Source organism: Rhea pennata, chromosome 1 (assembly GCF_028389875.1).
Source record: "Rhea pennata isolate bPtePen1 chromosome 1, bPtePen1.pri, whole genome shotgun sequence".
Lineage (NCBI taxonomy): Eukaryota > Metazoa > Chordata > Aves > Rheiformes > Rheidae > Rhea > Rhea pennata.
Genome location: NC_084663.1, coordinates 117,867,507 through 118,011,685, shown reverse-complemented (window position 1 = coordinate 118,011,685; position 144,179 = coordinate 117,867,507). Strand labels below are relative to the sequence as shown.

Here is a 144,179-nt window from a genome sequence, read left to right as displayed (position 1 = left end):
CAACTGTTAAACAAGAGCAGCAAAATGTTCCCAGAAGTTGCTTAATGCAATTACTTGATTAGAGAAAGGCATTTCATTTCCTAACCGCTACAAGAATAAGCAATATAGCTGTCAATAATTTTGCAGTGAGGGTGCAGGCTTGGTGGTCAGCCTTAGACCACATCTTTGCATGGTCATTAACGCGTTTCCATCAACGCACCCAGCAAAGCCTTAAGATTCTTGAGGGATTTCAGTAGTATGCGAATGACCTTTTCCTTCATCAATTTCCAGGATGTTTTTCATTACTGAATATGCAGCACATCATAATGTTTCACATCAATCCTCCATTTAAATCATATCATGTTATTTTGAGACAGCCTGCAGTTCTGGCTGCCTCTTGCATCCAAAGGTTGATGTGTAAGTGGGGTGGTTCCCTATCAGAAAGCACTGTCGAGCATATAAAGACACTTTTAAGTGGCTCTAAGGCTTCTGTATGTTTATACAAAATATGTATTCCAACAGGAGAAAAGGGGATTTGTCTTTGTGTGACTACTGACCATGAACACAGTGGGGAGATAAGTCCCTGGCCACATGAGGGCTGGTGGCACCTGAAGGAAACACCCCTAAAACCAATAGTGTGACTGTCAGATCTCCAGCACTGATGGTTTCTCTTTGCGGACCGACCCCTGCAGCGCTGCACTGTTTGCTAATCCCTAGCAGACATAGCCAGAGCGTGTGTTACCCAAGCTCAAGAGCTGCCGGAGGAGGGTGCAGTGATGGGCCGAAAGAAAAGCCTTCACCATCTTTGTCTTTGTCATGGTGTGGGTGACCCGACTTAGCACAAGAGCTGGGTGCTGGGTAGCCATGTGGTGCGAGAGCCGAAGCCCGTGTTGCTACAAAGCGTACACATGTGAAATCCATGACACCACTTTTCTTTGCTTAAAGTGAGGCTTCTTAAGGGGCTACGAGGTGTCGGGGCTGAGTAGTCCACAGTCAGAAGGGATATTCACATTTCTGTGCTCCTGATGGCCGGAAAGGCAAGAGCATTTTTGTTTCCATGAAAGATGAAATATTTTCCCTCATTCATCAATCTTACTTAAGTTGTATTTATAAATATATTCTGTCTGTGTTACCGAAGGAGATGTCTTGACCATGTGTTCAAAGTTATAACTGTGAACTCATAGCGTTCTGTTGAACATAAATATTGTCTGCCTGCCACACTGTCATGCCTCAGCTTTATATTGACGCCTTGAAACATTAACTTTATGGTAAAATAATAATACCTCCTTTTAGAGGACTAGTTTCTGGGTTGAGTGATACAGCAGGCAAGGTTTTATTACGAGGATGGGACAGAATTAAAGTCAGGTTTTTCTTCATCCTCTGTAAGCTCCAGGTCACACGATGCAGGAGGAAATGGCCAGATTTGCTGTACACTCTCCACTGCACTGAACTCTATTAAAACTGATGCCATTCATATGAAACAGCTGGATGAATTATGAATTTCTGGATCCATTTGTACATTAAAAAAAAAGAAGAGAGGACATTGTGGCAACATGAAAAACCTAAAAAATATTCATTTCGGTTGATGCAAAATATTTTTTTCAACCTAATTATAAATGTTTCATTTTGATTTTGTTTTACCTATCCATAACAATTTTTTTTATCCTTTTCAAGATCAGTCTTGAAAGAAACTAAAATAGCAAAATGAAGCATCAAATTACTAATTTTTAAAAAATCTAAATGCAAATACTCAGAAAATGTCAAAATGACATTAACTACTTTAAAACAATTTATCCAATTTTCTTGATGGAAATTATATGCAATTTTTATTCAAATTCATGAACTATGATTAGTCCTGTTGAAATATCAACCTTTTCTGGAAAGAAATTTCTTCAGTTCCGTTCAGAACGTTCCATGATGGTTTCAGAATCAGCTGTTATTCTTGGTAGTTTTTGCACCCTGCTGCACACAGGCACTGAGTAGACTTCCCTCTGTGCAACCATACCATCCCTTGTGTATTAAGATTTTGAGCGGACTCCTCTGTAGGAATAAAGGTGGCTAGTTTTAAACAGGATTTTTCTTGGCCAATCCAAAGTACAGGATATGGTTTAGCTTTTGCTAGGAATTGGGGGATTTTCGGTGTTAAGACTACTTAATATGTTGTAGAGAAGGCATCTGGTCACAGATTATCACTGATACCCTTGCTAACGTATTTTATAAGACTGTTAAGCATGCAGCTGCCTGCAGGAAGCCTGTGTCCATCAGCAGAGAGTTAGCCATACTACAGCTGACCTCTCTCTCCGTATTCTTTATTCTCCTACCTCTCTCTTTTCAGTGGCTGAAATATTACAAATTGGATATCCAGGCCTGGCTCAGATCCAGTGTAACACAAGCAAATGAGGAGCAACTCTGTTGCATCCAGTGCAGCTGCATCCTTGTACAATTTGGGTGAGAGAATAATCAGGACGACAGCTCCTGGGTGCTGTGCATCACCATCAGGCAGTTCTGACGCACTCACTATTTCCTCTCTTTATATTTAAATTAAACAGCTGGTCCCAAAGGCTGTTGTCCTGTCTTCCCAAAGCAGACACACCACCAGCCAGGACCTCACTGGGCTCTGCACCTGCATGAACCCATGAAGGTTGTGGTGGCGAACGGCAGCAACGTGGGGTTTCGTTGGGCGCCCCATGCTCTCGGGGGAATGTGCTGGCACCAAGGTGTCAGCAGGTCCTGCCAGTGGGACCTGCTGGGTCATCCGCTCTGCAGGACACAAACTCTTTGCCCAGTGGCTGCCCCAGGCAGGAGGAGGAGCAGTGCTGGGGGTCTTGGTACCTGTTTGGTCCTCAGCACCAGACGTGAGCCCAACAGAGTGGGTGCTAGCCAGCAGAGTGGGTTCATGCAGCTGCTCAATGTGAAAAGGTAAAATCGCCTCTTTTGGAACAGAAGAAAAAAAAAAATCTCCGTTGTAACTGCTTAACCCCCAGGCAGCCTCCACCCGCACCTCACCACACGCTGAAGCTGCCTGCTAATTTTACTTCAAAAGGAATTTGAGCATGTGTATTACCATAGTTAGGGAAAAAACAAAATTCAGAAGAGCTTTCTTTGGTGTGTAATTCATTCTCCTACTTGGTGTATCGAGGGCAACATTCACTCTCCTTTCTGATCTAAAGCATGGATCAAAAGGAAAAATAGATCCTATGTTTGTTGTTTGCTTTTTGAGGATCAGCCTTTCCACACACGTTTATGATGGTAAAGACCTGCAACCTGTAGCTAGGGAAACTTCTGTACGTTCATAGCCGTTAGGAAATGAGTTAAGACAGTATTCATTTCTCTAGAAAAGTGATGTCTGCAATTGCAGTTTTGGCTGTGAAAAGGTACTGGACTCCACTGAGCAGCCTGCAGAGATTTGTGAGTTGTCTTTGCATTTGATACTTCTGACTCAGATATTTTATTGGTAGCAAAGTGTCTGGCTTTTTATCCATCTAGTTCTTGGGTCTGCAAGTAATTTACTCCAGTGAGTAATTTCTATCAGTTTGCTCTCACACATAAGTTTTTATGGCATCAAACTCCTATCTTGCATTCATCACGGAGTGTCACACTTAATTATATGAAACCAGTGGGGAGTTTTGGCTTGTGCAGTATTTTTTCCTCTTAATCCTTTTAGACATTTTGCAGTGTTATCATAAGCTTCAGTTTCTCTTTTTCTGTCTTTCTGGGTGTGTGCGCATGCATATATATGTGCATGCATATACACATATATATATATAGGGTGGGTGTGTGTATGTGTGTGCATGCACACGTCTGCATATATAAAACCAACTATGAAAAATGTAATCCATTTCTCATCTAAAATTATAAAACAAAACTGCCACAAAGAGTCTTATGTAAAAGGAAATCATACCCTTGGAGATTTAATTCCATGTTTCTGCATCTTACATACTTTCTCAGTCATTTACATTGCAAATAGAAAATGTGTCATGTCAGCAAATATGGGAAGAGACATTTAATTTCTAATTTTGATACCTAGATATTGCACATTGCAACAGTATAGTGCATTAAAAACACTGGAATAAAAAGTTGGTTATTCCTTTCTTGAACAAAAAATGCATTTTTATTCTTTTTTAAGATATTCTTCTGTCGAAATAAACCCTCAGTTTCTGCAGCTGGATATCTTTTGGCTAGGGCTGTTTGGCTGTTTTGCAGGCTCCAGATCCCCAGTCCTGTGAAGTCACTCCATGGGGAGAACTCACTCCAGGCTGGCGCAGGAACTTCCCACCCTGAAAAGCGAGCAGTGGGACGCTCTTCAAGTGCTGTGCCTGGTGCTCCCACGTGGCCACTGCCTCCAAGCCCATTTTGATTTAGGAGCCTTTAGTCTCCCCCTTCCAACTCAGATGTTCATGGATGCATCGCCAAACCCCAATGACAGGGCACGTGTCGCCTCCAAGCGCCCACACAGCACCAACCCACCCCGGTTGCCCTGTGCCTGGGTCCTCGCTGGAGCAGCTGGTCCTGCAGACCTAGCGTGCACCTCGGGCTGGTGGGGCTCCTGGCTTTGTCGTGTCACTTGGGTGGTTTGGATTCACTTGTTCCTCATGACGGTCAACTGAAGAGAGCCATGGAAAGGGCAGTAGGGGGGAAAGACCACCTGAAACTGCTATAAATATACAGCTAGGAGGGTAATAGCCATTTGGGGAGGAGGATGAAGGAAAAAGACTATCCCTTTTGGTAGTAATATAAAGTAGAGCAAGTGATGAGAGCAAGAGCGGGGGTGGGGAGAAAGGAGAGAAAACAAACTGGAAACCTCGTATGAGGAAATGCAATTGGATGTCAGAGCACAGGCTTTGATGTCGGTGGAGGAGATTAAATGTCCACATAAAGGACTGGACTCGGGTGGTCTGCGCTGTTTCCTCTCACATGCACCGCAGTGTGACAATTGCTTTTCAAACATTAGAAATTTACCACATTTTCAACTAGAGCTTGAAGAAAGAGGAAGGGGGGGGGGGAAAAGAAGACGACGACGAAGACATCAAAGCGAGAGCCCTTCTGGGCAGGGTCTGAGTGTGGCACAAGTTCATGTGTCGCACAGTCCCGAGGCTTTTCTAGAGATGGAGCGGTACTGCTTTTTTCTTTCTTTCTTTTTCTTTTCTTTCCTTTTTTTTTTTTTTTGGGGGGGGGGGGAGGTAGCTGTTGTATGCACTGCAGCGGAAATATAACTGTACTGAGGCAGAAAAAAATGCCACTGGCAAGGCCCCCTAATAATGGCGTGTCCTGAAAGGAAAGGTCACGAGCAGAAAATCTTCTTCCCAAATCCCCTAGGCTACGCTCCCAGGCTCACCAGAGCGCGCTCCTGAGAGCAGACAGGAGTTTCTACAAAGCCGACCTGTCCTTTTCTCACGCTACGCACGTAACCTTCTTGCTTGGGCTCTCCTTCCGCAGGCTGGCACTTTTCAGTGCAGCATTTAAGAGCATGCCTGATTTTAAGCATAGTCTTAAGTCATATTACTTCTATGAAGCCTCAGCACGTTCTTAATTTTCATGTTTAAAAGTGCTTTGCTAAGTTCCAGCCACAGCCCCCACCAGATTCTCTGAAGTCCTGAGGTCTGAACCATGACCTTGTGAACGGCTTAGCATAAGAGAGAATTGATTAAAACATCATTATTATTATTATTACTGAGCACAGATAGTTAGGAAAGTTGACTTTGTAGACAGAGGCAAACAAAAGTCTCTACTAGTTAAGGTTTAACAAAGTATACACGAATATACCTAGCGTATAGCACAGACATTTTCCCCCTTTGGCGCTATTCCTGCAAATGACAGCTCAAAGCAGGGTCTTGAGCTGGAGTGTGCTAAATATGGCCTAAATAAGCCAATTGGTGTTAAGAGGAAAGTTTTGAATGATTTTAATGAGCTGTGGGTCAAGCCTGAAAATAAGAAAGAATGTACCACAAGTGACAGACTGCAAAATCTCCAAACTGGAGTACTGAAGGTGGAGTCTTTTGGCAATGAAGTTAAAGTTTGAACTTGTACTAGTTTGGCTAATGTGGTTTTATGCACTTTCTGCTGCAGTCAGGGCTTTTATTTTGCTCTGCTTGTAAGTTCATTCGCAATTTTCAAAGAACTTGGGTTGGGTATTCTTTTTTTTTTTTTTTTTTTTCACTGAGAATAGAATTTACTATTAATCCCTCAAATACCTTGACTTATCCTGTTCTTATTTATTCTGCATATATTTTCTATAATCTGTAATTTTCTGTAAGGTTCAGTAATCTTAACATCAACATACATTTTGATAGAAACAAAAAGAGGAAGTATGTCCATTCTGGAAGGTAATGTAATAAAAATCTTGTGGATTTTTTATATACTTAATACCAGAAAAAAAATCCTACAAAATAAGCTGAACTGTGGAAACCAGCCAGATACTCCAAGTTTTATCAGGAAAATGTATGTATGTTAAGCATGCCACATGCATAGCATTTAAAAAGTGTGTGCTAAAATTGGGCCTGAAAAAATTTGCATCTATACATATGCACCTCTTCTATTTCAAGTTAGTAAGTAAACTCATTTGAAAATGTAACTCATGCTGTATAATCTGTGTATTTTCTGTGTAAAAACAGTTATAGTTACTAAGCTTTCAGCCCTACATAGAACTGAGTCCCTACTTTCAGTCTCTGCCTTCTGTGCTTATAGCAAAATCTTCAATACTGAAGAGTTTCTTTTCACTATAACAAAAAGCAAAATACAGAAAACAGGTAAAATGATGGAAATGAATCACTACATGTATAGTAAAAGCATTGTGGAAAAGTGAATAGAGTGTGGTTACTGTGATGTTAGTTAACAATTTTGTCACACTTTGAAGGAAAGTTTGCAAATCTCCCTAGCAATAATGCAATGAATGGAGCTAGGTCACACTCATAAGTAAAACATTCGAGTCTATTTGATGTATAAACTCCAAAGTCTCTCTCTCTCTCCTTCTGATATATCTAGAATGGATAAGATAATTGTATTGCGTGGTTCAAAATACCATACATAAATCAAAGGATTTAGCATAGTTTTGTGGACACAGAGACAATCTTAGCTTACTAGGCTTAAGTTACTACATATGTTTTTCATTAAAGAATCCATCCCTGATCTTCGTAAAAAAAACACCAAAAATCATTGTCTATAGCAAAACATCAAACAATAAAATTATCATTAGCTTTCTAGACCATTACGAAATGAGAATCCCTACATTAATCTTACAGTTATTTGGTTTTAGTAAAGTGACCTTCAAAAAGAGCTTGGGCGAATAAAGCACTGAAGCATTTGCAGCAGAGTAGACAGCCTGACATTTAAGAGAATTCTCTAGTTTTACTGTAATCAACGTAACATCACACATGCAGAAGCAATGATTTTAAAAGTAAGCCTGGAAGATAAAAAGGTCTGTTGCTCAGGCGAATGAAGTTGAAAACATTGAAGAAAATGTCCAGACTGTCGTGGAAAATGTATAGGATCATCTCAAGACAGTAAAGTCACCAAGCAAAAGACTATTGACAAAACAGATCTGTGAGGAGCACACAGGTTGAGGCATGCCAGCTTCGAGGCAGCTGTGTGAATAAACATATTACCTTGCGTTTATAAGTCATCTGCAAGGTCCAGGATCTGAGAATTTTGTGCTCTGAGGCAAACGGGAGGGTCAGGCAGCCGTGCGGCTGCTGCGTTGATGGCCCTTGCCTCTGTCCCGCTGCCTTGAACCCCGCTTGGCCCCGGGACGGACCGTGCAGCTCCCGGCGCCTCGGTTCCTCTGAGTTCAGGACAAGCAACTTCCATTGGGCTGCCCCGGGGCTTATTTCTGACTTGGTTATTTATTGCTTCTGATTATTTTTAGTTACTAATGGATATATACAATAAAATACAGTATTTGTGGTGTTTAGATATCTTTAATTCGGAACACATTTAACAAGGACATTCAAGGACAGGCGAATACTTAGCACATGGCAGACCACATGTTATTTTTTCCTTTCATCTGGAGGATTTGGAACCTAAGCTAAAGTGGATTCTACTATTATTAATTATATCTCAGATCATTAAAGTCCCCGCATCTATTCAGCACTCCCAATTCATCAACTTTCTCAGATATCATTTGCAGGCAGTAAGCCCCATCTCACGCTACCCTCGGCCCGTTTGCCTAGGCTGTGTTGACAGGATACCAGTGAAACCCAAGAAAAATATGTTGGAGGGACGATTTCCCAGAATGGAATGTTCCAATATCGGCCGGCCTCGGAGGCGGTGCCCGGCCGCTCGCATTAAATTAGAAACAAAAGAGCCAGGGCTGGCGGTGAGGGCAGAAATGGTTGCACATGTGAGAACGATGGAGGGGCTTTAATGGATACTGCTCTTGGAGTACACCATGGTGGGTTGATCACCATGATGTTATTCCTCTCAGTGGAGATTTCTTCAGTTCATGGACGCTGGCAAAAATTAGATTTATGCAAAAGTCCTCCGGGTTAGCAATGCTGTGTAGGGTTTTGCTAGGGACTCCATGTAGGTCTTGGAGAAAGCTGCTCTGCCAGAAGCAATGAACTAGGGATTGGACATTACCCTGGGGTCGTCAGCGCTTGCAGTCGCTAAGCTTTGCTAGCTGTGGTTCCAGTGCAAGAAATGGCTTAGTGCTGACCTCAATCCTCCCTGCAGGTTTCTGCATAATTTATTCTTGTTCAGGTTAAAAAGCTCCGGCATTCCACCTCAGATGTGGTTGCAGTTATTTGGTGGGCGAAATTATGCTCCTAAAGCCTCTGTAATGAGAAACGTTCAACAAAACGGGATAAAAAAGAGCTATGTAAAGGAAAATTAGTATTGTGTATGCAGTTAAAATAGGGGGCAAAGGATCTTTAAATTTGCAAAGGCTAATACCAAGCTTATATTGGTCTATTTTTTTTAACTAGTGTGTACATAGGACATAAAGCAATAGCAAACTTGCATACAACTGTAGAACTTGCTTGTGGGAAGAAACAAAGTTGAATAAAATATGCAAGAAGAGCCAATACTATTATATAATTTAGATTCAGTTCCAGAGTATAGTTCAGGGCTGTCAGTTTTTTTAATTTGTTCATTTATTTGGAAAAGAAGATGGACATGGACAGCTTCACTCCAGGTTGAGGAAATGAGAGCTCAGACTATGAAGGAATTAATTATTTTTTTCTGCATTCAACAAAAATCAGTTAGACTCAAATTGAAATATGAGTGCAGAATAGGTTCTTGGTTCTTGGTTCCTGTCTTTTCTTTCTTTCTTTCTTTCTTTCTTTTTTTCTTTTGCACTCATGTAGCTAAATAGAAATGATTTTCCAAACTGAAATTTAATCCTAAATTATTTAATAATATAATCTAATTGCTTAGATATTAGACAGAACATAAACCAAATTCAGCCTTGGTATGTACAAACTTGCCTTGATTGGAATTCTACCCGCTTGCTGAAAGGGCTGGGTTTGGCTGTACTTTTTTTTCCCCTCAATTATAATATTAAGATTTGGTGTTGAGTGAATGTGAAAAGTTGCAGTAAACTAGCGAGAAGCAAATTCCCAGTTTTTCCTCATTGTTCTCCAGACTTAAAAAGGGCTAAAAATCATGTAAGCTTTTCGAAAACATGTCCTACTCAGAAAGCAGCACTGGGGGAGTCTTTCAGGTCTGCAATACGAGCAAACCCGACCTCCCTTCACATGCTCAGGAAGTGTTTACTTTCAAAAGTGCCTCAGCTTTTTGTTTGGTTTCTATGATCTAGTTCTGTAAGGTATGATAAAATGCCGCGTGGCTCCTGGAAAGTGCAGAGTGTTTGACCTGTGCCGAGGGCTCGGAGATTTCTAGGGTGACTGGCACTGTGCCTGTGGGTCGCTTTGCTGTGCCAGTCGTCCAGGTGACTAACAAATAAGATACGAGCATGTGCTGCAGAAACGCATGAAAGCATTCTGGTCGTGTGGATGAGTAAACCACTGCCCAGATTTTCCACGTAAATTATATTCAAGAAATGTCTAATCAACCTTTTGGGGAATTCTGGGGGCTTTTTTGTTTGTTTGTTTTTTTGCAACCGTTTAGTCAAATAACATTACAAATAAAAGGATAAAAGAGGAGAGGAAACTCCAGTTCAGACTTGATGAGTGTAGCAAGCGTTGCAAAGAGGAGCAAAGCGACAGCCCCTCAAGGCAGCCGGGAGCAAGGAGCCGCCCAGGAGAGGGCTGTGCAGATCCATGCGTTCCCGTGGAGCCGTGGTCATTCCCACACCTCCCCGGGCCGGTGGAGGGGCGCTAGGCAGCACAGCGCTTATCTGAAAGCGAGACTCCCGCGTTGGCTCACGTCACTGGGGAACTCCTGTCCCTTTGGATGGTCATAGCGGGTTCTTGGTCTGCCCTTCAAAACTTCAGCGCTGCTTCTCTGTTCCCCATCTTCCATTGGTGTCCACTGCAGACATAGTATTGAAACACAATGTATTGTGTCTTTTTAAGTTTAAAACATGAAGGGGCGGGGAAGGCGGGAGGAGAGAGGAAAACATATATCAAGAGGACTGAATCAAAGTGAAAGTGGTGTGCGCACGCATCCAAGGAGGCTAAATTTGGTCTGATGTTTTCTATTATTTTGACTGTTGGAAAATTTTGGTGAGATGTAGGCTTGGTGTGACATCTGTTTAGCTCTGAGGAGTGTGTACGTGTGCATGTGCGCGTGTGTGGCAGGGACTGATGTCTCTCTTTGTACAAAGCTGCAAGCATCATATGGTGATACTAAACATGAACACCCACTTAGAAAATTCATACACAGTCTGCCACGATGTTTCAGCTCTCTTTATTCCGGTGGGTTTAACTCGGTAGAATAGCATGGAACATGTGCACAAAAAGTCTTTTTCACAGTCAATATAATGTTTATGAAAACTCTACACCAGTGATACTTTATGAACCAATGGTACAAAATTGCAGGGGGGAGTTTAAAGCCTCTTTATAATGAATCTATGCTAATATATTCACTCAGGCTCTAAGGATATATTACAATAGGCATCTAAGAATGGCGCTGCAGCTAACACTGCACATGTGGCTTCCTACCCCTGTCTGCTACTTACCCGAAAAGCTGAGACACGCGTGATTCGCAGAGGCTGTGCTGTCTTACAGCTCTTCGTTTGAGTCACCCCTGGAAATCAGGCCACAGATTTTCTCTCCCCACATGATAAGAAATGAGACAACCACCCAAAGGTCTTGTTATTGTTGGGGGGTTTTGTGTTTTCTCCATATCAACAGTCCAAATATTTGCTTATAAAATCAGGTTTCTTTAACAGATCAGTTTAAACAGAATTTATAGAATGTTATGTATGGCTCTACTAAAAACAAAGACTGATATTTCAAGAGTAATCAAGCGCCTGCAAACCAGCTTTTCCACCACTGCTGGCAATAATTAGCCATTCAGACTGCACTAAAAGCTGCCTGAAGGCTGTGAGACGTTGCTAGTTTGGGGAATTGTTTTAAAAAAATCTGTCAATATTTCTTGCTGCTGTTTTTCTTTAATTTCACTCCATTTTTCTCTGAGTGTCTCTGTACAGCATGAAAGTTTGTGGTACCCCTATCCCAAAGAACAACACTCTGTGTTTGTCAGTTTTTTCAGGCACTAAAGCATTTGACATTGGTGTAGTTTCTATTTTTGTGTAAAATCCCAAACATCTGTTCCACAGGAGATGGGTTTGCTACCAAGCACTACTGTTAGATTTCTCGCCAACAAGTTTCATTGCTTCATGTGGTTTGTGTTTTGTTCTTTAAACAGTTAATTATGTTTTATTCTTTCTTCCATAAAAGCTAAATTTAGCCAAGATCTCCTCTAATCTGAAACATTTTATGGAAATGACAGTGTTGTTTAAAAAAGCATTCTGGGTAGAGTTTACAAATGTATAATGAGTGAGCACAGTGTCCTTTGTATCATATCTCTGTTCAGCACTGTATCTTTGATGGATATGGGCAAAGGCTGTTATAAATGGAGATTAAGTAGCCTACTGTACATAGGCATGTGTATATTAGTATGCTCACACACATGCATACACACACATACACACACCAGGTGGTTTATATACTGCTGCCGGCAACCAGTCGCTGAGTCACTGAGCTAAAAGCAGAGTGAGAATCCAGCTGATGAGATTTATAAGACCATTTTTTAGTATCTTAGAAGAGCAGAGCTGGAAGAGATCTCGAGAGGTCACTCCATCCATTCCCTGTCCCAAGAAAGATCAGCTGCATCTGTACTCCTGCTGAGAAACATTTCCATAACTCGCCCATGGACGTCTCCAACACGGGAGTTTGCACAGCTGACCTGTTCCTGTGCTTCTCTCTTTCTGCTGTCTGTAAAGGTTTCCCGTTGTCCCACAACCGGCCGAAGTGGATGGCATGGGACAGTGTCAATGCTGCGATGCCATCACTCCGGGCAGGCAGAGCGCTCCGGGGCGCACCCCATACGGCTGCAGTGGCAGGGGGTCCCCTACGTTGGGGAGGAGTTTTGCCATTCATTCCAATAGCGACAGTATTCAGCCAAAATATACATACTTGCCAAAGTGACACAAAATGCAGGGACAAACTCATAAAATATTGCCGAGAATGCTGGCAGTCTGACTTATCTGCCCCTCAACTTTTATCAAGTTAAAAGATAAAGTCTGTTTACAAGAAACTGCTGAGAAATCAGACTGTCATGAGTGTGCTAAAACAGGTCACCAGCTTTTCCAAACATGCAGCATCTGTATCTGAAGCTGACTCCTACATGTTTTGCATTTTATATGTTTTTATTTTTTCCTCTAAGTATGGATATAATCCAATGCCATTGTCATCTCTAGGATGGCAAAATGGCCAGTGACCACACTGACAAATGAAATGCTGCTCTCCATCAACAAAGCGCTTATGTTTCTTCTCACGCTGCTTTTAATGAAACTGCTCTCTTTTTGGTCAGACCACATAACGCTATTCAAGAAGCAGAAACTTGGTGCTCTCATATCAAGTACTTTTCATATTGACCTCCAGCAAAAAAAGTAAATGGGGGATATTAATATGGAAAACTATGGGAAGCTCACTGTTATTGATAACCTGAAAATGCTCGGGTCACTCCTCATATAGTTTATGAAGTCCCACTCACCACCATGTGAGCAGAAGTGCCACCAGTGTGGTCAGCTAAGCACAGGCTTGAGAGCCTCTAGTGCTACAAAGGAGGAGGTGGAGCTTGGCCCAGATGGGGCTGAGCCCCACTGGCTGCTCAGACACAGCGTCCCACCATGCTCCCCCTTTCCAGAGCCTGTGGTGACCCTCATCCACTGCCGCAGCCACCATGACCCTAAGAGCAGTGGGACACAAGCAAGGAGGAACTATGCTTAGCCAGTGTGGATCCTCCTCTTGCGCTCCTGCAAGAAAGGTCATCTCTGGCTACCTGTTTTGGTAGTGACAGATTTTTGGACTGCTTTTTAGTGCTGAGGAAATGGAATTTCCCTCTATCTGTTCCATAGAAACAGACACAATAAAAGACACCAAACAAACCCCTGTGAGATTTGCATGGTGCTGCAAAGGCCATTGTCTGCTGCTGCTAAACGGGACACCCCGCTGCCTCCTAACAAGCAAGGAACTCAGGAAGTTTGTGTGGCATTTACATGGCATATCACAGTGGGGTGAGCTCCCCCCACGCTGCGCGTGCAGAACACACTACCTGCCGTCGTTGTTCCCAGGAGCAGGCAAAAGCGTCGTGTTGGTCACGGCAACGGGGCAAAAACGCAGCGTGCCCTTGTCGAGTCCTAAAACCGGACAGTGCTGTGCTGAAGCCATAGCAATGTATTTTTGCCCTTGCTACATTTTGCACAAACATTAAGAGGGACACGCTCATCAGGAGAGGAAGGAAAACAAAAAAGATGGTTAAATACGCTCGGAGCAAAAGAGCCAAGGGAAGCTCAACATAATGGCAGCTAATGCTTTTTCTCACTCCTGTAATTTGGTAGGAATTAGCCACATTGAAGGCTCTCTGACAAGTGTCTCAAGGTGATCCCAGTTCAGCTGCGGGACTCCCACTGATGTCTGTGTGCATAGCGTACAGCAGGCAGCCTGTACCGACACGGGAACCAAGCCCAGAGCCCGAACAGGGAGCCCTTTAGTTATTCAGAGGAGTTCTGTGAGGATACTGTGAATTTCTGAGACCGGTAGAATTCCATAAATATCAGTGCTGCAATCAGATCACTCTCTTGGTAATATATATTTTTTAATATCATTATTATTATTTTGCCAAGAAAGCGTAATGTGCTCTATGCCCTTGCAGACTGCACACTTTTTTTTTTCACTTTAAAGTTTCATAGGTTCTTCTGGGATTCAACAGAGTCTTCAGCTTTAACTACCTACCCACAATTGTACAGCCTTCAGTCATCACTTAGACTTTGCTGAAATACTCCAAGATTTCAGGAGCAAGGTCTTTTAGTGCAGAGGAATTATCTTAAGCCTTCATTAGCAGGCACTCTCTAAGCATCTTGTAATACTATTGCTGTTTTCCATGGAGCATTGAGCATACCTATAAAAACCAAAACTGTTGTGGAAAGCCAACTAGTTGGAGAATTAGCATCAAAACGCACTTCAACTTGTGAACATACCACCTCTGCCTAATGGAGGGAAAGGGGGGCTAGAGGCAGGAAAATATTTTCTGACCTGTGCCTGGTTTGTGCAATATTCTGTTGCTTTGATCAGTTATACAAGCATAGCAGGTACCAAACTGCACCAAAAGGGGCAGATTCAGGTCTATGGTGCAGCTGCCATGAGAAAACATCACCCTGTTTGCCAGAGTCTGAGAGTCCTCGCACCCAACAGCAATCGCCTTCGTACTGGGTAGTGGTTGTATTTGAAGAGGGGCTCTGCTGGTATCGGCGTTAATTCTGTGTTACTATTGATTCATGGTCTCTTCCATGATCATGAACTTAGTTATGTAATCTGTAATATCTATTTGCTTATATCCAGCAATTAGGCTTTCTCTGCATCCTTTTTTACCGTGTGCGCCATGCGTATTTCTGTCCGGATTACACCTTGTCTTCATGTCACACATGTCAAATGACATGAGGAAAACTGGCAGAAATGCTATGGAAATACAGATAAGCGTCCTGTGTTTTCTCCAGAAGTAAATATTCCAAAGAGCTTCTTCACTTCATACTCTGCGGACATTTGCAGACTTCCAACCCCTGTCTTCCCTGGAACTCTCTAACATATGCATCTAAATTTTCTGTTCAGCACTGTCAAGCTTTAGCCTCAGAAATACCTGTCACTTCCTGGCTCTAATTTCGTTTTGGCTATAAAATAGACCACCCAGTTGGAGAAGGAAATATTTTTATCTCCATGCTAATTGTTAAATGATTTTTTTTCAGTACTCCGACTGCACTGGAATGGAGCCAAATATGTGGTAGAGTACAAACCACTAAGAACTGAACAAAGACCACCAGATACACCCTTTTATGGGCAACCCATCAACAGCATACAGACACAGACCAGGCTGTATTTGCAGCACCATGAAATTGTTGCTGGAATTTAGCAACAAAATTTTAAAAATTCCACACTCGGATGCTCATCTTTCTTTCAGTGCTAAGATATTGAGCATTGCCTTGCTTTATCTATTTCTTTGTAAAATTGGCATTCATTGATTCTTCTAATATGCTCGAAACTTTTACTGACTGTCTCTTCATGCCACCTTTTATTGCCAGGGTCTGCCTTGTTTTTATCTGTCCTCAGAACTGTCCTAAAATCATTGGCTTTCTGTGTTATAGATAAGCTCACCATTGTTTTAAACTGCTGTCCCAGGGCCTGGCTCTGCAAATCCTTTTTTACACAAAGAGGTCAGCAACATCCCTGCTTGAGGGGCTGCAGAATGGGGTCCAGTGCCTTGCTGCGCTGAAAAATCACTTCCTAGGAAGGCGCCCAAAGCCAGCTTTGTGTGGAATGTGCCTTATCTGGGCAAGTTAGCGCTTCACATTCATGTTGAGAGCCACAGTGTGCTACCGAATCCTATTACAGTTTTCTTTTCAGCAGAGTTGGTAAATGGACTCACCAAATTTTCCCTTTTTACCTTGGGGCATCCTTGTTCACCAATATTGCAGTGCTCAAATGCAATAGGACAGGAAACCTGTTCTTTAATTTCCTACTTCCCACCCCTCCAAAGAAAAGCAATAATCAGTCCTCAAGACATTTGACTGTATTGGCAAAGATATGGGCTTCCCCGCTGCAGTCACCTGATCCGATTCAGGGCAAATACCTAATGGTATGCGACAGTGGTTTGTATCACCTAACTCCAAGAAGCGTTTTAACAAAAGTCTTATGGCAATCAACATGTTTAGGGTAGAGCTGAGTGAAAAGATCTTCCTCACCACACACGCATGTACACGTGCATACACACAAATTGTTTCTACTGAAGTGAAATTCCCAGTGAAATATTTCCTAAAATGATAATAAAATTGAAATACAACTCATACTAATGTACTGTGTTTAATTTTAAACCACATAAAATGCTATCGTGAGTTTAATTTCAAAGTGTTTCAAACCAAAACATGTTTTTTTCCTTGCAAAATACGGAAACACAAGGTCGATTATTAAAACAAAATTTCAAATTATTTTCAAAATATTTGCAAGTTAAATTGATGGAAACATTTCCTTTTCCCATGGCAAGGTTGAAGGCAATAAATCAGCACATGAGGAAAAACATTACCTAAAAAAATTCACAGCGACCTCCACCACTGTAGCCATAAAAAGTTAGTAACTTCAGGCTGTTACTGGGTCATGAAATGGAGGATTGCCAAGATGACAAATAGTACCTTTTTTAAAAAGAAGCCATGCATGAAACTGGAGTAATTCAGACATAAATGTGTTGAATCCAGAATGCTGTTTGTTACCTTAAATTTGACACAGTTCAGCAAATTCTCCACGGTCCATTTTTACAGTGCAGCACGTTCGAAATCCGCAAAGGATGCATTTCTGCTTTTCCTTTTCTTTTCGAAAAGGAGCCTGAAGCGAGGCTTATCACCACAGGTCTCCGGCAGTGGTTTGAAGCAGATAGACAGCGAAGCAGACAGGCGGTATCAGGCCTGCCCGCGCTTCCTTCGGCGCTCGGTCCCGCGACGAGGTGCTCGCGCGGCCGGAGCCGCAAAGCACCTCGTCCTCCTCCCCGGCCCTCGGAGGCACTGCACGGGGAGAGGGTATATCGCGGGCAGCAAGGCTGCACTTTCTGACACGTACGGTGGAGTTCAGAAAGGGTAGGGGAAGTAAAAAGAAAACCACTAAATAATAATAGCCTTAACAGGTACATGTTTCACTTTGGTGTTGCTGGAGGTGCAGCTCCTAGACTGACTTCAGACTGACGTGAGCAGCATAAGGAAGGCCCTGAAATGTGGTATGTTATGTGTGACGTGCATAAGGCTCTGTAAAAATGTATTTAGTTTTACCACTTCTGGCAAGTAATTTGTGAGGAGGGAGAGGGCAGCGGTCACCAAAAGCATCCTGTCTGTCTCGTGAGCCCCCACTCACTTTTAGAAAGGAACATGCCTTTTTTTCCTACGATAAAAACAGAGGTAATAGAAAAGCACGCAGGCCACTGGTGTCTGTCCTTATCAGGAGTAAGGGCTTTCCTTTGCATCCGTCTGTGAGTTTTGTGTCTGATATAATAAACTGTTCCCTGAGGCAAAAGCTTGAAAGATGCTTGGTCTTCATCCTGACTTTTCCTTAGGCTGCCAAGGAAGTCCTTGAGTTTACGTCAGTTCTTCCACTTCTATATTTATAATTCAAGAGGAGAAAAAAAAATGATACTTGGAAAGAATGAGACCAACTGTTCCCTACACCCCTGTTCTGACTGACAGGAACAATGAGAGGGAGCTACAGAATCAGATATTTCAGAAAGGTGAATTATTCTCAGGTAGAATGACTATAGTTAGGGCTAATATTAGGGCAATGGCTGTGTAAAAAGTATATTTTCTAGAAAACGTTAAAAAAATACTCGACTCTGAGCTGACTCAAAGCAAATTAAGAATTTTGGCAAATTCCTTAAAAAAATAATCTAGGACTGAACAAAAAAAGCTTAAGTTTAAAGGTTTCAGCTGCCAAGGCTTTTAGAAAAGTTTCAAAATAAAACTAAAAGCAAACTGTTATTACAGGTAACAATATTTGATTTAAAAAATTTAATTCTGAAATTTGTTGTAAAGTATTTCGTTGTTATATTTCTCACTCTGTCTTGAGCAAAATACATTGAAAAAAACTAGATTAACGAGATAACTTTTTTAGCCTAAAAATGCATTATTTCAATGGGGAGAAGGGGGTGTGTGTGGGGGGGGGGTTGACCGAAATGTTTTATCTAGTTCTATAAGGCAAGATTTCTTTAGTCTTTTTCTGTTCACCTATCCAGACTACAATCTGTTGCCTATTTTTCCCACTCTGTCTTCTCCGTACGTTTTAATGTAGACTTTAAAATTCAGTGTAATCGCTGGAACACGAGCAGTGCCAGTGAAGGAAACAAGGAATCCCATTTAACAATGCATCGCAGACCTGACCCTACCGTCCCAGTGGCTACTCTCACATCTTTTCAATTGGTGTGTCAGAAAATCAATCACTGACTTCAGCAAAATCTTGACATTTTTCTCCCGTCTACAGAAGGAGCGTTAATAATTCATGGCCTCTCTTTTTCCGAACTCATTTATTCTTACCCTAAACACCTCACAAAATGCTCATTGCTGAATTTGCTTTGGCTCTTCTGTTACTCCCTTTCGAAAGCTGAATCATGTCAGAATACTGTAGCTGGTATTTTTGATAGCCAAATCTCAAACAGGATTGATAATAAATAATTCTGAATGTTAAGATGATTTTGCAGCGTGGAGCCTTGATCTGAGCATTGTATGCAAAGTTCAGGCAGCTAATATCATAATGGCATAAACAGGATGGCCTTGGTGAAGTTAATTTCCTGTAGTAACTTCTAGATTAAGTGACAAAGCTGAATGGGCATAAAAAATATTCTCAAGTTTTTGACACGCACAAGATAAAAATGGAAGGTTTTCTTGAGGTAAATACTGAAAGAAATAGCTGAAAAGGGGTTTGTGCACCAAAACGTTTGTTGTTTTTTTTTTTTTTTTTTTGAACTACTTCAGCTGATAGAATAAAAGTGCTTACTTCTTCCTACAAACCTTTTAATATGCAAAATCCACAAAATGTCTATAAAAAGAAAAAAAATGAGAGAAGAATTGATTTGTTCCTTAAATTCTGTGTTTTGGTGTGATTTTGTAGCAAGGGAGAGAAGAAGTGAAAAGACTCTTTAAGAACAAATCAGTGTTCAACATGTGAAGCATTCTGGAATGTATAAAAGTTAGGGATTTGACCTTCTAAATTAGCAGTGATGGGACTACCTGTATCAAAGCAGAAATCACGAGCAAGTAGGCTCTTATCCTCTCTAATGAATGAAAATATTTCCAGTAGTGTTCCCCCCCCCCCATCTGTTCTGGTCAATATTTTCAATTTTTCTAAGTAATTAAACATTAGATTTCTAAATCTGTAATTACAGAGTATGATAATGGTGCTCCTAAGTTCCTTCCGAATCTATTGTTAAAGCCAGTGGAAGGGAAAGATACTGAAAACTGGACTCCTTTTACTTAATTATCTAACAGAATATAGCTGGTTTGAAAATTCTGGCCCTCCAGGGCTGCCCAGCCCTGGAGTTTATTGGAACTGGTGGCTTACTGCAAGCGTTAAAAAGCCGTATAAACCATCATTAATCTCCAGACACAGGTTCTGTCTTTCTGTCTTCCTGCTTCAGACTCAACCATATTCGTCTGTAGGGTTTACAGGTTTCAAACAGGGTACGAAGCTTGTTAGGGAGAAAGGAGATGTTTCAGTGGCCTCTCTCAGTACAGCTGCATAAAACCCCGGCAGATTGCATTCTTCTCGCAGTTCAACGTGTGCTATTGTCTCCAGCTGACAGAAATGGTGTTTTCATACCTCCCAGATGTTCTAAATTTAAATACTATCAGCCTATTGTAAACAACAATGAAATACTTTGCTCTGACAGCATTAGATGTAGCATATGCATTCAAGTTTTAGACAACACTACATGTAAAATGCCTTTCCTTTTATAGCAGAATATATTTAGAGTCTTTTAAGCTTAGCCCCTGAACTGAGTATGATGCATCTAGTCATCTAGCCCAATCAACAGCAGAATCACAACTTCATGTCAGTGCAATACATTGTTAACTGATATGTCAGAAAATCAATTAATTACTTTTAAGTAGCAGTTAAGAGTATCCACACAATACTGCCATGTGAATTATTAAAGAAAGCAAGGTTGAGTTTTCTCCGCAATTGAAACCTTGTCTTAGAAGAAAGTGCAAAATGCTGCTTCTGCCCTGAAGCCTAATCAACATTATTGGATAGGCAACAGGAACCAAAAGAGTGGTAAAGGGTACAAAATGGGCCGGATGCTGCCTTCCTAAGCAAAGGCACCAACAGTCTGTGAGGGCTACAGCTGTTAAAAGGTCTGAGTGATAAATTCTCCCTTCTTTGGAGGTAAGACAACCTCCAAAAGAGAATAATGGTGAAGGCCAGGCTCTGGGAGACTAAAGAGCAGAGCAGCATGACAGTGATGGGAAGGACTTTCTGTCTCCTTCTACAGCTTCACCAAGGGACCTCCTCAGGCTTTGTGCACCCCTGCCACTATCTGTTACAGGTGGACTCTCCCCTGGCATCCTGAAGGGAAACATAGCTTTCGTGGCACATCATGAAACTTTCTGCTTTTTTCATGCCTTGGTGTGTTGGAAATGTTGCATGGGTCAGTAAATCAGTGAAATTAGGTAGGCGACGGGAGAGGGGGGACTGACTTGGGCTTTTGGCTGTCTGGCTTCTTGTGATGGGAAAGCTTCACAGCAGGGCCTGGCAGGCTCAGCTAGGTCAAGTAAGTCTGAGCACACCCATCACAGCCCCTACTGGTGAGGCAGGGGCAGGGTATGTCCTGGTACCTGCTCTGTTTTCAGCGTGGAAGCAGCACAGGGGTAATGGGGAAGCAGACAATATTTGTTATCGTATTACTTTTACACTGGAAAAAAGATCAGGCAGCATATTGAAGGGCACTGGGTTGCTAACATTACCCTAGTAACTCTGTGCACGGCGGGCTAGGGCTGCGTCTAGGCTTCACATCACTGCAACAGCAGCTGTAGAGCAGACACCACAGTGTGCTCCTTAGGTGTCTCAGCCCTACTGTAAACTATTTACTAACTCTCCAGCAATGCTTAAGGCCTGACAGATAGCTAAAGGGAGATTTGGAAAAGATTTTATTCTGAAAGCTCATGAAATGTGGTGTCTCTATGCGGTGTCTTCTTTCCACCCTTTGGTAGGGTTCAATTACAAATGTCCCAGTTTTGGTGGTTTCCAGGCAATGGGCAGGTGCTGGAAAAATCTAATAAATGACTCTAAAACTCATGATCTGTACTTGTCCGGGCCCTCTCTGACAGCTTCTTTGGCCCTCCTCATCTCATCTTTCCTTCTACAAGTCTAGCTTTTCCTTCTGGCTAGACTGAGAGCTGGTACATAATTCCTGCTGCTCCCTCTCCCTCCAGTTTTTTTGTCAGAAGATGTCAGTTTGCCAAAACAAAAGCTTTTCACCAAAGCCTATTTACTAATTTTAACAGGATAAAGTCCCTCAGCTCCTTAGGTGCAATGTCTGAACAAACTAGAGGCTGACTCTGCAGCCCAGCTATTAAGATGTTTGCTGGGTGTGGGAGGCCCTGATCCTGTCCCTACTCTAGGTCATACTTAGTTATTTATGCTGGACCTGCTCCAACAGGAGAGGCCAGAAGAGCCAGCCACTCAGTGATGAGCACTGTGCAAGGCTTGCATCCTTGGCCTGACTCATCCCTGTGATCTAGGCAAAGCCCCTACCTGCCAGGAAGGTTTGGGGGGGTTCTGGGTTTATCCTGGCATATAATCTTCCCCCTAGCACAGGAGGAAGACTTTTTGAAGTATCAAACCTGCGTCAGATGGGACATGAGCTCCTAGCTTGCCCTGCAGAGGGTCTCTTGGCAAACACCAGGTAGCTGAGGGGCATATGGTCTTCATGTTGATGACAGAGACATTGGTGGCCTGTTGGAAGCCACTTGGGAACAGTTCTGCTGGGCTTCTCGGTATTAGTTAGTTTGTGATATTGTTAGCATTTTAGCTGTACAATGGCACATATGCTTCATCTTGCTTCTGGTCCTGTATTTCAAACCAGATCTGTTAGTCTACTGCAGTCTGAGTCCACTGGCCAGTTTCTCCAATGGTAAAGCACTAGGAACAGGAGAGGGAGCCAGGGAGCTGAACTGGCAGAAAATGTGTCAGTTCTTCAGTGATTCTGGCTGAGTCTGTCTGCAAAAGTCTAACCTAATGAATTTAAGTTTAGTCTAAAGCATACAGTAGAGTGGGGGAGTTAATGGGCACTCTCACCTCTTCCTTGCCACAAAGTAATTGCAGCCTGGGTAGCTCTTAGCAGCGGGGAGACAGAAACTGTGTGCTGGTGCAGATACAAGTTTTGCAGAGACAGGACAGAGGCCAGGGCACTTGGAGTGGATGGCGAGCTGGCATTTGGTTATGGCACTGGCTTGGCGTTAGCTGCTTGGGCATTGAGCATTGCAAAGCTCCCTCTCCTGGCCAGCATGAACCTGAGATCTTGTGAGCCTGCAAACCTGCAGCAGAGCTCAGTGTGGGGAGCCGCAGCTTAGGAAAAACTGAGCGCTGAGCATGTGCGCTGCTACTGCCTTGAAGACTACTGCCAAGCTGCTGCAATGGTGGATGCTGCTGTGCAGGGGCAGCTGACCTGCAGCTGGGCCCCCGAGTATTGCTTTTAGCAGGAAGTCAGCAAATGGATTCCCAGGTTGCAAGGTTTTGTGTTTTTCTGAAAGTAACCATTTCACAACTCTCTGCCTATATCTAAAGGAAACAATAATGGAAGGAGGACTACTGTCAAAAAAATCAATAAACATGCTTTTGATAGCTTTCAAATGTCTAGTAGGCAGCTCCAAAATAAATGAAATTTTAGCTGTTGTTCCAAATGTCTCACAAGGTTCGGTTTCACTGGAGAATGCATCCAGCTTCAGTGTGGTGAAAGTGCACATAAATGTTATCCGTAGCCAAAAAGGCACCAGCATTAGAATTTTCCCAGTAGCCATGTGTAATTGTCGGTGAAATCCACCCTTGGTCACAAGTTGAGCAATCCCCTCAGAGACACAGGCAAATGCCTGCCACATCAGAAAAACAACCTGCTTCAGAAGAGAGTTGCTAAACACTCTGCAAAGAGGATGTAGTGCTTCAAAGCTAGTTAAAGATGGTGTTGCATGTCAAAAACAGGACGTGTGCTCTATCCTGTTTCATTCTTACTTGCCTTTTTTTTTTCTGGTCCGCCTTACGCTTTTCAAAATATGTCAGTCATTTAGCTAAGTTCAGAGAACCCTAAAAATACTTTTCTTCATAGAGTGAAACTCTCTGTGCTTATCGGGTAATTTTTCTGCACAGTCTTAAAAAAAAGATTGGCAGAGGTTGGATCTTACGATCAGAAAGGAACATTTGCTTATCTGGCATAGCTTTTTATATAGCATAGCTCACAGAATCCAGTTATTCCTAAAGGGCATGCAGACCATTGTGTTTGTCAAATCTAAGTTTATCAAAGCATTGCAAGGTTCATAAAGAGATCAGGTATGTATTTCGCAGTGTTCCTGTCTTGCCTATTCGACGAAGTACAAGTTTTTAATGTTAAGGTGAAGTTGGTTTGGATAGACATCCTGCAGTATATGTGGAGATGCTAACAATATATAAGAAGATAAAATGCTGCATAACTTTGGAGAAACTGCTTTTGCTCACAGACCTACTTTTATGTCAAAATTTTGGAAAACTCTATTGCTAATCTCTTTTCAGTCTGAAAATAGAATCCATTCATCCATTTTCACTTTTTATACCACCCGGTAATGGTATGCCATCAGAGGGCTCAGTGTTCCCACCTACTTTGATTTTATTTTGGACTTGCAATTACTTTTGCTTTACAAAACAGATTATGAAGCTTCCCAATGGCTAATCTCAAAATTTGTGTGATGCCCCATTTTACTGAAATGTGATCATCAACAAAAAAAAATTATCAGTCTTGATTTCCAGGTGATCTGAACACTGGCAGCTCCACTGAAAGCCTATGAGAGTTGCAGGTGTTTGGCATCCTTGGAAATACAGGTTTTGATTTTTAAGTTAATGTCTTGCGATAAAGTATATCTTACATAAAGAAGTATTGCATCAGAAATTACCATTAGAGTAATGTTTGCTGTACGTATGTAGGAATTAAGCCTACCTCTTTCCCTGCCTCTTTTAACCTCCTCTCTTGTTCCATACCACCTCCAGATTAACGCCCTGACATACAGCTGAAAAGTGGCTGAAGGGATAGTCAGTGCAATTGATGCAATAAATACGTAGCTGGAGTTTCATTTGTGTGTTCATTAAGCTGTCTGCATTTGTTGAATACACAGACCATGAGTAAACAGTTGTAAGAACTGGTAGCTTTTTCCCAGAATACTAAAACAAATTAAAATCAGTGGCAAAGAAAGTCTTTAACAGTCTCTTCAGTTTCCTATGTCATCTGATTCAGCTAAGGTATTATATTAGGGAAGAAAAATATGAAATTCAAATCCATCCCATCAGCTGAGTTTTCCCTGGAAAATCGTGATCTCTGATGTCAACATATATGTATCTTGCATAGCCCCATGATTTCTTATCTTTATGTAAATGTGCACAAGATGCTCACACTCTGATAGACAGGCAACAAACAATAGGAAAAGGAAGGTGAAAACTGATAAAAATACATGAAAGAGTCAAAGACTAAAAGTCTGCAAATTTCAAAAGCCCAAATCTATGCTATATGGAGAGATGGAAAGAAGAAACCTTTTCTATATAGTTAGCATCTGAAGATAGCAGCTAGCAGGAGCTGCTTTATCTAGCCCATAACAGAGGGGCTATTGCATCTCTGCCGAACCACTGTCGGCAAAGCCCAGGAAACATCTTGCTGTGCAGTTGATGAAACATTTGCCTGAGGTCTCTCACAGTCCTCCTGTGGCAGTTGAATAATGTCATAACCCAGGATTGTGTAACAGCTGCTACAGTGGTAGAGATTGTACTGTTTCACTTCATGTCACAGTTTCTTTTTTTTTTTTTTTTCTTTTTTTTTTTTTTTTTTTTCGGTCCTCTTTCCATTATATTCCTTGGGAAATGGAGTATGTTTCTTGTGCAGGTCTCTCTTCTCTTTCTTCATACAGGCAATGTTAAGATAAAGTTCACAAGACAGGAAAACAAACTACCATTTCTTCTTTTTCCATTTAGTATAAGAATAACAGACAAAGCCCCTGTACAGTTTCTGGGTTAGGCTTCCCCAGCTGTAAATTTTAATTTGCTGTCTCTTTTATACCAGCTGTGTTGCAAGACTCTCTGAGATTCCACAGGAATTAGAACCTGCTCTCATGGACTTATGACTTTGGGCCATTCCTGCAACAGCTTAGGCATAAGCATGATTTTCCTTATAGGCATGTTTTATGTGTTGAAGTGCTTGTAGCGACTATAGGTTTGTGGCCATATGTTGACAGGTGAGATATTAGCCTTTTATTGAATATGATATATAAAACTCCACTTGACATGTGAAATTTGACCAGCAGCAAATCCCTAGTAAATCTCATAGCCTTTTGTTTCCATGTATATTCCCTGATTTCATTAGAAACATCCCATCTTAGAATTGAGGAAACGCCTAACCCATCAATGAGCAAGCTATACATTCAGGCAACATTTCTTTTTGCCTACCCCGTTGCAACTGTTACTACCTGTTTTTGTTTCGTCTCCTCACTGTGACCATCTCCCCATTTTCTGGGAGAAAAAATGAAGTACAGGATATGTTTGGTGTCCTAAGCAACATTCCCTGCTTTAAATTAAGAAATAAAGGTGGGGGAGGCAGGGAATTGCTATGTGAGCTGCTAAGCATGCAGGGCTTTTATGCTACTGTGGTGTAAGAGATGCTCTGCATTACAAGATAAGTACTGGTTGTCCTCCAATTCCCTTTTGCACTCTTTCAGTGATTGCAGCATTTTGGTCTGCTTTGCAAAGTAATTGGAATATACTTTAGGGTCTGTTTTAAGGCTTTGAAAATCTCCCTATCCACCTATCCATGCCTTCCTCTCTCCATCCGTATATCCATCCTTCTCTTCATGAGCACTCTGTGAAATTGCTGAATTTCACACTTGATGACAAATGTTACAGGTTCTTACAGGGTATATAGCAACTTGTGTGCTTCTAGCAAGGATAATTTCCTACTAAACTCCAGAGAACTGAGATGTACATCACTATCTACTGAAGACATTTCAAGCTTTGCAGGTACAAACTCATATATTTTCACTTGCTGATTTATCACAACACAGTAGCCAACTCCTGTTACCATTACTCAAACAAATATCCGCCTCGGTGACTTCAGTGGAATTATCATCATGCACAGGGGTAAAAGAGGTTGATCTTAAACTGTCCAGTGTATTTATTGGGGGGGGAAGGTCCTCTTCATAATCAAGAGCATTCTTATGATATGACTGTCTGGTGCTAGTGATTTTAAAACCCTTTAGGCAGGAGAAGTCTGTACAAACAACCTTTATCAGTACCATTACTGTATTCACTGGTAGGAGACCCCTGTACCTTTGAAAAAATGCATGAGCTGAAACAACAGGCGTCTGAACAATCTCAACCTGTTTCCTAACAGCAAAACTGTGAATTTCAAATCTTCATCCACTTCCACTCTAACTGGTCAGAGAAAAATCATTTGAAAAGCTAAATGAAAATTACCAGCCTATAAATGCCTGAGGCAAAAAAAAAAAAAAAAGGGGGGGGGGGAAGAGAGAGAGAGAAAGAGAAGGAAAGGGAGAGAAAGATGGGAAGTCTCATGTGAGTTTGGTTAGTGAAAAAAAAAAACACATACTAAGTATGGCTGCATGTCATTTTTCAATTTGCTCATGTTAAATAATGATCTCTAGGGCAGAGAAAGAGTGGAGTGAAAAGGAAGAGCTCTCTCCTCACCTTGTTTAGTTTCTGCTGGTCTTTTGCAGTGTCTGGCCACTGCCTGGCTATCATATAAATCTAAACATGAACCACGGGCAGTTTGGTATGTCTTCTCCACTATCCTGGACCATGTACCTGATGAGGAAAAACAGAGCAGCCACTGGTTTCTTTGGTAAAGACTTATTTATCTTCCTTTTCAAAAGTTTGTCTTTCTATTGCAATGAAATAGAAATCTTGATTGTAAAATAATAGAAAACATTTGGTGAAAAAGATCTTAAAAGTAATATGATTTCTGCTGGGGTAAAAATTAGGAAATCCATCACTGTGTGCATGCATGTGTATCAATTTTCACTAGACAGTTAAATACGTATGGAAGTTTTCACTAGACTGTTAAGAATGTTGCAAGCCTTTTTAACTGAATTAATTTCTTCAGAGGAAATGCTTCAAAAGAGTTTTCATTTCAAATGCTTGGGAAGGGGTGCCATTAAGTCAAGGGGAAATTCTGCTGCTGTGTGTGAGGGGCGGAAGATGACGCCCATCAGACAACACTTGCTCTTCAATGTTTTTGCAACCTTATTAGAGCAAAGTGACCTCAAAGAACTAGCTAGTGTAAACAGATGTTGTCAATTGATTTGAGCTCAAGTCAGAGGGTTTTCATCAGTAATGACACTGTTTTATACAAACTAAAGGCTTGGCCTATATGTTTGGTGCTTTTTTAATCTCTCCAAAATGACACTGGAAAAAAAATTCTCATTAAGGCTTCAAAAATCATTTTTTATTACAAGGATATTTTGCATAAAGTAGCATGAACTTCAATAAAGCATTGATAAGTTGCATAGACTCTGCCGGGGCCCATTTTGCTGTGCTTCTGTTGAGAATGGGACTACCTGGTTCATCATCCTCTTGCACAAGCAATTTGCCAGACAGAAAGACATTATACCTCTTTTTAATATTTGTCATACTATCAGATTTGTTTCCCTTTCAATAATCCTGGGGCTAGCTCTGTTCTTAGTTACACTTTTTTTTTTTTTTTTTTTTTTTTTTTGGTACATTGATTTCTGAGTGCAAAAGGGTTGCATAGTAGGATTTTAATTATTCTTATGGTACTGGTTAAAAAAGATCTAATAAAGAGGAAGGCCCAGAATGAAAGTTAGGAATTATGAAAGGAAGTTCTATTATTTTTCATTCAGGCTTGAAGATTCCTTCACTTTTCCTCTCCCACTCTGTATTTTAGAAAGTTCATGCAATATCTTCCTGTGGGGTTGCTATTAACACTGCAGTACAGTTTCAGCTAACAGCTGGACAAGAGCACAAATTTTGTTCGATTTATAGTCCATGAACCCCCTGAACTCTGAATTCCACTGATTCTAATCTGGTGTTGAATTTAGGCTGATATTTTTCCTTTCTGTCAGCTGAGAGGGTTAAAATTTGTTTCTATTACAGAGCATATGTGAAGGTGGCATTTAATAATTTTGTTAGATATCTAAACACCAGATAAAGCCCAACACTACTGACTTGCTATCTGAGCATTAAGACATAGTGTGCAGCCTGCGACTGTAAAACGATAAGCCACGTGCCACCCCCCTATGAGAATTGTAGCCTTTCGTTTGTTTGTTTCCGCAAAGCTTCACACACACTGAAAGACTTGAAAAAGCCTGCCGTGCAGCTGGGTGATTTATGAGACTTCTCAGAAGCAGCCAAGACAGTGAGACATAATTCTACTAACCTGTCCATGCTATTATGACCTATGTCTAAAATAAATCTGGATATTTGAGGAATACTTTCTGCTTTGTAAAGTACTAGCATTCTTGGTGGTTATCTTTTTCATAGCATCTAAGAAATGCGTATCTTAATCCAAGAGCACGGAATAAGAAGCAAATTACAGAATGAGAGGAGGAAAATGTTTAGGAGGCAGCATTATAAGCTGTGGTTGATGTTTTTGTACACTATAATGACTATACAGAGAGAAAGCTCTAAAGAAATGCTCTAAAGTTAAAAACATTTGCTACATGTTAGATTCTGTTTTTAACAGATGCACAGAATTCTTGCTCTCCAGGACATCAAAGAAATCTCCTTTTGATACCATAGATAAACAGAATCATAGATGGATACCATGGTAGATGGTTTATATAGAGTGTAAACCACATGAGCAGCTACCTTTTTTTTAATATTGTCTTATGTAGGTTTGGTTTAGTGGTGGTAGTTCTTGTCCTGTAAACTTCGTATAATTTACATCTAAAAATCACGCAAGAGTGGTCTGTATTGGCTAAGAAAGGCTTGAACATATTGCTACATGTCTGTTACCTAACAAAGCTAAAGCTAAAGTACTTACAATCCCTAATTTCATCATTGTGCAAATGAACTTGAGGAGAAGCAGATTAAAATATTTTGTTGTCTTTAAAATAAACTTACTAATTTATAGACAGCCTATCGTGCCACTGGTATCACGTACAACATCTGTAAACGGAAGGAAGTAAAGGGATATGATCATAAGCCAGTCTTGCTAAGCTTTGTTCACTCTATAGCAAATTTCCTTTTAAAAGACACACAGTTGATATTGTAGTTGGTTTTTAAGGAGCCTTTCATTATGACTTGCTGCCTTGGAAAGAAAATTTTATGCTCTTAAGTATTCTACAAGCTCAGGGTATATTTCAGGGCAGGAGCAGGAAGTTAAAAGTCTGGAATTAAGTTTTTCTTCTCTCATAAGAGAGACATAACTCAAGTACTTGCAGCTAGAATTAGGCAAGCAGAAGAGCAGGCTCACAAAATGCTTTACAGCTTAGGGAGAAGGGAGGCGTCAGGTTTTGCTAAGCCCTGTGAGACCCATATCCCTCCATATGCCCCCCCCCCAGGGAACTGGAGGATGGCTCTGCTGTGTCCCAAGCCCTGCCTTGCCCAGGAACAGGAGGCAGCAACAGTTAAAAAAGGGCAAAACTGGACAGGTTCCCTGTCTTGTGCACAGAAGGGACCCGATTCATCATCACATTGCCATGTCTCCTGCTGGTCGGAGGACCAGCCTTTGTTTCTGCCCTGGCACCTGGAGTCCCCATACGCTGCTGCCTGCCCTGCTGGGTGGCCGCTGCACCTCTCTTGGTGCTTCTCAGCACCTCACTGTGGTTATTTCGGCTTCTCTCTCCCTCTCTCCAGACCACATTCTGCTCCTTTGCTCGTGCACAGATCTCATGCTGGACAGATGAGAGTAGTCTTTGATATGAAGTTGTACCTTATTATGACCTGGGGGAGATCTGTGGTTGAGATCATAAGCAGTAGATGACATACCTGGTAAATTAAACATGCTTAAGAAAAAAATACACCCAAGAGGAGTAGCGATGATTTACATTAAAATAAAGTAATACTTTTGTTGCAATTATATTATATATATTATATATTATTATATATATATTATATATTATATTATATATATTTTTTTATATATATTATATATATATATTATATTATATATATTATATATATTTCAGGTTCAATTACTGTTTGTGAAAGATGCGAGATTGACAGTCCTGGAAATCTTACCTTTTCCTCTGAACCAGCAACAGTACTACACAAGCTTTCACTGCACTTGCTGCTTTAGGTCCACCCATGAAGTCCCCAGCAGCAATGATGCACTGCAATAGGCCAGTCTCGGGGTTTTTTGGCTTTGCCTAACCAGGCGCACCCTGTAGACCTGCTGCCTCGACCACACAGCCTACAGGTCCTGTTGAAGGACCCTGCACATCTCCCTATATGCACTTGCACACAGGTTTTCTTTCAATGGAAACCAAAGCATGGGGAGGGAGATGGCTCTGTCCAGCCACTTCTTAAGACTTGTGGTAATGAAGATCCCACAGCTTCTCCAGGAAGTCTCTCCCAAGCTCCTCTTTCCTACTGGAAAGGTTGCAAGTTAAGAACAGTCATTTTTTCCCATCAGTCCAAACGCTGTATCCTACGGAAGGTGCCCACAGAGCTACGTCTTGGCATAGTACTTGATCAGCATCAGAAATGGGCTAGTTTTTGGCTACTGGGAACTGGTGTGGTCTCAGTAATCTGAGCAGAGGTGCACTGACACACCTTTGCTGAAAGCTACATTTTAAAGTAGACCTTTTACATCAGAGTTAAATAAGGATTTAGGCTACTGAGAGCTGAAGAAATCACCTCAACTAAAACAGAAATTATGCTGAAAAGACAGCTAATTCTTCAGTCTCTGTGAGAGCGATGAAAGCAGTCTCAGCTCTTCTTTGTTTTTCTAAAAAATAAAAATGAACGCATTTCCAGAACTGGTGTGTTTGGGTATCTGGACCTGTTTTAAGTTATTCTTGGGCTCTGGGGGAGTAGATTCAGTGTCATCAGAATATGACACTGTAGAGGGCAAAACTTAAGAACTTAAAATATCCTGTGAATGAATTGAAAAGTCCTGGTTTAACCAGAGACAACTGACACAGAAGGTTCCTGCAAACATTTGTATTAGCCTAAGCATACCCTAAAATAATCAAACTGTCAAAGAGGTTAGGTAAAACAGTTTGATGGAGTTAAATTGTAACTGTAGTACCAGAACAAAGTGACGTTGAAAAAAAGATATAAAAAGAAATGAAACAATTTGGAAAACATTCCTAACTAACAAAAATAAAAATATGGGAAAATCTACATGCCACGAAGAGCATCACAAAGAATAAAGCGCCTGAGCAATTTTGGTGCCTTCGGGCTCCTGGGAGCGTACGCTCTGAGAGGAATGCAGAGTCCAGCCTGCAGACCTCCTGCAACCCTCTATTTGTGCCACTGTGGAATTAACCATGTAAGATTTTAGTTAAGGGCAATATATCTAGCTGTGTTTGTCATTTACAAACCCCAAGGGAAGCCAGTAAAAACATACACAGAAAAACTCCAGGACAGACTTTCGTCTAGTATAAATGGGCATCGCTGGTGCTTGATTGGCACAGTTGTTGCTTTGCCAAGATTCAGTCAGATCAGTAGCACATCAGGCCCATTTGCCACAAGGTTTCTGAAAGCAAATAACAATTTGCATCCATATGCAAAGCTGAGCAGCTGCTATTGAAACACCGTTAAGAGCTCTTTCAGTACACACACTTATATTTTTATGGTAAATTCTTATTATCAAATGATAAGAACATATATAATTTTACAAATCATACTCTTCTCTGGTTATTGCTCCCTAAATAAATGTTCAGGCAAACAAATCTTACTGGGTGAAGTTCAGCAGAAGTTTGCACGTATATAAATGGTAAATGTTGGTCCTACCTTAGAATTACGAGGTGGGGAGATAGCTGGAATTTGTCTTATTAATCAGATTTTTGGAAACTGTTCAGAATTATCCATATATTTTCTCTCCTTATTCATGCTTTTTGAAAGTCTGTTTCTGCAGGGTCTGAAAATAGGTCTTTCTGAGACTTTCCTAAGTACTAGTCCATATGTTTTCCAGTTAATCAGAGGGCACATATAGTGAGGCTGCTCCCTCCTGGGTAAACGGGTGTTGATATGAGCCTGAGATCAGTACAGCCACGCTCAGACCTGCTGAGCACAGGGGGAGTCAGTCACAGGTGGAATGTTAAGCGGAGAAGAAACAATTTATGAGATATTAACTTGTGGCTTCATCTGTGGCTGGGAGAATGCATTAGTGGTGTTGAGCATGGTTAAGAGCACCTCTGCTTTGCAGTTAGGCTTTTTCTTCCTCCATCCCCAATTCAGTCAAGGGGTGTTGTGGTGAAAGTCCCAAGGATGATCCCTGAACAGCTCGGAAGCAAAACCCTTTTCTGCATGAAGGTATTATTGTGTGTTCATCACACATACTAGGAGGAATAAATATGAAGTATATCAGTCACAGGCATACTTAATATTTACTGATACGAGATTGGCTCAGTTGCTGGCCAAGGGCACTCACATGGCCACATGCAGCTGAGACCAGGCCCTATCCTCTGACATGGATACTAGGAAAAGCCTGGAAGCAAGGAAGAGCTTCTGATCAAATTTCTCTCTTTCTAGTATATAAATAAGGTGCCTCAGATTTACTACTCCTAATCGCTCTGAGATTCACACTGGGAGTAGTTTCCTATTAGTTTGGGGGAAAGAGGGCTCTCTCTGTCTCAGAATGGCAACGTCTGTCCTGTCCATCGTCCATCTCTCATCACTTTAAGTGTAATTAGTGCTAAGGCTCACATGCCAAGCTTCTTACCTATGTTTCCTGCAGGGCTGCAAAAATACCAAAGGAAGCTGCTTGTATTTCACACCATGTGCTGCTGTCTTTGAGGGAGCAAAATAGATTAAAGATTGAACAGCAGTTTTCCTCTCATCCAGTCAAATTATACCTGAAGTCTGAGCTGCAATAGCCTCTCACTAAGGCCCCTCTGTGACCTTTCTGGGAAAGAGATCCCAGCACTCGCTGCCAGCTCGTTGGGTAACTACTGGAAAGGAAATGCTGCACAAACTCACTGTGTGGAGCTCTCCCATGTGGACAAGGAAAGAAGGAGCTACGAGCATTTACCCTATCATCTCTGACTGGCTCTAAGAACCGAGAGGAAAAAGAGAGAGACAGGGAGACAGGCAGAGAGGGGGGCAGGAGGAGGAGAGAAGCCATTCCTTCCCAAAATGCCTTCACTAATAATATCATCCATGGACACAAACATCATAAACATAATATTGCGAATAACACTGCTGTTTTCTTGGTGACCACCTGTTTCATCATCCTGTTCTGTCACCGATTATACCGCTGAAAGTAATGTAGAAAGAAGGAAAAAGAAGCAGTTAGCATCCTTATTTTTCCTAGTTCTTAACTCCACTCCAGAGTCAAAAGTGTTGCAACTACAACTTTCCTTCAGGCAAGCCTGGAAGGAGGGCACCTTTGGAAACCACCATTCTGCCTCTCTCTTAAATTGTCATAAGCTCCTTTTTATTAGGACCAGAACATGCAACCCTTCACTTCATCTGCACATCTTGCTGACATGGAGGACCAAAGCTACGTTTAGGTTGTCAGAGGGACTGTGGAAGGCCATTTGGGGATTTAAAAGCTTTTTTATCTTAATGCCACTCTTTCAATTGGGCCAAAGTTAGTAGTGATTTAGGCTTTTGTACAAAGTTTTGATAACCCTGATATTTTTACTAAAATACAATATTTATGTCATACAACACCCCTGTAACTGACATCTCTGCTGGCAGAGTCAGGGCTTCCAGCAGAGAGCCCACAGATTATGCACCGGAATTTCTCAGATTAGGAGTAAAGCACAATGAGCGTGCACAGGGAAGGAGCGTTGTCCTAGGAATATACCCACGGTTTCAATCTCATGTTTTTGACCCTTTAGGAACTTTTCCAGAAAACTGTGATTCATACCAAATTTTGACCGAAAACAAAGCAAACCTGCTCTGAGCAAGGCAAACTCATACCAAGGGACTCGCTCCAGACGCAGCAGGAATACTACCATTATGTCTTACCTATTAGCACCATAGCTAAAGTGCTTTTTTTTCCTTCTAGATTAAGTATAATCAGGGGGCTGATTTTCTCTCTGGCCAGTCTGCACTAATTGCAGGAATGGGGTCTGGGTCACAAGGATGACCCAGACCTGCACAGCTTCTAGCATAAACCAAGATATCATCAGGGCTTTTCCAGTGTAAAATAAACTGTCTGGAGCACACAGGGCTGTTCTGCCAGCTGAGCTGCAGTACAGCCAGAGTTTCTTCTCCCCTGGCATGCCCATGCCCTCAGAGGTGCTGAAGGAAGGAATAAAATAGTTATATTAATTCTGTGCCATTTGTAGAATCCTCTGTAGGCCAAAGTAATTCCCTGCCAGCCCAGTGGGTTGGGTTTACCGCTCCTTCTGAACATCCTGGAACAAAAGAGAGATGGATTCTCCCCCCCCCTCCTGCCTATTTGCTGGTACAAGCCATCTGCAGTGTTCCTACCAGAGCAAAAGATCAAAAGCCCAAATGTTACAATTAGTGCTGGAGGTTGTTATGATGTGAGCCTGAGTATATAAAATGCCACAGAAAATACTAGGTGTGGGTGATGTTATCTGCATTAATCTAGGCATGTAATGAGCATAATATAATGGCACACAACTTGTATTTTTTAAATCTCCAAACCAGCAAGTACTTATACCAGATGGCAGCTTTTCAACAATTTCCATTCCCCTCTCCACCCCATACTCCCAAGTATTTCAGGTAATTGGCTTCTCCTCTAGGGATTAGCCACAGTGGAATCATATTAATGACTAATTTTCCTCACTTAGCCTTTTCCTCCACCTCCTTTTAATTTTGAACTGTGCAAAGAAAGAAATCGTCCAAAATCTTTGAGTATTTGTATGTGTTTGTTTTAAAAGCTCTCCAGAATGGCCACAGAATCATTTGGGCTTCTAGGTCACACAGTACATCCCGTGCTTTTTGGCTTCACTTCTACTATTTCTTAAACTTTCCCCTTCAAGGTGCTTGTCAAGCTCTGACTTGAAAAGTTCAAGTGATGTTGATTCTGCAGCTTCCCTGGGAGCATATTCTCCTGCCTATTTGATCTTAAGATCAGCGTTGCCCTTGCTCTTAAAACTGAACTTGTTTTACTTCGGTTGGCATCTGTTATTTCTTGTCTTATCATTTTTAACTAATGAAAACAGTTCCTCCCCTTCCTCTTTATAGTTGTCTTTCATGTACTTGTAAACCACAGTCATGCTGTCCCCTTAGCTTCCCTTTTGCCCAAATTACATGTATGTATTTAATTCCTTTAATCTTTCCTTATAGGTAGTTCCTTCCAGACCTTTAATCACTGTAGTTGCCCTTCTCTGTAATCTCTCTCATCCACTGATATATAGCCAATAACACTGTGGCCAGGACTAAACTCTTTGCTCTCTCTAGGACTGTAGTGCTGAGAAAATGAGATTGGTTGCTCCCTCAGCTCTAGATGTGACCCCCCCCCCCACCCCACTTCTGCCTCTCAAAATAGCCTCTCTGTTTTTCTGGTAGCATTTCACCAAGCACCAGCTTTCATTTGGGGGAAGGCAAAATGAGTTGCATCCCACTACAAAGTAACACATTTCTCATGTCTAGTCCACAGGTATGCGGAGCGTACACAAAACAAACCACCAAAATATTTTTTTGCATTGAAAACTTTAACACAGCTTCCCACTCCTACTCACAGATATATTAACAGCTGTATAAGATCAAGGATTAAAACTGTCTTGTCAGCAATATTCTAGTGAGTGTTTTGAGGGCCAGACAGGGGTGCTCCTCATGAAGTAGACTGAGGAGAAGGGACACTTCCTGCCCCCTGCCTGCACCTGTAGCCCTTGGGTCTGGGTGCTAGGAGCAATCACACGCCACACACCTGCTTACTGACACACACCCATAGTAGGTGTGCACCAGAAATGAGCCCAGCCTGGCCTTTGGCCCATAACAAAGCTCTCAGCAAACCTGAGCCACCTGGCCAGGCATCAACACAGGCTGCTGGTGCAGTAACTTCATAATAATTATTAAACCTCCCCCTTGAGAAAAAAGGCAGGATAGATAGTGCCTTAGAAAAAGTCTCTCTGAGGGTGGTAGTACTGGTGAGGTGCTATGACTTTCATAGGGCTGGGCATACTGTGTTGCTGTGTTGCCTTGTGAGCATATCCATGTCAGTAGAAAAGGTCAGTTGAGCCACACTCCGATGGTCTTTTCAGAGCTCTGCCACATCTCAGCTCTTCCCTTGTCTCTTGCTTTGACTTATTCCTTCAACTGGCAAAACTCCAGGCAGCCAACCCACAGGCCTGCAAAGCTGGAGGCAAATTCAGTTTCATCTCTCAGCTGAGACTTGTCCTCCAGTCTCCCCCCACTTCTCTTCCCTTTGCCACCAATTGTTAGCTTGAGTCAAAAAAGAAAGATGCAGCCTTCTTGGTTGTGGTTTCTGAATGGTCAAGAGGGTGAGACAGTAAGGAGCAGCTCCCTTCTTGTCCTTGTCCCTCATGTCTCTGGTAACATGGCTACTATTCAGGCAAATCCTCATAAGGGGAGTCCTGTGCACCCTAAAATGTTTTGAGTAACAGCATCATGAATTGCTCTTCCGTATTTGAAAAGAAAAAGGCTCACAACTTCTGCCCAGGAAGAATGAGACAAGCTCTTGACCACTGTTATCATCTGGACATCCTAGAAAGGATAAAGAGTCCTGGGGAACTTTTTTGGTAGTAGATGTGGGTCACAAAATAATTAGATGACCAGACTAAAGGCACTGAATGAGTATGTGTTATTTCACCTTTTCCAACAACCCCTCTGCTTTGCGTAACCTGGGCAGCAGCCAGCCTCCCCTCTTGCAGAGCAGATAGCCATGTATCCGTTACCAGCTCAAATACAAGATCCCTGGAGGGGTCTAGGCACTTCCTCTTCCCCGAAATCGATGGAAGTTAGACACCATACATCTATGCAGACTTGACTCACGGAGCCAAATTTCCCCTGCGTTATACTGCACATCTCACATCTCATTCTCCGTGGTTTTATGTATGTGCTTTACATGTTGGGATGAAATATTCATATTTCATTGTGCGTGAGAGACCACTGCAGGGAATAAGGAGTTATAGTTACAGGATACTTCTCTTCTCTGTGCAGTTTCATTATTCTAGCTGCATAAAAAGTTTAGTATATCATATACCATAGCTATTGTTTTCAAGTAACTCGATGGGATTACCCATGATGGTAACTGTCCTGCAGTAAATACTTGTGGGGCAATGTAAAAGCCTGGTCCTACAAATTTTATTCATGGGCATTAACCACTGATTCATCGCTAGTAGAAGCAAGGCACAGTCACACAATTATAAGCATCTTCAAGAGGGCCTTAATACACATATTAAATAAATTCAGGCGCGAGACGTAGGAGCTGACCCAGTGAATAATGGCACGTTAAGCCCAGATGCTCCGAACAATTAAGCGAGTGCGTTATTGCATTCCCCGGAGAGAGTTCTGGTGTGTTCAGCAGCAACACCGCTAAGAATGAGGTGAGGCATGTTTGTAAGTGTTGGCAAGACCAGGGTCTGTAGCCAGTTCTTTTAGTTCCTGTTCGTATTATACGTATGCCAGTTCTCTTAAGGTCTGCGTATTTTCTCCTTTAACGAAATGTTTTGCTGCCTTTCTTGTGCAAGTTTTCTCTGACCCCCCACAAATTTAAACCATTTCAAACAAGTATCCATTTCTGCCTGTTTTGCCAGGAAGTGTCTGCATGCGCAGTGGTATCTTGCATGGTGTTCATGGTCTAATTCTCCCCTCGCAATTTAGGCTGTTTAAAACTCATCCCTAAATTGTTGCTCCCTCTCTCATATTTCCAGAGCTTTTGCTTAACTGTATTATGTAAAAAGCTCAGTGCTTTGTGGTCTAGTAATCCTGTACGACAGAAGCAAGGCACAGCAGATAGAGATTCAGTTGTGGTTTGTTTACTGTTGTAATAAATTGATGTCAAAACACAAAAGTAAGGAGTGCTGTATGAGAAGTGGTGAAGGTATAAATAGCGATTGTGACTCATGCTTCAAAAGGATTTTTGTACAAAAGGCGAGTGTCCGAGTGCAACTATTAGCATTAGGAAAACTAAAAAAACTTGCATTGTGAGAAAAAGTATCAACTTTAAATGTTCAGCATCATTTCCATACTTCACGTCCATACTGACATTCCTACGAGGTGCTTCATTCATTAATTCATATCCTTCCAGAGTACTTGCACAAGATGTAGTCAGGGGACAAAAAATTCGTATGAGAGTTCCTCTCTTTGTCATGCAAAAAATAAAGTTATAAAGATGATAAATTGAATTAACTAACAAAATTAATAAAAACCCACATAGCTAGTGTTAATAGGCATATAAAATATCTTGCTCGAAATGTATCAGGTTATCCTCACTGTGATGCTTTCTCTATCCACTCTGCTCTTACTTAGTTCCTTAACGCACCTTCATAAAAGCTTGAAAGTTTCTATACGGTTAAAAATACGTACTATCACCTTTAGTTTAACGTCCTTCATTTCAGGGTTGATAATGCCTCTAAGTTATAGAAAACGGTAAGTGTGTAAGGTGTGAGCAGGTTCTTCACCTTCTGTTAAATTGTGGCATTTTGCATCTTTCTGCCTGTCCACAGGTGTAATAGACTGGGTTTATTCTGTACTTACACTAAGGAATTCGGATTACGGGAAGAACGAAAAGTAGCGAGTGAAATTCAGCTCGGTATATTCCTTAATTTAAATATGAAATACTCTCTGTTTCTGGGCTAAAACAGGAGGAACTGAGGGGTGGGGGGAAAAAAAAGGACAAATAGTACAAGTATTATATGGGTATTTTAGGCGATGTTACACAGATGTATGTACACACTAAAGTAACTCCTCTTATCTCTACAATGCCTATAAAACGTTATCAGCTACTAATATGCCCCAGATGGGTTTTAAGCTGTAGTTTATAGCATCTATAGTTTTGTCCTTGAAGCGGAAAAATCACCTCCGTCGTTATTCGAATTCGGGATAATTTCTTCCGAGGAGAAGCGCAACAGGGAGCAGCCGATGCGCGGAAGCAGCCGCGCGGGGTCCCGCGGGGGCGGGCGCCGAGGCGCCGCGTGAGCGTCCCGCGCCGCGCCCCGCGGGGAATTCCACGGGTGGCCAAACGCGCCGCCGCCGCCGCCCCGCGGCTCCCCGCCGGCCGCGGCGCAGGGGCGGGCAGCGCGCCCCCTCTGCCGGCCCCGCGGCGCAGCTGCAGCCGGGGCCGCCGCCGCCGCCGCCGCCCCCCGCGCCCGGCCGCGCTCCCAGCCCGCCGCCTTCCCCCGCCCCGAAGCGGCGGCGCGGTCGCCCACGGGGGGCCGCCGTGGGCGTGGAAACCGCCGCCGCAGCCGCAGCCGCAGCCGCCCCACGGCCGCGGGTTCGGGGCTGCCTGGCGGCGCCGCCTTGCCGTCCCGTTGGCCACCAACAGCCCCAAACTCGCGCAATTTGGGGGAGGAAAAAAAAAATAAAAATAAGGGAGGAGCAGAGAGAGCAGCCGAGCCCGCAGGGTGACGGCCGGCGCCCCGCTCCGGCGCTGACACCTGCCCCGGCAGGCACAGCGCACGCACAGATCTTTCCACACACACATCCGCACCACCCCCCCCCGCTCCGAACCGCAAGCGGGGAGGCGGCGCGGTGCGGCGGCGGCGGCAGAGGCCGCGGCCCGCTGACAGCGGCCGCCCGGGCCGCACAGTAGCGCCGGCGGCGGCGGCGGGGCCAATTCCGGGAGCCGCCGGCCGCGCCCGGGCCGCCGGCGGCGCGGGCCCTGATTGGCCGGCGCCCTGCCCGTATGCAAAGGAGCCGAGGCAATGACATTCCTGCGCGCCCCGGCCCGGCCGCAGCGCCGCCGCCCGCCCCGGCACTTCCCACTCACGGCGCCGGCGGCCGCGCGGGGCCCGGCGCGCGGCGCGGCGCGGCGGTGCGCGGAGCGGCGCGGCGGTGCGCGGAGCGGCGCGCGGAGCGGCGCGCGGAGCGGCCGGCACCCCGAGCGGACAGCGCCGGGCCGTGGGCAGCCGCCGAGGAAGCTCTCGGCGCTCACGTGGAGACGGCGAGACCTCTGCGCGGTGGAAATGTGCTTTTTCTCAGGCGGTCGTCTGGGCTGGAGACTTTAACTTCTAACCCCGGCTGGGAACTTTGGGGGTTTTTTGTTTGTTTGTTTGTTTGCTTTTTTTTTTTTTTTTTTTTTTTCCTTCTTCCTAATTGCTTTCGGTCTTTAGCTAGCAGGCTAGCAACTCCCTCACTTTTTTTTTTTTTTTTTTTTTTTCCGGAAGGAAAGCTTTCACTCGTTCAAAACTAGTGTTTTTTTAAAACTTTTTTTTTCTTTTGTTGGTTGGTTTTGATTTTTCTCTGTACGTGTGCGCGCGCGCGTGGGCTTTCCTCGCCGCCGGCTTTCTGTATCGCTCCCGCTGACTTGAGGCGACAAAAAGAAAAGCTATGCTTCCGAAAGCAGCCTTCCACCTGCTGTGGTTAAAATATTGTTAAGCAGCCGGTTCCTGTGGCCGAATTAGAGGAAGACTGCCTCAGATACTGAAAAAAAATGGCAATGACTTACGAGGTTGTTGCAGACTGTTGGTTTGGCTGCTGAGGAGAACGTGAGTGAGAGAGAGAGAGCGCTGTTGCACACACAAAACCACAGAGAGAACCCACAATTTAACCAACATCCCCAAACCCAAGTTCTCAGACGTGGACCTTTTAGCCTCAGAGCTTGTGATCGGCTGCGACCTTTCTTTGCATTTACGAAAGACGTTAGACCAAAGACAAGTACAAGGATATTTAAAGCTTGAATGCCATGCACTGAGCTTTTGTGTGTCGATGTGTGTGTGTGTGTATGCAAGAATTATTGAAAGGTCATGACATGAGTACTCTTAGCGCAACGCACACCTAACTACTGAAGCTGATTTTCAAGGCTGCTTGGAAAAGAAATCTTGCAGAGAACGTTAATGGATTCCTGTTGTGTTTAAATTCTCTATAGATTATATCGTAAATGTTTTATGAAGTACAGTATATATCTGTGTGCGTGTGTGTATGAATGTATAGATAGACAGCTGATCTTTGATCAGAAAATCTAGCCCACGTATCGCGTTGTCGGAAGACCGAACCCGAATTTCACCATCTATAAGAGCTATTTTGGCCTATGGAAGAAGCTGATGTGTTTTGTTTTCTTTTGGGGACTTTAGAGAAATCATCTGGAAGAAACTGATAGGAAAGTGACTGGGAATCCCGGGTTTTGCATGCGTTGCTGAACGCGCCGTGTATTTGACTTGCATAAAATTGCCCTCGGTGCTCGGGAGCTGGAAAGGAGCTCTCCCTCTGGGAACTTTCGGTAGCCGCCAAAGACTAAATGCCGCGGCGCCGCGGTAAAACCTCGCACGGAAGACTGTTTCGATTATCGGATTAACGGGATCTGCGCCGCAGCACCAGGAAGCCAAGAGTTAAGTCTCGGCGTGCTCGCTATCTCAGCCGCGTTCAGCAAAAAATTAACTTCGGGGACTGGCGTAGAAAGGAGTTTCCCCCGGGTCCTCAGCCTGTATCCGTTTATGCTGGTCCCCAGAGAGCAGCCCGCTGAAGAGTTACGCTCGTTTCGCTGCTCTGTAAAAACTCGGTGGAGGTCTTTCACTCAAAAGGCTTGTTGTGATGCGTATCCCCGTAGATACCAGCACCAGCCGCCGCTTCACACCGCCCTCCACCGCGCTGAGCCCGGGGAAGATGACCGAGACGCTGCCGCTGCCCGGCGCCGAGCACAGCGGCGCCCTGGCGGGGAAGCTGCGCAGCGCCGACCGCAGCATGGTGGAGGTCCTGGCCGACCACCCCGGGGAGCTGGTGCGCACCGACAGCCCCAACTTCCTCTGCTCCGTGCTGCCCACGCACTGGCGCTGCAACAAGACGCTGCCCATTGCCTTCAAGGTACGTCTGCGGGGGCAGGGATGGGGACGGCCGCGGGGACGGGGTTGGGGACGGGGACGGGGTTGGGGACGGGGACAGAGGCTGCCGCCCGGCCCCGCCGGGCCCGCACCGGGCTCCAGCTGCCGCCGCTCGCCGCGGCTCATTCATAGCTCCGGGAGCGAGCGGCAGCACTGTTGAGGAAGGAAAAAAAAAAAAAAAAAAAAAAAAAAAAAGGAGGGAAGAAAAAAAGAAAACCGCGGAGTTTGGCCACCCCGGCGGCGGGACACCGGCGCAGCCCGTTTCGGGACGGATGCGGCCCCCCGGTTCCCCCGGTTCCCCCGCGCCGGTGCCGCCCGGTGCTGCCGCCCGGCGCCGGTGCCCGCGTCGCCGGCGAGGACACGGCGGGACCTGCTCGGAAGAGCGGGCCTTGCCCTCCGCCAGGCTGTCAGGGGCTTTTGGGGGGAAAACAGACCTTTCTCTCTTCTTCTTTTTTTCCTCTTTTAATTTTTTTTATTATTATTTTAAATCTCGGGGCCTACTTTAGGCGCCTGTTGCCTGTTCTGACTCCCGACGGGGCCGCCCCGGGAGCTGACAGGCGGCTTGTTTTTGGAAACCCGCTCGCTAAACGCGGCTTTAGTTGCCGAAGTAAAACTGTGGCAAAGCACGGGGGAGGCAGCCCCCGAGTTCCCCTGCCGGGGCCGGGGCCGGCGCGGGGCTGCGGGGAGCCGCGGCCAGGCGGCCCAGGGCGCCTGGTTCCCGTTACCTGGGTTCCTGTCAAAATCACCCCCCTCCTCTCGGTCATTTTTCTTTTTTCTTTCTTTTTTTTTTTTTTTTTCGGCTTTGGCTAATTGATAATTTCCCGAATGCTCTGGTTTTCCTGCCGGTAATGCAGCTCTGCTTCCGACCAGGGAGAGAAAAGGTAATTACCCTCCTTATCGGCCTCTCCGAGGCGTGAGCCGGCCGAGGCGCTCGCCAAACTCCCCGGGAGAGCCTTGAGATCGGGAATTGCGAAGTTTGTACTGCTTTCTTTCGGGGTCGCTGCTAGACCCCGAGCACCGCAGTGCCACTTCGCCAAAGCAGTGCAGACCCGAGTCTTTCTGATGAATTTTGAGAGGAAGGAAAAAAAAGAAGAAGAAGATAATCAGTTTAGCTCCCCAAAGCTTTGGGAAATACTGCTGAGAAAGCGGCTTGAGGTGAAAGTTTTATTATGTCTGGGGAGTCTTCTTGTTTACGCATAGATGAGTCTGGGGTGCGGGAGCAACAAATCGGCAGGGTCAGTTCCGAAATTCACACATTTCGCTTAATTATTATACTGTCACCCACGCACTGTGCCACTGCTACTAATTACCTGGGAAACTCTCCTCCTGGAAGGCAGAGTTAGTGTCTCCGCCCCGCCGGGAAGGGAGATAAGCGACCTCTCGCAAGCTGGCTGCGATTTCTCCTTCGGAGAAATCCCCCTCCGCCCGCCCTTGGGGCTCCCCACCGGCGGCTGCGCGACTGCCACCGCGCGTGGCTGTCCCCGAAACACGCCCGCAACCTTCTGCGCTTTCCCCGCGGGCGGGAAAGCGGGGGAAAAATATATATATATATATGTATCTCAATAAAGCAATTTTGCCTCGGCCGGCAAAATCCCCCCGCCGCCGCCGCCCTCGCCTCGCCGTCGCCTCGCCTCCCTGAGGCATCCGCCGCGGCGGCACGGTAAGCGCCCGCGGGAGAGACCCCGAGCGCGCTGCGGAGCGCCCCGCGGGCCGCGCTCTGCCCGCTTCCCCCCCGGAACCGGGGCAGCCCGCCCCCCGGCTCCTGCAAACGCAGCGAGGGGTCGGCTTCTGCACGTGAAGCGAAACGTTTGTGCCGCCGATAGAGCTTCACATAGAAAGCCTCCCTCCGCCCCCCCAAAAAAAAAAAAAAAAAATCTGTGAAAATATTTCCTGGCCAGGGTTTGCAACAGTAGGTTGGGAGGCACCTGCTTTCCAGTGCTTTCTCTACCACTTGTCCCCCTCCGAAAAAAAAACTGCCGGCTGCTGAAAAACGCGTCCTGAAATATCTTGCCGCGTATAAAACGATCCCATTTGTTTCATACTAAATATTGAATATTTGCAAAGACCTTTTTTTAAAGTCGTAATTCTCAAGATCGTTTAGATCTTTCAGAAACAAGAAAATTCAGTTCAAGTCCTTCCCGTGCTGCCAGTATTCTCATCTGACAAAAAAACCCGCTGATTTTTATTATTTTCTGCTATCCATTGCACCAATAAAGAGAGAGACTGAGTTTTCTATTCCTATTTCCTTATAAAAATGTATTCATTGTATTTAATCTTTAGGATCACAATATTCTTTCAAACCAAAATTATCATTTTCAGTCGTTTTTTTTCTAAAACAGAGAATGATTTTGAGAAAAAGAGAAAAATACATAGTAATGCTATTAAGATGCCATATAGATTCGTTATCCAAACACTGTTAGGAAGTAATCTAAATCTTGATTTAAAAGGCCATTTTTGTTTGAGTGATGCACCAGAAGTAGGTAATTTAGATACACAGCAGTGTTACAACTCTGATATTCTTCCCGCTTCTCTGGAGATGTATTTTTAAGAGGTAAACAGTAAAGCAAAGTACTAGATATCTCCAGTCAGCAAGTCCCAACTTATCTGTTTAGTCTTTTTTCTAATGTAAATATTTGTATTTCTGTTTCTGTTGTTTGTGACTTTTAGCTCTAGTTTCTTTTCTGTACTGTGCAATTTTTTCATGCTTGTTTCTAATATTTTCTTCATGTTTCTTATCACTGTGGTTGCCTTCAGTGTAACTTAAAAGTGATTATTTAAAATAATATTTGTCCAATAAGAGACAGCTGACCCTGAATTCATGCGAGTTTTTCATCCCATGAAAGGCTAGCATATATTTCCTTAAACAAACATACAAATATTAGCATCGTAGGGGGGTCAGGGTAATGCCCAGATTTTCCCTTTCCCTTTCTTGTGTCAGAAGTCTTTAAAATATGTGCATATATTAAGGTTTTATGGTAGGTTTTAAAGAAGTAGGTAAGCGTATGAGGCTCGCCGTGGCTGATCTGGTGAGGCAGTGTGCTTCATTACACAACACTCGGGCAGGACAAAACTTCATAGATGAAACATTTTGAGCAGGGACTATTTTATGTCAAGATTAGGGAAATCTGAAAAGCACAAAGCTGGGTATAGATAGAGCAGGCCACAGAAATGCATTACGACATATAGAGGAGAACAAAAAACAAAAGCATGGGCCACAGAGGAATGGGAAAGAGGAAGTTGAAATATATACATAAAGAGGGAATTTTGACACAGTGATTTTAGCTTTGTATGTGGAAGTGAAAATAGGGGTTAGAGGTGACAAATGGGGGAGCACTGAAGTGAGAACTGCAGCCTCATGCGTAAGGAAAGACTATGAAATACCTGAGATTGAGACCTCTATGATACTATGCAAAATAGTTATGACTAGGAAATAAGCACCAGAAACAGATTAAGTAAAGGAGCTGCTGTTCTTCAGAAAGAACAGTGAGATTAGAAACTAATAGAAATTAGACTGGGGCTGTGACAATTTTGAGCCAATTGTAACTACATGGACATAAACTAGAAAACGCTAAGAGGAAGGAAAAATATCAAGCAGTAGCTCAGATGACATGATGCAGGACTACTTCCTCTTAAAATATGTAAAAGAGGAAATAAAAACAAACTAGATTTTTAAAAACTTTTTTTGTAGTAGTAGTCTCGAAGATACTACTGCAGGCTTAATTGGGACAAACATCTTAGCAACGGGATCTAAAAAAGCATGACAAAGGACCGAGTTCAAGTTCTTACTTTTGCCAGAGTAAATCAAGAGCAGCACCAAACACACTATTCAGTTACTGCAGGGTAAAATTATTCTGAGACCTAAATCCAGTCCTGCTCAAGAAGTTAAGAAAAAATTAAATTCTTATTACTTTAAGCTGTGTGAATATTGTAAATACAAGTCAAAAAAAATAAGGCTAGAAATCTACATATCTCTCAGCACATCATGTCAAAAATACAGCAAATCCTATGTTCCTAAATATTTGTTTTGTAGATACTGGCACTAAGGACCTACACTGCAAATCTTTAGGTGTTTAGGTAAAATCTTTTGGTTGAGCTATTGCAGATTTCAGTAGTTCAGATTGTAATTTCCATCCATCAGGTAGTGGGTGAGGTCTTAAGTCAATGATTCATTTTCTTGCTCCTTAAGGAGAAAAGAAATGTAGTAGGTTGTAATTAAACATATGATCAAGGCCTACTTTTCCATGGACTTATTCTAGATTTATGCTGGGGCAACTGTGTTGAAATCAGTGGGATAAAAAGATAGAGAACTAGTGCAACTGTGGAGAATCCAACCCTCTGTGTCCGTGAGATAACTGAATTATTTTAGTTTTCTCACGATTTATTTTCGTATGAATTTTTCATTTCCATGATGGTGCCGACTCTGATGTAGGTCAAAAGTAATGCTACTAAGGAAAATGAGAACAGAATCAGTTCCTTTTACTTGAATTTTTTTATTGGACATTTACAACAATATCTGTTGAAAAGCTTGTTACATATATTTTTCATGCCGAGGTGCACGTTATACTTTGTATTTCAGATGTACATCAGTGTAAAAACTTGTGGCTAGCTCCCCAAACTAGTAAAGGAAAAGTTTCTGTTTTCACCAAACAGCTTTTTAGTCTGCGGATATTTCTGTTGTTGTTATTCTTTCCTATTTTATTATGTCACATGCTGATGTTCTACATCATGAAAATAAATGTCACATAAGGAAGCTGAGGATTCTGCTCTTTGATTTCTTAGGTGGTGGCCTTAGGAGATGTGCCCGATGGGACACTGGTAACAGTAATGGCTGGGAACGATGAAAACTACTCTGCAGAACTCAGAAATGCAACAGCTGCCATGAAAAACCAAGTTGCAAGGTTCAATGACCTCAGATTTGTGGGTAGAAGTGGAAGAGGTATGTATTTGTTCACAACTATAGTTTGGTCGTATTTACTAGTAATATTAAGTTCTAGTAATACAGAATTTGAATATAGAATATATCAAGTTTTCTGCAGCAGGCAACGCTGCAAAATCTGTTTTAGGCCAGTTCCAAAGGTACAGAATCTGCTATTTATTTTTTTTTCCTAGCTTGTTGTGCATGTTACTTCAATTTTTAAATGGTAGGATCTCATTTAAAAAGCATTCACAAAGACAGTAAGCCTCATTGTGACCTCAGAAGTCTCTGCAAATTTAGAACAGGACATTTAAGTTTAAATTATATATTTCCTTTCAATTTAAAATATGAATTCACAACTTACGTAAAGAAAAAATCCTGACCATCTCAGGGCTGGCACTCTGCAAAAATTGATCTCTGTAACAAAATAAATAAACCTAAACTTACAGACAATTCCCACAAGATCTAAGAATTTTCAAACTTCATCACAGCCTGCTGGAGGTATAGGGCATTTTTTATGACCTTTCTTTCTCTCAGATATAGAACAACATGTATATTGTTTAATGTACTGCTGCAAACTGCATAGAATAGAATAGAATAGATCAGCTTAATATCAGACTTACTTTCTGTATTTCTGTAATAACCATTAATTACTAGTGCAAATAGAAAGACCTTTGTGTAAGCCACAAAAAAAGAGTCAAAACGCGGACTGTAACTGTGCACAAATGCTGTAAAGAGTAGCTCACACATACGGTGCACATATCCTGTGGGTGAACAGGTGTACAAAGGTGGATTCAAAAACCTGTAAAATCAATGGCAGGACCCTTAATAAATTCAGTCTTTGGCTGAATCCCATGATCTTAAAAACCATAAATTCCAAACAATCATATTTACTTTTCTATTACAAGATTATTTTAAGCGCTTCTCTTACATTACTGTCCATATTCCTGTGAATGGAATCAGTTTGCATGGCTCAGGGTTGTTAAATCAAACCTACAGAAGACAAACTGGTGAACTGTTGTTTAGAAAAAGCATTTCCACAGCCTTTCTGTTTTAAGGTCAAGAATGAAAAGTGTCGCATCTTCCGTGTGACTTCATAGGATATTTGCTTATGTATTTTTCTTTTGTTTAGTTCATATCTTCAAATAAAATCGGAACATAACATTACGTTTTTCCAAGTACAACATTCTTATTTCAGGACAATGCAGCGTTGTACCGTTCACAAATCAAAATGATAGTATCTACTGCACTTAAATAGGTCCTTTTTAACTACATCTTTTTTACAATTTATGTGCTGTTGTCTCTCCAGAAACAGATTGAATATTCTGGGGCTAGGTGACCTTTCCTCACCATTTCCCCTTCCGTCTCCCACCACGAGGGCACTCTTTTGGTGCCTTTTAAAGGCATCCACCTGATGCGTTTACCTGTGTGACTCTACAAACATAAGCACAGTTATAAGTGTAGTTCAGGAGAATTACGTAGCTGACCCACCTCTGCTCTCCCTCTCAAAATCTTTCCTTTCAAGTGGAGACGGATCAGGCTTTAGACTGAGAGAGTTATCCTGAGTACATGCAACAGCTTTTATTTGCTTTTGAAGTGAAATGCATTTGTAGATATTCTTCTAATATAAATACAACCTACAGTTGTAGAAGAACGTGGCCCTGCTGAAACATAGATGCAAGCAACAAAAACATTTTACATATAAAATAGCCATCCGGTCGCTCAGTATCCTGAAGCATTTTTATCTTAGGATGCAGAAGGAGATGTCTTTTAAATCTTGTTGTTCAGTCTGTCTTCAAAATGCACTTGGTGGAAAACACCCACAGCTGAGAATGTAACTTCGCAATGCTAGCAAAGAATAATAATAGGGTAATGCAGAGAAAATTATATCCACTTACTGAAAACATGAGAGATGCTGTAATGTCTAAAAGTATCAGTCATTAAACATGTTCATTTGTTATATTAAAGGTTCCACCTTTTCAGTAAATGGAATTTGCATTATGATTCAGAGATGACTATTTAGAAGATTCAAATGAATAGCTGGCAAAGTGGCTGAGAAGCTAATAAAAACAAACCTGTAGTTCAGTTCCTGGCCATGGTAGTGAAGCTAGAAATCTTAACAGTGAACTGTGCGATTTTCAAGGTCAAAACTCAGTGGCTGAGAGAGAACAGTCGCTATTCATAAAGAAAAGCTTTGTCAAGTGCGTCATTTAGCCCCTTGCTCTGCTGGTGATCAGTTGCCGATAGCCTATATGAATGTGCATATAGACAAAGAGATGTTATATCGTTGTATGATATTCAGCTTTTTGTGGCCATTTAAGTGATACAACCATGTGGGAACACTGCATGCTATTAGTCAGTCTTTGAGGTTAAGTCTCATGAAGTCCATTGGCTGCCCATCTTTGGCGTGAATGACTAATGTATGCTTTTGTTTACTCCTCTAACAAGGGGTTGTTTTCCAAAGGTGTGGATTGTTTGCACTTGGTACAAGATTTCTGAGGTGCTGTTCTGTTGAATTTGTATAAAGCCTAAAGCATAAGGTAGCTGCATCAAAGGGCATTGCTTCCTTTGATACTTCGCTAGAGGAAAATTAACCGAAACTTTGTTTGCTGTGTAATATTTGAGTTTGAGTAAGTTCAGTTGCCACCAGTGATAATGTGATGCCAGTAAGATTCTGTGAACAATAATTGAACGTTCATGTCAGTCATAGTGGACACTATTTGTGTACCTTGACTGATTTAAAATCACTGTTGAAGAATATGGAATGGTTTTAACCCGTGACAATTCCAGTTCATGCCTCACTTTCTTTCATTATCCATCAGTTATCACTTAAGTATAAACATTCCCATTAAAAGCTTTGCAGAACTGTTGGCAAGCCACTTTTCTTTCTTTTAAAAGAGCAGAAAATTATCATTCCTGACATTTTTACAAATAGTTTTAATTTTCTTCTGTGTGCTTCAAATGAGATCTACCAAGGTAGTGACACCTGACAGTTGTTTCAAATGCCCTTGTGTAGGACTATCATCCACATTTTCATCTTGGTGGTTCTCCACTGACTTTGAGAGAGTTACACCATTTCACTGCATTCAAAGATCTGATCATGTGTGTTTATCAAGGCATACACATGTATGCTGAAACACTGAAACTTTTATTTAATATTTAAGAGCAAGCCCTTGGCCTGTATTGCTCTGGCTGCGCGTGTATGTCAGAATTAAAAAAAAAAAACACTTTATTTTCTTGACACCAAGAATGGGAGCTGAGAATATCACAGGTCTCCCAAAACAGCAAGATGTTGTATAAAAGCAATTTGGCTCACTTTCCTGAACAAAACAGATTTACATTGGAATTGGCTGGGGTCCAGAATTACTATTCCTCACCCTAGTTTGAGAATGCTACTGGGAAAACCTGCCCGTCTGGCTTGTAAGCCCAAGTAAGTAATTTCTGAAAGAAAAATGTAGTTTAAAACTTCAGCTATTCTCAGCTCCCCTTGCTTGATTACCTGATTATAAAAAAAACTTTCTTTTGTTTTTTCTCCCTCCATTCATACATTTCAGACTTAGAAATGCTACTACTGCAGAGTACCCTGTTTTCTTGATGTATAATCAACCAGTTTAGGTTACTGTGATGAAATCAATCTGATGCAAAAAGACTGGCACTGTAGAAGTTCATTGGATAAAATTAAACATAAATAGTTATTTTGGAGAGGGAAAGCTTCATGACTTGGTAAGCATTACATATTTTCCTCATGGAATCATTAATCCCAGTAAGCATCTTCATTGCAGAATATAACATTAAAAAAAAAAAAAAACTCTAACAAAGAAACTTGTTTTCCAGAGGAAAATAATTGTTAATAGGTTATCATAATAGTAGCTAATATGGAAGTGTCTTGACTTACTACAGAAGATCTCAATCTAAAAATGAAATCTCTAGCTGGATCTTGGTGCTTCATCTAGCTTCCAATGAGGCCTTTTTAAAAACCGCATTTTGGAAAGGACTGTAAATAAAACATACATATATATTTTCTACCAGCTATCAGGATTAGACTCATGTGGATAAATTTCCCAATAGTTTTCAATTTCTATAGAGCCAAAGCAATACTCTTGTTTCAGGGAAGCAGCTGATGGAACACTAAAGAGATATTACTAAGCATAATCAGAAGTTTCTGCCTTCAGAACTCTTCCTTCTCGATATAATTTTGGGGAAGAAAAATCAGTTTAAGTTGGAATATTAAAAATACTCAAAACACAAGAAATTATTGGCCTGGATTCTGAGTCCAATTATTTTTATCGGTCTTCTGATGTCAGAACATTGCTCTGTCTGTATAGCTTGAGTTTGTGGTTGCATTACTTAAGCATTTTGTTAAAATTTGTTTTATTTTTGCTTAAACACATTCAAAAGTATGTACAAAACAGTGGAGAATGCTATGCAACAGAATTGTAAAATCAGTATTAAACAACTGCTTGGGTCCCTATCCAAAATTGTGTAATGCTTGAGGGCACATGGTATCAGACACTTAAGTAACAATTAACTGAGTTTTCCAGATGAGTTTCGAATAGAAGAAATACAAGAGTCAGACCTGAAAGTGAGGTCCATTGGTATAGTGTAAAAAGAACTGCTTGTTTATATGTCTGATTGATAGACAGCAATAGTGGGATGTGCCAGTGGAAGGTCAGTTTGGCAGGTTGGTGACGAAATCAGCAGCAATTTTGGGTCACCCTTTATCCCTGCCAGAATGCTGTTTTTCTCTGTACGAGAGAGGCTGGCAATGGTAACTTTGTTTTTAAGCGACTTAGGGTTACTTCGTCCTGTCATTGATTTTATTCAGATTGCTTTGCTAAACCAAGGGGCTGTGGAAGAATTCAGCATGACAGTTCCTTGCGTTGGTACAGATGATGTGATGCACATTGCAGGTCAAATAGCACGGGTCACCACGAGCTTGATTAGCACACCAAGCCCTTTAAACAAAACTCCTGTCTTGGTGCAAGCCTTTGGCAGACACTTGTTGGTCGGAGAAGGAGGAGGAGAGAAGACTTTCTTATTATGACAGTACAGTCCAAGTTGTCTTCAGTACATGCTTGATACGTGCATTCGTTTTTGGATGAATTGCTGATTGTGTGAGAAAGTGTATGGTACAGCTCCATGAGGATATTTGAATCAAAAACATCATGTGGCCGGTGAGGCCGAGCATGAGGGTGGCTATCTTTGCCAGCTCACAAACACTCTGTTGGGTTACTTAAAATTTGGTCCGGGCAAAAGAACTCTCAATCAGAAAGCGTCAACAGCAGAAAAATAATGGCAGAGTGATTTTTAGAACTTCCTGTCTCCGGGAGCATTACTGTTGTAAACAGTGATCATGCCAAGTGCTGAACCACTGCCCTCATTCCAATAACAATAAATCTATTTTTTGGTTGTGCAGAGCTGCGCTTGTACATTTTTTAAACTTGGGATAACGCTGAGGATGAGACAGCCGCTATCCTCTGAGCATTTTCTTATTTTTTGTGATGATAAAAGGAGCTGGGCTTACCAGGATAGAGCTTAGAGAAAACAAAGTACCTCACTAGATGAAGAGGTTACATAGTTTCAAGTAATCTGTTCGCTTTTCAGCATTTTTTCCCCCGCTTTGTTTTTATTTTGTTGTGCTTTTTATTTTAGTGTGTCCTCTTTCAGAGAGCTGCTTGAGCAGCATATTTTTGTTTGTGTGCATGTACGTGTGTTTGTACCTATATTACAGACCCAGTAAGAACTGCTGATCTGTAATCAAAATAAAATCATTCTGAGATGTTAATTAGAGCTCTAGCATCAGAGCTGGTTAGCAAACTTCATATGACTATACTACAGCATGCAGTTCTTACCAGCTCACTCAGGCTTAGCAGAAGTGAGGATACTGCAGGTCAGTGGCTTACAGTTGCTGCCGGGGAAATCTTTTCCAGCATAGTCACGTGCGTAAACCTGTATCAGTCTGAATCAGTCTCCATTCACTTCTGAAAATCTTTTAGCAACAGTAAAGAATTTTCCATTTTTTTTTCTTTCTCCTGATGTGGTTCAGGTGATTCCCTATGTGATTCCTCACATCTTTGCTCCCAATCTACTTCTTCTCTCCCCCATTTTTTTCCATCATACTGTTTTAACACAAGTTTCTCAGCCTCTTTAAACAGTCCTTATTCCCTCATCTGTGTCCTGCACCGATCTTTGTCTCCTGTTCCTCTTTCCCTGTTAATGCTCTTCCTCCCTTTCGCCCCCAAGAGCCGCTCACTCTCAGCACAGCTGCCGAGAGCCGGCACTGACGTCAGTGAGGCGGGCTGCGCTCCCAGCTCCGAAGCCTCTCCCGCAGACACCGGCCAGTTACCAGGTTCAGCAGGTAGCCACCATGAGCCACCTGCATGCTCTTTGACCCGAACCTCACTTTCCCTTCTCTTTGCCTTGCTCTCTCCTAAGAGCCTGGCCACAGTAGTGTAAATTATTCTCTCTGTTTTTACTGCTGTTGTGGCATGGGTCGTGCATGGGTTGAGACAGGGCCTAGCCCTTACAAGAGGAGCCGGGTTTTGCCTCAAGTGTGCTGCTGGGAACTGTCTCTATTTCCTTCCACCCTTTCCTATTTTCCCCTTCGAGGCTGGGAAGTTATCGCTAGCACTGTGCTGGCAGGGAGCAGGCTCTGAGTGGTGGCAAGGGTGGAGGTTTGGGAGGCTGCAGGAGGAGGAGGAGAGAAGCAGCTGTTCAAAGGCTGGGTGCCATGAGAGCTCTTTAGCGGGGCGGTGCCTGGAGCAGTGCTTATGCACATCAGTTCCCTGAAGTTTAGGGAGGAACTGAAGGAAACACTTTGGCAAGGCAACAAAGTTTCCACAGGCTAGGCTTTATGTGCCACAACTCTAACAAAGCCATGGCCATATTTGAGGACGTAGAGATTGTTTTACGGTTGAAATTTGTCTCTAGTGGAACTTGGCAAGTGCCAAGCCTGTAATGGCAGCATTATCTCCCCCATCACTGACTGCATGAGTGTCCATCAAGTGACCCCAGACCTCTTCCAAGCTTCCAATCAATGCACGTTGCATTAGTCTAATGACAGCACAGAGAAGTCCTTCCTCCAAGTACACGAATCCAGAATAAACAGTCCTTGCACACAGTCCTACGCTTGGGTAGCTACTGAAGAAGTGTCTAGTCAGGTTGTCTTTTGTCACTCCCCTACTGTAGGTCTCTGTAGGTGGAGGACCCGCCCTTGCTGAAATGGCACTGATCATCACAGAAGTGTTGCTTGCCTGCTATATTCAGAGCAGCACATGCTCTTTTAGGGCACCTGTGAACCCACACCTTCCTTGTTCCCTGTACCTGGTGCCTCTGCCTGGAGCCATGCCTAGAGGACACCATCCTCCGTGCTCTCTAGGGCAAGAAGCATGTTTGTTCCCAGCTACCAGAACACCGAGGTACACCAGCATCCATCTGGACAGGTAGCCAAATGGGGCTAAACCATGTAAAAGCCAGTGCACAAAAAAAAGGGGAGAAAGGTTTTGACAGAACCTAGATCTCCAAGGGCATTTTCTACTCAGAGTAGGATCTGCCAGAAACCCAACATCCACTGCACAGAGGTTCTTCTGGTCTCACAGTTAGGGAAAGAATGAGAACAGGGCTTTGAGGTATGAAAAAATCATGGGTTCAAATGTATAAGCAGTCTTTGGAAAAAAGACGGAGGTGAGGCATCCTATTCCGTGAATGCCCGAGCTGCCAGCCCCACAAGCAAGGCATATGTGTGTGTGTAGGTGCTGCCTCTTTGCCTGAAGGACCCTCAGCATCTACTGGGCAGATCCGCTTCCTACAAAACAGGGAGCTTTTCCAGGGAAATATTCTAGTGCTGAGCTGTCAGACCAGGAGAAGAAGGCACTGTATGTCGGGCTCCTGGACCAGATCATCCACAGAAGACCAGCAGAGGAGCACCAAGCCTGTGGGTCGGGCCCAGGCTCGCCATGCTGAGCTCCTCATTCCTAGGGCTGAGCTCCCAGCCTTGAGGGAACTGGAGCACCTGCAAATTTCAAGGGCTTCTGCTATTCAACAGCACCTGAAAGGATGGGTTAGGTGTTGTAATTCTAGACTTAAGCCTTTAAATCGAACCTAAATCTCACTTCAGGTGGCTAAACCCTTTTGTGGATCTGAGCCTTAACCTTTTCATATCTGTCTCATCACATATAAAGTGTGAGTGATAATTTCTATTTCAAAAAGCTTATTAATGATTTAAAATTATAAAGTCTTATAGCTGGGTTAAGGACTGTTATTAGGCTTAAGGCACTTTCTGTAAGAAGGTGGTAGCTTTGCATTTGAGTCATTTCATTTTGAACTTTCCCTTCCATTTTATGTTCTTGTTGCTCTTTCTCTCTTTCTCTGAACTATTCATCAGTGACACAGCATTCTGCTGAAAGATCTTTTTCTTGTTCCAACATAGAGCTGGATGCACTTCATGGAGGCTAAGTCATTTCTGAACACTTATTCACAGATACTGCAAGCTCCTGTATAGAGAAACATTCTGTTTAAAAGTACAATGATACTGCAGTGAAAAAAAAATTCCTGATATATAAGACACCAGCTTGAAAGAAGAAATTCAGTTTTTGGGGTAGCCAGTTAATATTGAGCATCAGGAGGGTCAGAGATTTACGTTAGACTCATCTTTGGGGAAGAAATAACTCCATTGTAATTCCACCCTCTCAAAATCTTTGTTCAAGCATTAGTGGCATTTAGATTTGAATAAATTGTGCATATGCTTTTCAAGTCTTAATATTTTAACAATAAACATTCCATTTTAACATTCAAACAGAATAATTTCTTTGTATTACCACTCTGCTGCAGAGGCTGGACACCCCATAGCATCTCATTCTTCCTGTGCTGTAATTATTGTCTCCACCCAAATTCATAAGAATTTTATAGTGGTTACTGCAGCAGCTACAATTATAGTTAGAGGCTACTTGGCTTTTCCTTTAAGAAGTCCTCTCCTGCTACACCCCACCCTAGTCTTTTAGGGCTTTAATTCATTTTACAAACTTGATCTTCAAGAAGGCATCCCACCCGAAAATTCAGTTGAAACAGATCACTTAGGTTGTCTTTCAGAACAGGATTGAAAAATACTTTTTTTTTTTTTTTTTTTTTTGATGTCAAACACCATTTTTCTCTGATGTACCCGCTCACACATACTACATCCATCTCAAAGCCTAAAAGCTGGTATTTACATAGTACATAAACCTAAGGATGCTGAACTACAAATAGTGTTCCTGCCAGCCAAGTTCCTACCACTGCTTGAAACAGTCAGTCTTATGATATTAGACAAAAATTTAGGGGGATTCTGGGTGGTTTTGTGTGTTTGTGGATTGTTGACATAGTATACAGAAGTGTCTAATGTCTAAGTTAAATACTGGGTGTCACCTTAAACTAACTATTGTAGGTCACCCTGTCCTCAGAGACCTCCTTCCTGCCACCCTGGTCCCAAATCTCCTGACCCTATCCCTTTTCTTCTCAATTTTCTTATTTATTTCCTTTCCCGTAAAGGGAATATCCTAGAGATATCTTCCGACCTTTCTCCTGCTGCAGTTCGCTTCCCAATAAATGGCCATGCCCATGTAGCACCCACACCTAATACCTCCTGCTACTGAACTGCCACAGTTTTGTCTCAAAACTGAAGAAATCACGCTTTGGTAGCATCTCAGTTTAAGCACTTTGTCAAGATTTGCATGAAGGAAAAATAACATGAAGCCAGTAACCTGAGAGAAGGAACCTGAAAGGAAGCAGACAAACTGATGCAATGTATGTAGCATTTTAAACATCAGCATTTGAAGTCAGTACCTTTCAAATTCAAAATTTTTAAGTTGAAAAAGGCCATTGGATTCCTTGCAGGCAAACCATGGACCAGCAGCAGCATCTGCACTTGTATATATGTTTTCAGGTTGCCAGAGAAGGAATTAGCACAGAGGTCCCTGCAATGGTGGAGGAGGCAGTGGATGGTATCATCATGACAGCAGATGAGACTGGGAAGTGAAACCGATCACCAGCACAGAAGTGAAACTGGCTGCACACAAAACACCATCAAATTAAAATGTAAACAACTGGCTTAAAAAAAAGAACGAAAAATTATGACAATTTTAGTGAGCTGAGCCCCACTCTTGCAACATTTGAGAATATGAACAATTCTTAGGTATGTAATGAAGCATCACGCTTCTGAGGGCTTCCGATCAAATACTAAAGGTATTATTTGCTACCGTAATCATTGAAAAGCAGCATTCAGGTAGAATTGTGACTTTTGAATTGATCATGATATGTTTGTGGAATATTGCATGCGAGCATTTTTGTTTATTCCGGGGAAAATATGGTCTCCTTTCTTCTGAGCGAAGGGATTCAGTGGTTCGTAGAGTAGCAGAGCAGAGGGAGAACCAAGCTCCTTAAAGACCTGCCCAGACATTCTCCATTGCCAAGGATCCTCCAGAACTTACTGCACAGCAAATTAGATTGTTCATAGTCAAGACCAAGTTTGCAGGAAGGCCACATCTGGCCATTTGCATGAAAACTTGGCCCCATATAAATCAAGAACAAAACACTTCTTGATTTCCTGGGATCAATTTTTCATTCTGGGTAGGTAAGTGCTGTGTAAACACAGATATAAGAACTTCCTGGAGTGAGACACTTGACAGAAATGTTCAAAAGTATAGGTTTATGCTGGCCTAGTCTGGTCTAGTTGGAGGTCAGTAGGTGTATTTCCTGAATCTTAAACCTTACGTACACGCTTATACTCACAAAATATCCATACAAATATACTAATGGATCAGTCATCTGTGCAACTGATTTGCATGCACAGTTCTTTTATTTCTTTGGGCAATGACCCTGATTTGCTGACATCCCCTGTGTTCACATTTAGTTATTTGGCCTGTTGTTCTTTAGTGGTCAGGAGGGTGTAAACCCTTTACAGCATGCTAGTCAATGAGGTTAAAAACAGATTTTTTTTTTCTTTTATTTAAATGAAGTGGTATCTGTGGTACTGATGATCTGTGGCAAGTGATGATTTTTTTTGATACTGCTAACTTTAGCTGTAATTCTTTTCTGATGTAATAGCCACTGGACCAAATATAGCAGGCAAAGTTACATTCTGACCAGGTGAAACTGTCACTGAAGTGACAGTTATCAGTCAGTTATCAATAGACAGTTATCATCTGAGGACAGAATTCGTACCTGTGCAGTCTTTTTGACATTTGACATACAGTTGGAAGAACTATAAAAATATTTCACTCACATGAAGAGCAACAGATAACTAACATACAGTTAAATAATGCTGGCCCTACTCATCCTATTGATTACATTTGGGTTTTTCAGCTAATAAAGCATTATGCAGCTTAAGTGATAAGGATAGCAACATTTAGCCTCTGTGTTAGTAGTTGACATTTGAGAATGAATATGTGAGTGCATGTATTGCATCCTGCTTAGAGATACAGTCAGATATGTTATTAAAATGCAGTAGAAACCTTTACTTTGGCAGATACCCAGGAAGATGTTGTGAGAAATTGTAAAGATATATAACTGATCATGTAGCATGCTTTAATAAGGGTAAGTACATTAGTACTAACAAGTAGAAAGCAGATAAAAAGTAGTGTAATAATCTTTCTTACTAGAACCTGGAAGTCTCTCACTAATAGCATAGAAATGTCTATAATATTATTTGTATTGTATTTCTGTGTTATATTTTTAATTTTTCCATCTATATGTTTTGTCCTTATCAGCACAAGCATTCTTGGCTCCTTTCCCTTTTTTCTTCTTTTTATCTAAGAATTTATTTGTAATGATTAAAAAAATACACTAATGACACATCTGTAACCAGCAATATAAAAGTAAAAAAAAAAATGTAACCACATCATCTGTTGGCCTGCTGTTCTTCCTCCCCACCATGTGGGCCAGCTTCTGAAGCCTTATCTCCATTTCTGTTTTGTCTTCATTTGGATGAAGCTTCATCAACTGAAGATGGCCTTTTTGCCTAAGAAAGAGAGGAATTAAAATGGAATGGTAGCTTCAAGATGTGTCCTAACTCCTCTAAAGTTTGTCTGTCCTCATTCACCACTTGTGTCCGCCAATACTTAAAGCACATGTATGCCATGCATGAAAATCAAAGTTCTAGACTAGCTAAGCCATCCCTCCTGCCTGTATGTCTTCTCTGTCTCTTGTTTTTCTGTGTTCTGTCATTTGCATGTAGTCACTCGTATTTTAAGCATGCCTTTTCACTCCCAGATCCATCTGGTCATGACACTGCTTAGGGATGACTAAAGCAGCGTACAGCAGCTTCATGTGACTGTGCTGTCACTTGACATTCATTTTCTCTCCCCCCTTGGTTCCTCTCAAACATTCCCAGGGGCTGGTAGTTTACAATCCTATTGCTCCCTCTAGAGCCCTTCAGCACAGCGCTGAGTGTTGTTCTGGAGGACCACTTAAAAACCTTGCATCATGTTATATGTGAACTCACTGCTCGTTTACTTCCAGGCTCTGTCAGATGGGAAGCAACTGAATGCAGAGTTCATGTTCCCATATTGCAGTGTAGAGCACAGGCACTAGACCTTCAGATGCTCGGGTTTTGGAGAGTGATCCCTACCTTTTGCTGGCCCAGGAATAGTATTACTGAGCACTCACTGGCCAATTATGTTACACTTTGCTCTTGCTCTTCTTAAGCTCTTACAGCTCCGCACAGCATCAGAGGCTCTCACAAACGCTCTTGTAGAGGCATGAGCTAGGAACAACTGGTTTAATGTCTGACTGCAGCTGTCAGATCAGCAACGACTCTTGAGGGCATTGTTAATAGTACAGTCTCTAACAAACCCACCAACAGAATCTCTAGGTCTCATTTCAAAAGTCAGTACTGTGTTTTACCCAGAAATACTGCTGTTTGCATGAGTTTTTCTCAAAGGTACTGACCTTAATACTTTTGCAGAATAAACATTACCAAGCAGTTTTTCCTGTGTGACTTGGTTGAAGTGGCGAGTCTCTCACTCTACCTTAAGCATATGACAGCATTTGATATCTGTGGGGAGGGTTCTGCAAAGGCAGAGCTCTGACCCACATCCAGAGAATTTAACCCCCTGGGCTCATGAGGTACTGTGTGCCTAAAGTTAGGCACTCCCAGGGATAGTTACAGAGGAAGCAATAGTCTCTGAAGTGACTAAAAGACCCTGCGAGGAACAACTTGACTTCACTCTTCAGCCCTTCTAGTATCAGCAAAGACTCCAACACTCAGGCAATAGTGATGGGTTTAACCATATTAAGGATTGTAGTCCCAAGCTAATTTGCATACGGTTTTCTGTAGGTTTGTGTGACTGCTTAGCTCAGAGGGGCCCAGATCTTCGTGTCAGCCAGTAAAGGGATATATACTGCCTCACTGTGACTACTGACTTTTAAGGACCATAATCTTATTGTCTTCCTGTATAATTGAGGCATCTGAATGAGGCCAGTGTTTCAGAATGTCATCTGGGGGTGTTTGATCCATCTTTACAGTCAATGGAGAGGTCAGTGCTTCACTTAGGCGATCTGACTCAGTTTTGGAGGCACCCACTCCCTTCTGAGTCAAACAGAGATATTAGGTGCTCACGGCAGGCCTTCCTCGGATAGTTAGGAGGTCCAGTTACTTGAGAGTCAGAAACTGTGGCATCTGATATGGCCTCCAATGGTAGGAGTCTGAATAAGGCTTCCAGTGACTAACCTGATATTATTTCTACCAGTATGGTCTGATGTATGTTGTATATCTGTGTGTTTGTGTGTGTGTTTGTGTGTGTTTGTGTGTAAGCTCCTTATGCAAGTGTGTGTTGAAAATAAAAATTTATCTTTTATCTTGGCTCTATCATAATAGAAAAAGCAAGGAGGGGAGGTTTATAGTTACACTGTCATCCCAGAATGGTTATATCCATAAAACACAGATTTCGCTAACAGTATCTCCAATCTAGACACTTCGGTGGTGAATTGTGTATAAGCTATGAATAAAAGTGATAAAAGCACCTTAATAAAACTAAATGCAAATGAAACAAAATAACCAGAAAAAAAAACATAGACAGAATTATTGGTAAGTAGCAATGAGTGACACATGGGTTTATGGTTATATAGCCCTGTGGTTAACCAGTATGTGGTTAATGAATAGTCTTCTGTCAACAAGAAGAAGTAAGCTAAGTGCCTTCCTGCTTTTGCCAACTTATATCACAACCTCATGCAGGCTCTGGGATCTAGTCAATTATGAAGACCTTTAAAGTAACTTCACTTTCCTCTTCTTCTTTATTCTAGTCATGCAGGCTGGTAATGTGACCATATTTTATTGCAGTTAATACTTTTTATATCTTTTTTCCCCGAGGTTGTTTCGTTTTTTGGTTGTTGCTTTTTTTTTTCAATCTGAGAAATGCACAAAAGCCTTCTAAAGCAATGAATTGAATGTATATTCTAGAAAAGACAGCATGAATGTCTTACCTAATTAGTCATTAGTTGCCAAGAAATAAACTAGAAGCAAGATAAAAATACTGTAGGTTAGTAAAGAGAATAATGTATATTTTTAAAGTTTCTTTAAGTCCTAGCGATCTAGGTGTTGTATATAATAATACAGGGAAACTATTTTTTGGAATGAAGGAAGATCTACAGGTATCTCTGTGATATTTGTTAAGCCTATACTATGGGTTTTAATATTTCTGGAAGAAATCTTATTGAGCTTTAGTTCTGTTGCCTCATAGAAAAATATATTTTACTGAAGGAAAGAGTAGCAAAGCTGTAAAGCTCTATCATGTAATTTGGCATTAAAAAAAGGTCAAGAACACAGTGATTTCTGTCTTGCTGTCCAAGGTGAGTTGTGCTTGATGTTAGGGCCAAGGGTTGAGGGCCAAAGGCTTTGAGACAGGGATCAAAAATGACTTTTGCTTCTATTGTAATTCTTCTGTTCTCAAGGTCTACTTTGCAGCTTGGATGTGGAAGTGGGAGGGCACTGGCCTAGGATCTGGGAGGCTTGTGTTTCAGCTCCTGTTTTCTCAGACCCATAATTCAAAATCCTTGTCAGATTTAGTTGCGGCAGCCAAAGCAGTTAGCATCCCTGGCCACAGGCTTCCTGTGAGATCTTGGCCAGGACACTTTATCTCCCCACGGTTCCTCATCTACAAAGTGGGGAGAATGCCTCCCTTGATCGCAGGGATGTGATGAGGACAGTTTCCAGTAACAGCTGTGTGTGTGTTCTCGCTGAGATGTTGCTACAGACCATTAGCACCAAAGTAGGAACTACATTAAGAGAAGTATTGAATTGCAAGTGAATGTACATGGGGAGTGGGAGAATATTGCTGCTACAGGCAGGCATTTATATTTACATAGATAAACTAAGTAAACTGTAAAAATAGGAAATCTCAGAATGGCAAAAACTCAGCATTCAGAAAGACCAACTGGTAAAATGAAGCAGGCAGAGCTGTATAGGAAAGCTTACATAGCTTGTGCCTGAAGGAGAACCTCAATTTTCTTACAACAGTTCTTGGTTATCTAACTTGAGATGATGTCCCTTGACATCTCTTAGTGATAATGAAGATTCCTGTCATTATCTGGCTCCTCCATGATATTGAGATAACCATACTAAACCTGCTGGCAGCTAATGTTTTTATGCTGCCAAGGCCAAAGCCATAATGAATGTATTTATGAGGTATAATGAATACACATATGAGGGCTTATCAAAGACGCAGAAAGTTACTTTTGTTATTAAAAAAAATGCCTAAAGTAAGTGCTGGCGTCAGCCAAAAGCAAAGACAGAGGCAGAAGTATTTGAATGCATTGCAGTCATGACAAGATAAAAACACAGTGGTCAAAATGAGCACTTTTCAGACCTCACAGCTGTGGTATGCACATAGCGATTTTGAAAAGGCTTTCACAGGTTTAGTATTGAATAATAAAGAAACTAAGCATAATACTCTGCTATGGCTTCATAAAATGTTTTAATTCTCTGTAAACAAGCTGTAAGAATTCTTTATTTTTTCCATTCCCTTGTTTCTTGGCATTGCAGTAGCAGATAATTTTTAAAGGGTTCTGGTTCATAATATGGAACTGATCTAATGGCAGCTTCAACCACAAAGCGTAGGATTTTATAGTCTGCCTAAGGGATCTCAGCACCCAGTTCTCTTTAATTTTAACAAGCACTGTTGATCAGATTCCCGTGGCAGTTTTGAAAGTCAGCCACAATTTCCAAGCCTCTCTGAACTTACACCTCTTCGAAAGTACAGATAATGTACCAGTAGTCATGTAGATCAGATAAACTGTAACTGTTGGGGTAACCTCCTTATTTTACAAACAAAGTGCAGATCATTTAAATATAAATTAATTTTTTTCAAATGCTTGGAGCAGTTACCATAGCAGGAATGTATCCAGCAGTAGACAATTGTAAGATTATACACCATGCTGTCTGTGCACAGACACTGTATCTATCTTTTGATATGGACAGCTGACGTGTTTTAGTGCCACCTGATGTGGCACTATTCTGGTGCTATTTGAAATGACAAGTATACCTTTTCTCAATGCACATGTTCAGTAACATTTTTTTCCTGTTGCAGGGAAAAGTTTCACGCTGACTATCACAGTCTTCACAAATCCACCCCAAGTAGCCACCTACCACAGAGCCATCAAGATAACAGTGGATGGACCTCGTGAACCCAGAAGTAAGTGAGCTAACGGCAGCATTTGTAAAAGGCCACATTTGTGGTTTAGTACTCATCCCTTGCCACGTGAAATGCAACGATAACTAGTGCATGTGGAGCAGTGGTTTTGTCTTAAGCCCAGGCAGTGCTATTAATGGTTTTAAATATGCCTTCCTGAAGACTTATTTTACATGGGTGTCCAGCTGATACAGAATTTGCAGTGCATTGCATTTGTAAAGTATCTACCCAGGGATAATTTGGATCATACCCAAAAGCTGACAGAAGGGATGCTGGTAAAAGGTGGGCAGCATATACCTTATGCATCATTTCTTGCTAGTCTTGCCTTTCAGATGTTAAGAGGGTTTTAAAGCATTGGAAACCAATATGTCATTGATCTAACTTTTCAAGCTCAGCCACCCTGCAAAAATAAATAAATAAATGAAAGAGGATAGTGGCAGCTGCCTTGTAGAGTTCACTGTTCCTCATTCTATGGCATAACTTAAGAAACCAGTAAGTGTTGAGAATAATGCTTTGAACAAGCAGATGTATTTTACTCCACTGGAACACCCATTTTCGTGGATGGGCAATCTTTCCTTTTTTTTTTTTTTTTCCTAAGAATTAGGTATAAGAAGAATATGAACAATTTGATATCTCCAGGGGGACATCCACAGGTTCCTCACATGCAATTTTTTTGCTGGATTCAAGTGGGAAGGCTGTTTTGTTTGGGGGAGGGAAAGTGAAGTGAGGCTGGGACTGATATGAAGTCATAGATGCTTCTGCAACACGTGTTCTGCCTATTACCAGGGGCAATAATTAACCTCAGTCACTAGTCTGAATGTAGGACTTTCATATTTTTATCAAAATGCCCTGATGTAAATTGAGGTTTGTGGTTAGTTTCTTTCACTCCTCCTGCACACTTGGCAGAAGTTCTAGCTATTGCTTAAGTGGTATCATCCTGGGAGAAGAGAACAGTAAGATTCAAACACCCACTAGAGGATGAGACTTGCATCTCAGGGTTACTTAACTGAGTAATGGAAGAACAGAAAAGTTTGAAACTGTAGCTAAAATAGCTTAGAAAACTCAGATCTTTCACATGCATTTTTATTCTTAAGACTTCATCTGTCTGAGTTGTGCTATAATGCTATGTGCATTTAATGGAAAAATCTGCCCTACAGTTTTTGGATTTGAGGCCAGACTTTTAAACAAATACCACTGTCAGAGTAAGGCTTCTTATTTAGTTTTTATTTATTTTTTTGAACACTATGGTTAAATTGTCCTTGAAAAATATCCCTAGCAAACCAAGCAGCTGCTCTCATAAAACAGATATTTGTATGTGCAAGTTCTAGATTCATGTGTGCAATTACCTGGGCATGTTCATGGTTTGCAGACAACAAATATGCTTTAGTTTTTTGAATATGAGTCTGCTAGAATTGTAAGAAACAGAATCACCCTGCAGGCGTGCCTGCTGTTTTAGATCAATTCTTCAGTTGGTATAATAGTTAATATTTAATAAGATTCTACTTTTTAAAAAGGAAGTAGAGACATACCGAAGCAACGTATGTATCTTCCCGACTCAAATGCATGTAAAAGCTTCCTTGTATAAAGTTTCACTTTGTCGTAGGCAAATCAGACATACAAAAGAAGCGACACGCACAAGGAAATTTTATGCATGTCATGAGAAGAGGGCAGATTTCCCTCTCGGCGGGAATGCACAGCTCCTTTTATTGCTAAGTCACCCGCGACGTAACGTAGAATGGATTATGCTGCCTTCAGTTGTAAGCTGGCTGCAGAGTCCTTTACTTTGGTTTCTCACCACGGTTTTCTGAATTGCAGCAACTATTACATTAGCTTGGTATCTGCAGCCCACTTTGTACATTTGACTGAAATACAAATTGGCTTCAAGACAGGCTGTGAAGGGAAAGAGAAGTAGTACCCAGTGCATTCTCCATTCTTTGTTACTCATTTGTTCAGTACAGTCCTGATCACAACTCAGTTTTCCTAACCAACGTCATGTCTCCAATTTCTAATTAGACTGAGAATTCTCTCTGAATAACTTGCACAGTACTGAGACAGTTCTGGCTCATTTGGGGCCTTTTTTTGTTTGTTTTTCTATACTCTTGCTTGGTGGGTATTCTGTTTTGCATTGGTCCAATTAGATCAGTTACATTTGTAGCCTGTACAAGAATAGATTGCGCACATGTTACCTGCACAGACTCACGTACAGGATTTGTGGTTAGATGTATCAGTACATGCACGCTCTATACTTAAGGGATTTAAAATGATCCCAGTCTGCTTGTATTCAGATTAGAATCAAAATGAAAACTGCTAGATTAAAGGAGTGTTTCTAGTTTCAGTAATCAATATCTGGGACCTTTCATGTTTAGAGGTCCATGAGCCTCCCTCGCCTGAGCTAAAAGAATTACAGAAATACTGAGATGTATTTTAAAGAATCTGTAAAATGCAGTAATGAGAACAAAATTGGATACTAGTCTCTTACAGAAATCTAGAAAACCGTGTTTAAGTACAAAAGCAACTCCAACAGCAAATTTTGATTCATTTACTTTATATTTTTAACAGTTCTCTGTCTGAATTCTAGACAGTTCCTACATTCTCTGTGAAAGATGCTGGAAGATAAGATGCCATTTTTGAGGCATCTTTAGAAATAAATGAAACATCCTCTTTTGTCGTCAGAGAATATCAGACCAAGTGCAATTTCTGAGTCAGAGTAACAAGAATTCAAAAATCAAGTTTTTTAGAGAAAAAGGACAGGTTCTTTAACTGTGTATGCTTGATGAAGAAACTAGAAATAAATATACAAAGCCAGATTTGAAGTCACGTTTGGAGAATAGAAAAATACCTTAGCCAAAGCCTCCAAAAGCCAAAGCACAGACTTTTTGGCTCACTGTGATGTATAGAGATGTCACGATGTGTGAAGATAACATGGTGTATATTATCACATGCTTGCACCTTTGCTTTCTGCACAGAAGCCTGATTATCTAGCTTTTCCAACTTCAGATTCTTCCATGTTGTGTTGTACATTTGATCGCAATTATTGTAATGGCCAGTTACTTGTCTAACAACATATTTACACATGTAAATAGCAGATTTGCATTTACAATTGTGATAATTACTTGTGTGCATTAGTTACACTATTGTCTTTTTTTGCCATTGAATTTCTCACTGTGCCTATCCAGCCAATACTTCTCATCAAATTGTTATGGTTTGAGGAGAGAGCTGAGGTAGTTAGGAATCTGGCTCTTCCTTCACTGCTTTCATTATTTATTTTTAAAATCTCTTTTGAACTTGGTATTTTCATTTTCCAGCTTAAAATACATGCTTATTTTCAATTTTTTTAAGAAGAAATAATACTACACTGGCAGGGAGAAGGGCAAGATGACCTAAGCCATCATTTTCTTCTCCAACTTCTATGATTCTATGATTCATAAGGCAATTTATGTTTTTATGAGCTAAGTCCATGGGGAAAATCATTAGCAGTAACCAGATCAAGAGTAGTGCTCCTGATGAAAATACTTTTGGTTAGGAAACTTGATGGAAATAACATGACTCTTAAATTAAATATTTCCCTTAGGCCATTTGACCTACTGTGTATGTCTGCCTAAAATTAGTTTTCTTTTTCTTTTGACTGCTTCTTTCTATTATTTCTCATTTAATTGTTTTAACCTACATAGCTCTGAATAATTCAGTAATAGACCTGGTGATTGAAAAGAGAGCGCAGTTCAAGAGACCACATGGGTTTAAACTCAATGTACCTGAGCTGTCCAGAGTTAAGCTGTTTGTTAAAGGTGATTATGCTATACGTGGATATGTAATTTTCCCAAATATTTTTTGGCATCCTTAAAGCAAAGAGCCGGGTGCTGAGAAGAATGAAGAGCAAGGGGAAAGGGAATTAAATTTCTGAGCAAAATTTGAGAAGGAGCTTAAAAAGCTGCTGGCCCGACAAGCACTCTTTTTAGGGACAGACGATTCTTTTTGTCTCCTGGCAAAGCTAGCTGTGTATGGAGTGCACCTTTGAGCAATCACAATTTTTAAGCACTGTAAGACCTTGATCTGAAGTGATCACATCTTACTTGTAAAATGAAAGGAAAAGCCCATAGCTCACAGACGATCTGAAGGAAATCTTCAGATATCCCTTTGCAGAGACTCTTTGCCTCACCTGAGTTCTTTTTTAGGGACTCCCCAAGGGCTGATAGTGATAAATGCATCTGAACAGCTTATACTTTCCCCTGCCCTGTCCAATCTTCCTTGCAGATATTAGCTTCGCAGAGCAACTTGTAGGAGGAGAGCAGGCAAAGCCCACAAGTGGTTGACATCACCGTTCTCATTGCAGAAACAAGGAAACCTGTGCATTTTTCAGGCTGGGGATGTATAATTCCACTGAGGTTTTCACATCACTTTTTCTACCCCACCTTCAGCCTTTCATGCAAGAAAAAGCTCAACAGTTTCCAAAACTCTTTTCATCTCAGTGAGTTGTATTAATATTAAATGCCTTCCTTGCTTCCTTGCTTGCTTACTGCTGCAAGTAACTCCGTTTTTTGGAAACTAACACTCTAAAGAACAGTTCAGAAACTCTGAAAAAATTAACTACCATGTCATTCATATGTACCTGCCAAGTTTGAGTGCTTACTCATCAGATCCTTCCATTCACCTGTAGATTTACAGTGCTCAAAAGTTACTTAGCAGAAAATGTATAGGGGAAAATGTGGGATTTTCAAGTGCCCTGTTTAGGTAACGTAATCCTTTTATTGAAATAAAAGCACAGTTGGGACTCCTTTTTACTTTGATAATACTAGTTGTGTGCTACACACTCTATAGATTGCTGCCCTCTGAGAATCAGAATCCAAGTTTGCTAATCACTTTTTAAAAATCTTGGCCAAGGTACTTGCCCCCAAGAGGTTCCGATCCAAATAAACCTTGTATAGACAAAAGAAAGGGATGGGCTGCAAGAAAAGCAAATGGTTGAGCACTGATGTTTCTGTGTGTGTATTTGTATTCATGCGGTCTATTGTCTTATTGACACTGACTGGTGAGTGGGTGGACTAGTGTTTAAATTATGAGTACACTCTGGAGACATTTGTATGCAGCTTATGCAATGGCAATATACAAGTATACAGCAGCTGTGTGAAGTTACAAAACAATCTAGCTCAAATTCAAACAATATGACTTAATACATTGCTGTCTCTAAATAGATACGTGTAGGTAGGGTATTGCTATGGGTTTCCTTTGTGTGTGTATGTGTATGTCTTATTGAAGAATGGACGAGGAAGAGCAATGAGTCCATTTTAGCAAAAAAAACCAGTATACTATTGCAAAGATGTGCTTTTAGACTGAAGAAGCTATTTCTTAATAGGCAAATAGTCCTAACCATCTATCAGTAGCCAGGCCAGCGTTGCATCTCCCAGAGCAGCAAGAGAACAATAGCATAACCATAAAATGCACATCTTGCAACTGGAGTATGTTTCCTCAGTTATGAAGGAGACAATGGTCATGCATTCCAGCAGCCACCTTTTCATAATGAAAGTTCACAATAAGTACACAAAGAATTAAAGGGCAGAAAGTAGTTTGTCACTTTCTGACTTGTATATTCTGGAGAAAAGTTAAGAGTGATGGTAAAATTTTTCTTTTTCCATTATGCACATATTTTTAGAAGATCATACTGAAGATACAGCCAGTGTGGCTGTGTATCAGTTAACCATTCAGGACCATTTAACACTGGATATTGAAAGTTTGGTTAGTAGAGAACAGGACTAGAGCTAGTGCAGAATGACGGTGGGTACGTCTGTAGCAGTAGTTACTACATCACATTGCAATTTGCTTTTCAGAGCCTACATGGGCTCCTCAATGGCTTTCAGGTTCCGGATGCCCCAGAAAGACCCCTCTGTGTCCTGGACCCTGGCTCCTCAACAGACCTTTTCTCCTTCTCCAAAACAATAGCACAGCTGTGCTTGATAGCACTTCTTCATGGCTGTCCATAGCGCTGACACAGCCTGGGGCAAGGACAGTCCTGGACCTGGGGTTCGTTTCTGTCACAGAGCTTGGTAGGGCTCAGCCTATTGACTTTCAGGTCTGGCACAACAGTTGTCTTTTGTTTGAGGTCTCAGCAGTGGAGAGGAATTCCTGACACCGTGGTCCTCCTGGGATTTTTTTTCCCTGGAGGAAGGAACCTGGTACAAAGCCTATATATGCAGATGGAGACAGAGCTCCTATGTTCACAAGCAATCAGTTTCAGACTAGAAATCAGAGAAAATCTGTGGGCACGCTGCCCAAGCTAAAAAGACCAGTAGAAACAATATGTGATCACTGTAACTATGCTGGTGCAAAGATCCCTCAGTACAGACAAGGTTCAAACAAGACCCACCTTACACGGACCTTAACTCGGTAACTGCTACCCATAGCTGCTAAAAACAGTACTGATTATTTTCTAAAAGATGTGCAAAGGATTAAGAAACCTAGATGACTGCTCTGTATTCCCTGATGTGGCAATGATGGGGAGATCCTTTTGTCCTCCTCAGTACTTCCCTTCTGGTTTCCTTGAGGTTTCATAGTGCAGACACTTCCTTTCCATCTGGAAAAGATGGAATGGGATTATATTCCCTAGCATTTATCAGTCTTACTGCTGAATCAATTAGGAGAGTTGATGTTGGGTGACATGAGGCAGGGAATTCATCATTTCAGTTTAATGAAATTGTTGAATAACAGCATACAAAATCTCATGCCAAGCATCACTATACAGACTGCTTTTCTGGGAGTGTGGTGGCTCATATATTTGCTTGCCTAGTTATTAGGTTGGGTTTTTTAAAGATAAACAAAACTGATTACAGTCCAAGCTCCTTCCCCAAATAAAGCATGTAAACAGAGGAAATCAGAGTTGTTGCAGTGTAGGTTATGAACTCAAGTAAGATTATCCTAGTCCTGCAGCAATTATTTCAACCCATTTTGGGGTCACTTTATCCCACACAGCTCTTTTTTCCCTTGAATTAGAGTGACTTTAAATTGAGAACAGATAGGTAGATTTTTTTCGTTTCTTTCACATTTTTCATCTTTATCAACCTTATTATTGCACTGAATATTCATTGCTTCATTGCCCAGTGGTTGAACAGCTACAAAGACTGTGGTCAATATTTTTAAGTGCTAACCTATGTTTATATGATGGGTTTTTCAAATGCACTCAACTTTGGTCTAGCTCTGCTGAAGTCAGTGGGAAAGTATTCTGTACATATGACAAGGGCAGAATTAAGTGAATTTATGTTACTTAAATCCTTCCCAAGTAGTCCATAGGTCTACCATTTTCCTGTCAACTACATTTATCTCCAAATAATATATAGCTATTAAGATTGATGCGTAAGTCTGGTTTTTTTGGGGGGGAGGATGAGCAGGGGCAGGGGGGAGATTTTCTGTAAGATGATGAAAAAAAAGACTAAATACCACTTGTATTTATGTGTTTGTGCATGTATATGTAAAGAAAAGCATTCATGTGCAGCATCCTGGCAGCTAGAATGACCTTTTGAGATATGACCATATGCTGGTCTTCACTGAAGATCCTAGTTCTTTCACAGATTGATTATCTTTCCAGTAAAGTTGATGCATGTTGATGACACTCCAAATCTGAGATTTGTGAGTCTGGTCCTTTGTTTATCATGTTGTCTTCAGCAAGGACAATCTTTTCAACTCCAGTCACTAAACCTGAGCAAATGAAAGGTTTGAAGCAGCTGCAGAGGCCTGATGTGAGGTGGGGAAGAAGGGACTCAGAGTTAGGATCCACAGTGCAGCTGCCTACTGTGGTTTTGGGAGCATAACATAACCCTGACCCTCCCTATAAGGAGATTAGTTAAAAAAATCTGTGCTGTTTGAACAACTATTAGCAATGCCACCGTCCCGTACAGGGTTCTCCACCAAATGCTTATGGCAGTGTTGACTGGCAGAAGAGGAAGTTTCACGCAAGCATGGGTAGGAGAGCAGCGTGACTCCATTGCACATACCCTCAGCAAGCTACTTTCTCCCACCCTGTGCTCAGTGGGACACCAACCTTACTCTTTTCAGGCTCCTAGAGGAGCTGGAAGAAGGGAGGGAGGAAACATGGGACATGCCCTCGAGAACTGTAGCTTTCACCCTGTGTGGAAGTGGTCAGACATTTCCATTCACCAATCTTTTGATAGTACAGTGTCTTTTCTGATGCCTGAGTTTTTGAGAAGTTGCCTTATTTATGGATTTAACAAAACAACAAGCATCTAAGGGAACGGCTGGATGAATCCATGCAGCATTTTCAGTGAATAGCCCTATTTTCTTCTTGGAATGTAATTGGAAATGGTGCAAATCCATTTGTGCTGCACTCACTCATAGTTTAGTTTGCCCTGGATTATCGGAACATGCAGCAGTTTCCTCCTTGGAGGCCTATATGAAAACATGACAAGTTTTTGGTTTATCCTCTGTCACACATGTAATGAATGCAAAAAGGGCTTTTGCTCTGTAGCTGACCTGTGCCCTTGCTTTTTGCCTATCTGTTGCAATTGGGAATTGTAATGAATAAATGTATTTTCTAATAGTGTTAATGATAAATCTTAGACTGTTTGCATATCGCTGTTGCAGTGGTCTGCACAAAGCGAAAGAAAGTTGGCTGTTGTATTACAGCACAGTGTGTTTTTTAATATCTGAAACATATCCTAAAGAGAGGATGAAACATCTTCCTTCCTTCCTTCTTTAAGTGTGGGACAGACAAGGAACAGTCTGTAAAAATGAGAGGAAACGTGAAAAAAGAATGTAACCAGCCACAAATAAAAAGTCCATACATGTCTTTTTCTACAGCACCAAACCCTCATTCTTTCTGCACAGTGTCTTGTAGTTTGAGTCCATTAAGTACAACATGCAGCAGGCCATCTTCTCAATGCTCACTAGTCAAGAAAAGTCAGGCTGTGTCATTACTTTAACACATAAAGCTGCAGAAAAATTTAGGTGACAGTGCTGATTTAATTAAGGATTCTGTTTGTCTGAGTCTGTCTGCCTCTCCTTCCTACACCCTGCATTATGGGCTGTTCTTCATTACCTGCTCTACCTATCTTCGCAATCTAGCCGCAAACAGTTTTGGTTGACCACACCACTTCCCTCTTGAAAGTTAATACTGTTTGACTCATTCTGTACTGCTAACATCAAGCCAAAGAAAACAAGCCAAAGAATAACCTGCTTGTATGCAGTTTGGAAACTTCTCAGAGGCCCTGCTTTCAAAATGCTATACAGTAGCTTACTATATCTCTCTGCAGCTGCAAAGAAAATGAGGAAAGCAAGAAATGGTTCAAGAACCTAAAATAAAGACTAGGCAGAACCACATGAAATTTATGAGCTTTCAGTGAACTGCAGTCCTGTGTAGGCACAATGGAGCATTAGTACAGAGGAGGGACTGCTTCGTAACTTAGAGATAAAAATATTCAAACTCATTTCTTTGGAAAAATAGGCATTTTCAACTATCGTGTGGAAATACCAGTCACTGCGCTTGGTAAAAGCAAAGGTCTTTAGTTCAAGGGAAGTGGACTGCTTGGCTAGATCCTTTCTTTCTTTCTTTTTTTTTTTTTTTTTTTTTGGATCGGAGCAAAATTTTTCACAAGTTGTCAAAGTCTGAACGGTCAACATCTGTGGGGCGTAAATTTACTTTTTTTGTTTCCAAATTCCTCTGGTTTATGTAAACAGTGAGCCACAAAACTTGACCTTTAAGTTCTAGGTCCCTTGTTGAACTCTATATTAGACTGAATTATGGAGACTTTTTACTGTCTAGGGATATTTTAGTGGGCTGATTAAAGGAGTTTCTGTCAAACTCCAATAGTGTGATATTTGTGCAACTCACTTCCGTTTGTTTATCCTCTCAAAGGCACTGCAAAGTGGGGAAATACGATCATCCCCACTTTGCAGAACACAGGCAGAGAGGGAAGGGGGTCAAGATTTATCCCATCTAAGTCTATGTGTATAACTAGGGTGCCTGAATTAGAAGCCTCAACTCCTGTATTCAGTGGAGACGGCCATCTCTAAAGGGCTGTTCAGAAGGAGGATCATTCCTTGCAGTCTGCAAGTTGTGTTTCTGCAGCATTTTCTTTGGACAGAGGTGTCTTTTTGTGTCTGTATTTTTTCTGGTTGGTTGCTCGGTTGGCTGGTTGTGTCTCATTCTGCACCTACTCTTTCATGCATATCTTCAACTATTATGTCTCAGCCCATGTCTGGAGGGTATCCTTATGGCAGTTTGTACGTGTGGGAAGATGCAAACTGTAAAGAAACAAAAGAGGCTTTTGGCAATGTGCTGCTTAAGTTGGGAGGCATTCAAACTTTGTCAAGAAGTCAGTTTTTTTAAAGTATATACATTGAGATGGGGGGAAGAAAAAGAAAGTGAAGAGTATAATTTTGCAGACCAATTTAACTTCCATGAACAACTTTCTTCAAGAGTCCAAACCCTCAGTTCTCTTACTTTTACTTTCATGAGCTGACCTAATTCCAAAGGTGAACCCACAAAATAATTGTACTTCTGTAACAAAAAGAGAAGGCACATATATGTCAGATTCATTAGAAATTTGATTGAAATTAGAAATTTGTTGGACCGATGGCAAGCAAAATTATTGTTTGGGGTTTCTTTTGTTAAGATTTCAGTAGAAATACACTTGTGCATTGCTATGTGTTCATACAGCACAGGCCTTACCAACAGAGCTGAGGAGGAAGCATATTTCCTGTCTCACATAATTTTTCAAGATTGCTTCTTTCTGCCTGGTGTACCTCAGGGTTAATGTGAGACATGCTCGTCAGCAAGCAGAGAGAGAGCAAGAGAGACCCAACCCAAAACAGCCCATAGTCTTGCCGTTAGTGTTCATGGCTTGAAGGAGGAAGGCGAAGCCTCAATTTCTTCCTGTTATCAGGGAGTGCATGCTCCTTCATTCTTAAAATGTGGTTCTTCAAACGTGATTCTTAAAAACATGGGTCTGTTTCCAGGGGAAGCTTTCCCACTACATTTGAATAATGAAATATGGATAGAAAGAGGAGGAGAAAGGCTCCCATCCTATAATTAGGACACTCATCTGAAAAATAGGAAATGGAAGTTTGTTTTCTAGGACAGATCGGGCAAGACAGGGGTTTGATTCTGGCTCTCCCACATGCTCTAATTTATTCTAGTGTAGGACGCTGTCTCATCAGAAATTCATGACTTCCTCTACTTACAGTGTTTGCTTGTGTGTTTTTTTTTAATACTGCTGATTTAAACAAGAAGTTGTAATAAAAAAAAATATTGCCGAGAGTGTTTAACTACTGCGGAAAAACATAGGAAAAAATGCACCAGCTGGTCAGTTACTGGGCAGTAAATGTTGGGTAACGAACCAGCAATGGCAGGGCAGTAGGCTACCTTGGGTTTACTGCAGGCAAGGGCCAGTGCTAGGGGAGTGAGCAGAGTGCAGTGAACATGCCTTGTACATCTTTGTGTACCTTGTTAGTATCACTGGACACCTGGTTAACGTACGTCCAAATTGGATTATCTGGTGGAAAAATTGAATGCTCAGCAAAGGATCATACCTGAAACATCTAACATGTCTGCAGTTACTCAGAGTAACAAACAGATTTTCCATAAAGGCACAGAAGGAGCGAGGTTTGCCAGGGAGTTGACAGAAGTGGTGTGTCTGGAGAGATTTCCTGGTGGCAGTCAGTCTGCGTTCGGTAGTACGCCGTGGTGGCGTTGTTTGGCACTCTGACTTTGAAGGGCATCTGGATTTCAATCTATGTATCATTCATTGTGTCCAGTGGATGTCATATGTGCTTAACAGCCAGTCTCATTCACATGTCTCCCAGAACCTCATGCCTATGGTTAAGTTGGGTCTGATGACCAACACTGATTCTGTCGGTAATTACAGACACCGCACTAAAACATTCAGCATAATATCCTGTCTACCATGATGTTCCTGCTGTCTGGAAAGAAGGCTTTAGCTGGACAGTGCGTAAGAGAAACAACAAAAAATATAATTACTGATGAGTCTACTCTAAGTTAAGCCGTGACTACCATCACCATTATTCTTCCTCACTGCAGCAATATTTTTAACTGAGGAGAAAGAAACTATCCTGCAGTGTGTCTTGTTCCTATTTTAGGATCTTTCTAGATTATATTTTTAATGTTCTGGAAGAGGTTGGTGTGCTACAATGCTGTACTTTAACAATCGCTCTAATGCCCGAATGTGGTAAAAGCCTTTACCAAAGGATGGTGGCTAGAGAGGAAACCACTGTTCAGATTGCTTTTATCGTCAGACTTAATTATCTAGAGCCCTATGGGCTGCCATGTGATAGTGCTGACTGTAAAAAGCTAAGGATGTGCCTACATCTTTGCAGGATCAGGTCTGTGGATGCACATTTTAAAACACAGCAAACAGTGTCTTCTTAGAAAACTTAGACCAGTTGCTGTTTCTCTGGAGATAGGAAATGAGAGAAAAAGAATGTGCAAAATACTATTATTTTATATCTGAGACATTTGGTAAGTAGGAAAATATTACTGTTTTGTGTGTATAATAGGCTATCCCTATTGTTAGCTAAAAAAATACTTTTTACAAGTGAGATGATAGCTGGTTTTCAAGCATTTGCATTTCCTATCTTGGCAGTAACATAGAATCACTATACTTTAATTCATTTTTGCTTACAAGACTGTACAATTTTTTTCACTAAAGATAGTTTGTTCACGTCAGTGAAGAATGTGAAAGAGTATATTTTCTTCTCATCCTTCACTACAGACAAAAATAATTGGATTTATTTTAACTCAGTGGTATAAAACAATAGTTACCACTTTATTAACTGGACACAATGAAACATGGCTTATTTTCTACCCAACTAGAGCTGGAGCCAAACCAAAGCCCTGAATACAAACAACCCTGAAATGTAGAGGTGTTTGGATCAGGTTCCAAAAAGGTTCAAAGGTGGCGGGCTTCCACTGAACCCAAGCATCAGGTCTGATCAGTCCCTCCAGCCTTTGGCAAAGTCTGGACAGACACTGCGTTTTCCTGGGTATAATCCACCTTCTGGGTTGCACACTGGGTTAAAAACCTCCATTCCAAGCCTGGGAAGAGGAGGGTGGCAGAGCCCTAACCCGGCACCGTGCCGGGGAAGAGGAGGCTGAACGGCGACAGAAAGGTTTTCTGCCCCGTTCCGGGAGAAGGGGCTCTGCTGCATCAAGCTCTCTTTGCTCTATCCACACGCAAGCATAATCTGCTGCTTTGGGGCAGAAAACTTGTAGATTAAACACACAAAAATGCGGCCAGGATGCTCGGCAGCTGTGAGCCAGTGAATCTCCAGTCAGACACTGGGACCCGCAGGTCTGTAGCTGCTGGTGGGTGCTAGTGCCTCAAACACGTTGGCTCCACGAGATCCGAGTGAATGATTTTGAGAGCAAGCAACAGAAGAGTTTACTCATCTTGTCACACTATTAAAACAGAAAAAAATAGAACTAATTTAATCCAGCTTAATTACAGCAGTGCTCACTTATAAAACAGTACTGAATATCCACAGGAATTTCAGTAGCTTCAGCAGACAGAGTAAGAACCCCAATGGCCTTGTACCTTTCCTTAGCTCCTGTTTTACCTGACACTGTCAATGTGAATATGAAAGGAGTTTAGGGATGCTTTGAAAAAGTAAACTGAAAGGAAGGTAACTCGAGCCATTTCTTTTCCCGCACCTCGAGGCCGTGGGGCACACTGCTGCCTCTGCTGCCGTCCCTCGGGGCCAGCAGCAGTGCTGAGCACCGAAGGAGCACGCACGTACGAGGAACGCTCGAGGTGCACAGGAATGGGGGCTGCCAAGACACTTTGTTCCTGTCAGATCCCGCTTTCAGATCCCGCGCTCCAACGGGATGGCCGCAGGCCAAGCTGCATGCTCCGCAGTCTCCTGAAGTCTATAAAACTGCATTTCCCTCCCATTAAGAGGGAAACCGCTTTCATGTTGTGTTGCTGTAAAAGTAGCAGAAAAGCTAATGTTGTCTCTACATACTTTCTTTAATATTCTTTGTAAAAATATCTGCCTGACCTCACTGACACAGTATTTAAAAAGGGTAAGAAAAAAAAAATCCAAAGGACCCCAAACCCCTTGGTTTAGCCTAACAGACTGGATGTCCTATTTATTCTATCAAAATCCCAAACATTGCATTAACAGTCCAGCCCGGCAACCCAAGGGGAAAACCCTACTATCCTCGCCTTTCCTCTGCTAGTACCTGCAGCCGATATTTGATAAAACTGAACCGTGGGGAGCTCTTGGGAGGGAAGGAGCACGCTTGTGAGCCCGCAAGGCGAGCAGAAACTCCGGTTTGGCTCCCTGAGTTCCGAGCCAGCTTCACCTTTACGATAGCTTAATGGTTAGCTGTCTTTGATAAAGTTAATTCTGCTTTGTAAAAGTGAAGTGTCAGAACCTCATGGCCTAGTTATCAGCTCAGTAGAGCCCCGCCAGTTTCCACCAGCGGATGATTTGGCCCAATAGATGAAATCAGCATGGAAAGAATATGGCAGATTTTCAAATCGACTAATCTGTCTGGGGAAAAAATGGAAGAGTAGACGATAAAAACTTCCAAAACCTTTTTCCCGTTAGCAGTAGTAAAAACCTGCAAATTTTCCTGTCCCTTCTTCCTGTGGTTGCTGTTACTGGTTTTGTGCCTCTGTGTTGTGAAAGGCTGTTTCATGGTGCTACTCCTTATTTCAGGGAACGATGGCATATGGAGGCACTGCTTGTTAAACACCTCCCTGCCACTCTTTTTCATCATTCAGCATGCTAGTCTTCTAAAAAGGGGAAGCCTGGTTTTGTGGTTATAGTGCTAAACTGGGAGGCAAGCGTCTGCCACAGGTTCACTGTCTGACCACTGGCAAGTCACCTCATTTTTCTGTAATTCAGTTTTCCACCTATAAAATAGGAATAATAATAGTCCTGTGCCTTTCAGGGGTGAATTGAGGATAACTTGCCTGCTCTTTAAGCAAGGTGTTTAGAGGGTAACTTCAAAGTAAAGCTAATAAACATGAAAATACAAGTCACCCTAGCAAAGCTCTGCCTGTGCATTTATAGTGGCTTGGCAAAACCATTTGTAACATTTTTCTGACACAGTCTTCACTTTTATACTGCAGACCTGCAAGCAAAGCAGGTTCCGTGCTACCTGCAGTAGTCAGCAAGGGAGAAAAGGTTAAGTAGTTCTTTTGAAGAACTTTTGGAGCTACATCTGAGGTGACAATGAACGGACGTTCCCCTTGATACCGGAGCAATTTTCACTTGTCCCACGGCTTTCAGGTGTGCTGATCCCCCCACGAATGCCCTGGCCGTGGCAGCTGGCAGAGCTGCTCTAAAGCAGCGAGGAGGGAGCTGGCCTGGGCTAATTCGCCCTGCTCGCTGCCGACGAGCGAGTTTGCTGAAGGTGAGCTCAGGTCTGCCTGCCCTGCCCAATACCGTGCCAGCTAGACGTACGTACAGTGCCTGCGCTAGGTGCAGAGGAAAGCTAATTCTGGCCTCGCTAGCCTTAATACGCCCTTGCTCTGTTGACTCCAGAGGAGCTATTTACCTGTGCAAGAGGCTGCAAGTATGTGGGGACTGCGCTGCCAGGCTGCTTGGTGTCATGCCAGGCAGACAAAACACCAGATCCCAGGAGGGCAGCATCTGGCAGGTAGGAGGAGAAAGTAGTGTATAAGGAGGTCAAACTTCACATGGGTGCACTGACTTAACAGCAGAAAATGCCCGAACTGAATTTGAAGTTAGGAATAAATTACACTGGGTGGAGGGGGGTAGGGATTTGGATCGATCGGATCCTTGGCTCCACAGGCCCTTTACTTCAGCCTGCCGAAGCTTAAAATACTTCAAATGCATGAGGTATTTTACATATGTACACATTTGGTGTGACTCTGTGTGTTTGTGTTCAACTCCAGCGTCATGAGTCGAAGGCTTGAAACAGCATCCAGATTTGCACTGCTGACGAATGAAGCATTTCCTCTTGACTAACCAGAATTTCAGATAAAAGTCTTTTTCATCTTTCGTCTCCCTCCCCTTCTTTGGAAGCCCTAATGGGTCTCTTTAATGGTGAAACCACTACTGTAAAATATGTCTTTTTATATTTTAATTTTTTTCTTCTTGGGATAATTTATAGCGTAGTGTGGAATCTGAAACAGTTCAAGTGGTGCCAAAGGGCCTGGCAACAGGAAGAAAAGCCGAGCCACTGTGATTTGGAACCATAATACAAGTTATAAAATTTAATTTTAGAAATGTAGCTATTGGGAACTGCTTTTAAATGTACATTTTCCTTTTAGTATATAAAATGTTTCTCTGTTTTGGTTAAGCTGTTAGGGTGGTGTGAAAGAGTGCTCTGTAGAGTAGGGGACATGCAGAGCGAGCTTTTCCAAGATGATTTGCTGCTTATTCACTGATATACAAAGTTGGCAGCCGGATGTGTGTAGATGTTTATGTATTTAATGCTATGGGAATATGTGGAATAGGTCTTTGTGGATTAGTTCAGTGAATTTTGTGTCAGTCCACTTCACTGCAGTAGCTGTGAATTCAGAGAGAACTCACCACAGGAACAGCAATGGCCACCTCTGCAGGGGGAGGAAGGAAATGCAAAGAAACCAACAGACGGCAACTGTTTGTGACAAGTAAATTGAAATTAGGAGCAGACAGACACCAAACTGTGGTATGAACAGAAACTGCAGATAACACTGCCTTCTTCAATGAAATAGGTAGAAATAAAGATGTCAACTTGTTTGACACCTGGGGTAGAGGTTTGACATACATTCACTTGAGGGTAATATTGTCCTTCCTAGAAGAAGAAAGGGGAAGGGATAAACCACAAAAATTCACAAGGCAGCTGATTTCTTGGAACAAATAGAAAGTGCAGAAATGAGATTGTGTTTGTGGTAAAAAAAAGAGGGAAGATGACATCCAGTGCTCCACAAGAAAGTTCCCAAGTGGAAGGTACCAAAATGACTTTTTGGAGCTAGGGATCCTAGTGCATTGACTAAATACAAGTGGGGTCAGTGAGTTTCCTCACAGCCTCATTGCAGTGAATATCTTGCCCTCCATTTGGAGAGGGCTTCTTTAAAGGATAATTTGTTTTCGAGAGGTGGTCCACTTTTGGTCTTTCAGCTTAAACCAATGAATGAAGGCCCAGTTCCACTGATCTTTCAGGAGAGAAGTCCCCTTGGGAAAAAAAGTATCAAGGGAAATTTTGATTGCATCTTGTTGGGAACCAGGCTGAAACATCCCATTCCAAACATTTCACGGTCTGCTAGGGAAGTTTCCATTTTGACCCTAAAACATGGTGTCAGCAGACTGCCAGGATAAGATAACCTGGTGGTGAAGGGTATCTCATGAGACTGGAAACTACAGGATGCAAAAGTGCTTTGCAAAGTGGTGACAATAGGTTAACTTTTAAGAAGTATTAGTAGAGGCAGAAAGAGAGGATTTAAAATTTGTACTTTCATGGTGCCTACTGGAGAGCAAGATGGAGAGTAGATGAGACATCCTTCCTGTATGTTGTGTATGCAGTCTTTGTGGTTTCTGAGTAGCATGACATTAATGACAGGGATACTCAGAAAGGATCCCAGAGCACAGGCAATAGTCAGAAGTTCGTTGCCGTATCCCTTGCACACTGCTCATTGCTGTTAGTTAGGGCTTATCTTGAAAACCGTCCTACCTGTAATGAGAGATGATTCTGCCAGTCACCCGAATCTGGACATGCTCTGGAGGTGCTGGGCTGGGTCCGTGCCTTTCCAGAGCCTTGTCCATCCCTTGACACTCCATGAGGCCATAGCACCAGAGCTTCAAGAGGAACCATGCTCCGAGGGCTGCCCTCAGGGAGTGTCAGACTAACTCCCACATGGCAGTGGCTAAGATAACTGCACTGGCCCATACTGCAAGATCAGCGTTTGTTCTCCTACTGTAGGGTGTATGATGGGACCTCATTTTTTTGGTAACTCCAAATGCCACTAAAGGAGACTTCATTTTCCCACTGTTGTAGTTCTACCAGTTTCTGGTGTTTTTCTCCAACTTCTGTCTGTAAAGTCATTGCTGAAGGATCAAAAAATTTAACTTGTTTAGGTATGTTATTTTATAGCATTGTAGTACTTTCCTAGTTACAACACGTTATCAGAATCTGGGATTGAATTTTTGATGAGTTTTTCCAGTGCAGGTGTAGCACAGGGCCTGCTGAAAAGTTTTCATCTTTCATCCATCTGGCCAGACATTCCCTCTTTTTAAAAAGTATTTCTTCACCCAGTATGATGTATAAGGAAGCACTGCAATATTCAGTGGATCTGTTTTTCTAGAGTAGGCCATGTCCTGTAGAAGGTGGACTCCCCTGTGATATGGTTACAATGCATGACCTGTTTGTATCTTATAGAGCGATCACTTCTGTTTAATTTAAGACATCCACTAGCTGGTTAGGTACCTTGCCAGTGGATCAGGGGTAAAAAAAAGTAGTCAACCAACTTCATATGTCAGTGAGATTTTCTCGTCTTTTTCCCCCCCCTCCCACAATAGGACATCGTCAGAAAATAGATGAGCAGACAAAGCCCGGGAGCTTGTCCTTTTCAGAGCGCCTGAGTGAACTGGAGCAGTTGCGTCGTACGGCCATGAGGGTCAGCCCACATCACCCAGCCCCCACACCTAACCCACGAGCTTCCTTGAACCACACCACTGCTTTTAACCCTCAGCCTCAGAGTCAGATTCAGGGTAAGTACCTGAACATCTCCCCTCCGCTCGCCCAGCATTGCCCATGCGGTCTGCAGAGCTTGGTGTCTCTGTAGCGCTCGCCCCCTCACCTCCCGCTTCTCCTAGGCTCTTGCGACAGCCCCGGGATGCGTGGAAGTTAGGGCAGCAGCTAAGGTGGTAGCACGGCAGGCAAAGCTGGCCAAGTAGAGTGTCAATGTTGGCCTTTACAGTTTGCAAAAGTAACCATAATTATGGCAGCGTAGGAAGATGAGTGTGGGAAAGTCACACAAGCAGGTTTTCTTTGCTTCCCTTGTACTATCTGGGGAGGTGGGAGGAGTGAAAGGAGAGGCTTCGTAGGAGATACTTGCATTTTTATAAAGCTAACAGCTTTTAAGAGATATGCCATTTCTCATCTTTGCATTGTCAGTACAGTTCGTGGTGTTAACCTCAAATATGTCAAAACTGTAATGCTTCAAGTCTTCATTTTCGTGCAAGGATACCATATTCCAGAATCTTTTTATGTGTATAGGAATATTTCCTGATGGATATTCATCAGTTAATTGTGTGCTTAAATGAGAATGAAATACTGTTTTATTTTTTCAAAGGAAGGCAATAGCAAAGAAAACATTTCAAAGAGTCTTACCCACTGAAAGTGGCCGCTTAGAGCTAAGAGCTAAAGATGGATGGGCTGGTTTGAACATATTTCTATTGCCAGTGGTTATCTGATGGGTTTTGTTTAAATGAAAACCTGCAAAACAGTAACTTGTGAGTCTGATTTCCTCCAGGGCTCAGGCTCAGATGGTGTTAATGAAACCAAGCAATTTTTGAAAAGCATGGGAAATAATTCAACATGTTGTCCTAAATGACACTGCAAAAAGAGACAGGCCAGAAAGGTGGAAGGACCACACAGGTCCTTTTCTTCCTGGAACAGGGCCAGTGAGCTCAGGCAAAGGATCTCATTCTACATCTCCTACAGCCCTTGACAGTCACCTCACTTAGTTTGCTGATTTGTAGAGTAAACCAAGTGGGATTTCTCCTGTGCACAGATCTGTTCCTATAAAAGAAAATGCATGTATTATTATGGCTACTCAGCAGCGACGTGGGTGGAGGTGTTAGTCGCAGACTTGCATTCTTCAGCTTCTTTGGAACACTATATGCTTAGCGGAGTATCAGGTTTAACGTCAAGTGTCCCTCTTTCGTTGCTCTGTTTTCAAGTTCTCCAGTTGTACAACTTCAGAGCGACAGGCCTTTCGCACTCAGCTAGAGCTGCTCTCTCCAGAAATATATTCAGTACGTTGCTCTGCTTTGCATTTTACCAACAGGATTTTAATGCATTTCACCTGAGAATGTAGCTCAGAAAATGATAGCAATTGAACTGCTAATGTTTTCTCCTTGATGCTCTCTTTTTAAACTGTCAGACGGCTTTCTTCGAGTTCCCCTTTTCCTCTGCCTCTGAAATTCACACATTAGCCCAATAACAAACAGACTGAGCAACTTGTTGAGGCTTGCAGTCACTATCAGTGAAATAAGTTTAAAACTGAAGTCTCCCTCATCTAGGTTTTTTTCTGCTACAGTTGTCTTTTAATTTACAGGGCACATCTTCTTAGAGTCATGCTGTCACAGCAGGATAAAATGGCTACGACTGGTGCCGTAACCTTCTCTTCAGGGTTTGGGGACTGATCTCCTGTGTGATTTCTAGGGAGTCAGGATATTTTCTTTTTTTTTTTTTTACTTATATAAATATAATTACTTTTCAGAATGCAGGCCTCCAAAATGAAATGCTTCTGACATGTTCTGTAGTATTGCTGTACTGATGTGTACACACCTGCATGCTGAAACGCTTCTTTTATTAAATCGCTGTCCCTGAAGAGAGCATAGGGTGCTTTTTATATAGACAGAAGACTTAAAAAACCCATACGTTGCTAGCTTCTAAACACCAGCATTAAACTTTGCTTTAACTCACACCGGTATGAATCACAGGCTACTCCTCTATTCGTCCAAGTCTAATTATCCTTTTTTAAAAAAACAAAACTAACTCAAAATAGACATCTCAGACTAGTTCTTGAATTTAAAGGGGCAGGTTGCCATGCCACTAAACCACTGTTTATTTGTTGAGGTTTTAATCTATAAAAGGATTGAGGTTAATTTTAACTTCCTATTTTACCAGGTCTTGAATATGAACATAAAGCTGCTTGTGTCATGGATACAAGTCCAAGCAAGTTAAGAGACCATAAATTGCTATAATCGAGTTTTATGCTTCTTTCATATCACAAGGAGGGATAAAGTACACCTGTTCATTTAAAAGATCTAACTATAACCAATTCACAGACATAAGGGGAACAGAAGGGGAGAAAAAGCTTCTACCATCTCACACATGTTTGAAGCTGAAAGATTACTTTGTGCAAGTACCAAGCATATAATGTCAAAGGATTTGACCTACCCTTACAAGAGCAAGGAAATTCAGCTAAAGTTCGAAACCCAGCTAACACTTCAACCTTAACTCACCCCTGTCTTTGTACAGAGAGGAGAAGAAAATAGCGCTGTGCTTTGGACTGTTATTTATGAAAGTTTAGGTAGGACCTTTGGTGAGCATTTATATTTATATATGTAAAATATAAACGTATGTATCTATATATTATGGTTGAGTTTCTTCTAATATCGGTCTCAACTAGAAAATAGATACATAATTTGTGACTTTAGAATGGTCAGTGTTAACCAGTGTAGGTAGTTCCATGATTCAGGAGTTTTACAAATGTACATTTATATGGTTTCCTTCTAATACAGTTTTCTTTCAGGGCAAATAGGAATATTTTAAATGCAGAAATAATCAGTCCAAGAAGGTATTGCTGGGGAGGCAGTACTGTAGTTAGTAAATAGCATAAATAATTTGTAATTGGTAGGGATAGGAATATCATCAAAAAAAATGCATAAAGTTAAATAACTTCATTCTTTTCTTCAGATTAACCAAAATAATGTTTCCAATTGATGATTTATTAATTACTCAGAGATTAGAAAAATAAAATAAAGCTATTTGTCCTGTGTAGGGAAAACAAATAATCATTATAATCCCTTTAAGCTACATGCTTCTGGTTCTGTTTACAATTTTACAGCCTTAAAAATATCTTCAGTGTGCTCACTCACTTTTTTTTTTTTTTTTTTTTTTTTTTTGGTAACCTTATATGTTAAGTTTCAGCCAGGGCCAGGTTTTTATGACCAAGTCTAAAATCCCTGGAAACAAGGGTCTGTAATAAAATTGCTGACAGATCTTTAACCAAAGCAGCAAAATTAGCAGCTATAGCAAAATAACAGAGATCATGTAAAGATCAGCTCTTTGAATTAGTAAGAAATATAAAGACTGAGAGATTATTTTGTTACAAGCCAGCCTTTTGTCTTCTTCCAGGTGCAATGCGCTTTGTTTAAGAGACATTTCAAGGTCTTTGCTATCACAATCTTGTTCCGCCGAAAACAGCCCAAGTTTATCTGGGTTCCCATGAACCGGTGAAACACAGTAGTGGAGTCAAGGGCGGTGTTTAAGCACAGGGAATTAAAATGGCTTTGTTCTTGCTACAACTGTATCCTACCCCAAATTTTAATATTTCCACTTTTAAATTGTCTTAATAGGCCGTAGGCTAATAGAGTTGGAAGCATTTGTAGGGCAGCGTTTCAAAACAACCTGGCAGAGCGGTGCGGGGCTTAAGCACAGCTGCGATTCAACCTCGGTGGTTTGTGGCCGGGCGATGCAGTTTTGGGGCGCTTTGGAGAGTCTTAATTGACATCTGCAGAACTTCCTGCCAAAGGAGAGCCACGGGCTCGCGGGAGGAGAACGCCGGCTCTTTCCATCCCGTAACCCGCCCGGTGCCTCCGTTTCCGTGCTCTCATCGGAGGAGCCTTCGTCTCCCTCCCTTTCTCTTGGCGTACGTTTTCTTCAGCTCCGCGTGCTTGCGGGGAGTACGTGGCGCTTTCGTGGCATGCCGTCGTGTTGCCGCTAGATTAACCACCCGACCTTTCCAGCCCCCAAATACGCTCGCCGACGCGTCCGGCGAGCGCTGCTGGAGCTGGCGTGGCTCCTGTCGGTGTTATCCTGACCTTCCCCCTGCCTTGCCAAGCTAGTGGCAGGAGCACACCGGTGGGCAGCAGGGCTCCCGAGCCCGGGAATACAATTTCCACACCAGGAGCTCCACACCAGGAGCTGACTCGCCTGTGCTTTATTGGCAGCCAGGGAAGATCCCTTTGGACAGGGTGCCCCCAAGGCACCCGGCTCGCGAGGTTGAGCAGCCAAGGTGCAGAACAAGGGCTGGCAGCCAGCGGGGGTGCTAGGAGCAGGGAGTCTTCCTCACCTTCCTCTCACCCCTCTTTCAGCACCTGCAGCCACCAGGTTGTCCCTCCGCTTTCTCCTCCCTCCCCAGGGCCCTTGCCTGGATGAGGATAAGGCAAGGAGGAGGCCAGGAAAAAAAAAAAAAAGAGAGGTGAAGTCGCCCCGAAGCCGTGGGCCCAGCAAGCTTGCATGCCAGAGCCACTGGGAGGTCACAGGAAGTTTGCTGAAATAGTGGTGTTTTCACAAAATATTTTGCAAACCAAATCTGTTTAGCTGGATGGTTTCCAACTGGCTCTATCAAAAGGCAATTTTATGGGGAGAAATGTCTTTTTTACTGAGAGTATAATATGTTTCTTTGATTCACGTGTATTGCTCAGCAGATAATACTTTAGATATTGCCATGGATAACCTCAGCAGTTTTTAAAGGGGACAGTATTATTAGTAGCAGTCTCGCCATGCTATTTATTTTTTGTGTCACAAACTAGCTCTCATAAAAAAAGATGAGCATACTAGTATGTGAATCAGATTAGCATACTTAAAACAATTCTTCTTTCATTCAACCTAACAGAATCCCACTCTGGGGAAAAAACACTCCTCTTTCATACTAACATAATATATGTAAACCTCATATTTCAGGGTGTCCAAATCCATCCTGCAGCTCTGTGGGCACAAATGATACCAGTTTTCCCCAGAGTTACTTGTATAGACCAAACTGGAATATGTTTTAGGAAGTTTGCTCTAAAGCATAAACTAAGATGGAGCATTAGAAATGTCACCTTTTCCATTTGCAGAAGCCCAGAAGTCATCTATAAAATTGTGTGGCATTTCTGGCCAAGCAAGGCTTTTTATTTTGCTGCAAAACTGACACCCTCCATATTTGTACCATAGAGAAAGTTTTGGAGGCAATAGAATATACAATAATGGAAAAGAAAAAGACAGCTTGTAAATGCCAGTATGAGGAAGATATATGCAAGATGTTCATAATATAACTAAATAATCCTCTGCTTCATATTGTCCATTCTTTCTTGGCCCCAGCTCTTCACATTGTTTTTTACTTAATCGTGTGTGGAATTAGGCTCCTTGCAGCTAAATGCACATCTTTCATTTGTTTTGTAAAGTTCTTAACATCATTGGGATCCTGTCCAAATATTAACTTTGACAGGGATAAAATTTTGTTACCATGCTAAGTTATCTCTGCCAAGGCTTTGCTTATCTCAAAGGCTCTTTCTACCATGGCACGAGAGGGGTTGATGTACCCAGAAGTAGTCCAGAAATAAGAGTCATCCTATGGAATTCCCTCTATTTGATATTAGAAGTTTTTGTTCAGTCATCACCTTCTCTCTTGCCATCTCAACTGCCAGAAACAGATGACCCGGTTTATCATTTTTAGATACAGTAGATGGGGTACTGTATTAATAGCAATACAGAACATTTTAGAAAAATCTTATCTGAGGTCTGGATAAAGTACTGGTCAGCCTATGCTCAGGAAGAATTAATTCAAGCTGCAGCAGGTGCAAAGAAGTGCTGTTAGTATGACAGGCAGAATAGAGACCTTACTTTAAAAATGAGAATAGCAGAGAGAGGTTTATTTAGCATACCAAAACAAAGGCTGAGAGGAAAGATAATTACAGTCAATAAACACAGCAGAGAGGTGTAACATCAGGGAGGGAGAAGAACCATTTGCACTGAAGAACAACATTGGCTCAAGAACAAGTGGTTAGTCTGTAAACTGACCATGAATGAATTTAGGCTGGAAATTAGAAGATAGTTCCTAGGCATCAGAGCAGTAAATTGTGGCAGCCTTCCAGTAGACTCTTAGCGACAGAAAGATGTAATTTAAGATGGTTCTTACTGTGTTGTGTAAGTGCAGAATATAAGAAATGTCTGGGCTTCATCATCCAGGAAATGCTTTTGGGGCCCATATTTTTTTCCATTTGATCAGTTCTCTGCACCTGTGGCTCCCTTGAGTCAACACAAGAAACATTTCTTCCTCCAGTATAGGCAATAGCAGCTCAGGGATCTTCTCAATTCTTTGCTCAGTTGGATCACAGTGACAAGATAAAGTCATTGCCTGCAAGCTCCTAATGAGTTCCTTGCTCCGCCTTCAATCACCAGGTCTTCAGAAATTCTCTGAATAATGCTCATTTTAGATACAGATTCAGCCAACTGTCCAGCACCAGCCCTGCCAGCACAAACTCAGCCAGCTTAGTGTGCTGGCAGCCAGGAGCATAAATCTCACCCTTTGCCTATTAAGGGGAAGACTTTTTCATTTCACAGCAGCAGGAATTCATCATGGACATCCCTGTCATCACCTTCATGCACATCAGGTGCTACAATTCTTTCCCTTGAAGCCACAGATTTATGCCTCTCTGTCTATTCTCATTCAGGGCAGAGTGAGGTGAGGAAGCAAGTTCCTCAATACCTGGTAGAGGTTCAGGCAGCATGCCCAGCTCCAGGGCATAAGCCTTGCTCAAGAGTCTTGCCTGTCTCCTTATTTTCAGCTCTAGAAAAAAAAAAAGGACTTGAAATAGTTTAGCTTTTTCATCAACTTAAAGCACTAATGGAAAGAGTTATGTAATGGTGTTTAATCCAGAAGATTTCCAAGTGTCAATATATTTAAAAGATACCAATCTTTATATTCTAATTGCCTGGCACATCCTGAGATTAAAAAAGCAGTATACAAAGCAGAAAATATGTTCTCACTCCCTAAGCAACATCTCCATTTACACAAATTTTTCCTATTTTTTTTTCATTTTGTCCTTAGCACAAAATATCCTAAAGGAGAACGCTAACTAAAGGAAAGGAAATCTTAGTTTTAAGGTGGAGATAAAGGAGTTTAGAGCTCTGTATTTTGTCCTCAGTTCTGTCAAAGTTGTTTTGTATGTCTTTTGGCAAGCTATTTAAAGTTTTATTTTTTAAAAAGTATTCAGAAAATTTAGCATATCAAAAAGGCAAAAAGGTATCTTAGCAAGATTTTGGAAAGATCGTGCCCAAGCATCTAAGCACCAGACAAATCAGCGATAGGTACAGAGATGCCTTTGGAAGACCATAAAACTGCAGCTGAATCTTTTAGGCACTTACAACATTTGGCAGCTCATGCCCAGCCTCAGCTTTATTTTTCATGAAACAATCCATGTCTTTTACCATATGAGAACAATTCTGAGCTGATGGATGCTGCTAAGAGAAATCGAATTTGCAGGTAGAAACAAGTATCCCTGTTTCAGTCTTTAACTTGCACAACAATTCTCTCTGTTTGTTTTGTTTTGTCATTGTTGATTCTGTAAGTTAAATTCCCTTCTCCGTTATATCATTGCAAAACTGGAATCACTAGTTGATTCAATGCAGTAATCTTGTGCTTGCATCAATGGTACTGGCTAGGGTTAGTGCTATTGGTGTTGACTGTGACCATCAGAGAAAAGAGTGAATTATGTAGGCTTACGTCTTGCTCCTTTAAGTTCTTCTCTCATTTAATAGCAGTGCTAGTCCCCTGTCTCAATTGGATCTTCTGAGTGCTCTTATGTCCTTCTGATTTCTGGGGCAACTGAGATGGCTCAACATCTTTCAGGATTGTGGCTTTAATGCAGTCTCCTCTGCGACACACTGTGCCTCAGCAACATTTCACATCTGCCATTTAGGTTAGCTGTGTCACTGGGCTCTCTTAGTTTTCCATGGGAACACCTTATTCTGGAAGGCCAGCTCACTGCTCCTCTTACCCAGCACCAAATCTCACCTTTTCCACTGGCATGTCAAAGTTGTCAAAAGCAACTGCCTCCAAAGCAGGTGCTCCTGCTGTCCCGAACTTCGGACAGCAGCAAGAGGCGGAGTGTTTGATAGCATTTTAACACTGGAAGCAGATACCACTTGCTTTTTGGATTATTCTTTACTGGCCCTTGAAGTGTATTTCTGGCCTTTGAATAGCCCAATTGTGATGAAGATTAAAAGTACTGATTGCAAAACTCTGGTAAATAAAATCTCTCTTAGTCCTTTACTGACAAATCCAGTTTCTTTCCATAGCATTCTCTGCTTTAATCCCCTCCTGGCAGAACACAGCATGTTTTGATACCAGAGCTCAAATTACCTCCCATGGTAAATAAAACAAACAAAAAATAAATAAGAGCTCCTTACCCTAAAAACAAACACCCACTGAAACCAGCTTATTATTCAGCTGGTACTGCCCATGTGCTAGAAGATACCACTTTGATTTTGTAATTGAATATATTATCTTCCCTCAAATATTGTACTGAACCTTTCCAAACTTGAAATGCTAAGGGTATAGGGCAGGATGACCACTAACACCATTACTGTATGCCATCTAGAAAAGAAAGGAGGAAGAAATGAGGAGACTAAAATAAAAGTTAATATTCAAATATTCAAATAGTAGCTTCTTCTTCCAAGTTGTGCTGGACTGTACAGCAGTTCAGCGGAACCGCCAGGAAGACTCGCCGTTTCACAGCCAGCTTTACCACAGGTGAAAACATTACTGCTGGCCTGAATCATCTGGGTGGCGTACAGACAGCTAGACTTGGAGGGAGTGTTACCAGCCTCCCTAGCTCCACGGGCAGCTGCAGCGTCTACTGGTGGTAACAGCAGTCACTAAATCTGGTTAAATGTGAGCCCAACCGACCTCTCCATTTTTCTCCTCCACAGCTCCCACCCCTCTTAAGTTTGACGGATCCTTGCATGGATTTCCCGCAGCCTGTGGCACACAGAGCCACCGTGGCCTTTCCTCCCCCTGCATCTCACTCCCTAAACCAGCACACGATGGCTTTAGATTGGCCCTGCTTAGAGCAGCGGATGCCACCCAGTCAAGGGCTGACGTGCTGAGTCCTCATGTGGCAGCACGGCAGCACAGCCTGAGACTCACGGTTCACCTCCCATTGGCAGGATTGGCAACCTCTCCGCTGTCTTCAGGAGCGAGCTTTTACCCAGGGGGTCGGGGGGCTCCTTTTCGAGCGTAAAGTATGGATATGCCCTCGTCTCTTCTGCCGCTATGTCTTTAACTAAATACTGCTTCCAGCAGATCCTCTCTGTGATGTTCCTGTGTGTTTAAAGGGCTCACGACTCCTTTTACGTGACTGAGCACACAGTACACCCTTAGTAAACTTGTAAATAAATTTCTTTTATGTATTCAGTACGTTACGACTCCTGTAAACACGGGTTGTTTACGTGCAAAGAACGTAAACGTATGCTTAGATGCACTGTGTAAAAACAGTTCTGTGAAGTGCTCATTCTATACTCAGACAGATGATTGTCCCTCTGACCATTTTCTTCTTACTTACACATCTCTTCACATAAAAGCATTGAGAAACAACAGCATAGGATATAGAACCATATAAAATCTGTGGGTTTTGCTGTGACTTGATTTTTAACACTAAATGCCTAGGGCTGTTTCAGAGTTATGCTCATTTTATCTGCGTTGGGCAAGATTTTCAGTTCAAGATCAGTTATTCTGAGAACTTCCAGTTTTTAGTGCTCAACTCCAGGAGCCTGGATTTCAGAAAGTGCTGAGCAGTCTGTACAAAGAGAGATACTTGGAAGATCTTCAATTAAGCACACAAAAAATGGAAATGGTTCACTAGATAGATACACTTCAGAATCTTACCATTGTATTTTATATCCTTTGCATTTTTGAATAATTGTAATTGTCACAGCTTTTAGATATGACTTGGTCACTTCAGGTTCCCATAGCTTCTTGCAGATCACAGTCATCATTCTTCAGATCCCATTCATCACATTCACCACCAACAAAAGAAAATGAAACGAAAAATCCTTTGTGTAGCAGAAGTTTACATGTTCATTGCTTTATTCACTGCTCAGTTTTCAGTATTCAGCAAAGTTGCTGTAAATTGCCATATTCTTTGGCTTGTGGAGAAGGCAATGTTTTGGCAGAAATGATGCTTTGTTTTGTTCTTGTAATGATGATTTACAGCTAGGTGAAAAAGAGTATGATGGTTTTAGTTGTCATTTGTATAAGATTGCTGAAGTATATTTAATTTAAAATATTGCAACACAGGCGCTGCCAGTACATGACGAATGCCCTGAGCTCCCCTAAGACTTGGGGCATTGGCATTGCCTGGGAGAAGGCTTTTTAGCTCTCAGAGGGGCACTCACCTCTCTCCCTATTCTGGCCAGATTTGTCACTAGAGAGGACTGCAGGATCAAGCATGGCTAAGACTGAACACAGGGAAAAGAGGCTGACAAAGTAGCCTCTTGTCAAGGGGTTGTATCTCAGACCTCAAACATGCTGGAAGCAAACACTGTGTATGCTCCTGTGGGTGTATTACCAATGCGCCTGCATGTTGCACCTTTCTTACGTGGTGTCAGAAAATTGGACATGCTGCTTTGGAAAGATGGAGCAGACCAAGTGGAGTGAGCATGGCATGGACAGCTGGGAAAGATAACCAGTAAGCTTTATAATTTGTCACCCATAAGTACAAGGGCACAGGGAAGCCACCAGGGAGAGCATAGCCTGCGTGTCGCCTCCAGGGTGGAGGCAGCAGTGAAAGGCCAGGCCATCATCAATGCATCTGCAGGTCACCCTTGGGTGACAGCTGTGTGCATGTCTCCGGAGCTAAGCCAGCGGCAGTGTACAGGATCTCTCCTTGTGCTTGTCTGAGGCTGCAGGGGAGCAGGAGGTCCTCACCCCACATCTGCATCTCCTGCTGTTGCCATCACCTGGGTGAGTGAGGCAGCCAGGCCTAGATTAGGAACTAGGCTGGAGCAGGTGGGAGAAGTAAAGCCAGAGAGGAGAGAGTATAAAAGTATAAAAACAGGTTTTCCTGGAAAAGCAAAGGAAATATATCCAAAAAAAAAAAAAAAAAAAAAAAAAAAGGAAAAGGAAAGAAAGAAAGAAAAGAAAAGAAAAGAAAAACAGCCGTGCTAATTCTTGTGCTTGTTTGATCATGTTCAGAGCCTCTTAACTCCCATGGAAGGGAACGGTTTTGTTTCATGAGGGTGGTGCATACAAAATGTGTGTCCATGTGATTTCTGTATTTGTACATTAAACATTTCCCCAAGATGTAATTCCTTCTCTCCTGTACTTGGAATAAAGTGATTTTACAAGAAGTGCTGCCTTCAAACAGCAAGCAGAAAAGGGCTGTTGGGGCAAGATAGGGCAAATGTAAATGTGTCTGAGCGAGCTGCTCCACCCAGCCTCTCATCTTTATATGAAAAAAAAAATGTTTCCAATAACCGAAACAGGCAAGGTCTGATCTGCACAGACGGTCTGCAGGCATCTGCCCAACAAGCTGACGGTTGGCTGGTACATCCTCATCTGATTTATGTTGTGTGTGTGTTAAGCCTTAAATTGTTGAGTCTCTGGCTGGCTTCAGTGGTATTACTGGATGGTTGGTGTATGTTTTCAGCTCACAGAGCTGGCTCTGATACTGGGATTGTTGGCTCTGAATCAATTCCAATCTCACACCTGTCTGAGACAATAAAGGCCTTGTTACACACATCTCCACCAAAGGCTGTCATACAACTTATTTTTCACATTTGAAGACGAAGGAAAAAAAAATTAAAGGGAGGACTGAGGAAATGCTGTCTCCTTACAAGACACATTCCCTGGGCTTTGATGCAGCATGTCCCCTCTTTTTTTTTTTTTTTTTTTTTTTTTTATTGTATTTGGCAAATATTTTTTACCAAACAAAACCAAGGGAATCGTTATGAAGGTTATAGCTTAATCCTGACACTTAAATGTGGGTAAGGACTGGTCTCCAAGGACTTACCTTCTAGGACCATGCTTGGTGGATTAGACAGGGGAGACAGGCACCTAGGTTGCCCCACACTTTCTGGAACATTTACCTCCAACTGGGTTAGTGTTTACCTTCTTATCAGTTGACCTAGCACCTGTGCCATTTGCCTAGCGTTTGGGGGCCACTTCTTGAGAACTCGATGGTTGTGAAAGCTGCAGGGCTTGGATGCCACAGTGACTGAAGTCCTCTGTTTCCTGGTACTGGAGTAGCTCAACCTGGATGGAGGATCAGGCAGGCTCTGATCATGGTTAGCTCTAGAGATGAAAGCTGGAGTTTGCTTTTTGCCTTGGTAGTCTGTCTTTGTCCTTGTGGTCTCCTTTTGTCCATGCTCCCTCTTCCAGGTCTTTTGCTCAGGTGTCTTAGATGGCATCTGAAAACTCTGCTGTTGGCTATTTCTTCCAAAGTATTGTGTCAAATTGAAGTCAGGTTTGTTTTCTAGCTCTGCTCTGGTCAGGTGGTTCTTCTAGTCCTAAATTGGGCCTTTTTCTGTCCTTTCGGTTGTGCCCTTGATCCCACTAAGGGCAAGGGACAGACAGGAGGCAAGGACTGCCACAAGGGAGTTCTTTCCGTTGAGTTTGCTAATGGTAATTTTTCACCAACTCAAATAGGAATCCTATGGCTGAGCATATCACTGGAATAGGTTTGCTCTCCACTGCTGAAATAGCCTGAAAATGTAGTGTGGCCTTTCAGCCTTTCCCCATGTCTCCACATCTTTGTGAATATGGGGCTAATTGTGCCTCCTTATTTGGCAGGAGCATTGCAGTGGGCGCATCAGCCTGCAGGTGTATGCCACACAGCTGTGAGAGCGACTGGGTCCGGGTGTACAGGTGAAAGGCTGGTTGTGCAGCTCAACAGCTTTTCCACTTTCTGTATCATGCTTTCCCCTTATATCCCATTTTTGCCAGTATCAGCGCTGATTCCAGGCTGTGACTATGCAGATGTGAGTGTATACATGGATACTAGGAGGAGTGGCATGAAGTGCAATGCAGCGTCTTCTTATTTCTCCCCATCTTGACTCTTACTGTATTCTGGATTCTTTTCCCTGAAAAAAACTTCTGTGGGGGAAAGCAGGCAGAATTTTATTTGTATCCCGTGAGTTTTACAAGGTACAGAATTAACCCAAAAGACTGATTTTTGACCAGTGTAAGTTGGCATTGCTCTGCAAAACTGTCTTTGCACCTTGCCAGGGTGGTCTTTGGCATAAAAATAAATGATTTACTATGCAATGAGTGAACATTAAGACAGATGGTAAAATATATTTCTGTTGGTACTTGCACGCCTTTGTTTAAGAATACAGGAAAGGCCCTGCGGTGATGAAATGTAGACAGGAGTGTGATGTTATCTTGCACCTATAAACCTTGCTCTAAGTCCACTGGTGGCCACTATCCAGAACTGCTGAGTTCAGATGCATTTGGTTGTATTAAGTACAAATGGCGCTTTCAGTCTTTAGTAAACAGCGTTTTTGCCCCAAGGCCCAAATCCTTCAGACATTTGCCTAGGTAATTGTCTGTTTTTGCCTTCTAGTGTCTCATCATCAGCTTATCTCTAAGTCCAGACTGGCTAAATGAGCATGTGAGGATGGGGGAAGAGCTGCTGGAGGATGGGGGAATAAACCATTTTATATTTAATTCACTGGCAGAAGGAACTAATGCAAGTTTAGTTAAGGATCACGTTGGGGGAAAATGAGTAATACAGCATATTAATTTAAGCAGATTAAAGAGCTGCATAAATAAATGAAGTCCTTTTTTGTTTTGGCAGTTTCAAAATACCAAACATCCATAAAAATATCCAAAAACCAACAACAAATATTTAATTTCTGGTTGAATTAAAATGTATGGTTTCAAAAATGTTGGCAATGCTTTTTGGTTTTAAAAATTTAAGCATAAGACATTTCATTTAGGGCCATTTTTTAATTTTTCTTTTATCCTAACCAAAAAAATAATACAAAATACAACAAACTTGCAAAAGGCTTTAGTCTGAAATCTTCATTTGGAGATTTTTCCAAATCTAAAATAAATTAATTTCCTGCCACCACATTGGATTCTTAGGTAAGTGCCTTTGCTTGGTTTTACTCTTGTTGGTATTTATTATAAAAGAAAACCACAATTATTTAATATTTAGTTGCTTATATATCAAGATTCTGCTTAGCTTGCAGATAGTTTCTTAAATGAAAAATTGTTCTTTTTGTTCATAATAGTTGCTAGTAATCTTACTCTCCCTGCCACAGCTGTATAAAACTGCTCAGTTCAGCACATTCAGTGGAGTTTAGCTGCCGTTAGTTAAGTTTCTAAAATGTTTCTGACACAGGTGTAAGTGTTTTATAGGTCTGTAATTGTCAGCAGAAGGAACAATAATTTTATATGGTATTTCTGAGCAGACAGACTTTCTGAGCAGTCACAAGGTATAATTTGAAAAGAGGTTACAGCAAGCTAGACTTTTCAAGCTATTCAAAGGTGTTTAGTACACTAAAGGCTTAGTGGTTAATTTTTAAGATGCTTAGTACAGAAAGCGATGTAAAACTGTTACTTGTGGAAAACATCATGCATTTCCTCTTCCAAAAAGAAGCCTTCCTCAGTCTGGCAACACAACTGCTGTTTGTTGGTTAGTAATGTGAATTAGTTTTTGCTTTCACGTAGGCCATTTTGCAACATTTGACATGTGTTGGCACTTTTTCCTGTACACTGGATTACAGTTTTCCTTTAGCGATGTTACCACTTCCTCCATCCATTCTGGTAGCGCACAAACCAGAAGTAACCATGAGTCTTCTCTTAAAGGCGGGGACCTAAACTCAGGGGCTGCCATGCGTGTTCCTGAGCGGCCTGGGCCGTGCGGAGGACAAGCGGGAGCAGGGGCGGGAGGCTCTGTGGCCATGAGCACAGGGGCAGCGTCGCGGAGGCTCCCCCAGGTTCCTCAGGGCACCCCTGCCTCTGCCTCCAGGGCCAGAAGAGCCCTCCTGGATGGCGCAGGGACACGTGCCCGGCTTGGGGCAGACCTTTGCCCGAGTGCCCCCATGGGCAGCGAGCACCTGCAGCGCTGGTGAGAGCACCTGGCACGTTTGAAGCCAGGTGCCTGCTTTTTCAGGGGTCTCAGTTTTGGCACCTTGCTTTGGCAGCACTGCCAAACGGCTTCAGGCCGGCAGCCACTTCTGCGTGCGTTCATTTGCCGAACTTGTGGTTGGCATCTGCAGCAGCTCTGGAGGGAGAAGTGCTTTTAACTTCAGAGTTGCTGCTGCCTGTGTCTTTTGCCCTTCAGATCTAGATTTGGTCTGTTCTGAACTCGGCCGATACAGCATGCAAACGAGGCCAGCAGAGCTAGCATTCAAACTGGGCTGAAACTAGTGTACCTGTTGAGCGCTCCTGCTCCCGTGACTGTAGAGAAGAGTTAAACAAGGAGATAAGTCTTTACTCACGGTCCTTCTCTCAGTGTAATTCTCCAGCTTTTTCTGTTTTCCTGGAGAATCACAGAGACTTCCTTCTGCCACCCTCTGGTGCTGGAGGTTATGTGGGATTTGTGGTGGCCATGGTGTTACAGGAAGGCACATTCCTTAGCTAAACAGAAAGTGCCAAGGATTTCATAAAGGAAGGAAAGCATTTCTTAAAAGGTATTTTAAATGTAGTTCTGGACTGAATGCCCCTGACAGTCCAGTGAGTTGGGCCTTTCAGCACATACTTCTGGGCTTAACTCATTTTCCACTTCAGTTTTGCAGACCTCCTCAAAACCAACTTGATGGTTTAGAAGAGAAGATCATTTACTATTCTTTTCAAAAAGTCTGTTTTTGTTTAGCATTGTAATGAGCAATGGTTTCTTAGTTATCTGTTAAAAAAAAAAAAAAAAAACTATGCATCATTCTAAATCTAACTCACTTTACAAATATATGTTCACATGGAGAAGACCTTACATCACCTTGTAAATCAAAGCTGCACTCTGGAGAGAGATTTCATACCACTGGGCTCAGTATCATTTTTCTCAAGGTGACCTCAGTTGCTGAAGTATGAAGGTTGCATTTGATATGTCACTTACTATCTCTAAGTCAATAAAATGAACTAGTGTGTCTTTAGATCATCAGAGATCTGCTTATTACCAAAAGTTGTTTTAATCCTGATTTGTGTTGGAATTTAAAAGAATCCAAGCAGATTTCATTTGCCATCCGGAATAAGCATTTGGAGGGTGATGCTCTGCTGTGTGCGTGGAATGCCCCTAGATGAATTCTGCTTTATTAGTTTATAGGCTTTCTTCTGAGCACTTGGGATGAGATCATGAAAGTGCAAATGGCTGTTATCTTCAAAGGCCCTTTTATACTGACAAAATTCCACCTTACCAACTTGTATTAGTAATCTGTTGCAATCCTAATTAGTTCACATCAAGGTCAGTGTTTTGTGGTGGATAAAATGACTGTAAACTCCAGAGAGTAATTTTTTTCTTATACTATTTTCATGTGGAAAAATGGGAGGGTAGCACTGAAAATATAAAAGAAGAGATTGATGGGGACTTTGTTTATCTGTAGGCTAAAGAAGTTTAATATGGTGTAATTAGTTCACATCATCAGGAACAACCTTTAAGACACCTGAGGCCATGTTGTAGCCATTCCTTTATCACTGGGTCTCCTAGTAGACTGTAGCGACTTCCTCATTCAACTCTGCTCCTCTTATTTTGTGGTACTTATTTTCCAGTGGGAATAATTCATCTAAGGAATTTCAACCTCACATTTAACTGTCTTGAAACATAGACACAAAGCTAGGAAATTGTTTCACTGTGACATAGGCTCCCTATGGCAGAGTCCTGAGCAGTGGCTCAGGAGCTGGTCACCGTATCAGCAATGCCTTCCCAGGACTGGCAGGATCCGGCCTAGCCCAAAGGCATGGAGGTACTGTCCTGCAGAGGAAGGTGCAAGTAGGCTCATATCTGCAAATATTCCACAATGTGACTTCCAGGTCTTGGCCTAGGGGATATCTTGCCAAATCCTCTCATCTCTCTCTGCTCTATAAAAGAGAAACTTTGGATATGTAGAGAGGATGGGATTCATTTCACCTTATGAGTCTCCAGTGGACATAGTCATCTAGGATCTTTGTAATTGGGGAGAGAGAGAGATGTTCACTAGATGTGATTCATCTGGCTTGTTTTAGGAGAAAACGACTTGCACCTCACAAGTGTCTGTTGTATCCTGTTGGCAATAAATGAAGTCTGGACAATTAGCTAAGAGAGAGATAACTACACCGTAGGTCTCTCAGACAGGGTAAATCCTCCTCCAAGAGTCAGAACATCAGGAGACAACATTACATTTCATACACAATTGGCACCCTAGTTCTACGTCAGCATTTCCAGGGCATGATATGCCTGTCTAAGGTAGGCTGAAACCAGCTCTTTCAGGTGCCAGCAGCAGGGTAGTGAGACAGGCTAACTGACCTGCTTCTGAGCTGAGCATTGCACCTACCTGACCTCTGGGCTGCCTAAGTTAGACTACTTACATCCTGAAAGCTAACTAGGACAAAGTGCATACGTCTCCCCCAAGCTGTTGTGACAGGTGAACTTTCCCTCTCAGGGTGACATCAGGTAATTCACATGTGCTCTGAGTCAGTCAGACACTGAAATCTGTGCCGTAAGAGCTCTGCTGAACTAGAGCACTTGCTTGAAGCAAAGCTTTCTGCATGCTTCAGTTCTCCATCTGTTAAACTGAGGATTGTAATAATGCCCTTTCTCACAGGGCAGTGTGGGGATCAAATAATTAACAGTTGGGAGGTGCTCGCTTGCTGCTGTGGTTCAGGGAAAGGCAAAGAGGAGAGGCAGTAGCCAGAGCTAGATGAGCTGATGGGAGAAGCTAGGGAGCAGAGAGGTGGGTCAGGAATATAGAATGATAGTCAGTAAGGTTGGAAGGGACCTGCTTTTCAGTTGTCTGGTAAGGTTTGTCACCAGGATTGGGGCACCAGGTCAGAGAGGGCTGCCACAGGCCTCATGTTATCCCTCTGCAAACTCAGAGAGATGTGATTTCTAGGTGTGGATTTACCCAGCCACCTAGGGGAACGGTAACTCTTCCCATAGCTCCTATCCGCTAGTCCCTAAACAGGTCACTGCAAATCATACACCCTCCCAGCAGCAGCCCAGCAACCTGCTTTCTCCCTAGTGCCTATAAAGCCAAAGAGAAACTGTGGTGCCATGCAGCAAATAAGCGAGCATGTGCACCGTCACCCTTGCACCTTCCCACTCCTTCAGCCTGTGTAATGGGGCTCTCAGCATCACATGATCTCCCAGACTAGACACAGTGGGACGAAAGATGAAGAGTCTGCTCACCACTGGCACCCAGATGGGATCTGTCCCTGATTTCCTCACTGTTTCAGCTTGTGCTTTTGCAGTACGTTTAGAGATAGGGAAAAACACTGCCGCGGCACCGAGTCTGCCCAAATGTCTTTTATAGGGGAGCCAAAAGAGTGGAAGGTCAAGGTTGAATTCTTTTATTTTGTTCCTTGTTGATGTGGGGAGAGAGGGAAGAGGAGGACAGGGCGGTGGAATGGAGTCTCCCTCTTGAATAAATAACTGCTGCTCTCCAGGGTGAGTCATACCTCTGCAGACAAAGAACAATGCATCCTCAATTTGCAAAACTCAGCTTTCCAACTTCTGTGTGTCACTGGCACTGTGAGACTTTGCAGTTTGCCCATAATGCCATCATGTTCTTCAAAGCAACAGTGACGCCAGCCCAGAAGGAGTGTGCTTACTCAGGAGGAGAGATGGTTTATATTTCATTTGAGCGGCTTATGTACTAACCTGCTAGGACAGCACCTATGTTGATTGTGAAATCAGAGTTTTCACAGGTCAGGGTTTGGAGCTGTCTGTGCTTGGTGACTGTGGCACCAAGTTAGCAATGAGACTTGAGTAGCATTTTAGGGGACTTGCTGTCCCCAGCCAGTTAACATTGCTAAAATGTCTCATTTTGTTTCCTCACTGCACGTAGTGTACAGGCAGTTCTGTTAGTTTAGGCAGTTCACTAAAGCAGCCTTAAACTTGAAGGAATATACATTTCTCTCCCTCCTTCCCCTTCCTTCCATGCCCAAAATATACACAGCTAGAACAGGTGCTTTCCTCTGTTGCCTTTGGTATCATTTCCAGGCATATTAATATCATTAGAGCACTTACTTTCTTGACGTGGACATGAAGAGAGTGAGAGAAACAAATTATTAGGATGCATTCATTTGGTGTTCTCCCTTCCCTGCCATCTACTTCTAAAGAAAAGCTAGCAGAAAATGTTCATATAAAACTTGCAGTCTTTCACTCCATTCAGAACTGGAGGATTGATACGCTCAAAGACGCTGACAGATTTGCACCATTTTCTTCCCCAAGACCTTTCTAGTATAGTGGTTAAAAGCAATGAGCTAACTTACTAATAAGAGCCACACAGAAGACCAGTCAGGGGTAGATTATGCATAAAAAAAAAACATAAAGGGGAGCGAACAGTAGAATTGGCACTTGGCATCTCAGCATCTAATCACAACACTCTTTGTGTTTTTTCATACTTTTTTTTTTTCACTATGTGCTTATGCGTCTTCAGAGACTAGTACCTTCCTGTATGTCTACACAGCACCTAGCATATTTGGGGAAGTTTTACAACATTAAGCACAGCTGTGAGAGCAAACAGCATTAACAACTTTTTTTTGAAAGGTTTCTGCTTGAGGCTCATATTCTTCTCCTGTATTCTCGAGGGTCTGATGCCTCAGTTGTGCAGAAATTCTCTCATTCTTATATCCCACAGGAGATTTTATAGAGGCTTAAATGCCTCTAGATCTTCTCTAGCCTTTGTAATGCTCCACAAAACCATAGAAATATTGAAATAAAGTGAAAGCAAACTTTGAGGCTGGAGATCTCTGCCAAAGGTCTCTCCTCCAGAGAATAGCCTGGGGTTTGTTTGTTCTTTTCCCCTCCCCCTGTAACTTAAAAATTTCCAGATATGTGACATATCTGTGTCACTGCTGTGCTCAACCAAAATAAGTCCTGTCACCTGTTAGCAATCTAGAAGAGGCTTTTAAAGGCCACGGAGAGGAGTGAGGGCTCAGTCCCTTTATATTTCCAGTAGAAATTTCAAGGCTTTGAAAAGTTGTCCCTCGGGACAAATCAGCACTTGCACCCACCTCTGCGAAAGCTGCCTGGCTCCCAGCTGTTGCACGGGGAGGTGGCTCCGTAGTGTGATAGCGGTTTGCCCAGGCTGGCGTGCGGAGGGAAACTACCCTGCAGGGTGACGGAGCCGCTGGTGGAATTTTACAGTTTGCTCTGTAATTTTCCAGCTCCTCGTGTTCCAGCGCTGAGAGGTATGAGAATACCAGCCTTGTGCAGCGGCGGCTGCTGCCGCTGCTGCCAGTGATGAACTTGTCCTTTGGAAAGTCCCCCTTATTCAGGCTACTGACTAATTCTTTCAGCTGCTGGGAGATGATGCACCTTTTCATGGTGCTGCATTAGGCTGAGGATTTGCTGGGTTGGGAGGGAGGGAGGGAGGGAGATCAAGTCATTTTGGATGCACTGCTTCAGAGACAGACGAGGTCAGTCATGCAGGACCATGTTACTGCCCTGTGTGCTTCTCACACCTTCACCTGAAGCTTCGGGAGCTAGGGAGGAGTGAAAGCAAGCAAGTGGGAAGACGAGGCAGAAGAGAGAGACAGGCATGTGAACAGTGTTGGAAGAGAGGGAAGGGGAGAGAAAGAACTAAGAAAAGTTTGCAGGCAGGCTGCATCTTTCTCCTGAGCACAAAACTACCCAAAGCATTGCTGTGCTCACAGGCCATTTCCCCTATTAAGCAAGATACCTCTCTGAATGAACAAGTCTGATCAAGACCATTCCTGCCTTATACTCAGAGGAAGGGAAAGTCACATGTAAGAACAGTTTCCCTTCAGGAAAATTAGCAAATCAGATAGGGGGGGGAGGAGGAACCAAATCCCAAAGTCAAAAAAAGCTTTCTGAACCAGTTAAAGCTCCTAGTCCTTTCTTATGTGCCTCTGTGTTTGACACCAACAAACTAATCCCAGCTTTCATTCACCCCATCTCTTGTGCCAGTTGCTGCCTTTAAAGTGCTTGCCAGGATGGTGGAGGAATTGCAAAGCTCGATGCTATGCGACTTTCAGGGTTTGTTGCGTATGACTGACAGAAATTTTTGCAACTTGAGAAAAATGTCTGGCAACAGCAGCAGCTATTTCACAATTCGTCTTCATCTCATTATGCCAAGGATGATGGGATTTTCACTGATACAGATAGTGGCTAATTAACTGCTTGGTACTAGGGGCTGACTCCCTTTTCTCTCTTGACTCTGGCTTTGTAAAATCACTTGGAGAACGTAGTGTGTCAAGATAATTGTATTTTCAACTAGGCAGGTATCATTTCTGAGGTGGAGGGAGGAGGAATGAGACGCAGCTTCCAGGCAGTAAATTTGGAGCTGCAGTTCAGCTGGAAGAGCAAAGTGGAAACGTGGGCTGAGTCAAAGGGATACCTGCTCTGTCTCAGACCACGGCCGGCTCAGCCTCGATGCTGACTCGCACCACAACGCCCTGACTCACATCCTGCTGCTCCTTTCTGGAGCTTCCAGGAACATGCTGTATCATACTGAGATTTGGCTACACTGCGCCTCTTGGCTATGCTCAGGCAGCCGTGTCTGACCTGCAGTGACACATTGAGAGCTGTCTCTCGCTGAACTCTTGGGGCATAAATCAGAGTCAAAGATGTATGGGACCCAATCCAGCACAAGGCAGGCACATCCATGTAATCATTAAGGACACTTCCTTTGGTCTCACCCATGCAGTGGGACCTGCCATCTGATTTGAATTTGAAGCTTAAAGCTTTTAACATGGCTAAAAAGAAATATTTTGTGAATAGGAGAATTTCTCTTAGATAGCCAAATATGTATTATTATTATTTTATTTATTATATAGAAATGATAGGGTGATAGAAACATGCTGATTTATACCTGCTGAGTGCCTGCCAGCATTCGTTTAGTGTGTTTTCTTTTAGGGGGAGAGGGATTTAATATTTTAGGTCTCAAAGTGTGCATCTCCTCTGAAAAAGAATCACGCAGAAAAGCATCCCAGGACTTCATGTTTATTACATCTCAGTGACTTCTGTGTCCTGTGTGCTCAGGATCGGTTTTGTAGACAAAAGGGTGTTCCGTGCAAGGCTCAGGAGATACACTGGTTTTCTGACTGATGGGTTTGTCCTCTCATCATGTGTTCTCTGCATGAAGAGAGTTCTCTTTTTGTGCCACTCCACTATCAGTAACAACTTTCAAAGCCAAAATAGGTCCTGTGTCACATAAGGATAACTCCATTGCCTGGCAGGTGTTTATTCGCCCTGCTTAGCCATGCTGCTTCTGCTGAGCAAGGGTGTTTTTTCCGGCTGGGTGCGTACACCTCTCCTATGCATCTGTACTCTGGGATACCCACTGAGGCCAGAACTGCTCATAAGATGCTACTTTTATGCAATTGCTATGCAGAGCAGAGCTGGATTTAAATGGCACTGGAGGCATCCGGCATGGGAATGACTAATGGGTACTGCAGAGGTTGTATTAAGGGCTGCGACGGCTCTGGGCCAAATCCTGCGCGACACGGCATTTCAGCCGGCTCTCAGAGGCCGCCTTGCCGCTGTGCCCACGGCCACGGCAGCTGCGGCCGCGCAGTGCTGGGCCCTGGCAGGGCGCGGGGGTTGCGCCGGGCCGCCGAGCCAAGCGCGCTCGCTGCAGTAGGTACCAACGAGGAGGTTGTGCAAGGGCTCCACTGCCACCTACTGATAAAAAGCTGACAGCGACATCTCTAAACGAAAGGCACGATCTGCGGACGTCCACCTTCTTCAGGTTGTACTTTAATTTTTCCGCGGCGAAGACCAGTGGAAAAATGCTGACTGGGACCACAAGAAGTACCCTGAAAGGGGGAGACTGGCCGAGTCTCTAGGCGAAGCTTGTTTCATTAAACTGTTTAACATTATGCAACATTTGTACAGCTTAATTACAACTTTTTAAGACAAGCCGAACACAATCTTTTCATAGCAATAAAACATGATGAGGCATGAAAGATGGTTCGATACTTTTTGCTTAATAGCTTGTTAGGCATGAGGCTAGAGGCCGAGAGCTAGTGACTACACAACAAGGTGTGAATTATTGCACCATAATTCTCACCTTGGAGTGTTTTATTGCAATTAATAACTGTTTTCATGTTTTAAATATATTTTCTCACACTGTAAAAAGCAGAAATGGAAAGTACTTGCTAATGGGAGAAATACCAGGAGAACTAGGCACAGATCACCAACTGGAGCAACTTCCTTGGTTTTGTGCTATTTTGATCTCATTTAAAATGATTCTGGAATCCTGTTTGGCTATAAAACAGCATGGGCCCAAAGCCCTGTTATTTCCCTTTGTTAAAGTAGCTCTCCCTGCAAATCTCTTCTTCAGAGATATTCTGAGTTGGGAAGCAACTCCCATTTATTTTCAGCATATTTTCACCAAATTCACTTCAGCCACACAAACTGAAACATTCAGTTCCCCATGCCAAGCTACTAACTTCTGAGAAATGTATTTCTTTATTTTGAAAGAAAGGAACAGAAGAGAAGAATGGATTTGGAAATAATTAGTTGCCTTTCTTGAATAGCCTAGTCCTATGGCAAATTTGAAACTGTTCCAATCTAATTCAGGGTAAATGGAAAGCTGAAGAAAACCAGATATCACAGGCCTCTAATCCAGATCTTAGTGAAACTGCTGGAAATGCAAACCTGCCCTATACTGGGAGCTGAGTTGGCCTCTTGGTACTAAAATGGTGCCATAAAAATGCTACTTCAGTGATACATTTCTCCACTTGTTATTAAACATCACAACAAAGCGATGCTTTAGAGTCATTCCACACAACCTGCTTAAATATGTGTACATAATATAATATGCTATATTAACATCATAGAATAGACTTGTAAAATAGTTAATCTCAAAAAGCCAGTCTTCGATACCTAATAGCAAATACAGGGATTGGGAAAACAGGTAACAAGAAGCAAAATTGACTGGCAGTTAGAACTTTCACTTAAGAAAAACTTGATGTAATTATGAGATTAATAATGGGGCTCTCAGGCTGTCTGCCACTGTTTCAAATCCCTGAGAGGTCAGCAGTATTGTAAATGGGTAAGTGGTATAGTGGTATATAGTGGTAGTCTCTTTCTTGACATTAGTAGACATGTATTTCATCTATTATCCAGTTTCTAGTCAGGAAACAGCATAAAGCTAATTCTAGTAGCATGAAAGAGAAGAAGAGACCATATTTCGTCTTCAGTTTTTAGTAAACCTGTGACAAGGTCCCACTTCCCTTTCTGCTGCTGCTGCTGCTTCTCTTACTGCTTCTGACTTCTTCTTTTTGCTGTTGTTCATATGTTTATGGCACCTGGGCTTGCTGTTTCTTACTTCTTCTTCTCCTTACACTCATACGTTTACAGCACCTGGGGCTGTTTTATAGACCAGCATCTCGCACATGCTGGGCAAGGTACAGGACAAAAATATAGCGCCGGTCTTGAAGAAGTAGCAATGTAAGAAACAAGAGAAAAGTGATAGAGAGAGACACCCCATCAGGCAAGGAGAAAACAGCAGATACGTTCTCTCCTTTCAGTCCAAACAATAAAGCTGGGTGGCAGCACCTCCTTCACTTGCAGACCCCTCCAGAGAGGAAGACTTTTCCCCTCTTCTCTTCAGTGCTAAGGGCGGAACACTTGAAAGTTGGTGGTGAAACTTTTACTGCCAAAGGGGTTCAGCTGCAAAACAAACACCCAGAATAAATATTGGTGAAGTGGCCAACTTCAGGATGCGCTCCATAACACTTCATTTGAAAAATCTTCTCTGCAACTGCAAAGCAGAGAAAAGAGGAACAAAAATGAGTTTCCTCCCACTCAATAAGGCAGAGAAGTAGAGCACCCAGGGTCCCAAAAAGCAGCTTGTTCCTCAGTGGCAGTGCTCCACACTGCCCCTGCAAGAGTCATGATAGCGAGAAGTCACTGGCTTCTTTGATGTCAGTCTTGGCAGAAGGCACCGAGGACTCAGTGGTGGAAAGACTAAAGTATGTAGTTTCCATCCCTGTCTCAGAGTGATCCAAATGCACATATTGGGCTTCTAGCATTCCCTGAACCTCAATCAATGGGATTATGTGCTGAAATGAGGGAGGCGATGATTTATCCCCATTTTAGAACTGTAACACGCACTGTCATACCATTACAAAGCTTACTCTGCCAAAGTCCATGTGGTATTTATCCTAATGCTACCCGTGGAGACTGTGTTCCCTCATCTGTTTCCCTGTCATCTGTAATAAACACTGACCATATAGTAACAATGAGGTGAGTTTGTAATTCAGAATATGGTAGGCTTTGTGCCTATGCCTTTATGTTTGTTTGTACTAATGTCCATGGAATCCAATCGGATGTTGCTTTTAAAACAACATGAGTCAACTGAATTTATTTTTACGGAAGTCTGCCTGAGAAAAAAAATAAATATTAATAATATCTGAATTTGAATGTGTTGTTCAGAATGAAAAGCTTTAGAAGAATTAGGGTTTTGAGGGGAAATGACTTTAGTGCTCTTTTTTTAAAGGCTAGAACTTTTATATAAATCTTCCCTTTAAACAGTTGCAGCAAACAAAATGTAAATCTCATCTCCATAAAGCACAACAAAATAATGATTTCCAGATGGCCTTTCTGATGGAAGATCAAAGCCCTTCATCTTAGACTTGGGAGATTTCCCTTCTATGCTGGTATCAGTTTTATCTGAATGCAGTTTGTCCAACATTTGCTTCTTTCAGAAAGAAAATTATCTAGATGAAGCTGCAGGAAAATGCTCTTACTGTTGAGGAAAATAGTAATGATAGAAAAATGTTGTGGGCAGGTGAGAGGAGGGGAAAGAAGCTTTCTCATTTTGAGTTATAAGAAAACCAGACCTTTCTATACATTGAAAAATACCAGTTTCGTATGCAAATATTAAGTAAGCAAAACAGAGTTCTTTCTGTATAGATGCAACTGGTTTGGATAAACTCCCTGCCGTGCATCTTTGATTCCAAACGTCAGCCAAGCTAGTCCTGAGGCTAGAAAATAATAGGTTAAGGTTTTGCCCCATTTAAGTAAATCTCTATGCATTTTGAGAATTTACTTCTAAGAGCCAGAAATTTCTACGGAAAGCCTGTGGATATGGGGTAACTACACTGTCGGCTTAGCATCTCCATAGGCTTTGTGTACAGGATTTTGTTTCTAAAGTTTGCCCGTTGATAGCAGGGTAGGTTATTCACCACTCTGAATTATATTCCTATATTTTATATGTAATTTATACAAAATACATATTCACTTCATTAAGCCAGGAATTTTCAAAAGATTAAGAGAGTCAAACTCCCAATCCTATTCATTCAATTGGGAAGCTACCTTCCTGAGGAGCCTAATTTTTCTTTCTCTCTGTCTCCCTTTCACATACAAACACACACATACACATGCACACGCTTCCATCTTCTTTTTCTGTACTTTCTGTCCACGCACAGGAACACTCACAGTTCAGTATTTTTGTCTTCTTGGTGCTAGGCAAGACATGCCTTTGTGGCAAAAAGTGCAGTGAGCACACAGCCTGAAATACTAATGTGTATCAGCAATGAATAGTCTTTCACCTTGGAAAGCTTAATCTGCTTTTCCCTGACCACCATCAATGTGAAATATCAAAAAGCTTCACAAGAAAAATTCAACTGATGAAAACCCACAGAAGCACAAATAATATTTTAGAAAGCATTTCATCTGAAGGTCTCTTGATAAAGGGGATTATGGAACTGAAATTTGATTATGTTAGCATTTAAGTTTCTATTGCCACCATGTGGCCTGGTTCGTATATTTGATTGCAAAGTTTTGTCATTCAAAACAGTCTATAGGTCTCTTTTTCATTGCAGACACAAGGCAAGTACAGCCATCTCCACCATGGTCCTACGACCAGTCCTACCAGTACTTGGGCTCCATTGCAACGCCTTCGGTGCATCCTGCCACTCCAATATCCCCTGGGCGGGCTAGCAGTATGACATCCCTCACTGCAGAGCTTTCAAGCCGCCTATCAAGTAAGTTCTTTAAAATCAGTCCTCTGCACTGGGTCTCACCAAAACCTCATGGATGATGATTGAAATGTCCTAGGATGCTGTCACAGCTTCTCTCCAATCACAGTGAAACCTATTCTGGGCCTTCTGTGGGCAGCCTTCTCAAATGGCAAAGAGTGAAAAATGTGGTTTGGGGCACAATGTGTCATTGTCAAAAAAAAAAAAAAAAAAGGCAAAAAGAAGCATTAGCCACTTTGAAGACATATGCAACTGTAAAAATAGTTGAGAGAGCTGGAGAGCTAGCCTATCTACCAAGAAAAGTATGACACAGATGTTTCAGTTCTGTTTCCTTCCCTCACTCTAAATTCAGACTGGAGTATGAGTAGACACATTTAATGCAGGATGGCATTTTTCTGACATTTTAAGTGTTGCACTGTATTGTCATGTTATGTCTTCGCCAAATTGTACTGCAGAGCTTTTCAAAACAGCATAAAAATATAGAGTAGAAGTGAAAGCTATCCCCTCAGTTTGCAGCATGAACAACTGACCATCTGCCGATTCTAACACTCACATATTGAACCAACATGTGTGTGTTCAACAGTAGGAATTTTCTTACAGTCAGTGAGAGCCACATAATTCAAATTCACACACAGCTTTTTGAAAAATAACTCATTTGGGTGCACATATTGCTCTCATTCGAATACTCAGGGCTGCTTCTGAGATCAAAGAGAAGCACTTGAATGTGCTCCAGTCTGTCCTATTGTTGTCAAATAGAATCTGCTTTGAAAAAGTCACGTGGAGGATGCCCACCAAAAGTAAGTTATTTGTTAGGTCTGGATGCCAGTTATATCTTAGACCTATCTGAAAGAGCAGGAAACCTTTCTGTAGAAAATTTTTGTTTTAAAAGTCTGAAAAAATCATCTTTTTTCGTTGAGAGACTGAATTTCTTAGAAATGAAAAAGGTCCCTTTTTACTTTTTCCTCCAGTGTTTCCCTCCTCTTGCACTCCTTTCCACTGGCAAAATGCAGAAATGGAGGCAACCAAGAAGGAAAAAAAAAATCTTCGTCCTCGCAACCAGAAAATTTCAAGTAAAACAAATTATTTCATCAAGGTTTTTATTTAGAAAAGTAATTTTGATCACAGAATTGGTTATGAGCTATTTTGATTTTCAAACAGAATACGGGAGTGCATGATGCGCGCGCGCGCACGTGTGTGTGTGTGTGTAGGAGGGGAACAGGTGAATTCCGACTGAATGGAGACGTTATTCAAACTTTATCTTTACCAGTGCTGTACACTGAGGTGGAAGTCTTTATCCTTTCCCTTCCACACAAACTGAGCACTGATCACTGACAGGAAAAATTTCTTTCAGTCCCACTGAAACTAAAAATACATCGCACATCCCAAATTCACTTTATTCACACCATGATGAGAGCCTGAACACTGACCTCATTGCTCTGCACAGGTGTTTTACTGTTATTGTCAGATCTTTGCGTTACTGCAGTGCCCGAATGTCCTTACTGTGGACCGGGACCCTTACTGTGCTGCATGTGGTACAAACACCATGGTGGCCCCTGCCCCCAGGAGTGCGCAGTCTAACAGAAGACAGACACATACACGTAGGGTAACTGCACGCGGTGTTCGTTCTGTGGCATGTGGTGAGCATGGCAGTAGAGCAGCAGCACTGCAGCACCTCGGAGGACCTGGGGCACGTTTCTTCTCTATTTGCCCCTGGTCAAAGGGATTTCCCTTGGGGCTGGCATGGTTTCTCCATGACTCTTGAAGGAACTGAGAAAAGCTTCTTTTACATGTCAGTGTAATTCTTTTCCTGTATGAATTCTGTGCATGGAGGCTCATTGCTACACATTTTGAAGTGTTTTTTATAAGGCTTCTGAAATATTGCTTCTATTTTAAAAGTCATTCAATATTGCAATACTTTTTCCCCAATTCTGTTACTACCACACACACATGTTGTCCAAGGCATTTTCCCCTATCAAAGTAAACACCAAGTTTGAAGTTTGTAGGCCCTACTATCTGAAGATACAGGGCTTCAAAAGAAAAAGCAAGGATAAGGGACATCTTTGAAACACCTTCATATTAAGTTTCATTATGCTGCTTTTTGTCAAACTGAGTGGAAGAAATTCTCATCTGATAAGTGGTGCATCTAGGCAACTCCAGTAAGTTTGGTTTCTTTCTCAGGAAGGAGGTGTGGAAGGATCATTTGAAGTCTGGCAAAGATGGCACTTCAACCTTAGCTACTCTGAAGCTCCTGCCATTCCAAAAAAGAGAGAGAGAGAAATTCAAAATCAAAATGTACAGCATGTGTCAGAGCTTCTCTATGAAATATATAGAAATTCATCAAAATGTATTCTGGCTGTGTGGCTGATGAGCTTTCAGGACCTGGCACTGCAGTTTGTCTGCTCTAGCTTTAAATCTGATCGGAGCCAAAAGCTTTGTTTTCTCTCTGCTTCTTCTCATGAGTATTTCCCTCAGCGGACAGCTCCTCTTCTGCAGACTCCACGCCTTGTCTGACAGGAGAAGTTGTCTTCTGGAAAGATTTTTTCTTAATAATTATTGTTGTTATTTTAATCATGCATAGCTGCCAAATCTAGGGACTGACACCTTCCATTAATCTGAGTCATGATGAACATCCTTTCTAAGAGGCCATTAGCTGCTCTGCTTGTTTAATCCCCACACACCAGGGAAGGAAATGGTGGAACTGGGTGTACTTTTACTGGTGTCAAACAAAGGGAAACAGAATTTGACTATCCAGGTTTCCAGTAAAAATGAAAAAAGAAAAAAGCCTCTCCCCAAATATATCGTTCTGCTTTAGAAATGTATTGCCATTGTTGTGATTTTTTTACACAGCAATTAGAGCAAACATTTTCAGAAGTTTGTAATGATTATGTAGACATTATATGAAGACTCAGATTTGTAGACTTTAAGTAAACTTGATTAATCTTGACTTTGGTAGTGTTGAGAGTCAACATTAGTATTCTTAAGTACTAACAGCTGGGCTAACTTGTGTGTGTAAACCTAGCACCTATGTTAGTATACCTAAAGGGCAAATTAAATTAGTTGCAAGGAGAGACTTTGCAGAACCGGCACAGCTTATATTTAAGCCCCATCACTGCTACCAGTGAGGCACATGATTCAGAGCTAGGAACTTGAGATCTTTGTCAGTGTTTCACCACCCAGTCCCTGAGCATGAGGACACACTGAAAGTGTAAATAGTTACATGTGCTGTAAGGTCTGGAAGAGCAAACACATACACATACAAAATAGGGTGAGAGCTTGGCACTCCTTTTTAATTGCCATTTTACTGAAATGAATCCAAAACATCCAGATCTACAAGTGTTGCAGTGACTTTATTAGAGATCAGGTATGGTTCACTGTGGAAGAATTTGGTGGTTTATCATCTTGAAAAGGTGAAATTCTGTTCTGACAGTTTAACATTTTCTCTGTTTTCCTTCTCTACAATCCAGGTGCTTCAGACTTGACTGCATTCAGTGACCCCAGGGTAGGAATTGATCGCTCGTTCTCCACGCTTCCCTCAATTTCTGATCCTCGGATGCACTACCCAGGAGCATTCACCTACACTCCAACGCCAGTCAGTTCAGGGATAGGAATCGGCATGTCTGCCATGTCCACAGCCACAAGATACCACACGTATCTCCCACCTCCATATCCTGGTTCATCTCAGGCCCAGGGCAGCCCTTTCCAGACCAGCTCGCCTTCTTACCACCTCTATTATGGGACCTCTGCCGGGTCGTATCAGTTCTCCATGATCTCTGGGGGAGATCGGTCCCCGCCACGTATCCACCCGCCTTGCACCAATGCGTCCACGGGATCGACTCTCCTCAACCCTAATCTTCCAAACCAAACCGATGTGGTTGAGGCAGAAGGGAGCCACAGCAACTCCCCTACTAACATGGGTACCACAGCAAGGCTAGAGGAAGCGGTATGGCGACCATATTGAATGAATTTTAAGAAGTTATGGGCCAGGACCAATATGCTTTCTATTTATCAATGCCCATAGGTATCCCATAAACACCTGTCTTGCTTGTGGGACCTGTCATGTTTATACATCACTTTCAGAAGAAAACTATCCAGAAGTCAGGGCTTCCAGGAATGATGCACGTATTAGCCAGTCAGCTGTGTGATCAGGGAAGTAACGTCATTCCCACAAAGTATCCCTCGCAGAGGGCTGAACTTCTGGAAAGGAGGACATTGAAGTTGGTGGTCTATAGGGAGTGAGGATGGGTAGACAGATACCCAGTGTTCAGGCCTATGGCTTCCAAACGTCCCTGGGTTTGAAGGTCTCCACAGCCCTAAAGAGAGTTTCAGTTCACTTCTATTTTTAAGATGTAAAACCTAACAAAATCTTAGTGAGTTTACTGCATCTTATGGACATATAACTGTAAGGAAGTATAGGAAGATTCTCAGAGGGAAACTGTGAACGCTTCTGTTTTAGCAATGCTGTGAATGAGAGGTTTTATATGTTGGACTTTATTCTTTCTTTTTTTTTTTTTAACCATGTCATGTATTCCAAAGAGTACGGAATTTTTTTATTGTTTTTTTTTTGGGGGAGGGGGGTTAGGATGCAACTCATCCTGCTTTGCATCTAAGTTGTTTTTTATTTCTCTTGGCACCTTATAAATTGCAAAAAAAAAAAAAAGATTTAACTTTTTTTTTTTAATCATGCTTGCTTCTTTCTTGCTTTGTCAACTGAAAGAATCAGCCCCTTTTCAATGAGGTAATTTAACTTTTTCTCTTGGACTTTTTTTTAATGCAACGGCTACAGCCTTGGGTCATTTTCAACTACTGTACTACTTTGATGAGTTCCTTGATATTTATGCTTGATATTTAGACTTTTCTTATTTGTTGATACTATTATTATTTAAATATGCCTATATTAAAAAAAGATCATCAAATGCCTTTTTTGGTAGCAGCCAAAGTTAAATTTATCACATTGAAAAAGGCTGGAATAACGATGGGTAAAGTGACCTCCCAGGTACCTACAAATATTGTTTACAGTTATCTCCCTTTCATTTTACTTAGCTAACTCAGCTCAGATCCTCAAAGGTATTTAGGTGCCCAGCTCTCAATGAAATGATTTGGGCACCAAAATCTCTCTGAATTTCTGTGTCTTCGCATCCAGTGCAGTCATCTCTCGCCATTCCTTACCCACTTTCCTTCAACACCAGTGGTGACCCTCAGGATTAGTAATAAGGTTAGACATAGTTCATAAAGGAGACTGAATATTCCTTTAGCTAGATAAAAATAAATCTTTGTAAGGCCCCATTCTGGTGCTGAGCTTACCTGGGGTTCCTTAAAACTCTGGTGAGGCTTCATATCCTTTCAAAGGCAAAACCCACACACAGTTAGTATGGCCAGGGTGACATCTTGATTCTGATGGAATCAGTGTGAGATTTGCTTCTGGCTTCACAGAGCCAAGATTTCTGTGCAGTACAAAAGCCACATTCCAGCATACTGGAAAACAGATTAATATTTCATGCATCACAAAATAAACAGAACTGAACAGGGTTGTCAAACTCATCTGGAAAGCAGGCTAGCAGAGAAGTGGCCTTAACTGTTCCACAGTCACCACATTCTGAGGGAAGAGGAAGGGTATTTAAAACTGGTGCACAAAATTTTCTATCCTGTAGGAAATACGCAGTACTTATACTAACAGCGTGTTAATACAGAGTCGTCATTGTTGCCCATCGTTACAGCACAAACATATCAGATGTCACTGTAAAGTTTATGGCACTATTTTATTTGAGGGTTTGGTCTGAATGCAGTTGTACTACTCATTAATTACAAACTGCTGATGTTGACACGTGTGCGTTCCAAATGATCTGATTGTTATTTAATGTACCTCTTAAATGAGTGAAACAATTGCAGGTCAACTCAGAGAGTATTTGAAAGCAGGACTTCAGATCAGTGTTTGATGTTAAAAAAAAATTAAAAGGATTCAAATTAAAAAGATCCTTGGCTGCAGGCAGCAAAACAGCTGGACTTATTTAAAACCATTTGTTTTTCAAGTTTTCTTTTTTTATATGATTTTGCTTCTTTGTTTAAGTCAGATGCAGTAGCACTTTGGTATGGAAAAGTTACAAATTGAAGAATCTTACATTGTCAATAAGGTCATTTTTGTGCAGAAAATAGGGAGTGTTTCAAGAGATCTCAGCAAAAAATCAAAACGGTTCTGTTAAAATACATACATTGAATCACAGAATCATAGAATCAGTAAGGTTGGAAGGGACCTCTGGAGATCATCTAGTCCAACCTCCCTGCTCAGCAGGGTCACCTATGGCCTTGTGTTTTTAATTTAGCATAGTATTATTTATCCTTTTGGGGAGTGTGCTCTGAACAAAAAGGCAGAAAGCATCAAAGATTATATTAGAACAGTTAAAAGTATATTTTGGAAATATGGAGACCTTGATGAGTATGGAAATATGGAGACCCTACCTGTTTTGATGTTTTACCTAGCTGGTATCTTACCTCTTCAGTAGCCTAAAAAAGTCCTTCATCACTAAACAGTAGCTCTGTTGCAGAACCTTAATACTGTCACTGTGCAATTAAAATCATCATTTACCACACCTTTGACACCTATGTTGTGACTGGACCACCCAAGTGCATAGTATTGTGAGCATGAACCCAAAAGTAAGGAAGAGAAGAGGCTCTAGCTGCCCCCCTGCAGTAGACATGGCTGCCGGTAGCTGGGTGACTTTGCCCTAGTCGGAGAAGTGAAGTTAATATGGTTCATACACTCTCAAGTCTGTCTGTTACCACAGCCGTGACTGATTTCTACGAAAGCCCTTTGTTCATTTAAGCCCATAGTATTGTACTATCCACTTTTGAAACTAAAACAGCAGTGATTCACAAGAACGGAGAAATGGCATCCGGATCTCAGCCCAGAGATTATGCATAATATTCAACATTTTTTATGTCTACTCATGTACCTCCTTCACACTTGCCTTAAAGCTGAGGTTTAATTTTGTACTCCCTGTGTGAACTGTATCAGAAATTGCAGAATTGGTCCCCACACTTACCTCATGTCTTTACTGACATGTAACAAAAACCTGCGATTTTTGAGTGTCTCGTTTATCATAATTGCTAGCAAATAATTTTTTGAGGCTAACTTCTCAGTGTATGTCAAGCACAGGAGACCAAAGCAGCATCCTCTTTACAGAGGAAAATCTAAAGTTTAATATCCCTTGCAATTAGTCTGTTTAATCACGGTGGGTTACAGTGTGTTCACACAAACGTTTATGAGAAACCACAGTTTGCGCAAACCTATACTTTTGAAGCCATCCCTTGGCCCACTAAGAGCAGCAAAGCTCTCCGAGGCTGTAAAAATGCTTTTATATCATTCCTCTCATTTCCAAAAACACTTAGCCAGTAGAAAGAGGACATTTGGATGAAACATTTTCCCCGTGGACACATCTCCAAATTATAGTGTGCACATATATATTTCTATAATGTGTGTATATATATATATATATATATATACACATATTTATATATATATATATATATAGTTTTATCATTCCAGTTGCTGAATGGAATCGAAAAAATACTCTTGTGTTTCTCTTTACAAGTTGTATTCAGCAGAGTGCCTTGGAGTCCCTCCCCTCCCGAAATAGAGTTAATCACAGCCCTTACTGTCAGCTTGTGTGTTCCTTTTACAAGACACAATTTGTTGTCCAGGCGCAGCCTTATCGATTAATACAACTATAGAGAGCCCAGTTCTCATTTGCTCTAAGGCCCATTACTTTGCTCTTAAACTACATTTATGCTCACTTCAAGAGTTCCTGTTACACATCTAGAGCAATGTAAAGGAGCTTTAGTGTAATGGGGAGCCAAATCCAGAGTGCATCACTGCTTCTAAGCATTTTATTTGGAGAATTATGCCAAATTATCATCTGGAAGAGAGAAAAACGGTTTCCTCCAAATGGCCCACAATCTTTGTCAGAGTGTTCCGAATTGCTTGCACTCTTGAAACATTCATTACTGCTTTCTGGATGACCTTTTCCATTGGGTTATTTGAAGATTCAGGATAAGTGGATCATTTTCTGTTTGAGCAAAACACTTTCCTGTTTTCTTGCATCATAACATTCTAGTATTTTGTTAACCTTGCTTGGTCAGTACCAATCACTTGGCATTTTTTTCTCCTTGTCCTTAAAGGGTTGCATCAACAGAGTTACTTGTATTTATGTATGTAAATAGATTTCAAAAGCTTCATAGCAAAATATTGTTAGTGCTTGTAATTACTCTGCATTTTTTTCATTTTTCTGTTTTTAATGAACTTACCTTTTTGTTTGCTTAAATACTGTAGTCAGACTTATTTCTTTCCAAATTAGTTATTTAGGCTTCAAGATTAACTACATTTTATTCACTTTTGTAAACAGTTATAGCATGATCTCTATTCAACACTCTTCACTTTTTTGTGGTAGGGGAGAAATGAATGTGCAAAAAATCTGTGAGTTATTTGTGGTATTCTGGATGTGATAGTTACATCTTTCTTTCAAACAAAAACTAAACTTTCAGTCTGAGATGGCAGTATGGCAAGTCTGAGAGGAGAACACAGTGGGAAACACACTCCTATCAGAACAGCATCAAAGTGTATTTGTTCAGCATTTACTGGATATGTTTACAAAACAGATGCTGCAACATACTGGAACAGTCACATTTTCCCTTGACACTGTCATGCTGAACATTTCCAGAAGGGGAAACTATCAAGTTCTGGAGATTTGCTTTTTTCATTTTGGTTACAGGGGATTTTTCTTTGGGGGGGATGGGAGGGGAAGCCTGCTGTTTTCTGGAACCAAATAGGAAAAATAAAAATAGAGTACATTTTTCCCCCACTACAGGAAGTCTCTAGATACCACATCAGAGTAGATTCTTGCTGTACATAGTGATGGCTGTGTCCAGCACCACGGGAGAATTCATTACAACTAGCACGCAGAGCAGCTGGACTGCTGCGTTAGTTCTAATGAAGACTTTCTTTCTTTCTTTGTACCACAGTTTCCTCTGTAAATTCAATATCATAATTAGTGTGAATGACAAATAAAATGTTTGACAAGTATGCAGATTGGCCTGGTGCGTTCTTTCATCAGGGAGAAAATAACTTTGTCAGAGAAAAAGTAACAATCAGAAAAAAGATATTGACAGTATATAATCACCGCATCAGAAATAGGTTTCCATATATTTTATTAGATTTTTTTCTTTTTTTACCATAAAATATCATTCTTCTTCTGTGGAGTACCTGGCAAAAGGCCTTCTATCCAACAGGACTATCAAAATAGGAGTGAAACGGGACGTTGCTTGTACGTAGGCCTAGAAATTGAATTATATCTCTGGCTTCTTGATTAAATCTGAATATTCTAAGATTGTCTATAGCTCTCATTTTTCTCCCTTAATCTTTTTTTTCCATTCAGGTTGCATCCTGTTTGATATTGATGAGTTGAATCTTATTTCAGAAGCATTAAAACAGATAGTTTGGGTTATTTATGAGAGGCATTGGTGGTTTTTAACTAAATAATGAAATAGTAGTATTAATGAAACATTAATAATAGGGGAACCAGGCTGTCAAAACCAGGAAAAAAAATAGTTAATTGAAAGGTCAATCTGAAAGTCTCACTATCTATGCATACATACATACACATACATATACACACATATATACACACACATCTATACATTTTCTAATATTAGCCCTACACAATATATTGCATTATATTAAAAAAGGTTTCAGTGGTATCCTTCTATAAAATAAAGTATATATTAAGATTTACTTTCATCTGCCACGTTCAGTGAGAACAAGCTACAAAACAAACTGTTAAAATTCTGACAACTTGCCAGATAGCACTCCATCTCTCCAATGATGATTCATATGATCATTTTAAGATTAGGGTCAGAAGACTTAGAGAAAAGAGTTACTGAACTCCAGATACTAAAATTTCTAACCTTTGTGAATTAACTCTCTATATCATGCTATGGTCAGAATCATGCAACTCTAACACACACTTCTGACATGGTTAATGGTAACCCTGCTCCATATGCCCATATGACTTTTTTTTTTCGGCACAATTCCATGTTATCCTAACAATATTGCAGTTAATTTTTGCAAAGGTTTACCACACATATTCTCCTCTTTATCCTATGAAACCCAAGAGGACTTGTCCAGAGGTAGATGATTGAGCCCATACTCATTTTGTTTCTCACTTTAACACAAGGGGGAGAGAAGCTACAAATAGTGACAGTCAAAACGAAAACAAAACAAAAATAATAGTACCCAAGGGCATCTCAGCAGACATATTTGCAGCTAGTTTTTGAACACCATAGACGGGACACACTAGAAGAATTCTCATTTTGAGTAGGTGGCAAGGCATAGGAAGGCAATGGCCATTTTGGCCTGATGCACCTACCACACTGCTGCTGAGACTCCACCTCCTTCTGAGAAAGGTGGTGCCCACTTGACAGCAGCAGTTTGGGCAGCTCTGAATGCCAGCTGGCCTGAGGAGGGGCCAACCAAGCCCCAAGCCTTCCACGGGGCTGTGTCATTGCATCCACATGAGGAGCATCTCCTCTCCTGCCCATTCACCCTCTCTCAGGGTCCCCCCTCCGCCTTCCTTCCTGCTGAGGGGAGCTGGCAAAGTGGGCAGAAGGGTGAGCAGAACGCGTGCCAGGAGCAAGCAACGTGCAGGCCGAGCAGCCCCCTGCGTGGCTTCTCCACTGCTTTTGGCAGTTGAGAAAGGCCAGCGCAGCCCGGTATCTCTGGCTGTTTGAGGGGGAGGAAGAGGGAAAGGGCAAAAATGTTGAGGAGGCAAAGGCTGGAGGCTGATTTTTGGGAGAGAAAGGGCTGGCAAGGGAGCATGCAAAAGGCTGTTGACTTCTTGTTATGCCTCATACCGACTGATGGCCTTAATGGCCTTTAATTAAAAGGCCGTTGTCATGGGTGCTCTCCCACGCTGCTTTGTTTGACTTGTGCAATGAGGAAGCATCCTTAAGTCAGGCTCCAGAGCAAAGCAGCTTATTAAATACTATCAGCCTGCAAGGCACTGTACAGCTCAACACAGGTGTCCTAGAAAGACAACACAGGTAGGTAACCTCTGGTTTATGTGGTTTTTTTCTCTCATTTCAGTGGCTTGTTTCACAAGGCAGCAGACTTGGATTAGTAGTGCAGTTTGCTGTGCCCAGAAGTTATATTCCGTTTTCTGAGCAGGCATGGAAATGCTCGTTACTGGTTTAACATGTGTGGTCACTGACTACAAACTATGCATTATCTGCTCTAGGACAGATCTTATTCACAGTATTTACAGCTGTAAATTAGCTGTAAAAATTACCCTATCACCACTGCAACTGCTATGATACTGGAAGACCTTGTAATGACACTGTGGTTTCCAGACATGACTAAAATATGACTCAGTCCAGCACTGTAAATGGGCCAAAAATACAGTTCAAACGTAGCCCCATATCTTTTTACAACACTGGGCTTTACAGGTCTATAAGATGATTTGGGAACATGTCTCAACTATTACTTTAGGCACTCCCTTCTTTTTTTCACTGTTTAACTATGCTGAGGGCTCACATTAACTCTGCCACTGGGATGCCCTGTGGAGCAGAACTTCTAACGTAGGCAGGATCTCAAGGAAAGAATGTCCGAATTACAGCTCATCTCAGCTCCTGCCTGCTGGGGGAGGGAGGCACGGTGTAGATAAAAGCATGTTTAACCCTGAGGAGAAGGAAAATAAAAGCTCAGAACCTGCAGGTCTTCACTGGAATGTCTAGCTACTGAATTAGGAAGCTTGTTTTCTGGTTTTAAGTTACAGGGACACCTAGAAGTCTCCCAGACTGGATTAGTCAGCACGAGTCACTGTCTGGGAATTGTTTGGGTTTGCAAGAGGAGGATAAAACAATTTAGAAAGAAAATCTAATACACAGATTCAAAACATAGCCTGCTTTCAGAGGAGGGAGGGGGTTAGCTTTCATTTGTTGGTTCCTAAGGATAGGAAAGTTGTTACAGGAGAGAGAACCTGTTCCCTGCTGATGCAGAATTGTTTCCTGTAGCATGTAAAAAATGCCTCTGGCTGCTTCAGTCTCAAATGCCCCAAAAGCAGGAACATCTGTAGGTTTTCTGTGGAAGTGTAGTCTGCAGTCTTACCATTATCTGCTACATACTGCATTCTGCTGCTGTGCTTGACATGTTTGGTAAGCCCAGAAGAGTGTCCCTGTTCAAGGGAGCCTGCAGTGCAGTTCCTGAGGAGCTCTCCCATGGCTGTGTGTGCTTATGTGGCCACCAGGTTTATTGGTGCTGGCTGCATTGTCCCATTCCCCTGATTTTCTCAAACCAGAATCCTGGAGCCCCAAGATTCCTGGTTCAAGCTGAGGCTCCAATAGCTCTACCAGGATGCAGGAGCAGGCAGCTTGGCCCTAGCAGCTCAGCAGTGCATGCCTGAGGGTCACTAAAACCCATGCCACAGAGACCAGTCACAGGTATTCCAGCATCCGCTAACACCAACAGCCTCTTGGCTTTTTTAGATGGCCTTCCTCAAAGGAGCCCAGTGGTCACAGTGCACTGCGTTACGGCATCAGGTGAGCATCACATGCACATGGCCATAGAATTCCTTCCAACTGGGCTGAAGATCAGCTAATTTTTACTGAGACAGCAAAATCCCTATGTCAAGCCCCTGTAGTCTACGACAAACTTCCCCCTCCCTCTCTTAAATGTTTATGATAAAGAACTAGATGATCTCCAGAGGTCCCTTCCAACCTTACTGATTCTATGAACTGTTCTGAAATAAGACAAAACAAATTATTTTATGTTTCTCTTTCCCTTTGTAAATTGTAGCTAAATTCTGGAAGTGGGGGGAAGGTGTTATTTAGCAATTATCTTGCCCACTTTCTTCTATACTGCTCTCACATCTTCCACATGCATCTCATATTTCTCCTGCCTCCTGCAGAACTCAGAGCCCAATGACTTCAGGTCAATGTATGTATCTTTGGGAGATGTATGATCACAGCCAGTCAAATGCCAGTAGGTCCATCCCATGGGTATTATGATTTTGAGCCTGGAAAAGGGCCATGAGAAGTAACATTTTCAAAACTTTCTGTACACAGCAAAAATCTGGCTACATGGGTCTGAAATAATGTTCAATCACATCCTTTTGAAAATACTGAAATCAAAATGATCTGGGTTGCCAAAGATCAGGGCCTGCCAGCTTAGCTGGAAATCCTGGGACTTCCAAGCTCCTCATTCTGTGCGAACCAGGCAGGGCTGCTGCTCAGAAGCTATTGTGATATCCCTGGAGGGAGTCAGCTTGTTCCATCAAGAGCACAGTTTATCAGAAATCTTTCCAACCAACTCCAGGTATGAATAACAAAAGCAAGCTCTTCCTAGACAGGTATTCTGGCTATCATTCAGGGCTGTGAGGACTATGGCTGCAATCCTATAGGCTCACTTGAATGACCTTGCAGACTTGAGTCCTAACGTGTTAAGGTAGCAGAGATTTTGGCTTGTATTCTTCTCTCATTCCAAATTTGATCCCTTTGAAATTAGTAAGACTGCTCCATAATGACCTATATCTCTTATCCTTCCTGGGTCTTTATGTATATCACCTTTTGGAAAATATTTGTGACCCTCCCCAGTGCCATGTAGCCAAGCTTGACATTTCCTGCTTTTTAGAATCACATTAATTCTCCTTCAGACATCATATTTTTGGGTTGCACTTCGCTGAGTTCTCCTGAGAATAAAGTTAATAAATAGGCAGTGACTTGTGAATCTGTTGGCAAAGCAGAAGTGCATTTGACCTAGCAGAATGTAAGAGAAATTAAGGTTGGCAGGCCCTGTTTTTAATGAGTATCCTACAGGTGAACTGGTATTTGGTTTCAATCCATCTCTGCAAGGTCTTCTTTCCTGCCCCTAGAACAAAGATTTGTCAGTGTTCTTCTTCACCCTTAAGAGGTAGCTTTTTCTCACTTGTGTTTGCTTGCCCTACTTCCTCAAATTAAGGCCCAGATCGTCAGTCCATAGCTAGGAACCCAAAAGGATGGGAGATGGCGAAGGAATGAAAAAGAAGAAAAATATAGAAGAATATCATGAAACATTATTTAAAAGATGCAATTACAGGTGCACAGCTACTTTAAAAAACATGTTTGTTTTCCATCCGTACCTCAAGCACTGGTCTTTGGGGCAATCTTTGTTGTTATGTCTCCTCTGGTCCATTGCAAATGAGCTACATTGCTCGTCTCACAGGAACTGACTATTCTATGACTCTTCAATGTCTGCTTATCAGATTTTAATGCCTTAAGATGCATCATTTGTCCAGATCTTGCTGTACCTTCTATACAATTAAATCAAATGGTCAAGCCATTTCCAAGCCTCTGTTCAGCTAACGTGGTTGCATTAAAGATGAAAAAAGGAGTTACTCATTGTTAAGGTTCTCTACCTCAGAGTGGTGAATTTTGCCACTCTTCAATTCAACGAAGAGTGCACTGAGACAAGGGAGGATGGAAGACAGACAGGCCATCAGTGACTTCCATGAGGGATATTTTTGTATCCTGTCTGCAACAGTATCAGCCAACATATTGAGGTTTGCCTCCCACAGGAGCCTTGGAGGTTTCAGTAACACAGCTGTGCATGAGGGAAAGTGAGCTGTGTTTGGTTTGTCTTGAGAGGAGGGGGATATGTCAAATTTATTCCAGATCTTTAAATAAGCAAAATTCTGTTTCCTGTCTCCTATCCTTCCCACTTGTACTTTGTAACTAAGAAAGAGAAAACAGTTCTTAAAAAAAAAAAAAAAAAAAAAAAAAAAAAAGGATCTGAGAGCTGATAAAAAGAAGTATTTTCATGGTACTTTAATGTGTCTGTTAAAGAGGTGTCAAGAAAAGACTGTTACCCAAAGACTGGTTCCTCCTTCCAGTGAAGGAAGCTGTAAATAGCTGGAAAAAAGGGAAAACTTCTGAAACTTCATTTCTATCCCCAATAAAATAAACAAATCATCATATGTTAGAGCAAAACCATCCTAGGAACTAGATTCTCCTCTGTAAAGTTAACGGAAATAGATACTGTAAGGAGAATAACCTCAGCTTCTTACAGTGAGTGCACTGCACCTTTCAAAATCAAATTCCTAAAGTGTCTCTTTTCTCCTTTGCACCACAGCTCAGACACTGCTCAGCTTCATGATCTAGAGCTCTCAGTTGTTGGTAAGACCTATCATTAGAAACTAAGACAACTCCCATTAGTTCCTTACCTCCTTGCCAGTTGTTACAGTGCTCTATTAAATACAGCTATTCCTTTACTTTCACCCCTTTTCTGTCCTTTGAAACTGCTCTCCCTCTGCTTCTCCAGCTCAGCCGCGCTCTTCCATCACTTCTGGCTTGTCCTTCCCTCTGCTGTCTCATCAAATGGGTCTCTTCTTCATATGAGTGCACATGCCTTATATACCGGACAGCATGATTAGAGGCTAAACTCCCACTGCTACAGTAAGGGGTGGCCCTGTCACAGCTGCTATTCCAAATCTTAGGCTTATGCTTGCCAAGTGACATAGCTTGGCACAGTGATATGACTAAGGATTTGTCCCTGGCTTTTCCACTTGCTATGGCTGATGCAAGATCTCTTCCTTCCTATGCCTCAGTTTTCCCACCTATAAACGGGTAGTGACACTGATCTTCATTGAGAAGCACTTTGAGCTCCACTGATGAATAGGTCCATGGAGAGGACCATTGTTGTTATTGTTGTCTGCAGTTTCAAAACATGCTCATAAATCATCTTTTAGGGATAGTGAAGCAGGTTTCATTGGCTCTGGAGCTAGGTGACTGAACAGAGAAGAATTTCCTTCTTTGGCTTTTTCTCCTTGTTTTAATAACTTTGAACTCTTGCTTTAGATCTTGTTTACATTAGGCTGGTTTAGTAACTGTGTGTCTCCCTCCAGCAATTGTCTCCTTCTTCCCCACCTTCCTCAGGTATTTAGTTTAGGTACCAAACATCTGACTCAGGTCTTCCTGGAGAATGGCTGAGCTGGGGTGTATGGAAGAGGGAATTATTTTTCCCTGTTTGTGAGTGGAGGCACTTAACAGGGGAAGGAGGTGGAGGTAGTTACTGTCATGGATGTGGGCCCTGGGAACATAAAAATCTAGGCTGTTACCACACCCATTTGGCCTCTTGATGAAATTTCAAATACAGACTGTACTGATGGCCTGTGCTAAAAATGTTTGGGTCAGAGAATTGTAATGGGTCCTCCTAGCTTTAAAAGCTATGAATTTATGAGGGCTGCTTTTAGGGGTAGGGAGGGGAAGGGAGGCTTCTTTGAAAGCAGCAGGTCACTCAAAGCTCATACTGCACATACAGCCTTCAGCCACACAAGTGTATTTATCACAGCATGGCTTGTAGCACTTGGTCTGTGCCAGGAATAGTGTAACTCTTCTTTTTGGGTTTGTTTTCGAAAGGCTCTGACCAGCAAATTGGTCAATCTCAGCGTAGTCTTAGCTGTCCTGCCAGAGGAATACTTTTGTTTTGGAGTGGTTCATTGCAAACACACAGATCTGATCAGGAACTGTGGTCTTTTTGTGCATGCAGAGCCCTTACTGCAAGGTGAGAAAAGCTGCCTGCTCCTGGGCGGCTACGCTATGCGCTTTTGTGGGTATAAGCACCAGCACTAGGAGAGTGGATCCAGCTGTCTCCAGTGGGGCTCCCACCGCCTGAACTGGGACTCAGCCCTAGGGAGGTCACTGTGGAATTACCAGCAGAAACGGGAAACAAGGAAAAGGATTTACAAACTTCGGGAGTAGCAGCTGCTGCCTAAATAAACAGAAGATATTCCGCAGAAGGAGAGGTGACGGGAAGGGCGAGCCGGGCCACTTGGCGGGGAGCGTACGCGAGGCATTGGGCTGTGCCACGGCCGCAGCGCTGCGGCGTGCAGCGGGAGCAGGGGGGGGGCGTTTTTCGGCCCAGACTCCGCAGAGCGCCCTGCAGCACCACCACCTTTCCCCGACCCTGTGGAGCCCCTAGCAGGCCACAGGTCCCATCCACCTGGGGCACAGGCGGTTGTGGAGCGGGGCGAGGAGGGCGGCAGCCTCGTGGGAAAGGGCTAGCAGAAACCCTGGGGCAGAGCATGAGAAAGGCGCTGCCACCCGGCAAAACATCTCCCTGCGGGTGCGCGGGCTACACGGCAGCGCAGGGCTGCCACGCTTGAAGCACCAGGGCTCTGCGGCCCCGCTGGGCTTCCGAGCAGGGCCGCGCCGAGGCAGCAGCCGGGCACCGCAGCGGCGGAGACCCGCCCCGCCGAGGTGACCTCCCCAACGGCTCCCCAACGGCTGCCCAGCGCCGCCGCAGCCGCCCGCGGCCCGTTTGGCCGTTAACGGCCGCGCTGGGGCCGGCCTCCCCTCCCGCGGGAGGCCAGAGGCCGCTAGGGGGCCACCGGCGGCCACATTTGGCCGGCTTCCCGCCTCTCCCGCCGCCTGCCCGGGGCCCTCGGGGAGCGCCGTGGTGAAGGGAGAGGCCTGGAGGTGCTGGCGGCACGGGTGCCTCGGCCTCCCCTCGGGCCATGGGTGTCCGAGCCCCGCGGCGAGGCTGGCGCTGCTCTCGCCCGGGAGCTGGCATGCGGGGGCCACAGGGCAAGCGAGCCCCCCGGAGGGATCACCACGGGGCCGGGGGGGGTGGGGAGGAGGCTGCCTGCAAAGGAGCCCCACTGTGTGGCAGGCAAGCCTGAGCGGCGTGGTATTGCAGCTGGGCGTTAGCTGGCAGGCTGAGCTAGCAAACTCGAGGCCCACGAAAGCAAACCGCCTGAAACCTGGGGCACAGGCTTCCCTGCGCTGGGCAATTCGGGCTCTGCCAGGCGATAACAACAGTGCCTTCCAATCTGATGCGTGCTCTAAGGAGGAGCAAGTACCAGGGTGCTCCAAGGAGGATACTGTCAGTAGATAAGGACTGCCTCTGAGGCACATGTGCTTGCTTTGGAGTCATTAGATACCCTGCAGATAGGGGCTCAGCTCCTCGGCTGCTGCCTCGGCCCCTTCTTTATTGAAGCTGGGTGCCTGGTCATGAGTGGCACAAGAAACAAAGCTTTCAAAAACAGGAGTCTTGGATGTTTGCTCCAAACTCCATAGCCACTGACCTGCACTACTTTTCCCTCACTCTCTGCATAGCCAGGAAGCATTTTGTGATAAGCTAGGCTGGAAGATGAGGGAGGTTGGGTTTTACCATTTATTTGTAGGTTGCTCTTTCAAAGGGTTATCATAGAATCATAGAAACAGTAAGGTTGGAAGGGACCTCCGGAGATCATCTAGTCCAACCCTGCTGCTCAGCAGGGTCACCTAGAGCATGTTAGACAGGGTTGCATCCAGGCGGGCCTTGAAGATCTCCAGAGAAGGAGACTCCACAACCTCTCGGGGCAACCTGGTCCAGTGCTCCGTCACTCTCACAGGGAAGAAATTCCCCCTCACGGTCAGGCGGAACTTCCTGTGCTTCAATTTCTGCCCATTGCCTCTTGTCCTGTCACATGGATCAACTGAAAAGAGTTTGTCCTCATCCCCTAGACACCCTCCCTTCAAGTACTTTATATTGCCGCCTTGCAGGGGGAGCTGCAGTGTTCTGGCCCCACAGAGCAATAAAAAAAGTGGAATTAAGTATATGTGATTGTCAGGCATTAAATGTAACAGTACCAAAAAGCTGAGCCTTTCCAACAGGGTTCTGCTATTTGCTGGGAACATGAAAGCTGTTTGATACGCTGCTGAATCAATAAAGGAAGAGGGGAGTGTTTGCAACATTTGCTTGGTGTCAGTGAGCTTAGCAGATTGCTTCTTGGTTCACATGGTGCTGGCTTGCAGGATTTAAATTGAAAAGGTCATTATATAAAGTTGTAACTAGGTGCCAGGCTTGAGGGGAAAGCTGTAAGCAGGAATAAGAAAGGCCTCAGCTATCCAAAGGGTCACAAGGCTGCAACTGAGCACTACCAGGAGGAATGGATATACATTAGTGGTAGCTCTAGAAAGAATAACAACATGCTTTTCCTTCTGACGGAAGGGAAATTAAAAAAAGCCATTGACCTTGTCTGCAAGACATTTTCGCCTACTGTGTTCATTGCAGCTGGATGAGATTTTCAAAGCCATGCCAAGGGTGTATATAGCTATATATCTCCTGTGAAAATGGAACACATCCATCTGGCGTTTTTTTGACAGTTTCAACTACTGATCCTTTATTCACTTTTTCAGCTGGGAAAAAGTTTGTTAAGCACTCTGCCACCATGTGGGGGACCTGAGCAGCACAACTCAGCGGAAGAATGTACGGGAGCAGCCTGAAACGTTGCATTGCAGGAGGGTAGCAGGGGAAGTGAAATGCAAAGAAGAAATGGTTCAGAAGCAGAGATGAGATGAGAGGGATTATCTTAAAGCTCACGACAATTACAGATCTCTAAACCAGAAGAAAAACAATCATTTTCATTACTTAACTTTCCTATAAAAGGCTTTCCTAATTAATTGAATCCAGGCCTGACTTTATTATATATTTGAGCCTGGACCTCGTGATTATGGCCCATTTAGAGGGAAATCCTGACCCTTCCAGACAGATGAGCTAGCTGAGAATGTACCGATCAGGCAACCAAGAGAATCATCAGCAGACAGATCCATAAGTGTTCATGCAGAATAAATGTGAAGAAGTCATGATCAAAACTGTCAGGAGCCATAAACATATCCATATGGGAAAGAGCTCAGAAGAACTTCCCATTGCCACATCAGAGACCTGCAGGCTTTGAAAATGTTGAAAGTTGACTGTAATATGAGGTTCGAAGTTAATAGGCTGGGTTGTCTGCAATATCGTATTAATGGCTCTAATCTCAGCAATGCATCAGACGACTTGGCTGACTGATTGGAAGCTTTTGGTTCCGTAAGAATGCCAATTCCTACCCCTTCAGCAATATTCAGAATATTAGTACTCAGTGTTTGACTCCCATGCTTTCACATCCAAACTTTTAGAATGCCAAATGCTTTGTGTCTGACCTACATGCCTGTTTGAGCGCTGTGACGACATGGACTGAACAGTTTCCAGTCACATCTGATGAGATGCCTGAGATTTATGGCTTTTTCCAGTAGAGTCCAAACTAATCCAAATATCATAAGAAAGTACCAGCTAACAAACTGGACTGTTTTAAAGCTTTTCTCTGAGTCTACATGTTTGGCTTTACTTCAAAAGTGAATGAATTACTTCTTCACCATGACTATAGCAAGCGTCAAATCCTTTGGTTCACTGGATTGTTCCAAGTGGCAAAACCAGGATCTATAAATGATAGGTGGTTTTTACAATCAATCTTACAACAGTCTTTTTGATAAAACTTTGGCCTAGATTTGAACATATTTTAAATTCTAGATTCAAATTGTAGACATTCAGATGTAGACGTTGGATTCAGACCTGCATCTAAGAAACAAACTATTCAAAGGGACTCTGTGACAATAGTTGTTTGCAAGAATAGCAAAGGTTATTTTGATGATCAAAACCAGAAATTCAGATCTGGTTGATAATGACCTGACGGGCCTGAGGCACCAATATGCCTTAATCACCTGATGAGCCTCATCTGTGCCTGCACCCATACTCTTGCCCTAGACCCTATTGCAGCCAGGACCCTAACCCTGCCCCAGGTGTCCTGCAAATGTGCCTGTCCCTAGCCCTGCCTCTGGCTCTATCTCCTGAATGGTGTCTAGCCACATACCGTAGCCTTCTCTCCAGCCCTGTTTCCAGCCCCATCTCCTTCTGCTCCTGACCAGAACTCCTGGACAACCCACAGCCTGGTTCACCCCTGCTCCATGCCAAGGGCTGTCCGTGGACTCTGTTACCAGACCAGCTCTGCCCATTGTGGTAAAGTGGGATGGTGAGGGCACAGCCTGTGCTGGGGTCAACCTCAGCACCCAGTGCATGGGCCTTAGGTATCAGGTGACCCTCGCTGGGCCCTGACAGAAGATCCTGAATATCAGAAATCACAACTAATATGAAAAGAGTGAGGCAACAACTTTTAAAATTTGATTTATGAAATTCTAATAAAAGTGTGTAGAACTACACACTATAACATTTTAATGAAAGAATTCATCTTAATGAAGTATTGTTTTGTCAGATTGCAATTGCAAATTAAGATAATACTCAAGTATCCCACATTATGTACTATATTTTTATGTTGAATTGGAAAAATCCATGAGATTAGCCTGTGGTCTTCAAAGGAACCTAAGTAAAAGATGTTCTTTGAGGTCTTTCCACCCATTTTCCCCAAGATCCCTGCAGCCTGCTCCGCTCGGTTCCAAAGTGTATGCCTTGAACTAGCCGTCAGTGTTGTTTCTGATACATGTTGCACTATGGAAAGGCAGGACGTACAACTGCAGTTCTTGGGTGACTTGACAGGATGCCTATAGCAGAAATTAAAAGGAAAAAAAAAAGGAATTCTTATTGATGTATGCTTCTTATCTGAAACACTGTTACAGACCTGATCTTGCAAAGCAATATGCCCATACCCAGTCAGCCAGTCACATAAGCTAGATTGCGTTTCTTCCGGTAGCGTGAAAGTAGGATGCTGTGTTTCACTGCCATGCCTAACTTGTAATACTAACCAATTCCAGCTGTAGGTGTAGTTATACTAACTCCATGTGCATGAAATTAGGTATACTTACTTTGACTTGATCTGGGCCCTCCAAGAAAAGCTGTAGAATAAAGTATAAAACCAGGTGCATTTTCTCAAGTCCACATGTTTTCACAGGAGATAATAGTCTTTTCTGGTCGAAAGAAATTAACAGGCACAGATTTAAATATCTCTTGCATGCTGAAATTCCTTCCCTCTCTCACTTAGGTATGTCTGTCTTCAACATATAGTAAATGAGGTTTCTCAGAATCATTAATGCATTTGTCTTCATTGCTCCCCTGGGAGTTAGATATGCATGAACCATAATTTTAAGCACTGTAAGTTCAGACAACTGCATATTAACTAGGAGCAACTATTACTACTAGCAAGCACCATACAAGCATGCAGGCCTGGGCAGCGTTTTTATCTGAAGTTTCCAGATAAAACTTCTGAGTTTTCTAAACAGAAATGCTGCTGACCTGAGCCATCTGCACAGCAGTGAAATGGCCCCTGGGTGTGCAGCCCTCTCTGCAGATGCGTAATCAGGAGGGCTTTTTTTTTTTTTTTGCCTTTGACAACTGTCAACCTTGTCTTAACACACAATCTAGAAGGGAGAACAGTTGTCTCACCACCCCAAGGAAATTTTTAAAAATGAAGAGTATCACACTGACTGCTGGTGGAGGGGGGGGATAAATGAAAGGAACCGATGGGCAGGCCCGAGACACGTTTCCTTTGCATGTATTCGTTATGTTCAGGGGGCATTTCTGGTAACAACAACAACAACAACAAAAGGAGAGAGAGGAGTATAATTAAGTGAAGGAATGTTTATAATTGTAACCATGTACAGAAGTTTGGGCCAAGGAGCTACACCTCGGTGTCCCTGGGGTGAGTTGGTCACCCTCACCAGGCACTGGAATGCAAAAGTTGTAGCCTCATAAAAAAAAAAAATAGCAGAGGAGCAGAAGAAAAAGACTTTGATTAAAGGTCTTCTTTAAAGGGTAGAACAGAATCCCTTCAGAAGTCTTCTCCAAAGTGAGAGACAGGAGTGGGGCAAAGAGTTTCCTGAATATGCAGGGATATGGGTAGTCTGAGACTACTGCTTGCAGTCTTGCTGAAGAGCTGGGAAAATAGAAACTCCTGACAATGCCTTGCTCAGAGAGTGAGGAATGGCCGGGGGAATGGCTAATGAAGCAGATAGCCCAAATTAACCCTGCTGTCCAGAAAGACTTGACAAACCCAAACTGGAAGTGGGATGGAGAGAGGGAGGGAAGTGTCCAGCCCATGACAGACCTAATCAAAGAAGAGGTCTGTGAAATAATAGTACTATAATAGACAAGTTCAGTATTGTCTATTTTGCTGTTTATTTACCTTTCTTTTCTCTAATCAGTAAAACCTAGTTTGTTAAGCCAGCTGAGTCATGTTTGCAAATGAGGAAAATTAGCTTGCTGAGCACCAGAAAGTTTAGTTTTAATTTTCCTAGGCTTTTGGAGGGGCATCTGAGCTGGTGTTTTAGAAATGACCCCTAAGATTTGAGCTCAGCCCTTTGTTGCTAGTCAAGTCCTGACAGAAGGGTTATACAAGCAAATGAAGATTATCTGGCCTTTCCTGGCCCAAGGCCCCAAACAGCAGCTTTGGCTTCTTTTTTATACACAGGCTATGTGGAATCCTCTCAAAACAATTCGCTAGTCTCTTTTTTTGTGGTTTCCTTAGCCGAAAGCACAGCAAAATCTGTTCATACTCAGCTCTGACCAGGCACTCAGGCTTTGTTTTCAAGAAACTGCCAACAAACAGGACAGTGTCTCACTGAAACATTCACTCCCCTGAGACCTGCCACAAGTGGGTTTGACAAAATAGACATTGTTACCATTTGCAGAAATGCGTAAACACATGCCTAGGAGTGATCCTATTTACTCAGACCTCCACGAATTCTGGGTGATGACCTTTTGACTGGATAAATTCTAAAGAATTGAGCTATTAGGCATCCTTCCTCAGAGCAGATTAGGTCACATGCATCCTTTTGGGATGGCTCAGCCCTTTTTCTTTCAGTCAGAAGAACAATCCTTCCCCAGCAGTGTACTGACAACACATTTTATCCATACTGAAGAGAAAGAATAATCTGGTGGTGAAAATATTGAAGAAGAGAACACTTTGTGCCCAGCACTGCTCTAAACTCCTTCTTTATACTTGGGAAACATTGTTTGGATTTCAGGCTTCTTTCGCTGAACCTAAGCAATGCTTCCCTACCTGAGAGAAACAGGCTGCAGTTTGTGGAGCAGAGAAGCCCCATTAGACAGAGGGGGAATCCAATAAGTGGGTGCATGGAGTTAGGAGTATGTACCATGTTGCAGTGGGTGGTGCAGCTCTCTGCCAGGAGTGAAAGGCAGCCTTTTGCCCAGCCAAATGCCAATGCTAACCCCAAGCTGCTTCTTTTTCCCCAGTACAGTTCTGGAACTTTTTTCCCGCATGTTATACTACCTGGATGTTGGGAAGATACAGCCCAGGGGTGTACTTTTAAGCTCAGCTACCATTCTGCTACTGCGAATGCACCTTGCAGCATTTTCTCTGGCATGCAATACCTCTGACACGCAAGAGGAAAGCTCTTGGCTGTCACTCCCTGCAAGCTGAGGCAAGCGCTTGAACCCGTGGTGGTATATCACTCCCATTTCACCTTTGGTTGCCAGCAGTTGAGTGATTTAGCCCTCCTTATGATGGATTCATCCAGGCTGATTTCACCCCCATTCCACATTTTGATTGAGTCCTCAGGAGCATGTGGCTGAGTTTGGAGGCTTTGCTATTTATTCAGTTCTTCACTGTTTGCTCCTCTGGCAGCTGGCGTCACTGGGGTGTTTGAAATCTTGGCTTCTGAAGTAGTACCCCTGTTTCTTTTCTGAACCTTGACAATGTGAATCCAGAAGATTGCCCATGTGCTGATGTTAGCACTCAATCCCAAAGTTTGCACACATGTTTGAGATTCTCCTGTTCAAGCAGTGATAGCACCAAGTTAATGTGTTTGCTCAGGCAGAGAAAAGGGCTCTGACGTTAGTGACTCTATTATTAGGGTGGCACAAAGTAAGCCTCAGAAAATAGAAAAAGGCACATCATCAAATGTCAAAATGCAGATCTTTGAAATGGAATGGGATGTGGAATTTGTTCTCTGGGTAATGAGGGAAGGCCAAGGATTTATAAGGCAGGAGATGGGATGGTTCATTCAAGCAGAGAGAAAATGTACATGGAGTTTTGACAAGCTTTGTAGAAAGATACTCAAGTGCAGACTTAGGCTACCAGAAGATCTCATTTGACCACAATGGCAGCCAATGTGCTGGGTAATATTTTTATCACTACAATTATTTCAGATAGTTTTCTAGCAGCTGCTTCTCCAGTCTTGCCTGAAAAACCACAGCTTCTAGCAGGTAAGATCTGCTTCAGTGCAAGATCCCAGTGCCATCTTGCAGAACATCTCAGTAGAACACCAGTCTCCTATCAAGGGTGTGACTGTAAAGCAAGCTGGTGTGAAGGATGAGATCACAGGTGTAACTAAAACAAATTAAGAGGTTTTTTTTGTTGTTTTTTTTTTTGTTGGGTTTTTTTTGGGGTTTTTTTTTTTTTTTTTTTTTTTTTTTTGTATTACAGTAGAAATAACTAAGATAATGTAAGATAATGTCACAGTCCCATAGAAGAGACTGAAGAGCTGGTTTGCCAAAGATGATGTACTCCTTGTAACAAATGGCAGCCTTTTTATTTGCACATTAAAGTTGTGTACTTTGCAGAAAACTCCACCACTGAGCTGAACTGTATTACAAGGCTTCCTTGTTGAGAGGGCGAAAACATGCATAGAGGGTCAGCAAATCTAAGAAGGACAATTAGATGAGAGGTCCAGCCAAATCCTAGATGCTATTTTACATAGGCCCTTTAAGAAGATGATAAGACTTCTTTTCTTTCTTTTATCAAACCAAGCTCAGAGGCAGATGGCATTGGAGATGCCTGTAGCTGATCAACAAGAAAGGATACTGAAGAGTTTGTCAGCATTTGATGAGGGACAAAAAAGTGCCATTCCCATAGCAGACCTACATATCAGTGGAGTCAAAGGTAACTGCCAAAAATTGGTTGATCAGGAAGTTTGGAAATCTGCTATTGGTTTAGGAAGTATTTTATATAGCTTATTCTTTTTAATCCTATTTCTGTAATGCATGTAAGAATCCTGTAATGAAAAGTAGCAAGTACCTTTCTGAATGGGGTAAAGTTCTTTTTTATTTCTTTAATTGTTATTTTTAAATGTGTTTTCCAAGGAAAGGGTACCTGTATGTTTGTCTGTTATGGGAATGTTTTCTGGGAAGGAGAAGTGATACAATAGAACTAAAGGACGCTTTAGCCTTATGCGTATTCTCTAGCAAAATATCTTGATTCTAGTTAAAAAAGAAATGATGAAATTTATCTATTTCAAAGACCTTCTGCACTAGAAGGTCTTGCAGGCATGCAAGGTCTCAGAGAGTCTGAGATATTTTCATTATGATGAAATTTAAAAATGGAGAGAAAAGCAAACTGGAAAAAAAAACCCTACCATAAGCAATATGTCATTGCAGGCTTTTCTTAAGTGTTGGAGTATTTTAATGGCACCTCATTTACTGATATTGGTTCTGTATGCTTTATTTCTAGTACATTTTGCCATGTCATTCAGCACTAGAGACTCAGTATGGCTCAAGTACTTACGAAATAAATATAATATCTGCAAAGCATAGATCATGTTTCAGTGTAACTGGAAGCAAAAACACACTCGAGAAATTTAATCAAGAAACAAACTCACAAGCCACAGAATTTCCACTGTCTTCTATTTGGGCCAGTGATTTTTTCTTTCAGATCCCAGAGGGATAAATAATTTCTCTAACACTAAATCATATTCTAGCTTCAGAAATTGCATGTTACATAACCTGACTGAAGTGTACTTTAAGCATCATGCTAATTGTAAATGACTGTTTCGTCACTACATTCTTGTGGGTCAGGTATACCTTCTGCCAATTCAAGTGTTAAACATGGGTCCCACTCAAGTCATAAACTTGTTTAGTGCAAATTCAGAATTAATCCATAGTCATGTTGTAAAACTCCACAAAATAACATGGAATCTATTTTAACTTAATGAGAGGTGAAAGTGTACAAATGGAAGCAACGAACAAGATTTATTTGTAGGGTTTAATTTACCCTTGTTGTTAACTAGTCTTGTTTAAAGAAAGAATGTAAGCCTGTGAGCACTTGAACACTGCTCTAAATTATGGCGTGAACATCCTGCTATGAGAAGCAGCGATAAATGTTGCTTAACTGTAAGCAATATGAATTCTCAATTACAAACCACCCAAACCAAAAAGAGAGGCATTTGCAACTTTATTGGGTCAAATTTAGTAGATGTCTCAGTATTAGAGAATTTTGTCTGAATTTTATGCCTTGTCTGTGGGTATCTAAAAAGTTTGTCCACTTTATAGTCATCTGAATTAGACTGTGTTGATCCTTGTCACTGCCAGAGCTACCACATTGCCCAGCAGCATTTTCAATGGGTGTATTTATTGTGAATGGATGGCTCTGACTGAACTGATCTAGGTTTATGTCTGTGGGACTCAGATTGTCTTGCAGGTTTTCTGTGCCTGGACACTTTCAAAGACCCTTCAGGACATAAAACTACCTTCGTGGACTCAAGCCAGCTATGTGTATCTTGAAAGGCAGCTTTTGCATAAGTGAAAAAAAAATAGGCAAGGGTTCTAAACGTAGGTTTGCCCCTGCACATCTGATTTGATTTTCTTCAATCCGTATCAGTCTGCTGTTCATCTCACTGGTTCTGACTGGAAGTGGCAAGGCAATGTTCTACACTATGCAATCTGACCAAGATTCAGGTGGCCACACTCCTCTGTGCAGAGCACGAGTCGGGATGAATTTCCCCAAGTGCACAACGGGTATTGTTTTTTTCAGGTCCACTGTCCCCAAGCAGAGGCTCTGACTGAGGCCCTCAAATGTATGTGTACACTGCAGCGCCTTTCTTGTGGGTACTCTGTTGATTAATGTTCCTAAGTTAGGGTTCCGATGCCATATAATATCCGAGGAAAAAAAAAGAATAGAAAACATCCAAGCAATGATGCCTATTAGCCATAAGTGAAATACAGCGTAAATACCCAAAACTGAAAATAAGTGTGTCTAAGGCCAAGCAGAGCTCTGGTCCCAAGCTGTAACACCTTGCATGAAGTTAGACGTTTGTAGACCTGGTGTTCCTGTTGGTTAAAGAACAAGGGAACTATTACTGCTTGTGTACAGCCAGCAGCTAGTGGTTTGGCTGCCTGTTAAGAAGACAGCATTCAGGGTCAAATCCTTCTCTTGTCTGGGTCGCAAAGGTGACCTAAATTTCCAAAAAGTGTCCAGTTGCCAAGGTATTGGATAATCAAAAATGGATCTGTCTGAGTCTTAGCTGTTTTACAAGTAATAAAATGTTCATTGCACTGCCAAGAGGTCTCCTATCCTCTCTAGGAGGTTTCCACAACTCAGTAGTTCATGCCCTAATCAGAGATATAAGTGATACTGAGGGTGAATACGACCTTAAAGGAACATAAGGCAACACAGCCTTTATAGAAATGCTAGCTGTTGGGGAGACAGCTCTGCTAATACTCATGGAAATACTCCACAAAAGATGGGTCATGCTGAAGCATACAGGAGGCAGAATCACCGCCTTCCAGAACAGCAGTTTCTAATTGTGTTTCCGTTTTGCATTTCAGCTTATGCCAAAACATATGGAAAGAAAGTTGAAATGGTGAGAACAAACAGCTGTATGTTTTCTCTGATTTGCTACTCTAGTTGTTGTCTAACACCTGTAAACTCTTCTTGTCACTTTTCACTAAAGTAAGCAATGGTGTGTTTTGTGTTTCCTGGGTTGCTGATGTTCTCAGAGATTGCCTCACCAACATTGTCCCACGTATGTATTGTTTTTGGACAGGAAGGTATAAATGAAGATCCATCTGATCATCTGACTGAACTGAGCAGCGGCCTGCTGAAAATAAATACTTTACGTGGGAAAAGCTTCTGGAAGCCTGCACTGACAAAATCCTGGAAAACTAAGAGAGGTGGGACTTAAGAGTGATACTGTACATTGCCTAGCTTGTTACTGGATCACTTTTGTACCATAGCAAGTCTTGCAGAAGGTGCTCAAAATCCCCAAGTAACAAAGTTGCTAGTGTAAACCATAACTTTTTCCCTGAACCACTTTCACCTAAAATTTGTCCACAGGTGAAATACCAGGTCAGTCTCTAGGGCTATCCGGATTCTGGATTCAGGCTAATCATGCCAAGTGTTGCTAAGGTCCACAACACAGTAGAATATCTGGGCCATGAAAACCACTGAACAGTCATCAGATAGTAGACATTTTAGTCACTATCAAATTGAATCAGATCTGGCATTATACTACCAAAGAGAACAGCTGTGCAACTCCCCTAGTTCAGCTGTGCATTTATTATAAAGTCTCTCTGAGGAAGGCTCTGTTGTGGTTGGGGCAAGAGCTTAGAGTCTGAGACTTGATTTCACCACAGTTTGCCTCATGTCTCTGAACCAGAAACATTTTATTTGTGCCTTCTGTGAGTGTGAAATGAGAATAACAGCCATCCTTGCGTGACAGGAGTGTTACGGAAGTGAGTACTTCTGGAACACTCAGACACTATAGCAATGGAAGTGAGATAGGAGGCTGGCTAGAAGTTAAGTATTTCAACATTTTTGGCATGAAATCTTTTGAGATTATTTTTTAAAAAGATATTTCACTTTGAATTAGCTTTCAAACCTCTTAAAATGTCAACTTCACAAATGAGATGTTGTTTTAAATCCAGGTGAATGATTTTGACTCACCGACCATTAGTTTTTTATGTCATGTCATTTTGTGGCAAATTCTTAAACTCAGGAGGGGAGAAAAGTGTTCCATTTACAACTTCCCCCATTCCTATTTTTGTCATATCATTTCTTACAAAACAAAGTGTGGTTCCTGAACACCTACAGGCATATTCTTTAAAAAGAGAGAGGGAAAGACAGACTGATTGAGTTTACTTTCTGACTGAGAGGACAAGAAGCACAAATCCTTAAAGGCGTTGTGTACTGTGACTGTATGTAACATTGTTTATACAAGGTGTAAGCAGTACAAATGCTGTCTATTACTTAGAAAGAACATTTCCTCTCCCTTGTCTCAACTGACCTCCTTTTTTCTTTTTTACTCTTTCATCTTCTTTTCTGCCTCTCTCTTCTCCTTGTCCTTTCTAGTTCCTGCACTTTGGGTTTGTATTCCCAGTAGATACATAAATCAATAAATTAGTACCTCTCTATCAGCTCATAGCCCTGACTCTTGAAGGGAAAACTGCAATTAGCATTTTTGGGTTTTATGCTTTGAAATTAATTTTCAGCTTTCTGCTTGCACAGAAAAGCTGGAGCATGTAAAGCCTCAAACAGCAGCAGGCAAAACAGAAGAGGGAACACTTACCATTTTTGGTTTGCCACACTTTTCAAGTCAGTTCATTCTTCCAAAGGTCTAATTTGTGATTTTTGAAGCTGAAAAGATTGATGGGGTAGATGTACTTCACTTCAACAGCCCTTCAACATTGCATACCACATATTTAATGTGCTGGAAGATTTAAAAAGCCAAGCAAAAAGCAAGAAACATCCATGTAAATTCAAGTGATCAGAATCAGTTTTTGGAGCTTCTTACACCTTAGTCCCTCTCTGCATACTCTTAAATACCCCTTAGTCCTGCCTGAAGCTGTCCTCAGGTAGAATCTCTGCATTTTACCTCTCTTACTAGAATAGGGCTCCAGCAGAACAGGAGCCACTCACCTCACTTGCTTATCACACTGCAGGACCGGTTGAAATTCTGTCCTCTCTAGCTGTGCTTCCTGGACCTAGAAGCACTTCTAGCTCAAGGTGTGCCCTCAGCCCCAGCTGGGGTGAGACCTGAGTAAGCAGCTCCTCTGCATGTCCTAGGTAGAGTCTCTAAGCTGCTTATGCCAAGGGCTAAAAACCTGTTCCTTGGGGAAAGAAGGGCATAGGCCAAAGCATTCCAGTGCTTCTCCATATGTGTCTAGAAACAACACTTAATTCAGTGAGAATCGCTTTGCTGACGCATCAGGATGTGTCTACATGATATGAGCAAACAGCTGTGAATACCCCAACTCAAGTGAAAAGCAGAGTGTTTGTCTTGGTGAAGAAAAATAGCGTAGCTTACACAGCTTGAACAGGTTAGAAAGTTGTCACACAAGCCTCAGGGTTAAGGTGATTTAATGTTTTCAGTAGGATGAAGGAACATGGTTAGCAGCTGTGGCTGCTCTCACCTCTGCCACGGGTGCAGCTGCAGCCTGAGCTGCAGGTGTGACCCAGCTGGCTGTATTTCCGCAAACGACTGTTTTGCCAGTTCATTAATGCAGTTACCTGTGTGCACCTTTGCTATCACATTTCCTAGGGCATATGTTTTATCTGGCATGAGGTGGAGAAGGGAGGGAGGAGGCTAAGAGGCCTGTAGTTTAGCTTAAATTGCATCCATGGTGATGTAAACTCTGTCAGAAGACGTTCCAGCCTAGGAGCATCCTTAAGAGAAACTACTGATGCAACTAGAACTTTCCGCAGCACAAAATATTATGCCCGGTACTGTTTCTGTGCAGACACATCCTTATCATCTTGTAGCCTGTAAGCTCAGGCGTCTGTAGGCACTGATGAGTTTGTTAATGCTCTGCCTGCTACAGTACAGCTACGTGTGAGGCAGCCACATATAGCCTTGTGTCAGGGGATGTGACATGCAGTATCTTCCTCCTCCCTATAAAATGTGCAACGTGGTCCAAGCCTTTAAGTATGGCCTCATTCCACAGAGCAATTTACAACTCTTTCCACGTCCTATGATGGAGTGAGCTGGAAGATCTGCTCTGTGGTTATTCCTGTAGGCCAGTAGAGTTTTCATGTGTCAAGACCCCTTCTCTTCACTGCAGGTCATTTGGGAGAAGTGAGATTTTTAGTAGCTTGATGTTGATCCTAATGTTTTTGTCCAACTTCCTGTTTTTCTTTAGTTTGGAAACCACGTTTCAAATATTTTTTAACAGAAGAAAGCACATGATTTTGGTGTAGGTCTGTTTTTTCTATTTAATCATGAACTGAAAACCAAGGTTTGATATTCTGTTGGGCTGTTTTTTCTTTTCTAGCAGTTCTCTCTCTCGGTTTTCACTTTTCATCACCGAAAAAAAAGTAGAATGGAAGGGAATAATAGGGGAAAGAAATCCAAAAGCCCTTGCTTTTTGAAAGGGAACATTTATTTTTATTTTAGTTCATCGGTTTGATTTAATCAAAAAGTTAGACAACTTTCAAATTCTAGAGTGAAACAAGACTCCCCTTTCCTTTAGTTCATTTCCGGAAGAGATTTTTTTGTTTGCATTCTGCTCATCAATAAGTACTTCATAATCATTCATAGCCCAATTTAGGCTAAGGCCTGGAAAAATCCTGCTCCCTCCCTTCTTCGCAGGTCACTGGTGAGGGAAAACTGAATGCTGACCTGATCCATGTGTCCAGGTTGTTTTAGCTTCATTGCTCACAAGGAAGGCCTGCATCTGGGCTTTATCACATGCGATGACTAAGTGTAGTTTAGGGCAGTGATGCCAGTTAGTATAGAACATAGTAGTGAACCATACAGCAAGTCCCTGCTGCTCCCCCCACCCCCCCCCAGCTATTCAGCATCTTTTGCTCGGAAACTTAAGTGTTCAGGGTAGCAGTTCCCACGTGTGGTCAGTGAAGTCACAGTAAGTGTCTACAGAACTGCTCCAAGTCTTTCAATAGTTTTTAAGGGCCCATGGGGAGCTGTAGGGGGGATGATGGTCATTAGGTGGTATCAGCACGTGGGGGTGGCTGGTTTCAGGGGAAGTTTGCTAACCTCATCAAGGTTCTACCATGCAGTGGGTAGTCTTTGCTGATTTGAACTTTCAGAGTCATGCCTCGCCTCAGCAGCTGATTATTCGTTCTTAACAACTTATATGATCAGCAGCTATGGCTTTTAAACTGAACTTCAGCAAATTGTAATGAGCTAGTGAGATTTAGATATTTCTTTTGTGAGGTTTATTTTTTCATCACTGGAAGATATTTTCAGAAAGAATGCATTGGGGATAATATGTTAAAGTTAGTTACTTTGCATTTGATTTAATTTCAGCTTGTGTTTGGAAATACTGCATTGAGTGCAAGTAACGTTTAACTTTCAAGTCGACTGGCCGTTTTGATCACTAAGATATTTGAAGCTGACAAATTTTCAAACCTTAAAGACTATTCTACACAAGTAATTGAAGAACAATTAATAAATTAACTATCTGACCATATTTGCCTTGCATATAATAGGTGTTTAAAGGGGAAATATGAAAAATTGTATTTAAAATGATAATACAATAAAAACAATTATTTTACAAGCAGCAGTACACAGAAGAGTACTTGTGCTAATAAGCACTTGAATATCAATTGCTCCATATCCACAAACTTGCCATTAAATAATGGAACACAATAAAGGAACACGACCTCTCCCTTCATCTCACCTAATTTATTCTCCAGAAAATTGTTGACAAATATTTCAATGATCTTTTAAAAATAGAATAAGTCAAATGTGGGCAAAAATTTTGGTTTTTTTTTCTAAGAAGTATTTTTGTAAAAGAACGGAGGAGATCAGACACTTAAAACATTTTGTAGGTATGAATTCACTTACCATGGAATTAGGTAGGCACTTCAGCTCTCCTCTTTACCAACTCCAGAACAAATGAAGCCACTGCAATTTTCTGATCTGCTGGGTAATTTTTCACAGCAGCAAGGTAGAGTGCTTTTCTATGCCTTCTCCCTGTCCACTGTAAGCCCTGTGGGAGTTGGAGGCAAGAGGCTACCAGCTCTTGCCTGGCTGCTCCTGCTCATTGTTCTTCATTCGTGACATCAAACTAATTTTTGTGTGCACCTTTTATGTGCTTTAGGGATCTGTTTGGAAGCTAATGGCTCAGATCTTGTCTCATCTTTCATGAAGACAAATAAATTCCTGAGGCTCATTGTTCGTGCGTGCGTGTGTGTGTGTGTGTTTTAATCAGGGTATTTTATGGCTCCTCTCCAGTTCTTCTTCCCCTTACCTTCACTTTGGGCTTCAGTTTGTTCTTTGTCTTCCTACTATCTGCTCCTTTGGGTGAATTCACTGCTACAATACCCTGTAGTCATCAACCCCCAGTACAGTCTTTTAAGCCTGGTTGTTTGGTTTCTTCCAGTGCTTTCACACAGATGTTTGCATCCATCCTTTCCAATCTTAGTATTCCTGTTACTAATATTGTGCCAAATAGCTTTGCCCTCATCAACATGCAAGCCTGATTTGGAAATTTGTGCTGTTCCCTGCCACCAGCATGGGTGCTGTCTTTCCAGGAAGTAGAGTTTGGCTAATAATTTAGATATGAACTACACATTAATGTGCTCTCTCAGGGCCAGAGAGTAGGCCAGGGTCTACTTTATTTACTGATTATAAGTAGTCATAAGTATACTCATACCAAGAAATAGGAGCAGGCTGAAGAGCAGGCTTGTGCACTTGGACCTCTGCATGAACAGTGTAGACAATCTCTGGGTGTTTCAGATCAACCCAAGTGGTTCTCTCCAAGGCAGAACTTACAGAAGGGGCCAACCCTGACCAGCATGGGTGTGGGACAGTGTGCCAAGTGACTCTGAGGCCAGGGATAATGTCCTGGTCCTATCTTCTTTTTATTCAGCAGTAACAGACACAGATGGTATGTATCTGTTGTTCCCCAGCTCTGACCACAGGTTTGTGACATAGGTGATTCCTCAAAGACAAAT

General features: G+C 42.3%; 1 protein-coding gene across 2 annotated transcripts; it reads left to right on the top strand.

Annotated features, from left to right (window-relative positions):
* The first annotated feature begins 42,086 nt into the window (after positions 1-42,086).
* RUNX1 (RUNX family transcription factor 1) lies at positions 42,087-114,514 on the top strand. Of its 2 annotated transcripts, XM_062573506.1 has the most exons (6): positions 42,087-42,392; positions 47,189-47,345; positions 63,878-63,982; positions 82,472-82,663; positions 109,609-109,770; positions 113,229-114,514. In XM_062573506.1, exons 1-6 carry the CDS (start codon positions 42,123-42,125, stop codon positions 113,720-113,722), a joined length of 1,380 nt encoding a protein of 459 aa, XP_062429490.1. In that variant the 5' UTR covers positions 42,087-42,122; the 3' UTR covers positions 113,723-114,514. The 2 variants fall into 2 exon arrangements, with proteins under 2 accessions (XP_062429490.1, XP_062429500.1); XM_062573516.1 differs by lacking the exon at positions 82,472-82,663.
* The last annotated feature ends 29,665 nt before the right edge of the window (positions 114,515-144,179 follow it).

Coding starts and splice junctions, on each gene's coding strand:
- RUNX1 (XM_062573506.1), top strand. CDS start 42,123: ATGCGTATCCCCGTAGATACCAGCACCAGCCGCCGCTTCACACCGCCC. Junction 47,346..63,877: donor TGTGGGTAGAAGTGGAAGAG/GTATGTATTTGT, acceptor TTCCTGTTGCAG/GGAAAAGTTTCACGCTGACT. Junction 82,664..109,608: donor GCCTCAGAGTCAGATTCAGG/GTAAGTACCTGA, acceptor TTTTCATTGCAG/ACACAAGGCAAGTACAGCCA.